General features: G+C 39.9%; 1 protein-coding gene and 1 long non-coding RNA gene across 4 annotated transcripts; one reads left to right on the top strand and one right to left on the bottom strand.

Annotated features, from left to right (window-relative positions):
• Window positions 1–1782: 1782 nt before the first annotated feature.
• NRBF2 (nuclear receptor binding factor 2) lies at window positions 1783–19347 on the bottom strand. Of its 2 annotated transcripts, none has more exons than XM_067552585.1 (4): window positions 19166–19347; window positions 7851–7935; window positions 6196–6236; window positions 1783–4736 (listed from the first exon to the last, which is right to left on the bottom strand). In XM_067552585.1, exons 1-4 carry the CDS (start codon window positions 19217–19219, stop codon window positions 4017–4019), a joined length of 900 nt encoding a protein of 299 aa, XP_067408686.1. In that variant the 5' UTR covers window positions 19220–19347; the 3' UTR covers window positions 1783–4016. The 2 variants fall into 2 exon arrangements, with proteins under 2 accessions (XP_067408686.1, XP_067408687.1); XM_067552586.1 differs by lacking the exon at window positions 19166–19347 and adding an exon at window positions 17342–17359.
• Window positions 19348–19668: 321 nt separating this feature from the next.
• Window positions 19669–106318, top strand: LOC137156036 (uncharacterized). 2 transcript variants are annotated; one of them, XR_010920647.1, is made up of 5 exons: window positions 19669–19782; window positions 22647–22763; window positions 28355–28423; window positions 35410–35583; window positions 106194–106318. It is a non-coding gene; the product is annotated as an uncharacterized lncRNA (long non-coding RNA). The 2 variants fall into 2 exon arrangements; XR_010920648.1 differs by having other exon boundaries at window positions 19766–19971.
• The last annotated feature ends 3435 nt before the right edge of the window (window positions 106319–109753 follow it).

The following is a 109753-nucleotide window of genomic DNA, read 5'->3' as shown; positions in this document are numbered from 1 at the left end:
GTTTTTTTTTTTAAATGCTATCTTGCCTATGAGAGAGGCTGTAGCTGAGAGTCTCAGGTTTATAATTTTCTATTAGTGTATTGCTGCCACTAATAATTTCTGATCACTTTCAAAAGTACATTCAAGAGATGCTCACCAGACAGCTCACAGTCTATCTCTAGAGCCAAATTTTCACTGATTTCCTTGTAGGAAAGAGCTACTTCTGAGCTGAAAAGAGGTCAGAAGCCCATGAAACCAACTATAAAGAAATTACAGTAATATTGACCAAGTTCAGAAAAGGGCTCCAAATTGAGGGAGATTCTATAGCACAGACTTTGCCTCTACCCTATTTTGAGTTCCATTCAGTAAGAGATTTTAAGTGCTGCTATAAATTAACAGCATTTTCTTGTCAATTTGGCTGGGCTGTTTCCACGTAACCATCCTTACATTTTTTTAGAAGTGGTTATCTGGCTCTTCTGTTTCAGCACCACTTTTAGAATGGGAGGGTAGGCATAACCATCATTTCTGAAGGTAGATGGGAATTATGATGAATGTGCAGTTGACTGCAAATAGAGGTGGCACTCCTGTACTGCTCAAACAACTTTCAACATGGCAGTGAACCATCTTGAAAGCAACTTAAGGTGCATTGTAGATGGTACTAGGAGCTATTGTTAATATGAAAGCCATAAAATCTTGCCAAGATAACTTTCCAAAAACTACAATTTCTTAGAAGAGAGGGATATACGAGCCCGACTCACTGAACAGAAAACCAACATTAAAAACTAAATGTTTTTTGTATTCTGTTTTCTAACTGTGACAGTAAGTAGCCATTGATGTTCTGCAGATTTTACTCCCAAAAGATTCTATGTAGCTTTCTATAGGTTTTCCCTCTACTGGGATATGCTCACTGATTCCATAGTTCACATTCTTTTTGCAAAGCATATGCTGGCGATATTCAACGGGGATTATATTTCTAGGTTCCAAGACAACAGTGGTTTCTGTGGTAAAGCAAGTTGTCTGAACTGAAGAAAATGCAGGGCATATGTTTAAATTTAGTTTTTGGTGACACACTTTCAAATTATGGACCATAGAATTTTACAGATGTCAAGTAGAATGCATCATGGACCTGATCCAAAGCCCAGGGGCATCTTTTCATTGACTTTAATATGCTCTGAATTAGGCCCTATGACAAAACATCTTTGATAATTTCAAAACTACGGTATCAAGAGCCATACAGAGGGACTCTAATGACCCAAATTGCTTATACTTTGTGTAGTGTTTATTCCCCTCTGCACCTTTTATTTTATGCTGAAGGAGAACTTTAAGGGATGCCTATATTGACAATCGTGAGAGTGGGGCACCTCAATAAGACCTGAAGTGATTTTAAGGAAGAGCTGTTTGTTTTAATGTAACACTTTTTTTGGCCACCAGATGGCAGTCTTTGCCAAAGAAAATACTTTTAAGATGGTAAAGTAGTAAACATGACCTAGCTATTGCAATGGAAATTGTCACTCAATGCAAAGAAGCAGTCAAAAAGCAAATAAATGTAAAAAAGAAAACAATGATTATGCCATTTTATAAATGAACGGAATGCCTTCCTACGGACTACTGGGTTTGTTCTGATAACCCCATCTCAAAAAGGGGAAGTAGAACCAGAATGGAGTCCAAAGGCAGCATGGAACGACCCACCATAGAAAGAGTGGACTGTTTAGAGAAATGTCAGAAATAACATGAGGTAAGTCAGGTGCTCCTACTTACCGTCTCTCATAAGAGCAGGGAAACAATGGAAACCAAAAGGCAAAACATTTAAAACTGATAAATGTATTTAACACAACTAACCTGTAGAACTCATTGCTGTATAAGAAGCAGAGTTTAACAGGATTCACATAAGAATTAGGTGTTTGTGGAGAATATTACATCCCCAATATGGATACATTTTTAAAAATCACCACCTTACCTATTTTAGCCATCTTCTGACAGGCATTAGGAAAAGATCCTCATGGGCAGTATATTCCACTAATGTCTATTTGTAATTGTGGCACTTTCCTTTGAAACATCTGCTATGACACTTATTGTGGTGTGTTTTTTGATTGACTGCTTATTTCAGTGAAATTAAGAGCAACAGATTAGATTACTTTGGGGAGGATGGGAAGGAAGCATGGTATAGCTTGTAACTAAGCAGAAATTGAAGAGATTAGTCTTCATACTACAATTGTAGCAGCCCTTGTTTAATGTGTGGGAGAAGCTGTCCTGGAACTTGCCCTAGGCTGGAGGACAATGTGAGAGGTTTCCTTTCAGAGTCACTGTTTTGCCTGCTTCAGTACTCATCCTCAAAGGGTATGTGGCTTGGAATGAAACAGAATGAATAAGGCCTAAGACTTGAATCATATTGGTGGCCAGTTCAAAAGTGGTTTCCCGTAAAGTGGCAGGCAAATGCCAGACAGCAGCTATGGTAGCTACACAGAAATGGTTGAAATGATCCCACAGCATCTACTAGCATTTCTGCCAGGGCTCACTGGCAGTGCAATTAGTTAGGACCTTCAATAACTATGTTTAGTTTGCTTTCCCTAGCTTTTCAGTTTACTTGTAGGCAATTGCTATTGTTGGATTTTAACTAGCGTTATCTGATTTGGAAGTCCAATATCCCCCATCTAGGTGTACAGAAGTTAGTAAAGTAGAGAATCTGATTGTCAGTTCAGAATACAGCAAAACTTCTAAGTTGTGAGCAAATTCCAACCCTTTCCTTGAGCAAGTCCAGTGTTTTTGCTTGCATTTCTTTCCTCCTTCCCTTGCCCCTTACCAGGGAGAGAACAGACCAGAGGCAATGGCGAAAAGAGAATTTGCACAGAAGTTGAGAATAAGACTGGTGTTCTCTACGTAATTCAGCAGAAAGCTGGCACTAACGCTGTGGGAGTAAGCTCATTCTGTAGAGGTGGTACAGAAAACCCTGGCACTTGTCTTGTACTGAATGAGCCATTTTGGAATCTGTGTCCTATAGTTGCTGCTCATTTGGTGCTTCATCTCTTAAAATTGTACCAACTAGCCTGTCATTTCACAGGCCACCAAAACCCATTGCTTCTCCCCAAGTTCTCTGCATGCACCTGAAGGTGAAAGGCTGGAAGTTGAAGTCCATTTTCCCTTGCCACCAACTATTTTAGTGTAAAAAATTTTATAGTTCAGTTGGGTGGCACTTAACATTTGTGAAGACTGTTTTCACCCTCTGTTATGGTGTTGAATAAGATTTACTTAGTTTATTTTTATAGCCTTGGTGACTGATTTACAGATGTAAATATTTTTTTTTTTTTTGCAATTAAATACTGCCCACAAGCATTACTTCCATTCATGCACCTCTGAAGAACAAGATACTTTTTCCTCAGTTTTTTAAAGCAATGTAATTTTTTTTATATAGCAACCAAACTTAAATTTGATGCACCCTGATTAAGTTATGTAAACAAATTCTAAAAAGATTCCCCACCGAACAAATAACTTGGTTCCTTCATAGAAAGTTTAAATATTTCTCCTTATTAATTTGAGGTTAATATTGTCAGGAGAGAAGAGTGTGGCACATAGATCCATCTAGATATGGGCGTAACTTGTACCCCTCTCCATTAACAAAATTGTGCATAATTAAATGCTTACACTCTGAATACATGATAGAAAGCATCTTTCAATATGAAGTGGCAGCCATCTAGCAACCATAAGTTAAGTTCTGCTTCGTTTATGGCATTATAGATACCTATTACACATAGCATTACTTCAAAACCCTGAAGGATTGTGTCTGAAATGTTCTCCAAGCAGTCATTTGGTTTGAAATGTCAGGAGAAAGACACGAGCTTGCATTTACCAATTTATGGTACACTTGAGCTCTCGGCAATAGATCAGATTACATGTATTTCACAGTGACAGTTGCTGTAATGCCTTTTCTCACACAGTAGGATTGTGTTAGATGTTGGCTGCCCTTGGATCATCACTGTCCTGGTGGTTTTCCCTTTTCTCATTTTGCTCAACTACATTTGAACACTTTTCAAGGTCTTCATTTAGCTGTTCATAAGTCCTTTCAGTATATCTTCAGAGAGCTCCAGTAGAGGGAGTTCTGGTGATGGAATGTCCAAGGGAGGAAGATTGGGTATTGGAATATCCTTAGCCTTCCCTGCATTTGCTGCAAACTTCTGCCACGTTGAGGCTGAAGTAGTAGCAGTTTCTGAATGCTGCTGTAAACCCCATAACTCTGACTTCTCCACAAAATCAGCATCTACATCCAATTCCTTCTCTACTGGAGCTTTTTGGAGTCTCATCCTTTCTGCTTTTAGCTGCTTATTTTCTCTCCTTAATCTCTCATTTTCAGCTACAAGAAATTCCACATGCAATTTCAAATCTGCAATTTTGGTTGCCTGCTCCTCTATTATTGTTTTGTCATCTTTCGGGGCTTTGTTCCCAATACACACTTCCAATCGCTCCTCTCTTTTCTGAAGCAAAAATAGTAGTGTATCTGGCTCCCTGTCAAAGACCCCCTGAGTTTCCTGTAGATGCTTATCTGCAGAAGGACTGTATTTCTGAGTAACAGGAACCAATATGTTTTGGTCTTCAGATTCTTCAGCTGATGGTTTATAAGACGTCTGAAGATGTGCAGCTAGATCCTTGTCTACATTCTGCTGGGTTTTTAGCCTTTCCTCTCTCTTTGCCCTTTTCCACCTCTCCTGGATGAGCAGTAACTGTTTCATGTGACTATCCCTTTGTAATTCCAGTGACAATTGAGCCTGTCCAAGAAAAAGAAGATTGACTGAATTAACACGTCAGCCCTGATCCTGCCAGAATATTTGTGAGTAAAGTTACAGACATGCTTAAGTGTTTGCGAATCAGCACCTTAGCATGCCCTACAGGGAAAACCTCTTTTGTTAGAAAGGTAAGAAATCCAACAAGAAATGCTAACTGCTCCAAGCTCTAGCTCCTACAATGCAGATTCAGGCATTATACCATCCAATTCAACATAACTGTAGTTCATTTGTTAAGTGGAAGTGTTATGGGTGACTACTTAATTTTTGGACATCTAATTTGTGTCAATCCATATAGAAACTTTTGAAAGAAAGGAGTAAAAGTTTGATTGGCCTATGACCATCTACAAATGTACCTGGCATGAGCTGTCATACCTTACATGGCCAGTAATTCAATACATGTGTTTTTAAAACACGAAGCAACTCCTTTTGTTATAGCATGTGGTTAGAGCACTGGGTTTGGATGTGTTACCACCACCCTCATTAAGCAGCAGAGACTGCTACAATGAGATTACATCAGCATTTTCAAACTGACCCTCTATTCTCAATCAAATTTCTGGACCATTGGGGTGGATGTTCCAGGCTTGGCTAAAAATTGTTCTTTTGAGAAAATTTCATCCAAAAATGATTTAGCCATGTTTAAACAACAAGAATGATGGGGGCAGCGGATGTACTTTTCTCCCTTCATAATGGGGATTTATAGTCACTGAATCAGAGAGTGCATGACTCTACAGCCTGGTGACTCAGGCACTCACTAGTATGCTGAAAACCCAAATTCAAGTCCCTGCTCCAATGACTAATTGTAAGTGGAACAGCTTTAACCAGAGAGACTGAGATAAACCTGCCACAGAGTCGCTCAGTGTCAGGGCCCTTCCCTGGAATGGAGGTAAGAAATCCAACAGCAACTGCTTTGAGCAGTGGATTGGACTATGACCTCCTGAGATCCCTTCCAACCCTGATCTTCTATGAGGTAACCCAAGTTCAAATTCCTGCTCCACATCAGGCAGAGGGAACTGAACCCAGGTTTCCCACACTCCAGGTAAGTACTTTAACCACTGAGATGAAGGGAGGCTACCTCCCTCCACTCACCCTTTACAAATGCCCCCAAAAACTGTTTCAGGTCCAACAAAATATTTTGTCCAACCCAAAATGGATATTCTTTAGTTTGCCCACATAATTTTCTTTTCTGGAACTGCCAGTGAAGCACAGTAAGCGATTATTCACACAGCTCTACTCTGCACTCCTGCTATCCCCAGCTACTAGAACAGCTCTTTGGGCCTTTGACAGCCAAGCATCAATTAGAGCAGTGCAGCTCATTCAGACTAGGTAACAGTGTAAGAGGTATGATCACACAGTTGGAACATAGTATAATGCACATGCACAAGGGACAGAGTTAAGTGTGTTTATATGATAATACCTTCAATATTGCTAAATGCAATCTCACCTGCTCGGATTGTGTCAGCTTCATGGCTTCAGCAAGGTATGCTGCATAAAAAACAAATTGGTAAATGCTTACGGTATTGCTGTGAAAATTAGAACATTCTTTTCTTTAAAGCTAAAGACTAACACGTTTGAGAGTATTTTTTAAAAAGTTTTCAGATCTGATAATTTTGTTCACTGAATCCACACAGAGGGGATTACACAGGCAAACTGTTGCTGGGAATGTGCATGCTGCTTTTCAAATCTACATAGTATTAAAAGCTAAATAGCTTCCACATCACCATCTGTGAAGCCAAGTCCTGTTTGCTCATCCTGGTGTAATATGTCTTGCACATTCCATTCCAGTGTATGGTTCTAACTGCTTCACCTCTGAGGAGAGCACTACCAATGCAATTTCATTACAGCCTTTTCCAGATCAAAACTAAGGTTTACAGGAAGTCCCGGAGGAGGAGGAGCTGCATTTCTCCCTCCCCCCCCAGGCGTACACAGTACATGAGGACGTGACAAATCTGGGGCCAGTGTCTTACTTAAATCCACTTTAAGAATATATAAATACAAGAGGAACCCTCTACAGTATTATCACTGAACTGGTACCACACTTTGACTGCATTGCTGATGGGTTGGGCAAGCAGACGCCATGGCTACCTGCCTGGATAAAAGTCAATTTAAATTGGATTTTTTATTTAAATGTATTTCTTTAAAAGTAATCCTATTTAATTTTGAATTTGACAACCTCTGTTAAGGCTTAAACTTACTAAAAAAATCTATTAAAAGTACTTAAATATTCCAGTAGTACATATTTGCTGCAGCTGAAATTTTACAGAAAGCCAATCCACTGAACTGCTGAAAGTCACTTGATAAGGACCTGGAACCAGAGGTTGTTGAAGTGCTAAACCAGCTTTTGACAGCAGTAGCCTCTTCTGCAGATGCAGAGAGAATATGGTGTTCTTTTCAGTTTATTCTACTAGTTCAATACAGTGACTAGTTCACGGTTAAACTGACTGGAGCAGGAATACCAACTTCTCTGCTGCCCCCCCAGTATATTAAAAACTAGCTGACAGCATTTGGAGTAGCCACCTACTCAGTGGTTCTCCATACAAAACCCCGTGACTGCACCTGTCCAGCCGGGTGTGTCTACTAATGCCACCATCTCCCATCTCTGCAGAGCAGATATCACCCATTAATAGGCAGCAGCTGCTCATTCACAAATAAACAGATGTGAACCTGAAGACAGTCATTTTGTGAACAAGGATGGGAGACTGTCAGTCACAGGTGGGGCCTGCAGAGCTCACTATCCCTGAAGGTTCAGCTTTCATGGTAGAAAATGCTTTATCAGCAATAGATCCATTAAAAAACACCATCACTAATTACTAATTGAACCTTTTCTCAGAAATCAAAGTTTGTGGCTAAATATTTTCCACATCATGCTGACAGCTGGCTACTCCAAGTAAGAAAGGTATGAAGACTCAAAATTAAGCGTAGACATTTAAAGGCCACTTTTCCAAAAGAGATTGCCACCTGGCCTCTAAACCTGTGTCCACATTTTTTTGCAAGAATAAAAACAGTATTTGTATGCATGTGTGTATCTGGTTACTTGGCTTGAGCAAGCTTCAAGGCTTTGAAAACAGGTCATAAATAGCTTATGAAAAAGTAACTCACCAGCTGCCTTTTTGTGACAAGAAATTGCTTCTTCGTATTTTCCCGCTGCCAACAACCGGTCTGCTTTTCTACTCTGCTGATGAGCCTTACAAGAAACAACAACAACAACGTGTTATTTTAATCAAAGCTGAAGCTAGGAATGGCTGGAACTGGTTTTTATAGCAACTAGCACCAAACGGCTAACACATCATACATCTTCAGATTCTTCACCCAAGATCTCCCATTCCAGCCTTTGAGAAGCAGAGAAATGATGCCCTAAATACTAACCCACTGTAGGACTTCTGTGCACAATGTATTGTGCAGGTTTGGCAAAAGTTTTAAGGCATAGCAGACCCCACAATGAGCAGCCCTGAAGAAGCTGTTTCACAGTAAGAGTATATTACCTATTTTATAAACTGGCAGTTACTGTAAGTCTTTACATAGCGCAGCTAATGTTTACATACTGGTAGCAGGCCAGGACCAATGCCAAAACAGCACTGCTGGTGTAAGGAACTAGCCACCACTGCCTATATTGCAAAGCATTACTCCTGGAAAGAATGTCATGAGCTACTGGAAACAATCCTTCACAACTGCCCTTATTGATTCCTACTCTGTGGAGATGTGTGCCCTAATATGTCAGCTTGGAATCTCTTAATAACCAGTGTGTGAGATCAACTACCCATGCACTTCTCTTGTGGGACCTGATGGTATAAAAGGAATTATAGCCCTCAACAGCTTTTCATTTCCTTCCCCCATCTGAAGAGCACATGCCCAGGGAAGAGCTGCATGCACTCAGTGCGTCTCTTATAATTGTCAGCTTTATCATTTGATGCTCAACATAAACATTCAAATTGGTTAAAACTTCACAACATTCAGCATAAGCAGCCATACTTTAATAGCACTAAGTTGCTCCATGGTACAAGCTTTGAACAAACACCAGGGTGTGCCTCAGAAGAGAACGGACTCACTTCTCAGATTTGACCCCTCACCTGGCCAGCAAGAATAGCTTGCTACTACACAAGGTGGGGCTAGGATACAACTTAGACAAAACAGTTACAAGAGTAACTTGTGTAATTGGATGCCATTCACTGGTGACGGTTTCAAAATTCGGAAAAGGGCATTTGTAAATTTGGAACTTGCACCATTTGTAGTCTACTCTTCTCTATAAGTTTTGTCTTCCAGCAGGTGAACTACTTGTACTACTCTTACTATGGGTTTCCTTCTTATAGAAACTTCTTCCCTCACCACCTTCCTGGGGACCGGCCCTTTGGTAGGGAGGCATGTCTCTAAACTGTTACATCTCCCCCTCGTCCATCTTTCATCCTTGTCTTCACAAGGAAAAAATGGTATTAGCTAATTCAAGATACTGTCTACACTACAGCTGGAAGCATGTTTCCCATCTTGACTAGACAGAAGTAGCTCTCCTCTAGCTAGCATGCTAAAAATAGCTAATGGGCTGCACAGGTGGCAGGTTGGGCTAGCCACTTGCATACAAACCTGCCCAGCCCCTCTGGCTATGTATTGTGATGGCTAGCCTGAGGTCACCTCTCTGCTTCTCCTGGTTATGCTATTTTTAGCAAGTTGAGGGGAGACAGGATGTGTGTGTCTACCCAAGCTGGAAAGCACACTCCTAGCTGCAGTGTAGACAGTACCCTTAATGAAGACAAGCCAGTCTGTAGTTTTCACAGGAGTTAGGCTTTAATTAGACCTGCTAACTCCTATGAAAGCTACAGACTGGTTTGTCTTCACTTGGATTTTACCTCCAATTAACACACCTTTTCTTCCAAGAGAAGACACAAACTCTGTTTTCCCTTTTTCAAGTGTTAGTATAGTGTCCCACAAAACCTGAACCACTTGTGAGTAGTTAGTAATCCCAACTTTTGCAACACACAATGGGTAGAAAGGGCATGTGGCTTCATGAGGCAGGGAAGAGAAGATAGTTTAAAACTAGTCCCCATCATTGTTCTCACTCTGCTGCGTGTCGTCGTCGTCGTCCCCCCCCACAGGCCCTGCATAAAATTTGCCTCTAAGGTCAAGAAACTGAACTAAAGCGTTGGCTATGCTGAGGTTTTTAGTAACTGTAAACAACATCTACACTAGGCCTTTACACTAGCTGGCTTAACAGCAGCGTAGACTAAGCGCAGGAGTTGATTCAGGATTTTAAATTCACCTTCCTGTAGTCATTTGCCACTCTGTGCTTTAAAGCACTCTGTCCAGTCATGCTCGGCTTAAGCAGAAGTAGTCCCAGTTACAGGAAGCTGAACTGGCAATTGCAATATGGCTCCTAGGTGGGCCTGGTGGAGAACTAAAAGGGATGTTTATAGCCTTGGGCTGGAATTGCAAAGGTAACCAGTTAGTTGAAGAAGTCCATTAACTCACCACTGAAATTTAAAAAAAATACCCCACAAATTCCACACTCTTCCCCCCACCCTCCCAACACACACACACTTCCTGTTTTGTTAAATATACATTGAACATAATGGGCATAAGGGCACACACATACATACTTGCATGCACTTCAGAATTGATGGATTGCTGTGTTATCACCAAAAAAAAAGTCAACCAGCCAAGAGCCATACTAATATTAAAACACTTTAGGTACTTTTTTGGACTCCCTTGTTTGTCGCAATATTTCAAACCCTCCGATAAATGGCTTTGTTCTAAAATGGATATGAGACTCTCTTTTCCATAACAATAAGAATTAGTGTTTACATATGTTCAGCTTGCTGCATGATCAACGTGGCAACTTTGGTCCTATAGTGAATAGAATTTTTCCCAGCATGTACAACAGGCTGGGCTTTCTTCCAAAGCAAGCTGTATTACGAAGTGGTACAGCTCTACACAGGAAACTCAGTTCCCAATACTCTTCAATATTATGGCAGTATTTTTAGCTATAGAAATATGGTTGGTAGAATTATATATAAAGCAACTGCAAGTTGAGCATTAAGCAGATGTTGAATTAAGTAAAAAGACTCTGGTCAGTTTCTCTGCTGTGCACAGGGTTCTGAATAGCAGCAGTGAAACTGAAGATTTTTTCTCCATGTTATTGCTATCTGGCAAAGCTACCACCCGCATCAGAGACAGGCACTAATTTTAGTTGTGTGAAAGGACCACAGGAGACAGGGGAAGAGGAGAGCAGTGATGCCACCCCATTCTGCGCATACTCCTTTCTGCAGCCAGGAAGCTCTGGAAATGAGAAAGGGGTCTTTCTCATTTCCACCAGCTGGAGACATGGAGCTAAGTTTGAGACACTCAGTAGTTAGCACCTTTGAATCACCTGTGCAGAACTGCAGTATAGACAACACTAAGGGTTTATCAATATTCCCACATATTTGCTCAGCACCAAGTTTGTCTGAACACAGCAGAAGAAGGAGATTCCTTTTTTCTGCCAATATTCCAGTGGAAAGATATTTGATTTCCTTTTCCCATGGACTCTTACAAATGAGGCTATGCCGAGGAAAGAAACTTACTCTCCTAACAAACAAACCAAAGAGTAAATTCACAAGTATGTTTCACATGCAGCCACCTTCTATGATTTACCCATGTCAAGACAGGTGGTTGGTTTGGGCATACAGTAACTCCATTTACATACAAGAAGAACACTAATCCAGGAACCTATCCCTGCAACAAACCCTGTTACCAACTCTGCCCGCACATCGATTCTAGTGACACCATCACAGGTCCTAACCACATCAGCCAGACCATCAGGATCTCATTCACCTGCACATCTACTAATGTAATATATGCCATCATGTGCCAGCAATGCCCCTCTGCCAAGTACATTGGCCAAACCAGACTGTCACTACGCAAGAGAATAAATGGACACAAATCAGACATAAAAAATGGTAACATCCATAAGCCACTTCAATCTTCCAGGATACACTGTAGCTGACTCGAAAGTTGCCATACTTCTACAAAAAAAAGCTTCAAAAACAGACTTCAGCGAGAAACTGCAGAGCTGGAACTCATATGCAAACTTGATACAATCAGACTGGGTCTGAACAGAGCCTTGGAATAGTTCTCTCATTACAAGAAGTAATTGTCACTGTTCACACATTCTCACCTTCTAATCAACGGTTGTGAATAGGCCTCATCTACTCTAACTGAATTGACTTTGTTAGCCCTTGCCCTCCCCATTGTTATGTTTCTTACCCTTAGATGTATATACATACACCTCCTATCTGTGATTCCATTTCATGCATCTGAAGAAGTGGGTTTCAGCCCAGGAAAGCTTATGCCCGCAGAAATGTGTAAGTCTTTAAGGTGCTACAGGACTCTGTTTTTGCTGTATACAGACTAACAGCTACCTCTCTGAAACTTTTCATTTACTAAAATGCTCTAGATAATGATTAATTGAGAATTAATACCATCATGATAAAGTACTTCAGAAAAATAGGAGCCCAGCTCACCAAGTATCTGAAATAAGTCATGTAATAGGAAATAAACTCTGTGTCTTGCATTAGTAATGCCTGTAGGACCCTCAACACACTCAACTTTACAACTAGTTCTGTAGTTTCCCACAGCAACATTTTCAGTATCAGAATGGGTAGTCTTCACCTATCCAATAGATAGGTCCAAAGAAGCCAGGTCAACTGGAAGAGGAGATATTTTAAAGTCCTGAGAAGAAAGTAGTAATTTCACTGACCAGAATTAAAATTCAGCAGAACCCAGTTCCATTTATGAATTAGCCTAGCATAATTTCTCCATAAGAATTTTCTACAGAAAAAGTTAATTTGTGTCATTTAAATTATGGTCAAATAACTAATCACAATACATAAGCATGTGAAAAGCCTTTAAAAAGGTGTAGCCTGTCAGATATTGATTAAGCGAGTGAGTAATTAGAGAATTCCAGGCCTAGAATCCAACTCCACATTGAGTCAAAGGGACATTAACAAGAGCGGAACTGAGTCCTAGTTGAACAACTAAGAAAGTCAAAGCTCTTAAGCATATTAACAAAACGTTGGGTTTTTTTTTAAATTGAGGGACAAAGATAGCTGCAAGGACAAAACCTTTACCCAATAGATGGTTAAATATATACTATTATTCTAGAATAGCACAGATTAACAGCACTTGCACTAATTTCTCCTACAGAAGCTACTGCAGCAGTAGTAAGAGGAGGAGAAAAATAAAGCAGTCATCTTGTCTAGACTTATTTGTGAAAAACAAGTGTTTTTGCAGTCAGTCATAAGGAAAATTCTTATTTGTGCCTCCTCCTGCCAGTCTCAAGGGAAATACTTACTCATTTATTTCCAACCCTCCAGGTGTTTTATCCAATTAGCTGATTCTTTGAAGACCATGGAATGTTTTCATTCTCATACTAGAATATTCATTGTAAGTGGTTTGTAAGTCTGAAGTTAAAGAAAATTGTGTGGTGCTTCATTATCGTAGCCGTCAGTGATACACAGCAGTATATGGATGACTAATATACCACATATCACTTGACAGGCTTTCAAATTTTGTCAAGACTATCTTGTGCATTCTTAGGCCTTGTCTACACAAGCACTTATGTCAGCAAAACTTTTGTTGTTCAGGGGTTTGAAAAAAATACCACCACCCCTAAGTGACATAAGTTTTGTTGGCATAAGAACTTGTGTAGCCACATTATGTCAATGGGAAAGAGCTCTCCAGCCGACATAATAAAACCACCTAAATGAGCCAAGGAAACTATGTCAGCAGGAGATCGTCCCCCGCCGACAGGGCTGTCCACACAAGCACTTACTCCAGCAAAACTTATGTCAGTGTGTTTCTTTCACACCCCTAAGCGACAAGTTTTGCCAGAATAAGTGCTAGTGTAGACAAGGCCTTAGCATTAAATCACATTTTTGTACCCAACTACTAGATAGTAGCAGGCATCTGAAAGATTGTGAAATCAGAAAGGCCTATATCCCATTATATAAATCAAAGAATACTTGGTACAATACAGTACAGTGTGTAAAACACCACCAGATTCAGCTTAGGCTGCAGCTCAGGGACAAAAGGAAGCAGCCTGCACCACTGATTTTTGAACACCATTCAACTCTGGTACAGGTTAGAACAGCTCTAGGGGCTGCACAAAGTTGTGCCCCTGCTGCAGTGGAGATTGCAGGAGCACAACGTCACCCAGGCAGAACAATGTATTGACCACATCACTTCTCACCCCACCTTGCTTGGTGCAAGTCAATCATGGGACACTATGCTCTCGTGCCTCTGTGGAGGTGGGATGTGCCAGAGGCAGCTCCCACAGAGGGACCCATTGCCCACTGATACTTCCTGGGAAACTTATACCTGCTCTATACCCCCTATGTGCTAGTACAAAGAGCCTGGCAAGGATGAAGTTCTCCTATGATCCTTGCCTCATGCAGCTAACAGCTTGAAAATTTCTCACTTTCAAAAAGGCCATTAAGTTATTGAAGAATGAAAATGGTAAGAAACTCAGCCTGTCCAGAAAGTGCACACTTGGGCAAATACTAATGACTGGGTCTAGTTTGAAGATCTCAAAGCATGTTCTTCAGTAGGTCTATATAACTGTTTCCTCCTCCCCCTATCACTTGTAGGGCTGGGAAGAGCCATGGCAAAGTCAGCAGGACTTGGAAGGTGTATGGGTGAGTAAGCGGTTAGCAAGCTGCAGCAAGAAGTCTTAAGCTCCATTACCTCTTTCTGCCTTCCACTGTGGGCAGAAATTTCTAATAGGCAACATGACAGCCCTAATAGTTCACAAATCTGTTCATAAGCCCTGTAACAATAGCAGAAGCTTGTCTTCCTTAACAGAGGAAATTAATGTGACTGAAAAATTAAGAAGGATGTTTTCCTTTAGTTTTCTGTCAATAACTGCACTTTAAAAACCAAAGCGTGGGCTGGTGACTACATGAAGTGTTCCGGCATGTCAGACTGCACCACCAAGGCCAGTCTTGCTGGAGAACAGAGGAGCAGACAAGTTCCTAACATGGTTACAATGAAACTGTGTAACAGGGCATCCTCTGGCTGCAGCTGAATCCTTTTTAAGGGTAATGTCCCAAACTACAAGGGAACATGGAGAATTTAGGGAAGCACTGAACGTCCCTCTACTTGCTCATTAATTTTGAAGAGCCGCATAGGAAGTCAATGTTTCCTTTGAGTGGGATGATAAAGAAAGCACTAATGCTGGCAAAACTTTTGTCACTCAGGGGTCTGAAAAAAAATCCCCAAGCGACAAAAGTTTTGCCAGCATAAGTGCTTGTGCAGCTGCATTATGTCAATGGGAGAGAGCTCTCCTGCTGACATAATTAAACCACCTAAACGAGCAGTGGTAGCTATGTTTACTAGAAAGCATCTACTACCAATATAGTGCTGTCCACATAAGCGCTTATGCCAGCAAAACTTATGTCTCTCAGGGGGTAGTTTTTTCCACACCCCCAAGTGACAAAAGTGCTAGTGTAGAAAAGGCCTAATTTTGCCCCCTTCGTGGTAAGGAAAGATAAAAACATGCTTTCTTTCTAAGCAAACTGAACTACAGCTTTAAGGGGTAAATAATCACATGACTCTAGCCTGGGTGAATAAAAAGCAGCCTCTCCCAGTGATCACACTTGACTGCTAGCTGTTGATGGAAGACTTCTGGGACAAAATAAGTAGGACCCTACATGATTTTTAAAAGGTAGATTTGTGAACTATTAGTTTTCCAACAGGGGAAATATAGTGTCTCCCCAGAGCAGCAAGTTGACTAAAAGTCCTCTTCCCTTGTGCATGCTTTGTTTACTTGAAACATGGTGAAAAGTCTTTCCCTGGAAGGAAACTTTAAGCAAAATGGTTCTATATAGTTCATAGAAGATATGCAGTCTTTAGAATTGATTGTAGAACATCCTTCAAAAGCCAACACACCCTTTAAGGAGACAAGGCACAGATTGCAGTAGGCTACACTGGCTAAGAGTTACAGGTGAACTCAAAAACAAAACTAAAAATGAAGCAAGGAGGGCTGAGGAAAGTTGACATCAGGGAGCGTTTGTTTTGTCAAGCTAATAAATGACAGTATTTAGAAGTATTAAGAGCAGCCTATGTTCTGTTGCTAACACCAGCTTCTCTGGTGTGGGGGAGGAAGAAAAAATGTTAGGCAATATTGTGACACTGTTTGGAGCTATTACTCCTGAGGATATCAGGTGTTTTATAAGATATTTTGGGTAGAGGAAAACCAAGAAATAAAGGAGGTCCTACAGTTGTAGACATGACAACTGTACAGTAAGTGCCTCCATAAGGATTTTTACAGCAGACTGATTAGAAGAGAAAACCACCATTATGTTGTATAGGTAGTAATTAGGCGTGAGGTGCTCTTCAAATCCTCTTACCAAGGATTAGGGACTTTTAAGGTAGAGGTGGAGGGGAGAGATGATGTGGGTAAGCTGCATAACTATTTCTAGTGAATTACATTCAGGAGGCCCCCCTATCTCACAATACCTAAAACTGCCTCCAAAGAGTAATAAACTTTTTAAAGAGGCAACAGTGAGTGAAATCTGAAGTGATTTTAATATGTAGCCTCATTAAGATGGTTCATTCTTGTTCAAGACAGTCCCCATAGTCAGGTTAGAACGGTGTGACCACATTAATTTGACCAGAAGATGGCAAATATAAATAAATAATTAGGGAGTGGAAGTTCTCAAATGGCTGAACCATTATAGTTGCTCAGCCAATACTAGCTGAAAGATTATGGTGTACATCCTGTCTGTTAAAAGCCCACACTTAGCAGGGCTGATAGTACAATGAATGAGTTGTAATTCATAGGTTAGTATGTCATTTTCAAGTGAGAATGTGAATGTGTATTATCAGTGTTAGTCATTTTGAATTCTTCTTTTAAAATTAACTTTTTATAAGTAATAGTATTGGATTCTAAGTAATGTGCTGTAATATCTGGGCCTGTATGAGTCTTAAAACAATTATCTACACTTATAGGATGGTAGACATATACATAGGAAAAAATTAGTATGGTATTTTTGACAGTATCTTCAATTCAGTAAAAAGTTATGTCAATTACGACAGTCTGATGACAAATTACAAAACAACAGCTTGAGTGATTTGTCATGCACCAAGCAGCTAGGAAAGAACTAGCAACATAACCTCTCCACAGGCAAACCATTTATGCCAGGGGGTGATATGTAAGAACTGACCCAGGGATTCCCTAATTGGGGAGATTTGCCAGCTTTCTCATTCACTGAATCCAGTCTCAGAATAAGTGGGCTCCAGTTTAGAGAGATTAATCTGAGATATGACAAAGGTATACAAAATGATGATAAGAAGGTAAGTCAGACACTCAATTACCCTCTGATAATACAAGGGCAAAGGCAAAAATGTAAAAGATGGGGGAGGAGAGGAGTAAACAAGGCATAAAACCTATGGAAGTCATTGCCACAAGAGAGGCCAAGAGCTCAGTAGGATTCAAAAGGGCATTGGTTGTTTCCATGGATTATTAGATTCATAGCTCCATCAGATAAGATGTAAATTAAGGGTAAAAACCTTCATGCTTTAAGTTATAGTCATTCATTAATGAGGGGCATTAGGAAAATACTCACCTATAAGCAGGTTATTTTTTTTTTCTTTGTAAGATTTCTTGCACCTTCCTCTGAATTGACATTGGCCACTGTCAGATAGGATTATATAGGTCACTTATTCTTTTTACACAAACTCCTATAACACATACAAAAGTCTAGAGATTATTTTTTGTCTGGCACAACAAACGAGTGAGCACACTGCTGTTGTGGTCAGACAGTAACCTCCTAGGCCTTATTTATGCTTTTGTTAGCGCAGAAAACCTTACTTAATGATCTGCTTTCAAATGTCAGGAAGGGACACCACTAAATGGTGACTCCTGCCCACCCACACACAGTTATCACCGATTTAGCAGTCATTTACCACTCAGCACTCAAAATTGCCATGGTTGTCTTCTAAACCCACACTAGACTTTTCCTCAATTGCCAACTACAGTCCTCTCCCTACTAAACTGCTTAACAAGGTTCTGCAGTTGCTTCTCAGCCTCTATGGCTCCTTCCTCTAGCACAATCTTCTTAACTTCCAACCTGATTTGACACCCATCCCATCACTAAATTGCTCCTTATGCATGATGATTCATATGTTTCTTGCCAATGATCACAGATCAATTTATTACTTGGCTTTTAGACCTTCTCTACTTAACTATAAATCTGTTTAAACCTCAGATTAGCCTTGGTGCCAACCTATTTCACAGTCATTATTTCAGTTTGAGTTCCTTATATCAATTAGTTTAAGTCAGTGCAGAATCTATTGTAACTCAATACAGCATTCAAATTAAGAGAGTCTCTAGATAGCAGGGTTCTGCCAACTTAATCAGTATTTTTCTCATGCAACCAAGGCCACAGTGTGAGTCTTATACTGTCTGTGTAATCCCAAAGTGTTTTTTTCCCACATCTCATGTCACTCATATAAGCATTCCACAAACAGGGCACACCCAGAATTACTCTTTTTCCAGGTCTTGATCTGATCAAATAGTTATTCATGCTTTGTTTCCTCTAATATACTTCCTAAACAGCTACAGCCAGTTTTAACAGTCCAAAAATCTCATTGTCATAGGATTAGAATATGACACTCCCACAGTACTGAAATACTATACACCAGGGAAGGAAAGAAACTTAAAAAATACTGTACAACAGTAGCTTCAAGTGTCATTGTGTTACCTGCCCACCACCTTTTGTCAAAGTTCCCAGGGCCTAGAAAGATGGGCGTTTTCTCTAGGGAGTCTCTTCCATGCACCATATTTGAGTCACTAGCAGCTGCTATCTTATTATGCGGAGCTGATCTGACTAAAGATGTTTTCTGATCAGCGCTATGATCCTCTTTTTGAAGAACGTGCACCGACAGGAAAGACCGGACAGTGACACCAGCTGTACTGCATTTCCCCAGCCCGGGCAATGCCCTGAACGCTTGTTTACAGCGGCGTCTGCTGCTGTCCCGCGGGTGGACACCAGAGGCTGGAGTTCAAGGCCCTTGCAGCAGGACGGGGGCGGGGGGAAGGTCGGTCTAACCCCGCTAGGAGCAGCCTCCTCTACAACAGCCAGCAGGGCCTTGTCCTCGCCAGCGACACTCAGCCCCTGCGCTGCCACGGGGGCAGCTCCACCCCTCAGCGGCCCGGCGGCGGGGGAAGCCGCAGCGCAGCCAGGGCAGGGCAGGGCTATCGTCTACGCCTGCCCCCAGCCTCGCTGCGCCGCGCCGCGCCGCGCACGCCGTCCGCACCTGCACCGCCGGGAGCCCGCCCTGCCAGCGGAGCAGCCACCGCCGCTCGCCCCGCCCGCCCCCGCGTCGCGGGCACCCGCTGCCCAGCGCCTCCTCCCCGCCGGGGCGCGGCCCGGCGCGGTGCGGCTCACCAGGTTGAGCGGCCCCTCCATCACCTCCATCGGGGGTGGGGGCTGCGGGCACATGGGCTCTGCGGCGGCCGCCTCTGCCCGGCCCGGCCCGGCCCGGCCCGCCGCTGTATCACTGCTCTGTAAACAGCGAGACACACTTCCGCCTCAGTCACGCACACGCAGTGACGTCATCGCCGCCGCGCCGGCCGGAAATCTAATCTCGCGAGGGCCACGTCCCAATGGGCAAATCCCGCGAGAAGAGTTGCAGGTCTCCATGGTAACGGGCCCTGGGCGGTGCCGTGGGCAGCCGGCCGCGAATTCTCATTGGCTCGGGAGGCGGGATTGCAACGGGAGACAGACAGGGCGGGGATGCCGGGCAACTCACGCCGCCTGGCCCGGCTTCCCCCTGCCCCTCCCCCCCGGGCGGCTCCAGCTTTGCCTGAGGCGGATGTCCGGGGTATCCGCCGCACGGGTGCAAGGCGCGCGCCGCCCGCTGGGGCCGGGGGGAGGGGATACCTGTAAAGGTGCTGGCGGTGGGCAGGGCGCACGCTGTCTGTCCGTCCGTCTGTCCGGCTTTAAACTTTATGCGCTCAGGATCAACCCCGAGTTTTGTACCTCCGAGGTGGCAGCCGCAGCCTGTGAGTGGCGCCTTTCTCCCACTCAGAGAAGGTTAAAAACTGGATCCTCCCCTTGGCGCCAAACCCGCAAATCGTCCCAAATCCCATCCGAACAGCGGCCACATCGCCGGCAAGGACATGAGCCTTGGTGCAGCCGGTAGCGTGAGTGCTGCAAACATCCCGGTCCAGAACTGGATGCGCTGCCTGGAGGTGACCAGACTTTGGCCGCGAGCCCCCCCCCCGCGGTCCTCCCAATATTTTGGCTCACTAGGAGAGGCTACGCTTGCACTGTCTTTTGACGGTATAATTTTGCAGCGGGCGGGTTGCGACCAAAAATCGAAATCCGGGTTTTTCCCTTCGTCCTGTTCACTGCAAATAATCCTTGCCCACCTACCGACCGCACAGGAATGTTGTGCTGGTTCATTGATGTCTACAAGAGTATTTCAATTCTCAGGATTATTATTACCACTAGGAGAACAAAATGTGAAATTGTAGATAGAAGCTTCAAGAGTCCCCATAATTCAACTAGCTTACCGTGGGGTGATTATAAAAGTGCCATTGGGGCTGACAATGTACATATAAAATTTAAGTCTCAACGTCACTTTTAAGTGCTTATTATTAAATATAAACGGCTTGGGAAGAGGTTTTACGTAGAACTAAGGATCCTAGAAAATTCTTTGTAGGGGCTTTTCTGTTAAATGTCTATTTAGCGACAAAATAATTGTTATTGGTACTGCAAAAAAAAAAAAAAGAAAAGAGAAAACAGACTCTAAACACCCTTGACTTGTGTAAAAATTGTACATGATTGTGAATCTTGAAAAATGGGAAAGATGTACTGAAATGTAATGCTCAGTGTTAGAAATGTGTGCCTAGTAAAGCTCCTATTGCTGTAACTACCACCATAATGTATTTATAGACATTTTTATCTTGTTATGCTATTCTGGCTCATAACGTTCAAAACTCTTAAATGTGAGAGTTCTCTAATGGAATTTGTGAAATCCCTTAATCATAGTGCTCACCTAACACTATAATGCTCTGCTATAAGAGGATGTACTATATTTAATTGGAGTGTAAGCCTTTCAGTCTTTTTGTTATGTGTTCCTACAGTGCCTATCACAATGAGGCAATAGCTGCTGAACGTTACCACAATAATAGAATATTTGTACACTTAGTGATATGCAGTTTTAGTACATTAATGCAGCTTTAATGCATTAGTGATATGCATTTTAGCTGATCAGCTGTAGTTTCTAAAAATCTCCTCTAGATGTCTTCAAGGACCATCATTCTTTAAGTGGATAATGAGTTCTAAGTGAAGGAATGTCTGCAGTAGTGGGTGACATCTGATTGGGTGGAATAAGCTTCTACTCTTGAAGTACCCAGTGGAAGTTATTGATTATCAGTCAGAACAGTTCTTAATTATGTACTCTTATAGAGTGCAAGGAACACCATCAATTAAAAAAATCATCTTGGGAATCAATTCATTTCCTTCTGTTACTAATATTGTCAAATTGTCCATTGTTACTAATAATATTAAAAGTTAAAGAATTTTAAAAATCCAGTTTACTTGTCATCATTTCTTTCTTTTATAGCTTGCATTATTCTCTTTCAACAAAGAAGTATCAGTGAAATAAGTTTCACTTTCAAGGTTTTACTGCGGCAATCTTTGAGTTTCAGATATTACAGTGGAAAGTTTTGGTTTAAAAAAGGTTTTCCAATGTTTTTATTTTTAATTACAAAACATTTCTAGTGGTCTTAATTTTCATAAAAGGTAGATTTCTGTGTATAACCAAAGTTAAAAAGAGGTTCAGGTATAATTCTTCTGGCGAGAAAATAACTAAAAATATTGATCTCATCTAACAATAAGGGCCAAAATCTTTTGTAGTGTGAATAAACAAATAACACCAACTTCTTTTTTGTAGTTGTCTTTACACTCTTTTTCTGCAATACAGAAAGAATTTGGTGTAGTACCTTTATTCATAAATATCCATGCAGAACAAAGCTGTTCTTCAAGAAGATAACATGCCTCTGACACTGGAATCAAGCTGTCTATGAAAGTGCTACAAATAAATGAGAAATAACATCATTTGCAACAGTAATATAACGATGGAAGGAAGGGAGATTCATTCTGGTACTTCAGTGAGTTTGTTTGCTGTACTGCAAATACTGCTATTTATATTGTGGTAGTGCCAAAGTGGGGCCTTCCAGGCAGGACTATGGGTCCTGTTGTGCTAAGGGCTCTATAAACTGGAAGACACAGTCCCTTCCCTGAAAAGTTTACAATTTAAGACAAGATGATGCAGGTGAGCACTAGTAACAACAGGAACAAAAGGATGATGGTGTTTCTTTACATTTAGTGCAGTTAGCCAATGAACCAGAGAGAGAAGAGAAAGAGAGATAAAGTAGCATCAGCGATAAAATTGTTCAAATAAAGCAGCTCCTTCTGTGATTCATTAACAATGTCATATATGAAGGATAACAGTTACCTGTCATGGGGTTACCTATGTTAGTTATGTGCTAACAAGTCAATGACTGAATAATTTTAAAAAGTTTTGTTTTGTTTTTAGAGTGGCAGCATTGTTACCAAAAGGGGGATTAGGATTGAACAAATGCCTCACACTTCCACCCAGGGTCAATGGACTTTAATGCCTTCCAAAACCAATCTGATAACTGAGTCCAAATAACTATCAAAGGACCTTTTCAGAGTCACCCTCTCTGGCTTCTATCATCCAGGACTCACCAAGGAACACCAGTAAACAAACAAAATAATTTATTAATACAGTAACACAAGTCCAGAGCTCAAAGGGCCTACAGCCTGGGAACCCAAGGGAACAAAATGTGGTAATAGTGATAAATGAACTAAAGTCTTTTTCACTTACATGTTCTAGGTACACAGAGATAGGACTGGACACATGAATCGAGCAGATGAACATGGGACCAGGACTCGAGACTGGAATGGATGAAGCAGGAACACGATCGGGAAAACGAACAGGAACAGTAGACAGGTAAGCTCTAACACAGTGTCTTCTTTCTTGATCCAATTACTGGAGATGTGTAGTTGCCTCCTGGGCAGACAGCACCTCTCTGAGTGGTGCTGAGAGCCTTATAAACAAAAGGTCCAGCTAATCCAGTGTTCTCATTTTCCCACCTTTACACTCCTTCCTCTATCTGTGAACATGGCACTCTAGCTATGCACCCATCCCTTCATGTTATGCACAGGGCTCATTAATAGTTCAGGTACCCCATGCCCTAGCTCATCTCTTTGAACATGAGAGAAAACAATAGAGAATACCAAATAGAATTTAAGGTCAAGCAAAGTTTTAACGTGGAGGGTCCCAAAAACATTTGAAACTGGATAACAGACTCCCCTCTTTGATGGTCAAGTATATAAGGGAATATATACAACTTATCTTTAACATTACGTATATATTTACAATATCAGTATTCATTTCTGAGATGCAAAAAGAAAAGAAGACAGATTAATACTTCATGTTACTGTACCCTTTCAGGTTTTCATTTGTGATGCATGAAACCATTTATAGATTTTTCTTATTCTTACTCTGTACCTCTAACTGGTAAACAAAGGGAGTGACTTTGTCGACCGCAGGTCCTACCCACTCAATGTGTGTCTTGTTTTAGAGTCGTTTCTGTATAATACTCTCCCCAACATTCCCTATTTTTGGGTGCAGCATGTTTCCTAATCTTTGATCTATTTTCTTTGCATTCATCTTTAGATTTGTCATTACTTCCCGTTGAGTAGTGCTGAGGATCTCCAATAATTTAGTTATATACTTGTCAATCAGTGCTCCGCCTACCCACCATTCCTCAGGTGTACGCTTAGCTCTTCCCTTCAAGGCCTGAAGTGGGATATGCCCATGAGATGCTATTGAAGACCCAATTCCCATTAACATGAAAGGTAATTTAGTGTCCCAGTCTGTTCCTGAATTGCTGACTGTTTTCCAAAGTTTTTAAAGTTCAATTTGTACGCTCCACAAGGCCAAAACTTTGTGGGTGTCCCGCTATATGGATTCTTTGCTTTATTCCGAATGTATTACAGATGTTTGTCACTCTTTCATCCACAAAATGGGGACTTTGATCAGAATCGATGCATTCTGGAAACCCAAATCTGGAGAAGGTTTGCTCCATAAGGATTTTAGCTGTTGTCAATGCAGTATTATTCTTAGTGGGATATGCTTCGATCCACGTGGACAATACATTCACAAAGACCAGATAGTACCTATTTCCTTTTCCTGTCTGAGGGAGAGGATCAATATAATGGATCTGAAGGTGCATCCAGGGTCCTCAGATGGGTTGATGTCTAACTGGTTCCTTTACAACTTTTGAGTCAGCATTATTTGCAGCACATGTGAAGTACTTATTTTGTAGGACTCTACCTGCTTCACGCAGCCAAGCCACCAGGCTACCTTTAAGATTCTACCGATTGTTTTATCCAACCCATAATGACCTTAGCTATGTGCTAGTCCTATCATTTCTCTCCTTAAACAGGTAGATAGTACTAAGACTGGAAGCATTTCCTTATCATGTCCTTTGCATTTTGCCATGACTATGTTTTCTTTAGTTCTAAGTATTGAGAACTTTCCATATTCCTCCTTTTTTAGCAACTCACTTATTTCTGCATCCTGCTCTTGTAGCATCACAAGATCTTGTGGAGATGCTGTGTCACTATTGTTATTAATCTTTTGGATCAGTTCTGCAAATTTGGTCCATAGTTTCTCTGGACCCAAAAGAGCTGTTTGCTTTGCCATTAGACCAGCCTGATTGTTTAGACAGCTCACTCCTTCAGTGCTTCTGTGGTGGCTTGCAACGTTAATAAGTAAGTTTAGAATCTCCAAATTTTCATCTCTTGTTGCTGTTGCTATCAAGTTGTTATCAACATAACAGATGAATGACCCTTTCCTGGCAAGTTGTTCCACATCTTAGATACAAAATAGTGGCATCTCAATAGTGAATTGTGGTAGCCCCGAGGAGTTCTGGTGAATGTGAACTGTGTGTTTCCAAAGGTGAAGGGGAACTTGTGCCAGGCACTGGTATTGCAAAGAATGCATTACTCAAGTCTAGCACTGTGACCCACTTCACCTCAGCAGACACTGCCGCCTCATCTCCTGAAACTTGGCTACCACAGGAGCTATGCAGGGGGTCACACAATTCAGATCCCTGTAATCCACAGTTAGCCTCCACGTCATTTTATCGGCCTTAAGAACTGGCCATATAGGAGCATTATAGGGGCTCGTGGTCTCAATGAGCACACCTTGTTTCACCAAAGTTTCTATGGTGGTTTTTATCCCAGCCTCTGCTTCCTTTGGGCATCTGTGTTGTTTTAATAGTCAGACGTGTGGACCACCATGACCACTTCTGCATTGATTCTCCTACATTGGAGCTTATCCTTTGCCAAACACCTGTATATTTGTTGGTAATGTCTTTGATGTCTTAATCCCCTTCTGGCATAACTAGGCTTTCAGGTGCTTTTACAGCTGCTACACGATGTGCTGTCAGAATGATGACACAACCTTCTGATTCTTCGTTGTCCTGTCTTAGAACTCGATTCAGCAAGTCTATAATTAACCACAGATCTGTGATGATGTTTATCTCTAGAATGCCATGGCCATCCAGGATTTGAATTCTAAACATACTCTTGAATCTGGTATTTCCGATGGCAAATAGAAGAGGATCAATGAATGGCATGGCACTCTCGTGGCCATTATATCATTCTAGGATTTTAACTGTCTTCATCAGTTAGTCCTTTAACTCAGGAGTTTTGTTAGTGCACAGCAAAGATAACATAGCATTAGTGTCCGCAAGTCAATGTTTGTTCAAAGTTTCTGAATCTTCCCTTAAAAGTGATCTCCCATAGTTGTCATTTTCTATTATTGAGGAGACTGAAGAGAGGTGAAGTCTGCTTTAGTCATAAGAGACTCTGGTGAGACTTTAGCTGAATCTGCAGCTCCCCTTGATTTCCAACCGAACATTTAGCATCATGCCTTATTAATCTTTTCAACAATTCTTCAGTGGGAAGACCGTTTGTCCTTTTTCTCTTCATATTTTAAGGAACTTTCCATAGGATGTTTCTATACTGCCTGTCCTCTTCCGTGATGGCATTTGATCTTTGGTTTACACCGCCTTTCCTCATTTCATAATCCCTTGAAGTTCCTTTATAATTACTATTGTTGTTTTTAGTTTCTTTGTCAATGTTTCCTTTCACTGAAGTGGTGATGACAGATATTTTCTTTTTATGTACTGACTGTGGAAACGCTTCTTGCTGTAACTCATATGCCTCCCGTAGCTTTTCTTCTATGTCTCTGAGTCATCATTTTTGGATTAATGGCCTCCAGTGATATTTTCAAGGTAGGTGTCAGACCTTGCATGAATATTTCCTTAAAATCCGGCATGTCATAGGGCAATCCTGTTAACCAGTACAACAGTGTTTTCCTTCTAAGAAACTTTTCTGGCCTCTCGCTCGGTCTTTGTCATTCTGAATAGTATTTCCCCATTGTACTATCATAGGGAAAGTACAATTTGAAAACGGCATCATAAATGTCGGAAAGATGCAGTGTGGTTGCTGTCTGCACCTCTGTGGGTAACGCATTATAATCATCCTGACTCATGCACTCCCTAAGGAATGTCACAGTATCTTCTTTGCTCAAATTAGGTGTACAGCTGAGCTGGACCATCCAGTCTATGGCTGTGTCTCTATTGAGCAAGCCCCATTGCCTTTGCTTGCTCGGGTCCATAAGCTTGGGTCTCATACTGCGTTTCAGCCATGTGGTTAGGTCTGTAATCAATTACAGTAGGTGTTGTTGGTGCCATCGAGTGCTTGCTGTTCCTCTCCTCCACTGCAGGAGACACTTTGGGGACTTGAGGTGTGGGTCAATAACTCTTTGATTTTTGTGCCCACAGATCCTCTTGGTAATCAAACTCTTCTTCTGACTCTGTCTGAGTCAGACAATAACCCTTTTAGAGGATCAGTGTTCCTAGAGAACACTAAATCTTTTGTTCTTTCTACCTTTCATTTAAGTCTGCTTATCTCTAGATGACACTTAGAGTGGTCGGCTTTTTTCATATTATTGCGCCAAACCTCCTATACCATCTCCCTTGTTGTGGCTTTCGCCTCCACTACCTTTTTTGTCAAGAAAAAGTTCTCCCTGTCTTTACCAGCTAGTTCCTCCAACACTTCTTGAAGTCTTTGCTCCAGCTTGCTAGCCTGGTTTCACTGGTCTAGCAACTGAGCTGAAACCGTATCATTTTGATCAGTTAGCTTTTCCCGGAATGCCTTCTGTTTATTTAGTTGACAGTCTAATTAGGAGATGGCATCATTCTTATCCTGACACATCTCTCAAGTTCCTTAGCTACCATGTATAGCCCAGAAATCAATGCTCTCTTTTTAAATTTCTTACTGGGGATAAGCTTATTGGTAACCAGACTTTCCTACCTTTCACTTAAAATCTGTAATTCATCTTCCCCTTTCAGCATGCCTACTGCCCAAGGATTCTTAAACTAAGAAAAATAATATACACACAAAAAAAAGTCTGTTTTTATTAACCCATTTGCTCCGTCCCTTTGTTCTGAAAGTTTTAGTGTTTATATCGACAGCTGTGCCTTCCATTGCTGCTTTACTAAAACCTATAGCCTGCTTGGCTACTCTGGAAGATGGCTATCACTTCTAGCACTTCCAAATCAGAGATTTGCTAGTGTCCACTCAGCCCCTTTGCTCCAGCACTTCCAGACACTATTCTTGCAAACTCTGTTGCAGAAACCAGCATGCTCACAGCCCTCTGCTGTAGCACCTCTGCCCACTGTCCTCTCCCATGGAGTTCTGCTGCTCCCCAGCTCCTTGCCACCAGCTTTTGCTGATGATGCAACTGGTTTCTTGGAGCCTCCATGCAGCGTCCACACTGTTTCTCCTTGACAGTGCCTCTGCACATCGGGACACTCATACAGTTGGCATTTACTGCCAGTGCTCTCTGCTGCCAGAGAACCCAGACAGTCCCTGATCTGCTCAGTGTGACTGCCTCTTAAGGTCCCCTTCTTGTGTCTATGCACCACTACTATGGAGATAACGGACCCTTCACTCAGTCCCAGTAGACAGATTCACTGGCCCTCCGGCATTGCCGCTTAACCTCTGAGTTCCGGTGGTAATTACCACTCAGTGCAACCCCACTCACGAGGTAACTGTACCTTACTGGATCTTGTGCAAATAATAAAATAATGGTTTTCTACAGCAACCAGAAGAGGTCCTGCCATGGTCACCAGAAATGTTACCAAAGGAGGGTTAGGACTGAACAAAGGCCCCACACTCCCACCCAGGGTCAATGGACCTTAATACCCTCCAAAACCAATCTGACAACTGAGTCCAAATAACTATCAAATGATTTCTTCAGAGTCACCCTCTCCGACTTCTGTCATCCGGGACTCACCAAGGTGCACCAGTAAACAAATCAGAGAAACAAATAAAATAATTTATTAATACAATAACACAAGTCCAGAGCCCAAAGGGCCTAAAGCCAGGAACCCCAGGTAGCAAAATGTGGTAATAGGGGTAAACGAATTAAATAAAGTCTTTTTTACTTATGCCCTCTAGACATACAGACATAGGAATGACACAGCAGACGAGCATGGAACCAGGACTCAAGACTGGAACAGTAGACAAGTAAGCTCTAACACGGTATCCTCTTTCTTGATTCGATGGAACTGGAGATGGGTGGCTGCCTCCTGGGTGGACAGCACCTCTAAGTGGTGCTGAGAGCCTTATAAACAAAAGTTCCAGCCAATCCAGAGTTCTTATTTTCCCGCCTTTGCACTCCTTCCTCTGTCTGTGCACATGGCACTATAGCTATGCACACATCCCTTCAGAACTGTGCACACGGCCCATGAATAGTTCAAGTACCCCATGCCCTAGCTCACCTCTTTGAACATGAGAGAAAACAATAGAGAATACCAAATAGAATTTAAGGTCAAGCAAAGTTTTAATGTGGAGGGTCCCCAAACATTTGAAACTGGGTAACACCCTGGTCCACTAAACAGCACTGGGTAGGAATCAGCAGACCTGCTGATTGGTTTGGAGAAAATCAGCTATATTTGCCTCAGCTTTACCATTTGTAAAATGGCTTTCTTTGTAAAGAACTTTGAAATCTAATGGGTGAAAAGTGAGCTGAGCATTACTATTCATTATGGGGATAAAGGGTAAATGGAAGAATGGGATGCGTTACTAGGAGCACAAGAAAAAATGGATGGAAAGGGAAGAGAGAAGACTGACAGAATTGTGGAATGGAGGTGCAGGGAAGGAGGAGAGAATGGAGAGGAATATAGAGAGTAAGGAGAGTGAGAATACCAACAGACAGACACAGAAAGTAATGAGGAGCAAATAGCCAGTCAGCAGACAGTGTTCCAGTTGTAGAATGTAGTCTGCTGACCTAACTGGGTTCTGAAGGTGCCTCACATACCATCACCTCACTGTACTATGGCTCTCAGCTGTTCATGTGTCCCTGGGGCTGGTTCTCTGGTTAGACAGGATGGTCTGCTAGGGCCTGCTGCTCTGGAAGACATTGTGTTAGTTTAGGAGAAGCTATTTCAGCCGCAGAACTTTTCAAGGCCTGTTTCAGCTACAGAACTTTATTAAGCATATATCTCAATGTAAACATCAAAACCCCATGCTGTGCAGTCTGGAGTGCTTCAGCATTTGATATGTGACAGATTCCGGCTTTCATTAGAGCATCCACATATTCAGTGATGAGGCACTGCAGTGGCAGCTGGCTACTAAGTGCTTGTGAACTGGAGCCCACAGATCGGGAAGTTGGAAGTCGATTGATGTAGTTGGCTAGCAGTTGATCAATGGAGTGACAGGTCACATCAGCCAAGATAGAGAAGGTCATCAAGTAGGGAACCCCTTTTCACTTTCAAGCACTCATAACTCAACCCAGTAAGAAGTTAAAACCCACGTGCATCTCCTGTGCCAAACCTCTCGATCTCCCTCCCCACCAGCACACACACACACAGCTGACAACTCTCCCTTGCCCTAGTAGTACAACAAATATCTTCTTGAACACCTTGTTTGGTCAGAACTCCTTCCCCCTAATAACGAGCACCATTCCTGAGCCTCACTCGCAAGCTGCCCAATCTTTTCTCCCCTCACTGTAGATATGCAACAGAAAGAAGTCTGTCAAGGCTTTGCACATTTTCTTTTTTACACAGGACTATGCAGAACCTAGAGTTGACCCTGGTCAATTATTGAATTGTTGATTAAGATGTACTGACTGAATGTGGCATGTTTTACTAATCAAGTATTTTTTTACTGATTCTCCTGAATATTTTAGTACTTGAGATCTTACACACTACTAATTAAGCTGCATACTTTGATGATCCATTTCCATGATACACTAATCCAGCTGCAGACTTTGATGGTCTAGTTAGATATTATGTAGGATGAGATTTTAGATACTCTGGCAGTCAAATTGCATACTATTAAGCTGCTTACATTTCTATCCACTTTATTAACTCTGTTCTGTTCATTGGTGACTGAGCTGCAGATTTTTGTTAGGTTATATTTAAACTGTTAATCTGGCATATATTTTCCCCATATATTATCCAGAATATGTATTGATTCATGACCAGAGATAACATGGCTATTGCTTTCTTTTTGCTTACCAAAACTAAATACATGCTAGTGTATGCTAAAAACTGACTGTTAGGCTAAACAGTTTTCTAGAAATAAAACAATTTGTCCTGAGGAATTTTTTTCCTTAGCTCATGCAAGTGTCAAGAGTAACAAATTAATTTAATTTTGTAAAACATGCAAGAAAAGTGAAAATAAACTTATTCACGAGAGAGTGTCCTCAGTAAAAACTAGACTAAAACACTGTCTTAACTCAGTGCTTGTGAGAGGAGGTGTGTTGTGGGTAAGGAAAATTGTAGCAGCCAAGTAAAGCTTTTGGAGTCATGCTGCTGCTGCAAGGCAAGATAATTCAGGGATTCTGAGGTCCATGTATCCTGCACAGTACATATTAACTTGGCAGCTACATATGTAAAATAATCCTAGGGAATTCTTTCCCTTCCGCTTTGCAAGTTGGCTTTGCTTTTTAGACTTCTTTTTGAGAGATTTGACTGAAAAGCATTATAGTTGTGCAGCAGTGTTGTTATGTTTATTTGTTTCATGTTATGTTTTTCCTAAAGAACAGATGGATTCTTTGTCAGAATTATCTTTAAGACAAAAACAAAACAACAAAAAACCTAAATTTTCCCTGGGAGAGCGTCCTGTGACAGAGGGCACTCAGATTAAAGGGAAAGAAGTAGGCTTGAGAAACAGTGGGGGGCTCAGACAGAATCCAGGCTTGCTGTCCCCCATTTTAGGGTTGAAGGCTGGAGATCCTCCCTTCCATCACTGAAGAGTTAAAGTTCTGGCCCACGGAGGCTGATTTTTTAGGCCTCCATATATATAGCAAGACATTATGGGGAAACAGTCTACCACGTTAGCTATTTTTGTAGGTAAAGAATAGTAGGAAGATAGGGTTGGAGACTTTAGCATACAACCAGCTTTTTCTCCACAATGAGAGTGTCTCATTGATGCTGGAAGTAGAGAGGTTGCAAGGAGTTAAGGACAGAGAGAAACTGAAGAGTCTCACCAACTCCATGATGCAGCTTTCTCTTTCAGTGTTAGTAACTGCCCCAGTTTTATCATGATTCTCACAATAGTTAGTATTTTTCCTGTCATTTAATGGTGTGAGAATGTCGGCTTTCATTTAAAAAAATAAGTATGATTTTATCCCTCGTGGTTTCAGAGAAAAGCTTGAGACCATGGCCCCTAATGGCCCCAAAACACGAAGGCGAATAAAAAGAACCCCAGCACTATTATTTTTAAAAACCTCAAAAATTTTAAGCCATTTGCATGATGAAGTGTGGGGTGTGGGTCTGCCTCATGATATTTGAGTGTTCAGGGTTGGCAAGTTCAGTTCCCATTTGGTAAATGCTTCCTTTATGCTAATGCTGTTCTTTTTAATAAAATACTGCAGTCTTTTGGCTGCTAAATCATAGGTTTTGGCTCTGGGTGAAATAAAACTTCATTTGGGCCCAGATCTTGCAAGAAACTCCATGTGGGTAAATCCCTGCATTTGTGTGGAAACCCTGTGAAGTCAAGGAGGCTCTGCCTGGACACCAGGGACCCATGGCATAGAGTCAGTGATAGGATTAAAGCCTAAGTTTGCCAATTCTTCATGGCTCTACTCCCTTTTGGGGGGCATCCTGGGACACACGATGGCTGGCTCTCACAAAGCCTGAGATACCAGACAGCGAGGTATCTCACACACTCCCTGGATCTCCCCTGCCAATCTGCATTGAACTGAACAGAAAGTGACTGCCTGTCAAGAGAGCGGAGTCTTAAGCAATTTAAAGGTGCAGTACAGAGAAAACTAAAGCATAATAAACACCGCTACATACACTGCATTTCTCATTAATAACTTTATAGAAAGGAAGACATAGTAAAAATAACCTTTTGAAATTGTGTACGTCATTGTGTGGCAAATATTTTCCCAATTTAGATTTCTTGCTCCTCCTAGAAACTGTATGAGGATTATGTTGGTTATATAATATATAAGTTAAACATATTTCTAAACCAGGAAATATTAAAGTGTAATTCTAGTCAGGATGTGCCTGTCAGCAGGAAGCTTCCTGCAATACCCAATGTTTTCAGAGTGGAATTTTAGAGTGGGAGGGAAGTATTTAATTGCTATTTACCTGTCTAATGCTGCCTTTGACACACTTGATGAGCCAGCTTCATTTGACTGTCACCTCCTTAGGAGGCAGAATTCTTCAGCCCACACTTTGCTTAGCATTGACTATTTCTTTATCTGTTCTTTGTGCCTTTGCATTTTGCCTGGACTGTGCATTTTCAGTTAAGCGCTACTTAAAGACAGGCTTCTCAGATGAGGCATTGTAGGAAAGCCTACATACCCTCCCACACAGCGCCTTCCTCAAAGAGAGATGGGGATGCCTATGTCTTTGAAGAAGCACTTTTTAAACAAAAGGGATTCCCCTATGTGCTGATGTGCCTGACAATTTATTTCTCAGCACACATGTAGAGCTCTCATAGTGATGTGTCTAGCTACAGTTGTCAGATCTTCAGAGTGACCACATTTCAGGACCATCCCCCAGCTCTGCTATATATCTTCAAGTTGATTTAGGTAGGACTGAAGAGGGGCTGGGAGGTGAGACTGCGCATATAGCAAGGTTTTGACAATTTGGCCTGAAGAAACTTGTTTTAAATGGTGGGGAGAATTGTGAGTGTTTTGGGGGTGAGAGGATGGTAGTTTGGGGAACATGTAAGATAGATGAAGACATGTTGCTATCACCTCTTCCTTTGTTTGAGTCTCTATTTGGATCTTGGTTCCCCTAAGCCCTTCTCCCATCTTCTACTTCATTATTAAATGGAGCCAGCAGCTAGAACCAAAACTCAAAAGGGAGACAGAAGTTAAAATAGATAGGAGAGTTGCAAATGGAATGTCCTGTAATTACAATTCTAGGTGTAAGTTTATTTTTCCTCAGGAGATTCGGAGCTTCAGCACGGCCTTCAAATCTTCATCCACAATTTTCCACTTGCACTTGGTTGCAGGGACAAACGATAGGTTAGATGTCTAAATTCTATCTGATTTGCAGGGCCAAATCAGTAACTTTTTAAAAATGGGGCACTCCCTGTATAACTTTTCAACAATCTGTGCACAGACATTTAATTGCAAAAAATAATTTCCCTTCTGTATATTTTCATAATCCGTCTACTTCCATGTAGAGGATTGACCCAGATACATGATCTGTTATGTGTATGTCATCACAACATGTGGTCACTAAACAGAGGAACCACAATCACTTCTGATATTTTAATTAGTTAAATAATTTGAAAAGTGTAAAACCTTATTATTTAAAAGAGAAACCATAGATACCTGTATAATAAGAAAAAAGGAATGTATGCTAGTGTGGTGGCCTTGGGTTAGTCACGCCTCTTATTTTGGTTTTAGATGCAAGAAGATTTTTCTTCCTGCTTACAGAATATCAGTCTAGATCCACTGAAGATTTCTGAGAGCAGAATTTTGCCATAGTAAATAAAATAATATTTTTATTACAGCTAGTTCAGACTGAGAGTCTTTTGATTGACTTTATTGGACTTTGGATCAGACTGTAAATGAATAATTATATCTATAGCATTATACTTCTGTTGCATACAATTAATTTAGCTAACAGAGTTGGTGGGGAATGGAGGAAAGAAAGGGTTCTGAGGATGGGCCATAAGCCTAGCAGTATCCTTAACCTTGCCTGGGCCGTGTGAGACTTTGTCAGCTGAATTTCTGTAGTTTAGTGGTTATCATATTCACCCTACTTGGAAGCTGAGAAGAAACATTGCTGCTTTCCTTCCTGCTTCTGGGTGTGGTGGTAAATTAATGTTTAGTCAGCTGATTTGTTGAATTTTCCCCTTACCTTCACCACGGAAATGTGTAAGATCCATTCCTGTTGTTTCACCAGCACTGGCTTTTGTATGTCATTTTTCCCTTATTACCCCATTCAGCAAAGGATCTATGGACCTCCTCACCCAGCTCAGCAGTCTGGTTTCTGTAGTCCAGCATTCCCTTTCCTCACTGCTCCGTGGGGGTTGGTTCCCCCACCACACACACACTCTAAATAAACAAACACAAATTAGACCAATTTCAGTTTGGTAAGGCAGTCCACTGGCAGAGGCCCATGCCCTGGCATCAGTCCATAAAACAACAGGCAGCAAGACAGTGAATTCATAAAGGCCAGGGTCTTGACATCAGAAACTTAGAGGAGGAGAGCCACTAACCTCAGTGAAGCCTGGGCCTTAACAGTATGCGCTGTAGTCTAGAAACTTACTTAGGACCTTTACTTAGCTCTTTCTCTCGGCCTCCTTTCTATTTCTGATAAAAGCAAGAGCTGCAAGAATGACATGTAATAGAATCACCCAACTAACAAAGAAAGAGACAGTCTTCCCATTGTGTTCTGTATGGTATCTTTACTTTCCTCTCTGTGTTGCTCGAGCTTTGCCTGAGGTCAGAACTGCCAGTTTGGATGGGTAAACTCATTTTTGTTACATCTTACATAAAATACAATGGATTTTAAGCTTTTTATCTCTTTTAATTCCACAAAATGTTTCTAGGTGTGGAAGGGGTCAAGTTAGACAGTGACTTGCTTTAATTATTCCAGTGGTTGTTCACATTATGGCTTTCAGCAGGAAAGAGAATCTAAGTTTGATTTTCCTCTTGAAGCTCATCCTGTGGAGTGTGAAAAATTGAAGCTGTTTAAAGTAAGAGACAGTCTCCAAGAAGTTCAATTGTACTACATTCATTTTTTCGTCAAAACTTTTGACTGCACAAGATATTTCCACTATGGATAGTTCCAACATGAGGAGGGAGTTCCTTCTCTGCTACTCCATTTGTATGAGAAACCTCCTTAATCTTAATAAAATGGTTGTGGTTATGCTGTGTGTAGTTTACATGTATTAGCTAAAATTAAACTATCCTTCACCACTCCTCCCAGCCTAGATAAATACAAAGACTACCTCCTTTAACTTGGTTGAGTACAGCTTGCTGAACTGTTAACTGCAAATGATTTATTCATTGGCTTTGACTCTTTTTCTATGAGGAAATGGAATGCTTGACTACAGAAACCAGACTGCTGAGCTGGGTGAGGAGGTCCATATATCCTTTGCTGAATGGGGAAAATGCTGAATCCTTTGCTGAATAAGGGAAAAATGACATACAAAAGCCAGTGCTGGTGAAACAACAGGAATGGATCTTACACATTTCTGTGGTGAAGGTAAGGGAAAAATTCATCATATGAATTGTTTGGAAATCAATCATAATTTTGATAAATATATTTATTTGTATTTGTTCGACAAATAGTTTTACAAATATATTTGGATCCCTGAAGTCACAGTACAATTGTAGTATTGGAAATGTATGTGATAGATTCATGGAAACAGACAGGGAGGAAAGCTGGAAAAAAGTCAGGAGTCCATGATAAATATCAAGAATAAGGACTTTAAGATTCCATAAAAGGACATTGATTAGATTAATAAAATTCACATAACAGCAGGCATATGAAATGCTCACCCTTTCAACAAAATCTACCACCCAAAAACAAATAAATCAGAATTAGAACAAACCAGCTAATATTTAGCAGTTTGCCACTTTTCAGTGGGAAACTACAGTGCTGCCAATGTCATAGTTTATTTGTATTACAATATTGCAGATTGATAAATTGATAAATGAAACAGTAATAAGTCACCAGGACCAAATGGTATTCTCCCAAGAGTTGTGAAGGAACACAAATAAGAAATTGCAAAACTACTAACTGTAATATGTAACCTATCATTTAAATCGGCTTCTGTGCCAAATGACTGGGGGATAGCTAATGTGACACCCATTTTTAAAAAAGGCTCCAGAGGTGATCCTGACAATTACAGGCTAGTATGCCTAACTTCAGTACCAGGCATATTGGTTGGAACTATAGTAAGGAACAGAATTATCAGACACATAGATGAACACGATTTGTTGGGGAAGAGTCAACACAGCTTTTGTAAAGGGAAATCATGCCTCACCAATCTACTAAAATTCTTTTAGGGGGTCAACAAGAGTGATCCAGTGGATGAAATGTACTTGGACTTTCAGAAAGCTTTTGACAAGGTCCCTCACTAAAGGTTCTTAAGCAAAGAAAGCAGTCATGGGATAAGAGGGAAGGTCCTCTCCTGGATCAGTAATTGTTTAAAAGACAGGAAACAAAGGGTAGGAATAAATGGCCAGTTTTCAGAATGGAGAGAGATAAATAGTGGTGTCCCCTAGGGATCTGTATTAGGACCAGTGCTGTTCAACATGTTACCAATGGTCTGAAAAAAGGGGTAAACAGTGAGATGGCAAAATTTGCAGACGATACAAAATTACTCAAGATAGTGAAGTCCAAAACAAACTGCAGCGTTACAAAGGGATTTCACTAAACTGGGTGATTGGGCGACAAAATGGCAGATGAAATTCAGTGTTGATAAATGCAAAGTAAAACACATTGGAAAACATCATTCCAATTATATATATAAAATGATGGGATTTAAATTAGCTGTTACCACTCAAGAAAGAGATCTTGGAGTCATTGTGGATAGTTCTCTGAAAACATCCACTCAATGTACAGTGACAGTAAAAGAAAACTAACAATGGTAGGAACTGTGAGGCAAGAAATAGATAATAAAACAAACAATATCATAATGCCACTATATAAATCTATAGGATGCCCACACCTTGAATTCTGTGTGCAGTTCTGGTCACCCCATCTCAAAAAAGATATATTAGAATTGGAAAAGGTACCGAGAAGGGCAACAAAAACTATTAAGGGTATGGAAAAGCTTCCTTATGAGGAGAGACTAAAAAGATTGGGGTTTTCATCTTGGAAGAGATGACTAAGAGGGGATATTATAGAAGTCTATAAAATCATGAATGGTGTTGAGAAAGTAAATAAGGAAGTGTTATTTATTCCTTCAAATAACATAAAAACCTGGGGTAACTCAATGGAATTAATAGGCAGCAGGTTTTAAAAAAACAAAAGGAAGTACTTCATACAATGCACAGTCAAGCTGTGGAACTCATTGCTAAGGGATGCTCTGAAGGCCAAAACTTAAAGGGGTTCAAAAAAGAATTAGATATATAAATGGAAAATAGGTCCATAAATGGCTATTAGCCTCAATGGTCGGAGATACAACCTCAGTGTCGCTAGCCTCTGAATGCCAGAAGTTGGGAGTGGACAACAGGGGATGGATCACTCGATGATTGACAGTTCTGTTCATTCCCTCTGAAGCACCTGGTATTGACCACTGTCAGAAGACAGGATACTAGGCTAAATGGACCATTGATTTGACCCAGTATGGCCATTCTTATGTTAGTAGTGTCTGGAGACAGCAAATGATATCAGGGCTTCACTGTTCTAGGTGTTGTACATACACATAGTAGTAGATAGTGCCTGCTTCACAAATCTTACAGTGTAAATAGACAAAGCAGAGAAAAAGTGGGAGGTGAAACAGAGGCAAAGTAACTTGCCCAAGGTCACACAGCAGTCAGCAGCAGAATTGGGAATAGAACTCATTCTCTGGAGCCCTTGGCCAGTGGCCTATCAATTAGATCATGTTGCCTTCCTTGCAGCATTGCATTCCTTTCCCCAGATGGTGCATTATAAAGGTAGAAATGGCAGCCCTGGCATACTCCTTCACATGACCTAAACTGGAGCCCAACAAGTTGTGACCTCTTGGCTTCAGAGAAAACTCTGCAGAACAATACTGCTCTACAGTAAGAATGCCAAAGTTTCTATGTTTTAAGATAAAATCAACTGGAAGAAGCAGGGAAGAAGCCACTCTGCAGTCTGCACTGTGTGTTTGGGTTCTCCTTCTCTATTTGCCCCTTGAGACTTTATATATACTTCAATAAGGGGTTTTAATACAACTAACAAACAACTTTGAATGTGCACTTTGACAGAGCTGTCCCTTGGGTTTCCACAGTGTCTGAGGTAACTGGCTTTGTCACATGTTCTTATTTAAGGTGTTTGCAATCTCTTTGTAGGTAGTGCTCTTTCAAATTTTGGTATTTGGCAGTCAGTATTTGGTTTGCAATAGGTCACCTAACTCACATGATGTGGAGTTTGTTCCCTGACTGGATGACACAGTCGTTATATAAAGGAAGAGTGATTGAAAAAAAACATTAGTGTATTGACTCAGGGAGAGTGGGTAGAGGATAATTTTGGAGGAGAAATGTAGGAGCTAGGCAGGCCTAGGATATTTTAAATTATTTCCCATCAGTTATCTTACAAGATGGATAAATGCATATAGCCAAATATAATTTTGTTTGTGTTTAAAAACAAAACCGCAAAAAAAGCTCATCTGGAGCTCTGGGCACCTTGCCGACAACTAAAAACATAATATAAGAAATATTACCAAATGTACATGGACCCCTGATTTTAAAATAGGTGGGTTCCTCCCTGACTAGCAAAAGAGAAACATAAAAGCTCAATTGCTCTCTACATAATAGAGTCAGATTCTCTGGTCTCCCTCTGCAAAGTCCTCCCAAGTTTGTGGATCTGGCTGGTAGAGGATTTTCTCTACATAATGTAATTTTCTAGTTGTAGAATCACCATAGTATCTCCTACATCTTTCTCCCACCCAGCATAGGGGGCAGATTTGAGGATAAGTGGTTGTGGCAAAGGCATGTCTATGCCCCAGATACCCCCTTCGTAGCTCAGCAGTGTTGCATATGCTCCTTGACAGGTTTCCCCATGGCCTCTCCAGCTGCACAGGGGAATCACATCAGTTCCACAGCACATGGAGTCTTTTGCAGGAACAGGATTCGCTGCATAATCAAACTATTCCATTATTTGAAAGGGGAAAGAGAAGAAAACGCACCCACCAGTTGCTGACACTGAAATACTTTTGATGGATCTAGCATCCAGCCTTTGGCTGTAAGGCAATTTAAAAAAGCACCACTAGTTGAAGTTGAGATACTTCTATTTCCTCATAAGATTCACTTGCTTAATCTGTAACTCTCACTTGTGAGTTTTTCTAACCATCAATATGACAGTACAGCAATATTGCCTCATCAGTCATGATTTACTTAATGTTTTCTGAATTTAGTAATATTTGATTAAAATTTAATGTGAACACATCATATCATGCCACATATATTATTGCATCCATTAATCAGGTAACCATAATAATGAAATGTCAGAAGATTGGATGAAAAAGGAGGTGAAGTCTTGATATATGTTTGGCATGGTTCTGAGTGATTAACGAAAAAAATCAAGTCAGTTGTGCAAAGATCCATTAATATACATTTACAATCTTCTCTGTACTGTATCATCAGATATTTTTAACTTTACTTAAGCTTGATTTTTTAATTTACTGAAAGACACTAAATATTAATAATCCTGAAAAATATATAGTATTATATTAACTCATATAATACCAGAATGATTCATAACTTGTCTTAATGCTTTTGTAACAAAATATGTACTAAAAATATTGTCAGAGTTAATGGATCATTTTGTTATAGGTGGAATAACAAATGCTTTATGCTTTGTGGCTCTATAAACCTCAAATTAAACAATTGTATTAAAATAAATGTAAGGCAATATTTCTAGCCACTTTTTAAATGTGTAAAGGTACATAAAACCTAATCTAGCAAAGCACTTAAATCCATCCTTAGTCACTAAAATATTTAAATACATGCTTAGATCTGACTGAAGTCAATGGGACTTAAGCACATGCTTATTAAGTATCTGTTTATTTGCTGAATGTGTATGAACTGATGAACCCAGGTCTTAGGCCCTAATTCAGGAAAGCATTTAAGCACATGCTTAGTTAATCCTTATTCAGGAAAACATTTAAGTGCATTTCTAAGAGTTTACTTGAATTGCAACCTTAGTGACTAAGGCCCTGATCCTACAATTGGATCCACTCAGGTAATTCCCTTTTTTGAGACTGTGAAGTCAGTGGGCTTTGTGCCTGGGCAGGAGTCCATCTGCACAGAACAAGTTTCAGGACCTGGTCCTAACTGTGTTCTGGGGCCCTGCTCCTGCATAGACTAAGGGTATGTCTATACATACAGTGCTACAGCTGCGCCACTGCAGCGCCTCTGGTGAAGATGCTCTATGCTAGAGGTGGCTCGCGAGCTGCATGCAGCTCTTTGCTCATACAGATGCGGCTCTCGCGAGCCGCATGTGGCTTTTTGTTCTATCAAATGTGGCTCCGCGCATTGTATGGGGCGCCAAAAATTTTTTTCTTTCAAATGTGAAATTGACAAGCTGCTGCAGAAATTGAGGGTTCAGTGCAAATTTTCGTCAGAGGGTAAGGTAAATGTGGCTGTTTGCGGTATCTATACCTATTTTTGGGCTCTTAGTTTCTGACTGGTTGGCCACCCCTGCTCTATGCCAATGTGAGATTGCACTCTCAGCATAAGCAGGTAACTAGAGCACCCTTGGTCTTATAATTTTTCACAGATTTATGTGTATGCTTAACTTTACACATTCTGAGTGCTCCCATAACTTCAGTGGGATTACTCCCACTGTGTAAAGTGAAACTCGTGTCTAAGGCTATGTCTACACTACTGCCTATGTTGGCAAAATTTATGTCGCTCGGGGGTGTGAATAGTCCACTCCCTTGAGCAACATAAATTACACCGATGTGAGTGTTTGTGTGCACAGTGCTATGTCATGAAGAAAGCTTCTCCTGCTAACATAGTTTATGTCGCTTGTGGAGGTGGGGATTTTTATGCCGCTGAGAGTGCAATTTCCTGTCGGCATAGAGCATCTTCACCAGAGGTGCTGCAGTGGCACAGCTGTAGCACTGTCTGTATAGACATACCCTTAGTCTGTGCAGGAGCAGGGCCCCAGTGAAGTTTGCAACTATTAAAAGCCTTCCTTTTGCCTCTCACCTTTTTTAAATTTTTCACAGAAATTAGGATTTTTGGGGTTAGTTTCTGTGCATGCAGTGGAGGACTAGAACTTCTTGCTGTAATTACAGCTATATATTAAAATAACTTTAACTTTTAAATGACCCCTTTTAAACTTTTTATAACACAAATTGCATAAAGTTAGTTTTTGAATTTACTACTTTCAAAGAGTTTATGGTTTTAAAATGTATTTAATTGGAAGTTGTAAACTGAAACCATGACTGCTTTGGAAGGCTCTTTAAAGGTCTTCCTTAAACTGTGATGTTGATATTCTGAGCAGTGCTGTGCATCAGCATCTGGCCAGGGATTGATTTCTACTTGATTCACAGGAGGTCTGCTGTTAGGTGATTTCATGAGGTTATTCCTTCATCATTCTTCAGTGGGCTAAAGCTGGCAGTGTATCATAGTCTGTCCTCAGCAAGATGGTCTATATATCTAGGCCAGACATTTACCAGTTGATGAAGAACTTTGAGAACAACATGATCAGGATCTGTGGACACTATAGACCAAATTCAGCTGGAATAAGATGGTACAATTCACTGATGTCAGCTGAGGCCTCTTCTGTGAGAGAAAGTGAAGCTATTCATTGGGGTAAAAGTATGAGATGAGACCAGCTAACACCCACATGACTTGAATTTATTTAGAAACAACTCCATCATGTAGTCTATTATCTTTATTCCTTTTCAGCCTGCCTTTATTACAGATGTTATTGGCATAATCACAGGATCTTTGTAGAAGAGTTTACCTGTCTCTGCTGCTTATTTCCCACATGCTACCCTGTGCAGTCCAGAAGGCTGCAAAATGTGCTTGAGTCTCCAACCTATAGTGGAGGAGAGCAGTAGTGCCACCCACTGCGTTCTCTCTCTCAAATTCGGCTGTGAATGAGAGGCTGGGGTCCAGGCATTCTCCACTTGGATCCAAGTGGATTTTTAAAGAGAAATTTCCCTATGAGTTACTATGGGTTGAACCTCATTGTCCATGGCTGCAATTCCTTCTGGTGGAAGGAAGGAGAGTAGGAATTCCTCTGCAGTTACAGGCAGGAAGAGCATCATGTAAATCATCACAACTTTAGGTTTGAACTGCAATTGCCCTTCCCAATTAAGAACTAGGAGGGAAAGATCCAGAAAATGTGATCTAAAATAATATTGTAGTGATCTCCGTCCCAGAACCTCAAAAAGCTTTGCAAACGTCAATGAATCACATCTGGGAACAGTTCTATGATGTCTGTTTTTCACAGGAGAGAACTGAAGCACAGCGTCAACTGCGTTTACAAAGATCACACAGCACATCTGTAGCAGCTAGGACCAGAACCATAATTTCTTGATTTGGAGTCCTGGGCTTGAACCACTAGCCCATGTTTTTCCCATTCAAAACATGAATTGTAACTAACTAAAATCTGATTCAGGGTTTTCTGGGAAGCATCATCTTGTCGGTATGCAAACAATGTGGATATGAGAAAACATTCTGAGATTTTGCAGCTCTAAACAGTAATGCATTGCCCTTGGTTATAGCTGGTTAAATGCTTATATCTGGACAAAGTGTGTCAAAAAGAGTATGGAAAGTCACACAAGATGAAGTCCATAAAAATCAACAGGGAGGTCACACTTGGGTTGTTTTTGGCTTGAAGAATGGAGAAGAGCTTACTGTTGGATAATTGTAGCAGAGTGCTCAGGGTTTATTTTGCTCAAATTGTGTCCATTTTTCAGAAGTGAGAAATTCTAACTTTACCTTGGAGCCGCAGAATGTTTAAACAATACATAAATAAACTAGTAAAGGACTTATTGATAATGCATCTAGTGACTGGGTGTGACAGAGGGGAGTAGCCTAAAGCTGACTCACCACTCTGTGCACTTTATAAGCATCCCCACATGGGCCAAATTGATGATAACTGATTAAGCACCAGATGATTAACTGATTAACAAGGTATTCAGCTCAGCAGCTGAGGATAGTTAAGAGAGACAGGAGGATGGGGGAAGGAAAGGTCAGAGAAGCCCAGGATCCTGGGAGAGAGATACTTTCTCCTTCTTGTCCTGTGTTAGTAGAGAAGGCAAAGACCTTATGTTGTGGGGAATAAGCACTGATTGAGCATGTTGTAAATGAAGCATAATATGGTGTCGAATGCCTCGTGGGAGTGTGTGAGGACTGATTGCAGTAAGGATTTGCAGGATGAGGGAGACCTGTCCTGTGACACTGGGATTTTGGAGGCAGGGGAGAAATGTACAACTTGGTTTGAGAAATCACAGAAAAATTAACCTTGGACTTTGGAGATCTGTTTAGATGGCTGTCCAGGACAGATGTGATAGGGTGTTAGCAGGTCTGTCATGTATTGGTAGAGGCATTTGGGTCCTTCCTTTTAGCTGAAAAGGGATATGATTTCCTGAAAGTTCAAGCTTGTCTGTCACACATCAGAAATATTTGCCCTTCTCATTTGTGATTTGAGATGATTTCTTCCTCCAGCCCCAATCTTGGAGGAGATGCTGTTCTTTGCTAGAGACGTCTGTTCTTTGGCTGTGTCAAATGGTGTTACTTTGACTTGCTCTGATGTTCAAGGTTAATGTTGCTTTATTTTTTCATAGCAATACTATGTAACTATAGCTGGGCCTGATACTGGCTTAATGAGGTTTGGGGAAAGTGGCTAACTCACATCTTCTGATGTTACTATTGTTGGCCTGTCTCTCTCTAGCAGTCTCTGATAAAATGGATGAAGTGTTATGACTAATCACAGTAATCTATTAAAGTGAAACCCTGTAGAAAAAAAGGTGGATTATGGTAGGAAGAGAGAAATCTATAACTAAGAAAGACTTGCTTGTGTTCGTATTTTACATTTGATATTGGGACCTGAAATGTTTTTACATGTCAGAAAGTAAACTTCTGTTGCATGTTTGTCACATCATATAGTATGCTGAGAGTTACAAGGTGAAAAGAATGCACATTGAGTTTCAGCTCCTATTCCTTATATGTTCTTATATTACCCTTGTCCCTGTAGTATCTGAGCATCTCCTGGTAGCACATTTAGTGGTGTGATTAACCTCTCTCATAATCTCTCCCCCGGGAGAGAAGTGTGTGTGTAGTGTAGGATTTTGTTTTTGTTTTGTCTTTTAAATACATGTATATGGTAAAGAAGGCAGGCTGAAGAAGTGTGCCTTGCAAGCGGAGGGGAAGGCAATGAGGCTTATGATAGCCCTTAGTGCCTGTGGGAGTTCATGCCGCAGTCTCAGGCCAGGTCTCCAATACAAAATTATGTCGACCGAACTTATGCTGAACATCGCTTGTGTGCACACACTTGGCTCCTTGTGTCTGCAGTGCAGGTCCTCACCAGCAGCACTTGTATCAATTGTATTGTAAGTAAGGGGCGTTGTGGGACAGCTCCTGAAAGCTATTAAAGGTCAATTTAAGTAACACAGTGTCTACACTGATGCTGCATCAACCTGATTATATTGACTGTGACTCTACACTGCTTGGGGAGATAGTGTTACTAAATCAGTGTAGAGAAGCATTTGCATCAGTGGGAGTCGAATTTAAGTGAAGACTTCCATGGCTAGGTTGACACAAGGCAGTTTATGTCGACCTAAATATGTCATGTACACCAAGTCTTAAACTACCCACCAAGAAAGCTCTGACTCCTGTGCAGCTGTGACTCTACCCTGGTGGTAGAAAGTTCCGTGATGCTTAAGCAGTGCAGTTACCGTATCTGAAATATCAAAAATGATACAGGAATCTTACTGTCAGACTCTTTCTGCCAAACTGCTGATACAAAGGGCTGTGGGAGGCAAGTAGGAACACTAAAGCCTCTTCAATTGTTATCAGATAGCTGTTCACAGAAAGGTCTTCCCAGAGTTTGTGGTATAGAAAGCACAACCCACACATTATCATTATTCATGCTTTCAGCTTAAGAGGCTTGTTTTCCACAGATGTGCTCTTCCTGTTTGGCATTTGTAACTGTGGATTGTTGTTTAGTTGAAGAAAATGCGTCATCTAACTATGTGCTGAGACTTTTAGCTGATTCATGAACACCTTTTGTGAACTAAATCATAAAAAGAAATACCATAGTCCAGAGTGATGTATAGGTTCAGCTGTATTCTTGCTCAAATACAGTATGCTTGTAAATGAAGGGTAGAAAAGAAATATTAATTAGCAGCTATGCAACATGTTTTCTTGTAGCGTTTCCTAGATATCCTTAGCTTACACAAAAGGAATAAAACAATGAAAAAGCAGAGGTAATTGCTACACACAAAGCTCAAACCTACCTATATAGACTCTACATTTATCTTGGGTTTTTACATGATTAGCAAAAATGGCTGTATATGGCATATAAAGTAGGCAATCTCTATTGTTCAGTAAGATTTTCAGCTCAGGAAATTTGACAGATTTATTTAAAGAGTGATAGAGAGAAAGAAGGAAATTGCTCAGCTATAGTAATGTGAGCAAGTCAGTAAATTTGTATACAGGACCCTACATGTGAAACTTACATTAATGCTAAAATCTGGCAAATCTTGGTATATGAAGTGAGGCTGCCCTGGGTTGGCATGATTGGGAGTAAACATTAATCAGAGCTCACTATCATTCCAGTGTCTATTCCATAGTTTTACATGGTTGAACTCTTCTTAAATATGTCTCCTGTGTATAGTAGGCAGAAATTACCTTATTAATTATCAGATGTATTCCTTCCTGATAATTTTCAACATACAGTAAAATGACCCTTTCCTCCCTAACTTTAATAAAGGCATCCTCAAGGGTAAGGATTTTTATAAACAAGAGTTCTTCATATCTAATTAGTTAATATTTGAACAGTGTTTTGAAGATGGCCCGTCTGACTTTGAAAAGCAGCCTCCATTTTTGCCAATGGGATTCAGTGCACTAATGAACCAATGCTCCCATTGATGTGTGTGTACCTGAATGCACCTGCCTTTTGGAATTCACACCCTGCAGAAATAAGACTAAGTATGAATCTGCCACTCTCAGAAAAAATTACAAAGCATCTTTCCACCCAGACCTCTTTATCTAAGTAAATTGTAATTTTTGGATAACTACTCACACGGAGGGGAGCCTGATCTTTGGTTTTTGCTAGTGAGATCTTGATTATGTCCATGTAATCCCTGCAAGATGTCCAAATACCATGATGATCGACACGAAATAAATGTTTAGCCTTTGCAACCAATTTGAAATGCGAACTGTGCCAGCAAAAATGAAGGCCAAGATGAGGCTGTTAAAAATCAGGCTAATAATTAATAAGGAATAAATTACTTCACTTTAACTCTTTATTCTCTGAAGGGTTTATTTTGTTTTTGTGTCTCTTTAAACTGAACTTAACTAAGTATTAACCCTCACCCAAGCGCTCTTAAAACACTAAAGAAAAACCACCTGAGTAGGAATCACATTGTGTGTGTGTGTGTGTGTGTGTGTGTGTGTGTCTCTCTCTCTCTCTCTCTCTCTCTCTCTGTATAAATCAGTGCTGCATTAATTGTTGGTGTCCTGGTATGCTTAGAAATCCTGTCCCTTTAGTAGAGCTGAGGTAGAGAGGCAGGAAAATCAGTGACACCAGCACTGATACAGTGACAACATATGTACCTCTATTGGAGTGGGGCTGGAGAGTGAACTCTGAAGAAACTTCAGATGATATAACCTACATGAGCACCAAGCATCTAGAAGGCTCCTATCTGGTGCCCCACCCAGTGCACTGGTTCCCAGTTCATATCACAATAGCTGACTCCTGAGAGGCACTGCAAATAACTGTGTCTAGGGTGAACCTTGTAGGTGCAGGGAATGGAGTCTTCTCAGTGGCTGGCCCTCAGTTATGTAACTCTCTCCCACAAGCTATTTGAATGATCGTGCCCGTGGCCACCTTCAGAACAGAATGCAAGATTCATCTGTTTGCATTAGCTTCCCCCCAGTAACTTCCCCGACAGAGAATAAAAGAGAACAAAAACAAACTGTTCCCCTCGCATCTTTGCCGTGCATGTTTTCTTCAGCTATCACTAGGTAATAGGGGGTGATTGCCCTCAGGTTCTATGGTCATGGGCACATTAAAAATGCCTACATAGAGACAGCTGAGTCCCAAGGTACCAGCACTTGACACTAACACCACAGTAAGTGTGTCAATGCATCTGTGGTTGTCATGATTTCTAGCTCTTATCAACCACTCTTCAGCCTTGGATCTCGAAGCACTTTACAAGGGAGGTCAGTGTCATTAGCCCCAGTAGATAGACAGACTGAGGCACAGAACGGGGAAGTAACTTGCCCAGTGTAAGCCGATGGTATAGCTGGGAGTGAACCCAGGGCTTCTGAGTCCCAGCTTAGTACCTCATACAGCAAGGCATGCTATTTCCCTTTGTTGTGTTTGCTAGTGCTGCCCGTGGTCTAAAGTTAAGGTTAAGGTTAAAATTTTTGTCCTGAATATTTGTAGTAAAAGTAATGGACAGGTCATGGAAGCCCGTAACCTGTCCCTGACTGACTAAAAATACCCGGGTGGGACTAACAATTTGAGCCCTGCCACTGAGGGCTGACTGTCAGCCTCGGCTCCGGCTGCCAGGGACTGACTTAGCTCTAACTGCTGGTGGCTGACCTGGCCCCAGCCACTGCTCACATGGCGAGGACCGCTCCTGCAGCAAGGGTTGGGCAACTGTAAAAGTCACAGGGGTCCGTTAAAGTCACGAAATCCGTGATCTCCGTGACAAAATCGTATCCTTATCTATAGTTGATGTTCACCCTTGAAAACTGTGAACTTAGTTACTGTGGCTGTAACTAAGAGTGAGTAGCCTAGGAACAAAAATGTTGGCTTCACACGTGAAAGGAAGAGAGTTTTAAGGATGCCATTTGTTAAAATTTCCATCATGGGAGCAATACCTTCCTCTTTTCTGAAACAAAAGAAGAAAAAAATCCAAAACTTCATATTGGGGGAGGTGGAAGGAGTGTGTGTGAGAGAGAAGTGCCAGGCTAGAAAAAGAACTGGCTAGTCATGTATAAGAGTGTGATCTGTCCCCTCCCTCTCCCCACCCCCCCAAAAAAAAGTTTTTTAAAAAACAGCCTTTTTTTTAAGGGGGTGTGATTTAGACAAGTTAGCTTCTATTTTTTCTCATCTAACTTGGTGTTCCTTCTGCTAAGGGTCATGAACTCACACATGAGAACTCTACATAAGGGAAGGGGATAAAGTGTAGTATAATTCTGTGTTATTTTACTGGATTATTTTGAATAACCCTTTTTTAACATGACTATTTATACAGATTTTGTTTTCCCCAGTAGAGTGTACTTGCTCTAATTTTTACATGTGTGAAATGTGTTGATCAAACCTGTCCAGGTATCTGTAGATATTTAGGCCCAAATGCAGCAAAGCACTTTTGAGCCTATTGGTAGACTCTCTGGCTTCAAAAGTACTATTGACTTCAATAGTCAATATTGACTTATTGACGTCACATAGTTAAAGTTAAGCCTGAGGTGAAGTACTTTGCAGATCAAATCCCTATAATATATCCACATAGAGAAATATTTCACTTCTGCTGTGTATCTAGAAATATCTGTCATATCCTGTATGTATTGAGGACATCTGATTATTTTCAATATATGTGCAAGGTTTTTATGGCTGGTTTCACTTAACAATCCATTCAACTTCCAAGATGTGGAAGCCAATGAAAAGTCCTCAACATGCTTTCGTTTATATAATTCAACCCTAAATGACACTGGATTGTTTCAATTATTGACTGATTTGTATTTTCAATCTTTCTCCTTTTACTGCCTTTTTGTTCTGTCACGTGTTTTCTTCTAATCTGCTCCCTTTTCTGTTTATGTTCTCTAAAATTATCTATCGAAGTTCAGTCTACTGTCCATTGACGCGTCTGTGCTCTCTAATTTCTGCCATGCAGAAAAGCAGTAGGTTGTCCAAAGACTGCTTTATCAAAGGGGAAGATGGGAGAAAGAAGAGAGAGGAGAATATGTAGTGAACAACTGGAAGTCAAAAGCACAGATGTAATATCTGATACTGTCAGATAAGTAATTATATGAATCAACTCTGCAGTAAATATACTAAGAATTGTGAACGAGTTTCTGTGGTAGAATTGTCTTCCTTATAGAATCATAGAAGTATTGGACTGGAAGGGACTTTGAGAGATCATCTAATCCAGTCCCCTGCACTCAAGGCAGGACTATGTAATAACTAGACCATTCCTGACAGGTGTTTGTCTTAAAACCTGTTCTTAAAAACCTCCAATGACAGAGATTCCACAACCTCCCTAATCAATTTGTTCTAGTGTTTAACTATCCTGACAGTTAGGAAGTTTTCTCCTAACGTCCAACCTAAACTTCCCTTGCTGCAATTTAATCCCATTGCTTCTTGTCCTATCTTCAGAGGTTAACGAGAATAATTTTTCACCCTCCTGCTTGTTAACAACATTTTAGGGAACATGATACAGTCTTCAGTTACATTTGCTTAGTCTGGAGAAGAGAAAACAAATCCTTTTTTTTTTTTCCCCCCATTTTTCCTCATAGGTCATGTTTTCTAGACCTTTAATCATTTTTGTTGCTCTCCTCTGGACTTTTTCCAGTTTGTTCACATCTTTCCTGAAATGTGCCACCCAGAACTGGACACAATTCCTTAGCTTGTTTATGAGAAGATCATGTGAGACGGTATCAAAAGCCTTACTACAGTCAAGATATACCACATCTACCGCTTCTTCCCATTCACAAAGCTTGTTACCCTGTCAAAGAAAGCTATTAGGTTGCTTTGACATGATTTGTTCTTGACAAATCCATGTTGACTTTTACTTATCACCATATTATCTTCTAGGTGTTTGCAAATTGATGGCATGATTATTTGCTCCATTATCTTTCCGGGTATTGAATTTCCTTATCTGCTGATGCTTAAGCTACTCAGACAAGAAAGTCACTCTGTTCAGGAAGAGATTCCATTGTAATTATGTGTTTGCTTGCTACACAATATGGCTTTCTCATATTCTTAATACAGACACAGATGGGTTTCAAACAACTGTGTTTACTACATACATAAAATCATACAAGGTCAGCTTGCATATGTACACTGCTGTTCTGTTAAGATCTAGTGACTTCTGCAATGGAAGACAGGGAGGCCCACTAGAGGGCTTCCAAATTATTTAAAGGGATAATACCCAATTCCTGTAGATTACATTAGTGTTTAGCAATTATAATATAACCCCTATGTATGTCCTGTTTACATAGGGCTTTGTCATGTGAAGTGCTGAGCATTCTGACACTCCAGCAAAGCACTTCTGCTTGTGCTTTACTTTAACTGCCAGTAAGTACAGTAAAGTCTATGGTAGATTATGTTGCAATACAGTGTCTTCAGAAACAGAGCGGAGCATGATCACTGAACCATCTTTCAGGTGGGTGCCAACTAGCTTGGTGGCTGTGTGAGGGTCCAAGAGACCCTCCACAATGTCTCCAGTGATTAACACCAGCTGCAACTCTAGCCTCAACCAGCTCTTGGTATTAGATTGTCATTGTAACCAGCTGCTGTTTGAGGACACAGTAAGAAAACTCATTTTGCATTCTCCCTTGCTTACCTACTCAGGGGCCAATCACAATCTTGCTCTAACAAAGTGCAAAAAGAGCATGAATGGTGAAAAATAAATAAGACTTAAAAATTCTTTTCATTTTAAAAATTAAAGGTGCTGGGAGGAAGGGAAGGAATTTTTATTTCATTTGCCTCTTCAAGGGGGAATGAGGTAATAATACACCGAGACAAATCCTCTTCAAAATGAATAGGACTCTTGTATGAATACGGGACATGTTCAGGATTTGGCCCCATATAAGGTCCAACGTGCATCAGTATTGCAAAACATGGAGCAAGTTCTTAGATTAGCTGGAATCAGTTGGGCACCAATTCCACTGTAGGACAAGAGTCAGCTTTAAAAGGTAGATGATATGACAGAGAACCATATAGCACTTTAAAATGTTTGCACTTTAAAACAGTGCATTAAGCTGTATTACAAAACTGTTACTGAGTAAAATGAACTTCATTATTAGAATATATGCTTATGGTCTATCCCTATAATGACACAAGTGTATCATGTAAATTCCAGATAAAAACTTTTAAATCAAGTGCAGAAGAAACAATTTAATAAAAATGTTTCACATAATAAAAGACCCCTGCCCCTGAACAGATCGTGAACAAATGGAAACTTTGCAAATTCTTGTTTAATATATTACTTTTTAATATCCCTGCATTAAAAATGAATGATTACTTTTTAATATTACTGGTAACCACCTATCCCCTACTGTATAGATACATTTCTTGTATGATTTTATTATATGCTTAATAATAGTACCTATAAGCTCAGATTTCTTTTGAATAAAAATGATTGGAAACAATATCTACCCCAAAGCATCTTTAATGTCATTATAGATGGGTAGGAGTAAATTAAGCGGTATTTAGCCACCAAAGTCTTTAATTTCATTGCATTTGAGTAGGAGTTAGACATTATGAGGTCCAATTAAAAAAGTTGCTAATGTTTTTACATCTGAGTAGGAGTAAATTAAACAAAATCACTCCTGAGCTGCTAATATCATTTTAATTGAATGTCATTCGGTTTCTAACTGCTGTTACAACACAGTAGATAATGAGTCAATTTCAACAAATCATCTGAGCTCCAAGTACCAGGGCTACTAGAAATTAAGCTACAGTTCAGGGATAGACAGGGCAAGTATTTGAAGTTAGGCAGATAATGGGAATGATGGCAAAGCTGACATCCTGTTGGTTGATGAGACCCGTGTTCCTCTAAACAATCACCCAAACAAGATCTCATCTAGCAAGACTGCAAGCCAGGTCATTATTTCTAGTGTTCAGACATTTAAAAAAAACAAAACAAACAAAAAAACCCTCACAACCACATTTATCCAAGAAGATGCGATTTACAGAGTGAGTGCTAGAAAGGCTAATTCCATTTATTCAGAACCCATGAATAATTCATGATTAGATTAAATGTTAATCTTGATGATGAGAAAATAGTGAAAAGATATTAGACAACATACAGACTGGAATGTTTTTTAAAAAAAAAATCATATTGTGGATTTAGTTTTGATCTATAACACATAATATTGCAAGTTCTTCTTCCTCTTCTTTTAAAAAAAATATATTAGCTGTGTTTCCATACCTGGAAATATTCTCACTCCTGTAAATAGTAGGCTTAGGACATGCTATGCCTCCACACATAGAGTTCTAAATAGGCTAAAGCAAAAATACCCTTCACTGATGTTTGAGCTACTTTAAAACAGATGTGTTCCTGTAACAGCAGTTCTGCTCATTAGAATATCAGGCTTCTATTTGGAAAAGCTGCAGAGTTTTCAAGTAAACTTGCTATTAATTTGTGAAGTGAGGCTATGTTTTGATCTTACTGTATGTATATGTGGATGGGTGTTAATACAAAATACTACTTTTAAAATAGTAACTCATGTCTGATTTAAACAAGGGAATTCTGAGTTAAACATAACACTGTTCCAGACTCAGGCTTAGTGAAAATGGGGCAACTCCATTGGCTTGCACAAGGTTGGCCCATCTGCATTTAAAAATTACTTACTGATATATTTCAGTATGTAAAAAGGAAGTTGACCCAAGGTGCCCCCACCTTCCAGGAAACCATGGCAACAAAAATGTCACTTATTATACAACACTGTGCATGTATGTGACTGGATCTGCACCTCATTTAAACCTGAGTATTATAATCTTAAAACAAAATCCAAACACTTTACCATACACACACAACTCTGAATGAGAACTGAATTAACACACAATTAACTCTGCCCTGTAACCAAGGGTAGATATGTGTGAGCTCCATGGCCTTGTCATCCATGGCCACCATCAGAGCATGTTAAAATAAAAGAACCACTGTGTAGGATGTTGTTGCTATAGTAAAAATAGGTCAATAAAGGCAGGAAGGGAATCTGACTCCCCTATTCCCTAGGGCTGTTAAAATAACTGAAAAGGAAAAAAAAAAAGGGGGGGGGAATAATAAAATGTCAATTAAAGCAATATAAGGTTACATTTCCACTAAGGGATTTCCATTTTATTCCTTCTCTGATGGTGCAAAGGGGTCCCCCGACTTCAGTGGCACGTGGATTTGGAATAACCATGCAGGGGTGAACACTGTCTGCCTGGAGCTCAACACTGTGGGGGCACCCAGCCCACCAATGCAAGCAGACACATCCTTCAACTCCCCTGCAATGGACAGGGCAAGCTGGGGACTGCAGAGTGACTAGAGTAGCCTCAATGGAGCTTATTCTGCACTCTTTCAGGGAGAATTCCTCTCCATACCCCATCTTTACACACCATTCCAGCTACTTGGGCTGGGCCCTGGTGAGTAGACCTGGCTCTAAATATAGAGATTTAAGGGAAAATTCTGGTACTGTGTTTGGATGTAAAACATGCCCATGTTCTGGCCAGAAACCATGCACAATGCCCCTGTCATAAGAATTATCCCTGTTCTGATGTAGCTGGATTCAGATATATTGGAGGTTTTGTGGATTATGACCAAGGCCTCAAATTAGCACTGATAATTAGTGGAGCACTGGAACGATATATACTCATTGTCTCATCTGGACTCAGTTTGGTAAGAGATCAGATCAAGTTATTTGGAAATAAGGCAATCTTATTCTGAAACAATAGTATCCACACATAGATTTGAACTGAAACAAATTATGACTGCTTTAATGATTTTTAGTTCCATTTACCACGTAGGAAATACCAGTGTTTTTTTTCTTTGAGCTAGCATAAATACTGTGGAAGACAATTTGGGTGAAAGTGATCATGAAATGATAGATTTCTTGTCCTAAGGAAAGGAAGGGGAAACAGCAACAGAATAAGTATAATGGACTTCAAAAAAAGCAGACCTTAACAAACTCAGAGAACTGATAGAAAAATCTAAGGAGAAAAATGAGTTCAGGAGAACTGGCAGGTTTTCAGTGAGAAAGTATTAAAGGCAGAACTGCAAATTATTCCAATGTGAAGGAAAGACTGGAAGAATAGTAAGGGACCAATATGGTTCCATCAGGAGCTCATTAATTACCTGACAATCAAAAAGGAAACCTACAAAAAGTGGAAACATGAACAAATTACTAAGGAGGAGTGTAAAAGAATAGTAGCACAAGCATGTAGGAAAAAAATCAGAAAACCAAAGGCACAAAATGAATTATGCCTAGTGATGGACATAAAAGATAATAATAAGAGGTTCTTTAAATTCATTAGGAGCAAGAGAAAGACAAAGGAAAGTGTAGGTCCTCTACTTAGTAGGGTAGGACAACCAATAACAGATGATTTCAAGAAGGCTGTTGTATACCTATTTTTGCTTTAGTCTTCACTAAAAAGGTTTAATGGTGACCAGATACTCACTACAATTATTAACAACAAAGGGAGAAATGCAAGCCAAAATTAGGAAAGAACAGGTTAAAGAATATTTAGACAAGTTGGCAATGCCTGATGAAATTTACCATAGGATGCTTAAGGAGATTGCTAACAATTCTGAGATTGCTTCAGCTATTATCTTTGAGAGCTCATGGTTTGAAAACCTGGTCTATGAGGAAAGGTTTAAAAAAAAAACTGGCCATGTTTAGTCCGAGAAAAGAAGACTGAGAGGGGACCTTGTTACAGTCTTCAAATATGTTTATAGCTTGAGAGTTCAAGGTCCTAGAAGACTGGAGAAGGGAAAACATAATACCTATCTTTAAAAAGGGGAACAAAGAGGATCTGGAGAATTATAGATTAGTCAGCCTAACTTGGATATCTGGAAAGATACTGGAGCAAATTATTAAACAATCAATTTGTAAGCACCTGGAGGATAATAAGGTTATAAGGAATAGCCAGCACTGATTTATCAGGAACAAATCATGCCAAACCAACCTAATTTCCTTCGTTGACAGGATTATTGGTTTATTGGATAGTGGGGAAGCAGTAGATGTGATAAATCTTGATTTTTAGGAAGGCTTTTGACATCGTCCCAAATAATATTGTCATAAGCAAATGGGAAATGTGGTCTAGATGAAATTTTATATATGGTGTGTGCAAAACTGGTTGAAAGACCACACTCAAAGAGTAGTTATCAACAATTCACTATCAAACTGGAAAGGCATATCTAGAGGGATCCTGTAGAAGGTTAGTCCTGGGCTCAGTTCCAGTCAATATTTTTATTAATGACTTAAATAATGGAGTGGAAAGTATGCTTATAAAATGTGAAGATGACACCAAACTGGGAGAGATTCTAAGCACTTTTGGAGGACAGGATTAGAATTCAAAATAACCTTGACAAATTGGAGAAATGGTGTGTGAACAAGAAGATGAATTTCATCAAGACAAGTGCAAAGTACTTGACTTAGGAAGGAAAAATCAAATGCACAACTACCAAATATGGAATAACTGGTTAGGTAGCTGTACTGCTGAAAAGGATTTGGGGGTTATAATGGATCACAGATTGAAAGAGAGCCATCAATGTTATGCAGCTGTGAAGAAGGCTAATATAATTCTGGGATGTATTAACAGGAGCATCATGTACAACACAGGAGGCAATTGTCACACTCTATTTGTCACTGGTGAGGCCTCAGCTGAAGTACCATGTCCAGTTCTGGGTATCTCACTTTAGAAAAGATATGGACAAATTGAAGAGATGAGAGCAAAAAAATGATAAAAGTTTAGAAAACCTGACCTATGAGGAAAGGTTAAAAAAACTGGCCATGTTTTGTTTTGAGAAAAGAAGACAGAGAGAACCTCATAAGTCTTCAAATATGTTAAGGGCTGTTTATAAAGAGGACAGTGATCAATTGTTCCCATGTCCACTGAAGGCAGGACAAGAAGTAATGGGCTTAATCTGCAGCAAGGGAGATTTAGTTTAGACATTAGGAAAAGCTTTCTAGCTATAAATTAAGCCCTGGAATAGGCTTCCAAGGGAGGTTGTGGAACCCCCATCATTGATCATTATTTAAAAACAGGTTACACAGACCTCTGTCAGAGATGATGTAGGTTTACTTGGTCATGCCCACCTTGGGGGGGAGGGGCGGAGAGATGAGGGAGGGGCTGGACTTCCTGACTTCTCAAGGTCCTTTCTAGCCCTACAGTTCTATTATTAGGGTATGTATTAGGTTTATGTTTATTTTAGGTCAGTGGTGTGTGAGATATGGTCTGAAAGTGAAGGACTGTATAAGAACCGTAGAATGTTGGTTTGAAAGTCAGCCATGGGAGGACAGAGTGTGGAGACTTGTCAATCTGAGCTAGTTTGGTCTGGGCTTGCTGAAGTGCCAAAAAAGGTCTCTCCAGACTCCAGGGACTGATCCATCAAGGATGGTAGAGGTCAAGGCTGTTGGGGTGGCAGTGAGACCAAACTGGGGGAACATTGGACTCCATAGCTCATGAAAAGCCAGTTTCAATTGAGTTGTAAAGTAAAACTTTCTGGAGCTTGAAAACGACACTGGGCACTGCTTCGCAATCGGTACTGGAGCTCATTCATAGATTTTAATTGTAAATAATAATTACAAGTTTGCTAATTCAGTCTGGAGTAAGAGCTATGGTGACTGGAGATTTCTGCAGTGGCCTTCACGGGTCTTCTACCATAGTTATTGCAGACCCCTATTCCTGGGGACCCTAGGGGTCTGCAATAACTCCGGACCCTTTTTGAGATCAATAAATAAAACTATTGTAATGCTGCATTCTAAGCAGGTCAGTAGTACCTTGTGATCGACTATGTCGAAAGCTGAGAAGAACATGAGCTGAGTAATATGAACACTGAGGTTTGGTCTAACCTTGTCAAAGCTCTATTATCTAATCCTGCATTTGCTTTAAGTGTAAAACAGCCATCACTTCTCCAATTTTGGCCATTTTCCTGCTTCTCTGCTGACCAGTAGTAGTGGCAGAATGCTGATCGATATGCATTTCAAGGTATGGGACTGGACTGGAGACATACCACTGAATGTTTACATAATTTCTGGATTTTAGTTTTATCTGAATTGAAATTTTGTGGTTGGGGCAGAGGGACCTGCTTAAAGACAGGGACTGGAAGAGTGATTAAAATAAGTATAATTGTGCAAAACCCCAAAGCCCTTTCATAAGCTTCAGATCTAGTAAGCCCTGTGTTAAAGTTCCAGTTCAGCTAAGCAACCTGTGGAGGATAGAGCTTATTTTAGGTCTGTTGCTAAGGTAATACAGACAATAGACATTTTTGTTTTAGGGAGAATTGTAACTGTTAGTCTGGGGGTTGGAGTTTGGAAAGAAGGTAGGACTTTTCCTGTGTGGATCTACCAAGTTTCTGCCTCTTTGTCATACCAGATACTCTACCCCTGTGTAATTAGGAAAGGTGGGCAGTGAAGAAATTTCACTGAGGGTGAATTTCAAAGAACTTATGTGCTTCAGATAAGCACCCCACATTATAGACTCTTACGCAAACCTTAATCTGATCATCTTGTGTCTGCAAAACTGGAGAGGGACTGGCTTTCTAGTAATATTTCTAATACTTCTAGTTTCTAGTTGGACTGGCAAATACCTGGAAAGCAGCATACCAGGGATGTGGTATTTTGTCCTGACTAGAACTGCATGAATATGAAAAATAAGCATAGGGGGGTTTGGTTGGAGTTTTTGTTAAAAATTTGAGTCGGTTTAGGCAATTACTCAGTCTTGGCTTACTGCAGTCAGAATGTACTATCCTGACTACTACTGTATTCAAAGGCAGAATCTGGCCCCGAGTTATTTTTTTTAACCTTTCCCGCTCCCCCCCCCCCCCCCAAAAAAAACAAAAACAAAAACTACAGAAAGTATTTGGAGAGGTAGCACTGTCTAGTGGATGGAGCACTGCTCTGGAACTCAAAACAGTGACTTCTATTGCCTTACTTGTGTGAATTTGGACGAGTCATTTCACCTCTCTGTGCCTCTGTTTCTCCCTTAGTTCTTGTCTGCCTATCGATTTTAGATTGTAAACTCTTCGGGTGGGAATTGTCTCGAACTGTGTTTGTGTGTACTACAAAGGGGCTTCGATATCAGCTGGAACATCTCTGTGCTACTGTAATGCAAATAATACATTTTAGAAAAGGGATACTTTATCAACATTTGAGTGAGGGTTTTATTTCATTCTGTCTCTCATGCTTTATTACTGTGGGTTTTTTCCTTATCAAAATCATTTTGCTTTTACACCTACAGTAAAGAGCCTTAGATCTAGATTCTGGACACCGATAAATGCTTTGATAGATACACAGACAGTAACTTAGTTTGACTTTTATTTAATAATCCTCCCCATTCATCTAGCATCATAAGATTCTATTTCCTAATGATCTTTTGTTATAAATGTATTTATTTAACTTTTTTTCCCTAGTATAGCTGTCAGATATATTACCTCTCTTTTTTTCCATCTGCTTTTCTTTAAAAATATGTATAATTCTGCCTGGAGTTACAGAGTCTTGGATCAGAGATGACAGCGCTGATAAACACTGAATATCTTCACCCTTTAAAAGACTTACTCAGTTTGTTAGCAATGGCCTTGAATGGAGTTGAATTAAACAATGATGGGTGAACATTATTTTCCTAAGGAGTTCCAAAGCCCTCTGAATTGTGACACTATTGTTGGATCCCAACTTGCTTTGAAAATCCCTGAAATGCTGTCTTTTAATATAGTGAGGTGTTGTAGTGGTAGCTCTGTCTTCAATCTTGAAGAGCTGTTGTACCTTTCTCATTCAAACTAGTTCCATCCTTTGAGCCCGGTCCTCTGGTTCTGAGTGCTCTGTGTGTGATGCTGAGCACGCTCACCTCCCCCAGAGTTCAATAGGCATTGGAAGCACCTCACAGCATTGGACTCTTTATTACCAACCTAAGTTTGTTCCTGGCTAAAAGATGAGTGGACGATCATTTCATCTGATTTTCAAATACCCCAATAAAAATGGAACTAAGTGCAAAAAGGTATTTTCTTCCTTCTTCGTCTGTTTGTATACATGGCGGCTTGAGTTCTTTCCATGTTTGCATAATTCATATATTGCAACAATTTTTCCACTTATTGAGGAGATGGGGTGGAGGGAAAAGTAGCCAGTTGCTTTGCAGCTAATACTGGCATTGGTGTAAGGATCTACTGTAGTCTGAAAAGGTTTAGTTGTTACGTGGAATAGTCTAAAAGTTTGTGTCCACAAACTTGCCCATAGAAGCTGGTTATATTACTTTGTTCTGTCTAGGTACTCAAACTTAAAAGGAAGTGTAATTAGAATTCAAGCAGGGGATACTGGAATAGGGCACAAGAAAGCTGCATGGAATTTCCCCTGTAACTCTGCCTGAGTCTACTCTGTGAGATCCCTAGGATCATGGCATCTCGGTAAAAGCCATTTTCAGTTGGTTTCTGTGTGTGTGTGTGTGTGTGTGTGTGTGTGAGAGAGAGAGAGAGAGAGAGAGAGATTGGGGGGCTGTGTACTAGATGAGACCTCTGATCTTGCTGGGAAAAGAGACTTTGTTTCCTAATCCCTGTACCTATGTAACTCTTGCATGCAGTTGCCTAGTACATTATTCCCCCATTTAAGTGGAAACTCCCTGGCTATTACTTATTTTGATTATTGTGCCAGGTAATTCCAGTTTTACATAATTTTATTTAATTTTTGTTCTATTGGCTCATCAGAGTTGAGGCCTGGTCTTTGCGTATACGTGGTAGAGCTGTGTATTTCTAGTACCTTTTTTGGAGGTTATCCTCTAAGTTCTGAGATGCTTTGGTGTTCGGGCACATGTGGTTTGAATTCCCTAAGTTAGTGGAAAATGTTGTTATATATAGCTTCACATTATTTGGCTTCCAAGATTCCCTTCTTAATTGGTCTTTTCAAACTACACTTATGAACATGGCCTCTGGAATTAAAGGTGGTGATATAAATGGGGCAGGAGGCAGTCCCTGCATCCACATCTCTGGCTTCCCAAAAGGTGCTGCAGTCATGTGGCAAGAGGAACTCCAATTTGCCTTCCTCAGGGCCCCTAGATTTTCTTCTAGATTTGCGGTGAGATTTGAGCATTGGAAACCTGTAGCTAGCTATTATGAGGAAAAAATGTGTGAGGCTGTCACAGAGTTCTTAGAAAGGTTCATGTAGTTCTAGTCCTACGGTGGTTATTACAGAACATAATTTGAAGCATTGGTGCTGAAACTCGGAGTGCAAGGGGTGCTGCTGAGGTGGATTCCATTATATACAGAGTTTACAGTTTGGGTCAATGGCTCTCGGCACCCCCACTATAAAAAGCATTCCAGCCCCCCTTGTTTGGAGGGGAATGGAATGGAATGGTAAGTAACAACTCTAACAATGGTGTAACCAGAATTTCCCAAAGTTATTAGCTTTACATTTATGTCAACATACTATAACTGATGTAGTGAAAAAGTGTAATACTTTACTGTGCCCATTCTGCTACCTCAGCTTTTATCTTTGTTTGTGAATTTCTTTACTTTTTCATTACAAGCCCACTAGATGTCAGTTTGCATCTCTAGTATCTTCCTTTACCTGACTTTCTTAGCTATTACCTTTTTAAAAACATGCATCGGACACACCAAATAGTATTTGTCTTGGGGAACAGTGTCATTGTATGATGAATGTGTTATAACATGGTTTGATCACATCTGTGTAACCCTTGAACATGTTAATGATATTTGTTACAACCTGATACTTACAAGGCAGTAACATGGTTTGATAAGATCGTTGCTATGCCACAGTTGGGTCACATCTGCACAGGGGAGACCAGACTTGTCTACAAAGTCCCATTTACATCACTAGGACTGTAAAAATAAATACAAACGACACTTTATAACATAGTTGGGGAACATTTATGGGATAATTCAGTCCCCTGGCAAGATAAAACTTGTGTGGTTCAGACTTTAGATCGTGAAGTTCAGGGATATGATAGTGCTAAGGAGATAGTTAAAAGTGGTGCACTTGTAAAACGTTTCGTATGCACATGCAAAATTGTCCCAACTGGTTTCTGTGTTTTTAAGAATTGTTTGGAGAAGATGGTGTTCTCAGCAAATCTAAGAATCAGTTCAGTCTAAACCATTTGAATGCCAGTGTGGAGTTGGGGCTTGTCTTTATGAATGTTTAATTCTTGGCAAGTTGAGGTGTGAATCTGTCCTACACTCGCCTGCTGCTCCCTGCCTGTCTGTGTGCACCCTGCTGATGAACATTAGCAGTTGGTGAATGTGCATTGATCCAATCGCATTTCAAAGAGGAAAAGATCCCAACGGTCATTTGTGACACCACTAACTTTTTTTAAACTCTCAGAATCCCCTGCTTTTGTGAACTGTGCCAGGAACTGTAAGATAAATAGCCAAATGGCAGTGCAATTGAAACACTGTAGAACAGTGCTAGGGGTATATGCAGGGCCAAAAAGCACAGGTTCTTAAACCAAAGCAGCATGGATAATATGGACATGCTGAACTGTTGCTCTTTCTGATTATGAAGAGGACAGGTCTCAGATGTGAACACAGCCTGAGAATTTAAATGATTTATGTGACCTCTGTCCAAAAACTTTTTCTGTCACTTTCAGTGCTGATTGTTGACTTTTTTGTCTCTTGGTTGATGGGAGGTGGAGGAATTTCCTTGCTTCTATTTGAGTTCAATCCCCTTCTCTAGATACAGCTAATTCAATCCTGTCAGGGACAACTGCTCTCCCTAGCTCAGCCATACTTCTGAAGAACAAACATTTTGCATTTGGAATGTGCTCTGTTGTGTCATGTGGTATGTATACACTCAACACTTTCCAGAGGTGGATACTCCTAGATGCTTCTTCAAGAGATTGAGGTTGTCCTTTACTAATTACTCAGTTCTCTGCCTCCCGTTGCTTTCTCAGTCAGGTTATTGGTTTTATTCTCAGAAATATTTATACCCTTTATGTTTGAAAAGTCAAGTTTTGCTTTGTGTGCATTAAGTTAGAGCTAAGGAATTATTTCCCTTATGACTGGAACAGCCATTCTCAGCAGTTATCACTTAAGTACCTATGGACTGTGTAGGCAGAAAGTAAGGTGGAAAGAGCTCTTGAATACACTTTTCATCTGGTTTTAAACAAGGAACTTAGAGAAAAATCAAATTTTAAGTTATGGAATCAGCTTGATGGTCAGAGTTTACAGAGTTTACTGTTTACAGTACACACTTAACTATTGGTCTGAATCATTGCATTAAATGCAGCAATCAAACTATCTATGGAATCAATCACAAGTGAATCCAGCTGGGCCGTTCACAAATTCCATTGCATCCAGTGCTATTGGAAGGCAGGAATGATGAACTCAGATGGGATGGATTGGTTACCAGAGCAATTAACATGTAGTTAAATGGAAACTCTCAGAACTCATCCTGTACAGTACCCCCACACTATTCAGCAAAAGGTGGGGTAAAGTGCAGTACTGTGAACTCTGGGCATGATGAGTCTCTGCTGTCCTCCACTGGAGTCACGGAATTACATTGGTGTAAATAAAGGAATCAGACAGCCTGTTTGTTTGATTTTTTTAAGACTGTATGTTTCCATCATAAAACTATAGGGCAAAACTGTGCTCAGTTTTGTGCCATCATGCTAGGGAGGAAGTGGGCACAGAAAGCCTTCCCCTACAACTCCAGCCTATAGACCAACTCAGAAACCAGGCAGAATATGGGCCTACAACTTGCTGAGCCTTAGGGTAAGACTCAGCTAACATTCTCAGAGTTGGCAGGCTCCTGACCATACACCATCAACCCCCACCCCTCTGTATTTTGCCATCTGTCAGCAGGCACTGAGAGGAACTGGGGGTGGAGCACTAGAAAATCACAGAGGATGCTACTGAACATGCAGTTCCTAGTACACTGAGCCATCCTACCTTGGACAGGCAGAATGTCTCGGGAACCCCTGCTCAGCTGATACCACTCTGCTCACCTACCTTTCAGTGCTCAGAGAAGCAAAGAGAATTTTGCCTGTAGTTTGCCATTTTAGGCTTTACTCAGCAATTGAATATCAAAATTGAGACTTTAGATCTGGCTAGTTGGTTGGTTTTTAGAGCTATCAGCATAAAACAAAAATGGAAGCTGCTTTTGTCCTGGGATTGTGTGTGTTTGTGGGGGAGAAGTTGTCTGGATTTATTTTTGCACTCCTGTGACCCACGTTGCAAAATTTACATTTAAAACTGAACAAAGCAGAACATACAGTGGACTAGTTCCTTTGTATACCATGGGAAAAACAAAATTGAACTGGTTAATGACCAAGGTCTATAGCTTATAACTTTATTTTTAAATAAAACTTCTGCAGTGGGAAGTTGTGCTTAAAAGTTGATCACATGGAATGATCTAAGTTTAGTTTAGAAACACGTTTTTCTGAACATGTGCACGTTATCTTGTAATTTTTCCCCACAGGCTTTTCATAGACTCTTAGGCCAGAAGGGACCATTCTAATAATCTAGTCTGACCTCCTGCTTAACACAGGCCCATAGAACTTCCCCAAATTAATTCACAGAGCAGATCTTTTAGAAAAACATCCATTCTTGATTTTAAAATTGTCAGTGATGGAGACTCCACCACGACCCTTGGTAAACTGTTCTAATGGTTAAAGACTTTCACTGTTAAAAATTTACACCTTATTTCCAGTCTGAATTTGTTTAGCTTCAACTTCCAGCCATTGGATCATGTTATATCTTTCTCTGCTAGATTGAAGAGCCCATTATTAAATATTTGTTCCCCATGTATGGTGATTTATGGTATAACCTGCAGACTTACTGTTGCACATAATTATATTATCCTGATATCATTTATGGGCTAATATTTCACAAGCCATGAATTCACATGACAAATGTGCTGTAATTGTTCCTTAGGAGCCAGTATGCTCTGTCAATAAAACACTTAAACATTTAGACTTCTTCAACTGTTATGTTTATAAGTAGAACTGCTTAAGAGGCTTTTTTTTTTTTGGACAACTTTTTTTTGTCAGAAAATACTGATTTGTTGAAACTGAAACTGTTTGTAGGAAAGGTCAGTTTTAACCAATTTCCAGTTTTGGGAAAATAATTTAGAAAAAAGTTTTTCAAACTTGTTGAAATGTCCAATTATGACATTTTCAAAATAAAAAGTACCATTTCTCGGTTTGAAATGACATTTTTTTCTAGAAATTTAAGTTAATTTATAATGAAATGTGATATTTAAAAAAATAGAATTGAAACATTTTTAAATTCTTGGGACAAAATGTTTCTGTTTGCCCAATATGAAATCTTTCAGGCTTTTGTCTCACAAGTTTTGAGATTTCTACTTTTTGTTCTAATTTGAGACAGAAAAAACTGTTGAAAGTTCAAATTTTCACAGGATGGAAAAACTGTTTCCTGCCTAGCTCTGTTTATAAGTGCAATGAGCACCAGTCCATGATCTATCATTTCCAGAAATACTGCTTTTGGTGAATGACTTTAAACTTCATGTAGGCAATGATAGCTGACTTGTTGACAGTTCAGACTGATAAAATACATTATTCACTCATGCACTGATGAATATCTCTGTGGCATGGAAACTCTTTGGTCCATTCCTGTGCAAGGCATAAAATTTACTTTGATGCCAGTAGTTTCTTGTAAATGACTTTCTTAATGTAACTGAAATATTGGAGAAACTCAGAACAATGTAATTTGAGCCTATGGGAGTAACATCTAAATTCTATTATATTCACTACCTTGGAATGGGAAATTATGAACATGTCTGATAACCTGAAGGAAAAATGACAGTAGCTGAGGAGAAATAGAATATGGCAGCACAGTATTTGAAGAAACTTCAGGACTAAGGCCCTATGGATTTAGTTTTTCTATATTTGCTTTTGCATATTGATAGTAATCGCAAATTCTTGTAGTTAAAAATGCCCTATTGCACTGTTGTAGAAATATTATTTGATTGTATAATTCAAGACTACTGTCATTCATATCCACAAGGGGGCTAGGGTGACTACCTTTTCAAAAGGCAAAAATGGAGCAGCCCCACCCCCTGGTCAGGCCTGAATCCAGAGCCAGGCAGTGATAATTGCTGCCCAGGGAGCTTGCTGTGGGGAGTCTCGGACCCTTCACCTGCCCTGGGCAGAGGGCTGAGGTACCTGAGAGCAGCCCTCACCCCATGTCCCCATCCCCTGTGGTGTGCCACCCAGGGCAGGTGGAGGGACTGGGGCTTCTCACAGCAATCCGGGCTCCCTGGACAGCTCTTACTACTGCTTGGCTCCAGCTTCTGGTGTGGCCTCGGGAGAGAGGAGGAGCAGGGGGTAGAGCCTCATGTCAAGGAGAGGCTAAGGCTCACCTCCAGGTCCTTCCCCCTCCCCCCCCACTAAGAAGAGGTTGGCGCCACCCGTGAGTCTTGGCAGGCATGGAAGAGCGCCACAGGGAATCCAGGACAAATGCTGTCCTGGAGTCCTTCAGCCCTGGACTGGGACTTGAACTCTGCAATTCAAGACTGTACCACCCAATCTGAGATGAGTGGTCATCCTAAATGGGGCACATGCAATCTTAATGTTGATATTTTCTGGCTTCTGACAGCTTCACTGTGCAAACTTAGTCTTGTATTTACAGGGTTTTTTAGAAAGGGATTGTCTAGTTTTTCTGTTATTCACACAACTAATCTTATTAATGTAAATGAGATGATTTGTGTGAGTAAGGGTGAGAAGGGTTTTGTCCTTGAGCTGCCTCTGTGGTTTTGGAGGGCCTCCTGGGAGAGGAACTGGTGTGGTTACACTGCATGTAGTAGGAAGGGATGTCAGGATTTGAAACAATGCAAAGGGTGCATTGCAGCTCAGCTTTGTAGTGTGCCCTTGTATACCAGCCTGCAGGGGACAGGATCAGGCTGGGGTAGAGCCAGAGGATCCACTGTTAGGCAGATGCAGCCATCCTTTTGGAGGAGATGCATTAGGGCTGCGTTAGCCTTGAGGTTGTAGTGGCTATGGAGCAGGTCCACAGCTCACTTATTAGCCCAGAGTTCTGATTAGAGGGCAAGTTTTGTGGGCAAGGCTGCTACAAAAGTGGAACTGTTAGAGTAAAAAGGATCTAGTGGGAAAAGTACAGAATTAATGATTTCAGTGCCCTAAGTGGCATGTGAAAAGTGGTTGCTCCTTGAGGGTTTAATCCTGCAATGTGCTGAGAGCCCTCAACTCCTACAGACTTCAATGGCAGTTGAGGGCACTTAGCGTCTTACAAAAATCTTGGCAGTTCAGATTGTTATTGAATATAATGGTGGTTAGCTGTACATGGAGATTATATGTACAGTAGATGAATGAATGATTGGCTTGTAATTTCTGGTTTAGAGCATGTTCGGTGCTTATACTATCTGACTAGTAATATGGTGAGCAATGCTAACTGGAAAAAGGTAATAATATATTTAAGCTAGTAAATAAGTGTGTCCGTAACTGCAGTTTCTTCTTTCTCAGTCTCATTTGCTACACAACCATCTCTCATTATGTTATCTTTTATGCCTTAAACTCAACCAAATTCAGGAACAATCAATACCAGGGAAATCCTTTTGTCTTCTTTTAAGGCATAACATGTAAAGAAGGTTAAGTCGATATGCCTTTTAATAACATCTCACAGAAATGCTAGATTTCCCTTCTTGCTATATAATTAATTGAGCTGCCTGCCACCCACAAGGTATATAGCCTTTCCCTTCTATAATTCTCCTTTGGCCTAATTGCCATTCAGTTTTCAGTTCTATTTGTCTTTAGATTTTTTTTTATGGGGTTAGGCATGCTTTGTACTTAGTTTTATCTTTCTGTGCTTTTGCGTCTAAATGTCAGCATAATTTTTCTGCCTTATAATATTGGAGATGTTATAATCATCAATCAGTCCAATAGAAGAGCAGAAAAGATTAGATACCATTTATCTGTATTGGTTGCTCATTGTAATGACCCAGTGGACAACATGAACAGATAATCTGTTGCTTTGATGGAAACTAATTATTCTTAAGAGTGACAGCATCGAAATAGCTTTTGCGACATTGTTTTTTAAAATGATGACTACCTAATCATTACTAGTGTAGGGCTGCAGTTCAGTCATGTTCCCTAGTGATTTCCCTATATAAACAACAGGAATGCTAGATCTATTTTTCTGCAGAAAAGGACCTTATCTGCACAGCCCAAAAATATCTGGCAGCCTTTCTAAAAACCCTATTAAATTTAATACAGAAATTAGTACAGAGTGCTAACCATTTAATTTAATACAGAAATTAGAATGAGAAAATTTAATAATACATTAATAATTAAATAATTACTAATTTAAAATTTAAATTTTAAAATTAAAATAATTGATTATTAAAATTTAATAATTAGAAATTTAATACAGAAATTAGTACAGAGTGCTAACCATTTTCTGTCATATACAAAAAAAAAAGAGACCATTCTACAACAGAGTTCCCAGAAAGCACTCACATCTTCTGAGAATTAAACTTTGACACCATTTCAAGGACTTCTTGAATATTCAGATTGCTTATAGTGAGGACAATACATTGAAAATATTTTTAGTAGATTGAGACCCACCAATTTAATGGATAGGAACTTGATTAGATCCACAAAAGGAGTGTACAGGAGTAGGCCCCTCTTCCCCCATGTGATTCACTGCCTGTTGGCCAACAGAAGAGATGTGAGCTACTTGGTTCTTGCTTCCCACAATCATTTAAATCCTAGTCTGGTGTTTAGGCCTTTGCCCCATTTTTAGCTGGACCTATAACCAAGCTAATTGCTGGAACCCCAGTGGTCTGTGTCCAGTGCAGATACAAAGCCACTGGACCAGCAACCAGAAAATAAGAGATGAATTTTGCTGGTGAACCCAAGGTCTTTGGAAAAAGAGAGACATGAAGACCTTGCAGACCAGAGTCCTTTTTGGTATCTTCTTCCCTTTCATGGGAGGAAGGTGAGAGGAATCAGCAGAGCAAACTGAATTCTTGGGATAGGCAGTGGAGAGTCAACCCTGAGTTATGGGCTAGATGATACCCCGTAAACTGTGTAATGGAGCCAACTGATATGGGGAGATGGGCAAATAGTGCTCCTCATCAATGTTAAATCTTAATTGTCAGATCACAAGTTTTAAGTCCATTCCTGGGTCTGTCCTTGTTACCTTGTGTGTCCTGATGAGTTGCAATTTACTTCAGGCTTATTTTGCAATCTGCTATATTTTCTCTCCCCATCCCACCCAAACCGTTTTCCACTGAATGGTCCTCTGGTATATGAATCCAACTATAAATCTAAGCTGTGTATGGAAGGAGGGGTTTTGCTGGCTGCTATAAACTTAATTTGCAAAGGTGTATGATGTTTCCAAAAAAGTGTTCTGATCCTATATAAATTAAAAATCTCTTTTGATGTTAACACCCATCTTCACATGCTTTTCTCAGTCTTACAGTTACTCTGGTGGTGGTGCCTGCTGTAATCAGCCCTTTTTAAAACAAACAAAGCAATCCATTATCTTCTACATGGAGTTTCAGAGCTTTCCAAAGTCTCTGTCGTAACACCACTGAAAGATCAGAACTGATGTTAAGAGCTGCAAAGTTGATGATTAGTCAAAACTGTCTGGACTCCATCCACAGGACATCTTGTAGCACAATCAAGCATTGCTCTGTCATGGTCCATAGTAGCAATTTCTTCCACTTTCTGTCAGCAGTGAGGTCTCTAGGGATGAAGATGGAACACCTCAGCAGCTAATTAGACAAGGCAACTTACAAGGAAAGTACATGCATGGCTAAATAGGCTGGAGTGCTGGAACTGTCAAGCTGATCTATCGCTCAGTGCTTTGCACCTTTTACTGTACCTGGTTGAACATTAACACTCTAAGGTTGCTGATTTTCAGCAATATCCTGGCACATGCAGAGAAGTATCTGAAAAGGGGCTGGTATTTTTTGTAAATGTAGTTCCTTGAAGCATTATCCTAAAAGACATCAATCTTCAATTCATTGTTACAAAAGAACAGTTCAAGATGTTTTAAATGTTTATAGGGGAAAATGCCATGCCTGTGCTTTTCTATATATGTGCTACTATTTCCTCTCATTGGGAAGTTTGTTTTCATAAGAGTTCTGAAATGAGTTGCTTAAGAAAACAAAGGAAATGATAACACAGTAATATGTCCTCTGTGCTCCTATCACTCTCCTACATCTCTTCCTTCTCTATTTCTGATCATTTGAAAACTAGATACCTTATTTTGTATATTTCAAAGGCCACTAAAACTTCTTTACAAATATTTGTAACATTTAGTGTCTGACCCTGCCTAAAACTGAAATGTATACAAAGCCACAAAAATTAAAGTAAGCCAGTAAAATTGCTAATGTCTCCAACAATTTGGGAATTTGAGAAAAAGTTTGTGGTAACTTCTTATTTCATTTAAAGTAGTTCAGACATCTCTAGTTTCAGCAAGTGGTTGGATTGTTTCCTGGTGAATCTAATTAAATGAATCTAATGAACACGTTAAAAAAAAAGTGTGAAAAGTGTGAATTTAAAAGCTTGGAGACCTAGGAAAAATAGGAAGAAGCAACAAGAAAATAAAATGCTACTATACTGTCTAAGTAGAAAGTTTCTAGTAGAGGTTAAAAGACATGATTTATCAAATCTCAGTACAGAAGAGTATCAGAGGTTAAAAAGGTACATAAGTCTATGTTCTAAAGGAATGTCCTCAATGTGGAAACCAAATAGTTAGCAAATCTGTAGAGATTAGCAATGTCTGGACAGAGAGAACTGTTGGGTCCAGTGACAATCTGAAAATTAGACTTCTTTTTGGCAGGAAAGGCTGCTTCTATCACAGTAAAAGATGGTTTAATTGGAGTCCTTAAGCAAGCAGTAACTGAGGGTATCATGAGGAACTGTACCATATGAAGATATCAAAGTAGATCTAGAACACTGGGGCCCAAAGAAAATAAAGACATTGGAAGAGTTTCCTTCTTGTTGGAAGAGCAATGACTCTTCAAGAGAAGACCATTAGAGTGGTTAGAGAGGGTAAAGAGAGCAAAGGGGAAGACTATGATGATTTAGGATAGAACTTAATTAATTTAGAACTTAATTAATTTAGAATTTAATTAATTTAGGCTTCAGTAAGGCTGTATGGTGCATATGCCTGAGTGTGGTCCATAATCAATAGATTTAGACCAAAAGTTAGTGTCTACTGTTTCGAATGATCTGAACTATTAATTAGGGGACAACGTAAAAATTATGCAACATCAAATGATAGATGCATGGGTACATGAATTATAATGTAATGGATAACCATCTTGAGGAGCTGTTCAGCCTGGTACAAGCTATGGTAGGAGAAATGGGATGAAATTACCAAAAAATGACCATTTAGGTTTAAAATCACCAAACCTTTTTGATTACAAAACTGTGCAACTTTCTCCCAAGGGAAGCATTGCTTCACAAATAAGATAGTGTGACAGGGCTTTACTCACAGCAGGACGGTGCCTCCTCCTGGCTGTTCTGGGGATTGGCTCTATGTGGTCAACACCCTTTCCTGAGGTTGCATGCCACCTCTTTGTGTCTTTCTCTTGGTCTGCAGCCTCTCTCTTATGCCAGAAACTGCAGCGTCCCCTTTGTGACTTGGTCTTCCAGCCGGGTCACTGTGTGGTTTCCCCTTTCGGGAATGCGTACCAAAGTCCCTGTTCACCAGCAGTCTCAGGCAGTCCTCCCATTCACTGCCTCGTAGTGCCACTCACTCAGTGGCTGCTAGGGGAACCCAGGTCTGCCCTCTACTTTGGGTTCTGGTTCAGGGACTGTTTAAACAGCAGCAAGGTGTGATTCCCTTCTGTACCTTGCTGCCTTTCCCTGAGCTCTTCCTTATCTCTAGGTCCTCTCCACTCCTCTGGGTTTGTCAGCCTTTCAACTCCCTTCTCCCAGAGAGAAGCTGCAGGAAGGTAGTCTCTAGTCAAACTGGCTGATTGGGCCCACTTGGCCCAAATCAGCTCTTGCCGAGAATATGCCCCCTCACAGATGGGTAAAATGTTCAAAGTGGACTTAGGAGCCTACATTCCATTTTCAAGAGTGAGTTAGGTACTTATAGGCCGATAAACAAAAGCATTCAGGCACACAAAGATGCAGATAGGCACCTAGTGGGCTTTTCAAAAAATGCCTATGAAGCAACTCCTCTAGTGTGGAGTGGCCTTGAGGGAAAGATTCCTTTCCTCTAGTTCCAGAGGAACTCCCCAACTCAGCTATTCAGGCTGCATGTGGGGACATGATTTGTGTTTCTGTTGTTTCAGGCTTTCTGGCAGCATATTCAGAAAAACAACACTGCATCATGTTCCTCTATGGAAAAGTCTTTCATGATTTAAAACAAAAGCTTAAACTCTGCAGGCACTGCTGGGAAGCTCCCTATTCACCAGAAAAGATTTCCTACTTGCTACTGGCAAATGGATTTTCCAAGCTCTGCATCCATATGTACCACATATAATTTAATATGTTAAAAAATATTGTGCTTGTTTATAACTAAAGACATTTGGAGTTTGGGGGGGGGATGAAGCTAAGGTGATTGGAAGGAGGCAGGCAGGTATGTGAGTGGAAGGGAGGAATGGACAGTGAGATGGAGAAGAGGAATGCTGGAGTGGGAACCAATATGGAGGAGCCTGGAGAGGGTAGGCAAGTGTTGTAAATTCATGTGACATAGCAATATTCTGATAAGAAAATCCTAAATAGACACCAACCAAGCAGGAAGGCCAGAGGGAGAATGGGACAGCTCTGGAGAGTAGTAAGATGGCTAAGCCTTTCGTCTGTAAATAACTAGTTCAGAGATATCCTTAGACTCTGCTGATCTGAGCAATGTCTACACTGCAGTTAGACACGCGCCATTGTGAAGAGAGCTATTCTATTGGTGGCACTGCTAAACATAATTTCCACATCATTTGAAATTCTTTTTTTTTTTAAAATGAAATGATTCAAAGTGAAAAATGTTCCAGTTGAAAGGAATCAAAATGAAAATGTGTTGGGTTTTGGTTTTCTATTTTTTTTTCTTTTCCTTTATCTCTTTTTTTATTTTTTTTTTTAAGGGCACCAAAGGTGACAGTAGTGGGAAACCCACACTCAAGAAATCCAAACCTAAAAAGTGACATGTTTTATTTCAATTCCATTTGATTCAAATTGAAAGGAAAACAAAGCTGTCAAAGAACTGCAAAACTTGAGGGAAAACTTTAAGTAGAATGAAAATATTTAATTTTGGTTTGAAATTTTTTTTGGAAGACCATTCCCATTTTTTGGCTAGCCCTACTAAATTCCTAGAAAAAAAGCGAGAAAGAGCCTGTGCCCATTTAAATTAATAGGGATGACTTAGAATGAGTGCAAATCACTGCAAGAATGAAATCGCCAACCTTTTTATATTTGTTCACTAAAAAGTGACTGGCAGAAGCACTTAGGTTCACATCCCCTGTTTTCCTGCATCTTGCATACCTCCTTTATGGAGGTGGCTTTCAAAGGGACTGGATGTCTAATTCCCATGTGTACCTTTGAAAATCTCCCCCTATGCCAATGCAAGGTGGATGCAAAATGCTACAATATCAGAATGGTAGCATTATACATACTTTTTGCATTGGTGTAAATATCTACACAAGATGCAGAGGAATACTGAATTGGGCCCAAGGCCTAATCCTGCATTCCTTGCACACCCCCAACTACAATTGACTTCAGTGAGAGTTTTAAGTGTGTAAGGAACAGAGGATTGGTTCCTCAAGTACATGTTGGAGAGTGTTTCAGATTTGAGTACTGAAGACAATCAAGAGAATGTGTCCAGTTGCTGTCCAAGTTTCTTATTCCATCAGTATTAAACGTAAGCATCTAATGTAACCCTAAAATTAGAGAGAATATCATCAGAATGCTGCAAGATACTTTTTCATTTCCTACAAATGTTTTTCATGTTAATAAATGTCTGCTAAAAGGGATTCCATGGGGGCAAGAACATCCAAAAAATATTGAAAAATTAGGGAAACATTCTTCCATGTTGCTAATGACTTGGTCAATTGAGAATGTGTAATATAGCTCATTTCTGTTTGTTGTTGGGCATAACATGCTTGATTCCTTAGTGTAGAAAATATGAGCTTTTGATATCACTGCTTAGTATAATTAACTCATCTGAGCCCTGTTTGAGCCCTGTGATTCATCGTTTTTCAAATTAGTAGGGACATAGTTAGAATAATCTGTGGATATAATCAGTGAAACCTTCACAATGCCTTTCTCTGTAATGGATTATCCTGTCATTTACAGTATCTCTTATTTCTGTTATTATCTGGGCATAGCTTTCCAATTAAAAGCCTCATTAGTTTATTTTTTAGGAAGTCACCCTTCTACCTTGTTTTTGACCACTAAAGGAAATGTGTCAACTTGACGTGTACAGTATTATTTGCTTGAATTTGGCAGTAGCTTTACTATAGCAGTTCTCCTGTTACACACAAGATATTTAGGTGTCAAGCATTTACAGGGTCATCCATCTTCTTCGGCCCTTCCACCCACCCGTGCTTGGACCACATACATCCACTGATCGGTCCCCATCCCTGCTTTCTCTTTGTCATTATGTGGTTGTCAGTTCTTCAGCTTATTCAGTGATTAATCATCATTTGGAAGGTTCTGCTGGGAGTAAACAGAAAAGGGGCTATTCCTGCAGGTGGTTTCTCTCTGATTAGTCAAAGTAATAATGGCCTGCTGCTGAGGCTTTGTTTGCATTTTTCTGAAGATCAGTGGGTTTTTTTTTCCTTTCCAGAATTTAACTGGATTGCATATAAAAAATAAACCTCATTGCAGGCCTGATTCTAATTCCTCAGTGGGAGAAATCAGTGGTGTTACAGTGGTGTAATAGCAGAATCAGCTTTTTTATAAAGATCATTGGAGGGGAAAAATTCCCCACATTGCATTCATACGTTGACTTAGCTGGAAGTTTAGCAGCAGAATATTTAGCATTCATTCAGAAATGTTAACTGCATATCATTTTGTGCGTATGAAAAGAAATGCTGCAAAAATGACAGTTCACTCTGAAATCTGATTTGCGTGTTTGTACTCACTATTGACTGAAGCCAAACAATCAATATTTCTATTTCCAATAGTCCCCAAGATAAAGAGTGCTGATATTTAAATCTGTGTCTTGCAGCTCTGTTTCCTCTACCTTTTTCTTTTAAACTGGATAACTAGCATTGATTGTGGGTTTTGTTTTTGTCTTGCAAAGTGGCTTAAATGAGAATGTTATACTTCCCTAAAATGTCTGTTTTTGTTGAATATGAGTTAAAATGATCCCACAAGAGCAAGGAAATAACTTCAGACTTATCTAACAAAGTAGCATAAATTTACTCCTCTTTTGATCTCATGAAGAATCTTAGAAATATTGAACATATTACTCACATTTATATATTTCTCCACATACTAACAAAAACCAAAGGACCTATTCCTTTTCATCTCAGAAGTTGTTTGATAAAAGTATTATGCATGCCATGGTTCCAGGTTTTAATATTATTTTATGTTGCTTTAAGCAGTAAATAAATTTTTTTATTTGTTTTGTAGAGTAACATTTCTCTTTATGCTGCAGCAGCATTTAATGTCATCAAAAGAAGTGTAACTGAATAAGATACGTGTGGGAGGATGAAGCAGTGGTCACTTTAGATATCCTGCTGTTTACCATGGCTGCTGGCTGTCCTGGTTTGCGGCTCCTCCCAAAGGACAGCTGTCATTGTGCTATGACGTTAGGGCAGTACTTGAATTATTTGCAATTCACAGCCTCAGAAGTCATTAAATGACAAGCTCAGTACATTCAGGTAGACTTGTAGCAGCTGTGTCCTGACAAGCAGACTTGCAAATGTGACATCTAAGGTCCCTGAATGGGTAATAATGCTGAGTGACATGCTGAAAAGACACTGTTATTGCATGCTTATTTATTACACACTTCATAAAAAGTAAAGATGAGACAGGACAGAAATAGCCAACTGGATGGGTACTTGTGGGTCATGTGCCATCAAAGCAACTGGATGAGTAACAGGGAAAGTTTGCCTGAAACCCTAAAAATGCAGTGGGGTTATTCAGTACTCAGATACATATCTGATAATAATTATGTATAGTTGCACCAAGTAAATCTCATCACTGTTTTCACCCTCTCGCTCAAGGCCCTGCTGCACTTTTCCCTTAGCTCCCCCACACTAATGGAAACCTGGGAAGGAAAAGAGATCAAAGATGAGCATTCCAGGCTAAGGAAATACACGTAGCATGCTTTGTAGCTTTAGAGTTTTGCTGTGTGTACCTAGCACTCTGGTATTAGAGCCTGTGCTGGAATAGTAATAGCTAAGACCTAGATGTTTGGATGGAAGTGGGAAGGACTATCCATGTGTGTTTAAAGAGTAAAATAGTGGCCTTTCATGCTATCCGTTATCCTCACTGCCTGCCTAATCAGTGACAGCTTATGACAGGAGGTTGTCTAGGTAGTTCTGCACTATTATATAATGAAGAAATAATTTCCCAAGGTATCCATTAACTCCCCCCCCACCCAGTTTTCTTAACATTTTGAAGTTTCTGGTCCCTAATCTAGGCTAGAATATGATTGTAATTTAACGGTAGACACTTTTTGGGGGCAGGCCTGCGTTGTGCAGGAGGTCAGACTAGATGACCATATTGGTCCCTTCTCATAGACTCTAAGGTCAGGATGGGATAGAGCAGCAGCAGGCTATGGTCTTGCCCATGGCTGTACCAGTTGGAGAAGTAAGGCCAGGACAGGGCAAACTTTCAGCTGTAGCTTTTCAAACAGCATTGACAACTGACTCAGTATTGCCAACCCCAAGTGCTCAAAAATAAGAATGGCTATGCTGTCTCAGACCAATGGTCATCTAGCCCAGTATCCTATCTTCTGACAATGGCCTGTGCAAGGTGCTTCAGAGGGAATGAATAGAGCAGGCAATTGTCGAGTAATCCATCCCCTGTCATCCACTCCCAGCTTCTGGCAATCAGAGGGTAGGAGCACTCGGAGCATGAGGTTGTATCCTTGACCCTCTTGGCTAACAGCCATTGATGGACCTGTCCGCCATAAACTTACCTAATTCTTTTTTGAACCCTGTTTGAACCCTTCCCAATAACCCCTGGCAACGAGTTCCACTCGTTGACTGTGCATTGTGTGAAAAAGTACTTCCTTTTGATTGTTTTAAACCTGATGCTGATTAATGTCATTAGGTGACCTTTGGTTCTTATGTTATGTGAAGGAGTAAATAACACTTTCTTATTTACTTTTTCCACAACGTTCATGATTTTATAGACCTCTATCATATCCCTCCTTAGTCGTCTCTTTTCCAAGGTGAAAAATCCCAGTTTTTTTAATCTCTCTTTATACAGAAGCCACTCTATACCCTCAAGCATTTTTGTAGCCCTTCTCTATCCTAGTGTATCTTTTTTGAGATGGGATGACTAGAACTGCATGCAGTATTCAAGGTGTGGGTGTACCGTTGATTTATATAGTAGCATTATGATATTGTCTGCCTTATTATCTATCCCTTTCTTAGTGGTTCCTAACACTGTTAGCTTTTTTGACTGCCGCTGTACATAGAGCAGATGTTTTGGGAGAACTATCCACAGTGACTGCAAGATCTCTTTCTTGAGTGGTAACAGCTAATTTAGATCCCTTCATTTTGTATGTATAGTTGGGATTTTGTTTTCTAATGTGTTTTACTTTGCATTTATCAACATTGAATTTCATCTGCCATTTTGTTGCCCAGTCATCCAGTTTTGTGAGAAATCATGAGTCTGTCCTCAAAAATATCAGAAAATGGGCTTAAAATTAATAAGATGTTGAAAAAACAAATTTGGGGTTCTTTTTGTTTGCCTTCAATTTTTTCTTGTTCATTTTTGTTTTGAGCCTGCACAATTCTTTTTTCACACTTCACAATTGCTGGCTATAAAATTACTTATTTGGGAATCCCAGCTTTTTTTTAATTGCATGATTCCAGCAGCCAGGCCCTTAAGAAAAAGACCAAAATCTGTGAGAGTTTCAGTAAAATCACAGGAGTTGGTAACACTGCTAATTGCATCCACAATGTGTGCATGAACCCATTTTACATGTGCAAAACCCACCTATTGCCATGTGTAGAAGACAACTGGTTATCCACTTGCCCACTTTAAATGCACAAATGGTGGTTTGCATACACAGCCAGGAGGCTTGCCACTTTGGAGACTGGATCTGAAAATCTGTCTGCAAGAAGCCTTGATAATCTTATTTTGCCAGTGAATACATAACCTTTATTTGATTCATAGAGCTACCACAATCCTTTTCAACTACTTGTTTAGAGAAGTTTCCCTCTGAAAATCTAAAACCTAGAAATCTGTGGAAAGACCTACACAGTAACAGAGCTTCTGGAGATTTATTCTTATCAAGGTTTTGTTCTTTCAGGGCAATAAACTTCCACTAGAATATACTACTAAAGATAACTATCAGTACAACTAAAAAACACCAGGTGTTCCCAGAAATCATTTGTGTTTAAAATAATTCAGTTAAGTATTACGAAAGGAAGTGAATAACATTTGTTAGTGCCCATCCTGGTGTTTTATTTAACTTTCCTGATGTTGAACTGAAATACACAGGAGTGTTAACGGTGCAACCATGGTAAACAATTTCTTCTCGGGAAAAGGTAAGAAAACCAAACTCCCTATAAATAGGGCCAGATTAAGGCAACTCGTACCATAGGTGCAACGCAATAGGTACTCGCCACATGAAGTGGCATTAGTGAGGGAGGGGCATGGGGCTTCTTTCTCTCCCACAAAAGTGACAGCAGAGGCCCCTTGCCCTCATGAGTAGCAGAAGTCCCCTTTCTTGCTTCCACAGAGAGGCTGGGCTGGCAGTATTTTTGGCAGCAGTTGGAATGTATCTGCTTGAGTAGGTGGGATAGGTTGCATAGTCTCTTCCTGCCATATGTGAGGGTGATGGGTCTCGGAGTCTAAGCCCAAACATCTACACTATTTTTAGCCCCTCAGCCTTAACTCCATAAGCCTGAATCAGCTGACCTGGGCTCTGAGACTCTTTGCTGTGAGTTTTTTATTGCAGTGTAGACATACCCATAGAGTAGGGTGACCAGATGTCTCAATTTTATATGGATATTCCTGATATTTGGTGCTTTGTCTTATATAGGCGCACATTGCCCCCCCCCGTCTCCCCACCCTGTCCTGATTTTTCACACTTGCTATCTGACCACCCTACCATAAGAGTCTTCTGAGTGGTACTGGCAGGGCTCCTCAGAGGTCCTTGGAGTCAGAACCCTATTGAGATGCATGGGGCAGCTGACCCCTCTCGGAGCCATTGAGCATGCAGATTCAGGCAAAGATGGTTGCTTTGGTTACTCGTTTAACATTTTCAAGCTTTACTTTGTAACCATTAGTGCTAGAAACCTTTTCTTTTCTTTTCTTTTTAATGAAAGCTGAGATCCTCGTGTAATTACAACACACCAGGAGCTAGTGCCTTAGGCATAGGTTTATGGTGCCTATGCCTTAATCTGTAAAGGATGGAAAATCTGATTTATTAGTTTTGTTGATCTTCATAGACTTTTTTATTTTTTTAAAGAAGAAACATTTTAAGGTTGTTACCTGCTTGATTTTTTTTTAAATCTAAGGTCCATTTAACATATAATACTTTTATTTACAAAAAAAAACTAGGTTAATATTTGTTAAATGTTGCAGAAAATTATTATGACTTCTAATCAAGTCATAAAATGAGCTGGACTTTGGCAGGATTTACATGCAATATTTAGGCTTTGTGTTTTTAATGAAAGATATGTTTGTTTTTAAACTACTGGAAGTCAAGTTAATATATTATGCAAGCCTCTTGAAGTAGCCAGCATTTGCAAGGAATCCTTTTGAAAATTTACATTCTGTTCTTCTAAATTAGGACAATATAGAAAAGAACATTAAAAGGCTCACATTAAAAGAAAGACAGGTATAAAATCAAAACCACAAAGAAAAAGGGAGAGTAAGCGGAGTAGCATTTGGACAATAGGCACCAAATATTAATTTAGAAAAAAGCAAATTATGGGGCTGCCTGAATATCTGAGCACCTCCAGAGAAGTGTGGAGTAGGACGGTTATATTTTATTACTTAGTTAGTGCTGACAAAGTGCTTGGTGCTGTACAATGGGCCAGAATGTCAGCATAGCCCCAATAACTTCAATGCTGCTATGCTGATTGATGTGAGCCGATGGTGTCTCCTGGTATTTTTACAGGTATTAATATGCAGCCTAGTTCTGGCTCCCTCAAAACCAACAGAGACCTCTCTACAGACCCTATCTTACAGGAGCCACAGAGGGGCATTGTGAAGTTGGGGCTTGATATTAAATGAAAGGTTGCTGAAACCAGTTATTTTCAGGGTCAGCTTGTATCTTATAAAATGGAGCTATTTATTGCTTGCGGTTTTACTGAGGTACATAAAGCTTAACAATTTTGAAATCCTTTCTCTGATGACTGAAGTGTTTAAGAGTGTAACTTTAAAAATAGCTTAGAAGCTAATTTCTTCCATGCAAAAAGAAGATGAAACCAAATATTAAAATGGCAATGCACTTCTGAATTCTATTTTTTTAAAAATTCCAGGGTTGAAAAGATAGCACCCAGATGATTTAGTATGCTCCTTGTAGTGATCTGCTCTTCTGGAAATAATGATTGAAGTCAAACTGGAAGAAAGATCACAAATGGTTGAATAGTTTATAAGTGGCTGTGCTGAATCTGTGATTTCTGATGGATCAACAACATCTGGTAAATCATATGCAGCAATTAAGTAAGGACGTGTTTATCTAATAAAGAACTGAGGGCCGTGCCCCTTGTGGTTACTGATCACACCTCTGGCAGCTGCTGTTCTGGTACTTGTGTGAACATTTCTATTACATTTTGTTCTTTACAAACCACAGCATCTAAACCAATTATGCTTTATGGATTCTGTTAATCAATATTTTACTTACTTTTGTATATCTTTATTCTATAGAATTATGTGCATGGTTTCGAACAATGCCTTTTATGACTGCATAAAATAACTGTTCAAGTCCCCAAGTGAACTCATTGATTTATCCTGGGTTCTCCAATATATAAATAGCTCCCATCTGTGTGTCATAGACAAGAACGTGTTTGTGTGATAGCGCTGGCCAGGAGAGCTCTGTCAGCGGCCTGTTCATTCTGACAGTGCAACTTTTATTGGCTTTAAAAAGTTACTGTTCTACACATTCTCCACCAGTGGTGCCATTGCCTACTCTTGGGTGATGCATGAAAGGGCAATCTCTATATAAAATAACCTCATATAAAATAATTGAGAAAAATCAATTTGCTTACTAAACACTGGCAGTTTCTATATGACACACGAATTTTTAAGGAAAATATGGCTGTGGACTACAGTCCTAAACTCCTTAAGTCCTGGGGGGTAATTTATTAGGGTCAAAAGGAAAACCAAACCTAAATGGCTATAAAAAATGCCCAGCAACAACTGTGCATATATGTTTGATATCAGAAGGAAACATATTTACATCTAAAAGTTTGGAGAATTTGAACTGTTCAAAAGGCACCCAGAAAAGTATTCTCCTCCAAAAGTGAAATTGCTATAAAGCTGCCGCCTTCTTTACTGACTTTTTAGAGCTCTAGCATTTTGGTAGAGCACTTTGTTATGAAAGAATGGGTGGGAGATAGAAGAGAAACATATCAAAGAGAAATATATACTTTACTTTAAGATTTACACCTAATGTAGGATGGAATTTTAAAATGTTTTTAATTTTTATAAATAAAATATTTCATTAATGTACTGTAATTAAAATGCTGTTATAGTACTAATAAAATATAGACAAGTAATTTTACTGTATACTAACATTTATGTATTTGGATTTATACAAATGCAAAAAAGGGCACCTATTTGTATGCTCTATGGGCATGATCTAATGCCCATTTAAAATCAATGGAAAGATTCCCATTGACGCCAACAGACTTTGGATCAGGCACTGCGTGCCCTTCCCTTAAAAATGCAACCAAATTAATACCTAAACATAACTATAGTACTTCAGTATAACTCACTACCAGCAGACCAGGCAACTCCAAAGCTTAAATTCCCTATCCTTAATTTGTAAAACTGATAAGCATAAGCTCTTGTAGTCAAATGCTTTCCTCTAGTGAGCAGCGCAAAATGCTCTGTCCTTAGTAGTGGAAGAAGGGATGTAGATCCTACAAAGCACGTTCTTCATTCCCAGCAGAGTTGGCCAAAATTTCTCAAACAAAAACATTTCCTGCTGAAAAATGGGGTTTTCTCAAAAACTGTTTTTATGGGAAAATGTAGTTTTTCATGAAAATGTTCTATTTTTTTCAATGGAAAAAGTTTCATTTTGTTTTTCAAAAATTGAAATATTGTTTTTAAATTTCAAAAATGCGTATTTTTCCTTTCACTCTTTCATCTGTCCCCTCCCTTTTTTTTTTTTTCTTTCCCCCTCTAACTTTTCAAAACTTCTCCAACTCTGGAAAAGTGACAGGGGCAAAAGGAAAAAAGGAACTCTATCTTTGCCACTCTGCAACTTTTAGAACTTAAGGAAATATACTAATGTTCTCCCAGGCCTGGAGTTGTCCAGCTGCCAGTCCAGACTCCTGCATAAATTAGAAATACACCTGCATTGACTTTGTATAGAACAAAGACCAGATCCTGCAACCTAACAGGTGCAAAATCAAGGGAACTATGGGTGAATAAGGACTACTCACGTGTGTAAGTGTTGAAGTCTCTTGGATGCTATCCTTCGTGCTATAAAATATTTTACAGGCTATATAACCATAAAATATTTCCCTCTGATTACATCCTTTCTGTGCTTTGAGAATATATCTCATACTTCAAATGATGTCTTATAATGTGACTAAAACAACACAGCTGCAAAATGTGACCTTTGACATATGATGGGTATGAAATAAGTGCAAATCATATGGTTTTTGCTGGTGACTTCCTACATTTTGTATCCATAACCTTGTCTGAAAATGAGAACACCTGTGATGGAACTGTTGTAGTAGAACATTCCATCAGCAGAAAAACTAACCTCCCCACTGACAGCCAGGATTCCCCACACTTAGATAGCTGCTACACAGAGGAGGGAGAGAAGAGAAGAGAAGATACATTATTTTTAAGCTGTACAGCACAGGAAGACGTGTTCCTAATTGTAACTATAAAATAGCATATATTCCCATTTCCATGAGTGAGATTTAAACAGATTACTTGCTGCTCACAGAGATAAGAAAATAACTCAAATATTTCAATATGTTCTTTATTAATTTGCAAGTGTCCATAGTGCAGTCTGCTTTTCCATTATACCTTCCCAACCAAATGTTTATCCCTCTCTCTGTTCCCAATACTCTTTCTTGCTGAAACATTTTACTTTGGATATGTTAATGAATTGGGAACCTTTTGGGGTTTGGGGTATCTTTTGGTAATGAGAATATTACACACCATGATTGGGAATCACATGATGTGACTGATGTGATCATGTGACTGAAAGAAAAGCCTTTGTTGAAAGGAGAAAATGCAATAAACAGCCCTAAAGATCCTTTTGGTGCTCTGCTGGTGTGTTGGGGGAAGGCATATGTGGTGATGTGGCTGAGGGATGGTGGGGAAGGGAGAGAATGCAAGAACCAATTCCATGTCCCTGTGGAGTGCCAAGCACAACTGTGGACACTGCACTCCCTCGTACTGGAGGGGATAGTTATCAAGTAGGGTAGCCACCATCAGGTGCTGGGAAGGAGAAGTATGATTGGTCAGGAGGAATAGGAGAGTGGAAGGATTGGTTGATTCATTGGTGTGTTTGATTGGAGGTAAGTACTGATTTTTATTTTTTTTTAAATTGGTGGAGGAAGTCGGAATATTTCACCCAAGAAATGTTGCAAGCATTGCCCATTGAGATGAAAAACTTCAAGGATCGCCTCTGTTAAAATTGTGTGTGTACATCACTAGCCCCTGTGAACTTTGGCTCACCTGCTCAGAGCCTTACATTACCTCAGTGATCTAATGCAAAAGCGATTTCAGTGTGCCCACATAATTCTAAGCCAGGTTAGTTTTAGAGCATCTAAAAAAATGCTTTTATACACAAACTTGAATACTTTAAAACTTCATACTAACAAAGGCCGTTGATGCACTTAAACAAACATTACATAACCAAGTATTGAAACAACTTCTGTTCAAATTGGGATTTTCTGTCCGCCAGGAGAAATAGAAGTCAAGACAAGTTTGAAACTTCTAGGTCAGATATTGCTCTCAGTTACACTGTTGTAAGCCTGGAGTAGCAACTCTGACTTAAAGGTTTGGAAGGCTACATAACCAGTTAGGACAGGCTGACGAGAACATATGCAAGAAAGAACTTTACCTATGGCATATTATAGAGCTGTACTCTCTTCTGGCTCTATCTGCAGTGGTACAAATAGGGCCTTCGGGGAAGCAGCAGCAGAGGTAGGGGTCTGTAACAATACCCTGTTTTGGGGGGGGAGGGTGCACCACAATTGCAAAAACTACTGCGGGCCATAACCTGCACTGGTGACCTTGGAGTGACTTGGGAGCAAAGTGGGAATGCAAGAGTCCATCTTATCTATCCTTACAGAGAGGAGCCTTGGTGCAAAGCCTGTTTGCTTGGGCTTTCTGCAGGGAGAAACGATTTGACTCTTGATGATCTTGCAAACCCTTACTTGTTTGAGTAGTCCTATAGCTACACTATAGATGCTCACAGGCATGAAGGTTTGCAGGATCAGGCCCATAAACAGCTGGGTTTGGGGTTTTTTTTGTTTTTTTTTTAAAGTTCATCTCAGTTCAATGTGAGCGCAGGGAGTACAAGTTGTTTTTATTCTTTATAGAATTTCCCCATATCTGTTACAGATTTTATATCATTTTTAAGAAAACAAAATTGTATTGCATTTACCTCAGGAGAAAAATTTAAAATGCATGTGGAGCAGTTTTGTGCATTTTCATTAATACCCAATGGCTTAAAGATTGTGGAGCTCACATGCAGAACCTGAGGGTTACGTGTCCTAGTACATTACACAGTTACAAAAAGTCTTTGTGTAATTTCACTTTTTTATATGCAGAATTCACATTGGAAACCTCTTTTCAGCAGTGCTTTGAAGTAGAATCTAGCTCCCAGAGGTGGATAATCTTAATGCTAATTTACTGCACCACAGTGCGCATTATTACAGGACATGTGAGTGATTCATCCAGTGAATGAAGAAAAATTATTCCAAATGGTTATTGATGAGTTAATCAAGATAGCCACGTCAACTTTCTTTGTCCATTAGTGTGAACAGTATTTCACAATCATAATAATAAAAGCCAAATGTTAATGGCTGAGGTAATCATACCCTAATGAAGAACAGAGAAAAATACTCTCTTTAAATAGTTTACAATGTTCATAATCACTGAAGTGGTCAGTTGGTCCCACGATTCTTCATATTTCATAATGTGTGTTTAAAAATCAGCTTTTTGTTTTAATTTATTTTTTCTTTTCAACAGATGAGACCAGAGAAAGCAAGGAGCATAAAGATCATAAAGCTGGATAACAGCATCTTGAATAAAAATAATCTTGTAATGTTAGTTCATAAAAAAAAGAATTTTATAAAGGGGAGTAGATGAATAACAGGTCTTAGCTAGCTTTAATTTCTGTGGTTTCTGTGATTCTGCTATTATAAAAGTAAGCATTCTAGTTTTAAGACTTAATGTCCATGCTTAATCTTACCCAGATAAATAATACCACTGATTCTGTAAGACCTGTGTAAGTCTTTGCAGGATTCGGGTCTTAATTGACTATTTTCATCCATAATATAGCCATGATCCTGCAGACATATACTTGAGTAATTCTGTGCCTGTGACAAGTCCTGCTGAGTTCACTGAGACTGCTCAGATGAGTAAAATCACTCATATGTATGTGTTTGCAGGATCAGGGCCTATATTTTCACTTATGTGCTCTGTGGTTTTTTTCTACAGCATGTCCTGTTAGTTCTTACAAAGTAAATCCTCTCCTTCAATATTATGTTTGAAAACACAATAAAAATAATCCAATAAAATAAAAAAGAATATTTCTATTGCCATTTTCATCTTTATATGAGATCTAACTTATTAACAAGGTACATATCCTGATCAAAAATCTTTCCATATGCAGGTACTACAAGACTAAATTTCAGTTTGATGGCTTGGAAGACAGTAAAGTGATTGTTGGAACAGTTGAGTTACTGAAATTTTGGAGAACGTGGTGGGAAGGGAAGAACAAAACATATCTAGGGCATTCGTCACCCCAGCTATTTGCACTAACCCTGATATCTTCCTATACTTACAATCAATCAACCAGGGGTGCATCAGTCACTGCAGAATGGCCAAGTACTGTGTTTGTAATGGTACCCACTGTATTCGGCTTGAAGAACAATCTCCCAAGGGAAGTGATGGCGACTCTTTCACTTGGGATTTTTAATACTAGATAGGGTGTTACACAAGTAAATGTATACTAAGGAACAATTCTGTACTAGCACAGATATGAACTAGAGGCCTAGATCAATCTTTTGTTACCTCTAAATTCTATGATTTTATGAACTGCTCATTATGGAGAAAGAAGGGGACTCAAGACAGGCAAAACATTGTCCCTAAATGAAAGGTGGGTTCAAGGTCCAGCACAAACAATCCAAAATCTGTACAACGTATTGCACCGAGTACTGGTGTTGCCCAACTATCTGCCGAGTTGGTGTAAGGCAAGAAGAAGAGCCTGCTGCATGCCTAGCTAGGGCCTCTGCCAGAGAAATACAAGCTAAAGATAATTCTCTGCTGGTGTAAAGTGATAAAACTCTTGACTTCAATGATATTATGTCCATTTACATCAGCAGAGAATTTGTCTGAACATAAAATTAATGTTTGTGTGAAAGCAAACATTTAACTTGTTAGGAAATTAACACAGTTGTCTTAATTACAGCTTAAAGAGCAGAAAAATGTATTGGCCAGAGGGCTAAAGTTTGTCCAGGAAGAGCTGGTAGGGTGTCCTGGTGGCAGAAAATTGGCCAGGTGGGGGAATTTATGACTGCAGAAGTTGGCCTCAGCTTTCCCTCTGCTATTCATGCAGGGGAGCCAGTGTAGCCAACAGCATATAGTCCTGCCTGAGATGGGGGCATTGGGGGATAAGTAATTTCAGCACATCTGATATCCTCCACCAACTGTCTCCAAGAAAGCTCCAATGAGTTGCAGGATAACTTGGCCAATATCTACAAGCCCTGCTGCCAGATGAGAGGATGGCCCATGTAGTCGCAGGGATAGGCAGCCAGCACTGCAGGATGGTGAAAGCCTCTCCAGATTTAGATGGTCCCTTTTGAGATCTGTGGGGTTGGAAGGCCTGTCTCCCAAACTCATCCCCTTTGAGAGGAATGTTCTGCAGAAAACGCGGCATAGTCAAGCTTAGAGTTTTCCTGTCATCTGGTCCGAGTGCAGAATTTAGCACTAGGAATAGAAACAAAATGATATAAAATCTGCTTTTATTTAGAAACTGTGAGCTGCAAATAGGAAATATGGCCTTTTTCATTTACAGTATTTAGTTTATTTTTTTTTAAATAAACTGTCAGGGAATATTCTTGGAAATCTAGGGGATAACTGTATCTGCTGATGCATGAAGATGCTGATAATTATAGTAGCTATTTACTGTAACTCTTTCCTGCCCACTGCAATAAGTTCAGATAGTAGGGACACTTAAAATGTCATATGAGACGTGAGAAGGAAGTTCTGACAGCTTTATTATGGTTATTGCTGCTTGAGAAACCACTATCCCATTAATAAGCACACACTATTATTTAGCACATCTGGCTGTTTCTTTTAGAGAGGGAGAACATCTTGGATTGTTAGAAATTAACAACTCTGGAATGTAGATCAGAAACATGTTGAGAAATAAGGTAGATGCAAAATTCAACTTAAAAAAATAACAAAATCAGAAACAATCTCACATCTATCTGTCTACTCAAATGAGTGTAACTGGTGGCAGTTGGATGCTATTCTTATTCTTGTGGCTTTACCAATTAGTAGTTTTACTATCTGTATTCTTAGCACCTACTATGTGGTAGGCACTGCTCACTCACACACAAGGGCTACATTTTGTCCTTTATGTGTCCATATTCTATTCGCTACCAGTCCGTGAAGATAAAACTGTGTAAGTGTTTGTTGGCAAAATGTGACTGACTTAAAGCATCTGGATTTCAGAGCTGGTCCCTGTTTTATCTCTAACTGGTCTAACCAAAACCCAGGATGTGAACACTCCCAAACTTTGGGGTGTTTGAAATTCTGATCTGGATCCAAATCTTGTGGTTTGGACCCTTCTCTAATAAAATGTGAGTGTTATTGTTGCTGTATGCTGTATATAGACAGTAATGCAAGAAGTTTCATGACAAGATGTATTTTTGATGATGGGAGATTTTAATGCAAAAGTAGGATCTGACTGGAATTCCTGGGCTGGAGCAATAGGAAGATTTGCACTCAGTGAAGAAAGCTAAAGAGGACAGAGGCTACTAAATTTTTGCCTAAGTAACAACCTTGTGATAACAAACACACTCTTTCAACAAAAATGCTGCAGAAGTGAAACTGGATATCAGCTGGTGGGCAAACAAAGACCATGATAGGTGTGTACTTGTGAATTGCAGATGGAAATTAAGTGGGTTGTTGTGCAGATCATTTGTGGCCATATTGGATCGGATCACAAATTAGTGCTGGCATCAGTAAGATTGAGGTTGAGGCTGACAGCAACTGAAAAAATGCCAGGCATTAGGATCTATGATGTGGACAAATTGAAAGAGCCAGATATCAAGACAGAATACAAAGAAGCTGTGCAGAAAGAAGAAATGAATGTTGAAGAGACATGCAACAGTGTAAAAATGGAATTATGAGAACAATTGAGCAAGTGTTGGCCCAAAATGAAGAAACCAAGGTGGATAACAGATGAAATGCTGCAGTTCAGTGACCAGCTTTGGGAAGCCGAAGGAAAATAAAAAAGGAAGATGCATTTGTAAGAGCTGTATACAACAGATTGACCAGAGAGATAGAAACAACTGGATAAGTGACCAAGGTAAAGAAGCAGAAGAATACAAAAAAAGAAGTGCAATGCGGGGGCTGTATTGCAATAGAAGAGAACTGTGTGGGATATGTGAATTGAAGATGTCAGTGCTGAAAGACAAGTGTGGGCAAATAATTGAGGAGGAACAAGCAAAGAATAAGCAATGGAAAGAATATTTTTGAAGACCTATGCAACATGCAAAACAGTAGATGAAATGGCTCAGAAGAAGCTTCCCAGTACAAACAAGGGAGAACAGATGCCAGAATTCTTAGAAGTAGTAACGATCTCAAGAGAACATTTGGAAAAGAAAAGGTGCCAGGAAATGACAATGTAACTGCAAAGCTCCTGCACTGAGGTTAAACGCACAGGAAACGTGATGCACAAGCTATTTAACAAGATTTACAAACGAGCAAGTACTGAGTGAATGGAGGAAAGCAATAGCAGTACCGATCTATAAAAAAAAATTTGAGTGACTGCAAGAACTAGAGGAATCAGCTTATTGAGCATGCTGAGAAAAGCATTCATGAAGATGTTGTTGCAGAGATGTGGAAGCAGCACTTGCAGAGGAACAAACTTGATGGGATTTAGACCACGACAGAGTACCATAGATCAGTTATTTGTGGTAAAACAGCTATCTGAGAAGTATATAGAACACAACTGAACTGGTTTCAACTACTGTATAGACTTTGGGAAGGCTTTTGATAGCATTTAGCAGAAAGGGTTATGGCAAGTCTTGAATGTACGGCATCCCCGAGAAATTGATCAAACTGATTGATAGATAACATCTACAGCAAGTCGATGAGTGTGGTGAAAGTAGGCACGAAGCCAATGGAATGGTTCAAGAATGAACCTAAGAGCGAGACAAGAATGCACGTTACTGCCAGACTTGTTCAACTTTATATTGGAAGCAGTAATGGCTGAAGCACCGAGGGATGAAAAGAGAAGTCATATTATGTAGGAGGACAGTGAATATCCTTAAATCTGCAGATGATATTGACGGCATAGTATTGACCAGGTAGAATTTACAAAGAATAACTGACAAGATAAGCTGAGAAAGCAGAACATTTTGGATTGAAGAGAAAGCAAGGAAAAAGCAAAATTTATGGCAATTGGAAGACAAGAGGAAGATGTAAAGATCAAACTCAAGGACAAAAAACTAGAACAAGTGGAAAAATTTGTGTTCCTTGGAGGATTTGTATTGAAGAATGGAAATTGGTGAAGATGACATAAAAAGAAGAATCAGGCTAGCTACTACTGCATTCAGAAAACTCTAAGACTTGGAAGGCTAAAGACATTTAGATAAAAATGAAAATCAGCATATGAGAACTGTTATGCCAATATTGCTATACAGGTTGGAATGTTGGAATATGAGGAGAGCTGATGAACAAAAGATATTGACTGCAGAAATAACTGGCTGAAGGGAATTCTGGGAGTTTCAAGACTGGAAAAAATAAAAAATGAAGGGATAAGAAAATGGATAGGGCAAGAAATATTTCTGGTACAAAAGATCCAAGAAAGGTGACTGCAACGGTTTGGATATGTGTTGAGAATGGACCCCAAAAGAAGACCATATATGACAATATATACCAGAGTGTAAGGAACCAGAAATAGAGGAAGCTCAATGATGTGTTGGATAGACACAGTGAAGAATGGCATAGGACAAAAAGATTTAAAAACGAATAAAGCCATGAAGCTGGTACAAGACACAGTGGTGGAAAGACTTCATCACTGCTGCTGAGCTAATGGTGTAAATAGAAGTAGACACAGCTTATTAGGGCAAAAAGTGCTTTTGCCAGTAGAGCTTATGTTGGTTTTGCAGAGCTGCTCCAGCAAAATATCAGAATACCAGAATAACTGAGTTTACACCTTGGTGTTCTAGAAATGTTACCAAAAAATTACTCCCTTAACAGACATTACCTAAAGTCGCTAACAGTCCCTTATTAGAAGGGACATCCCTTATTTTTTCATCTCTGTACAAGATTGGGAGTTGCTGAGTGCTGCAAAAAGCAGCAAGAAATATTTCTGGCAAATGTAGGTGAGTACTGCTTATTAATTGTTGATGATGATGATATTGGGAGGAGGGGTGGACCAGGAGAATAAGAAAACAGTCCCTTATTTTTTTTAAATACAATGTTGGCAACCCTAACTATACCACCAAAGTTTCTAGTGTAGACCTGGCCTTTGTTGTTAGTTCATGACCTAAGTGAAAAAGGAATGATGTAGAGATCTGCATGAGCATTTTATCACTAGTATTGCATCTATGGTTCTGGCTGATGATTGAATGTCAAAAGTGGAGTTTCAGAGATTTCCCCTTATGTTGACCCCCAAACCACAGCCATGTGTGCATGCGCATACGTGCGTGCATTTCTTTTACTAGTGATACCTTGCTTTATTTCAATAGCAGTGCTCTTTGTACTCAAAGGGTTTTCATGATTAGCATTCTTCATACAGAAAGCTAAAATAGTTTCCTTCCTTACCACCAATGCATTATGTTCTATAAGATGCTTATAAGTAACTTGAATGCACTAATATCACCTAGATCAGCTATTGGTTTCTCTTTTACCTGTTTTCCTTTGCGTTATCTGACCTTTACAAAAATACCATTAAAATACATACTGTGCCATACATAATTTTAAATGATCTGTTTACTATAAATATACGACATTTACATGCAGTGTGGAGTTACTTATGCATGTGAAAAAAGAGATTAGGAGAGCTCTTTCACATCAGCTGAACAGTATCACATTTCTGTAAGGTTCCCAGCAGTTGATCGGTGACCTTGTAAGATATTAATATGTGACATTCCTTTTACAAGTTGCATTTACATTTTCTACACACAGGTCATACTGTTAATGATGCTACTTTCAATATTAAGAATGTCACCTTCCAGAACCATTTATTTATGAAAACACACAAAGGTGCAAGGTGATGCTAAATTCTATCATATGGGTTCGCTAGCAGCAACCCATCTTCTTTCCCCACCTGATCTCAGTCTGGTTTCTCTTTAATACTGGTGCTTGTAATTAAGCCAAAGCTTTGTATTAGGCTTCAGACAATGCATCATTTGTGTAACTATGTATAATTGAGGATATGATTCTGTCACGGAAGTCACAGATAACATGACTTTCCAGGACCTCCATGACTTTTTCTGGGGCAGGGGTGGAACAGTAATCAGCCCCAGGAGCTGTTAGAGCAGGGGCTGCCCCAGGTCACCAAACAGCTGTTTGGGGGCCATCCCACCTCCACCCACCACCACTGCCAAACAGAGATGGTTGGCTAGGCCTCTCTCTGAGAACTCCCCATGGGGCTCCAGCTGTCATTTCTCCCTCTCCACTCTACCCTCCCCGGTTATTTTTAGTAAACTCACAGACAGGTCACGGGCACTATGAATTTTTGTTTATTGCCCGTGACCTGTTCATGACTTTTACTAAAAATAACCGTGACAAAATCTTAATCTTATGTATAATGTTTGGCTCTTGCACTCTTCAGAATCAGTCTGTCCATGATGAAGATGTCTCTTAACCCACAAAAGAAGGCGGAAGAGTAATAATGTTATACATTCTTTCAAAAGCAGTCTGGAGTTGCTAGTGGCATACAGTAGCATAATAAATCAGATCACACCTCTGGCTGGTTGAAAGTCACCATCATGAGCTGAATTGATAGACATTAGAGCACACCATGCCATGTTTAAATAATTCAAAGACTATGACTGTAGTGGGTTGGTGATCGTCCCTCCTCCTCTAGCTCCACGGGAGGCCCCTCCACCTTGCTACGTCACAGCGACTACAGATAGACATCAAGGGAATTAGTCAATCAGAGGGCTAGGCCGTCTGACGGCTCTGGCCTTCTGAGCAGGGCCAAGCAGTAAGCAGTTTATGGGGCCCTTGCCCTTAGGCGAGCAGGGCAGGGCAGGATAGAGCAGTAAATAATCTAGGGAGTTCTATGGACCCATGGGCAAGGCCAAGCAGTCTAGGGCTCAGGCCTGCAGGCAGGGCCAAGCACCAAGCAGGCTAACATAGGCCGTTTAGCCTCAGGTGGTGAGGTTACCACCCCAGGGGTGGGGTTAGCAACTGAGGGTAGAGGGATCTGGGCTCATCCTACTCCACCAGGTCTCAGCCCAGGGCCCAAAGAGTGGTGGATAGTTCCACCCCTGGGTCAGCAGGGATCCACCTGAAACACGCTGACTTAGCCACTGATGGCAAAACCAGACTAAAGTCTGGTTTCCCTTGGCTATTTCCTACTACAGTCTGGGTGTGGGGGGGTGTCCATCATCTAAGGACCTCCTCCTGATTAGGGTATTTGGCCACCAGCAGTCTCAGTAACTCCCCTCCAGACTCACTCTCCTCCCTCTAGTGTCAGGGTAGCACCCAGTTCAATAGCAGAATTGGAGACCTGCAGCAAGCAAGAGATGTCGGTCTGTTTGTCGTCTTCACTGGCTCTCTCTCAACTGAGCTGGAGGACCCACCTTTTATACTTTCTGACCTGCCTCTCAACTTCCAGTGTGAGGGGTGGGCCCAGCCTGGCTCCACCCACCAGGGCACAGAAAGTGATCCCTCCCCCTCTGGCTCAGAGAGAGGCCACTCTGCCTCAGTACAATGACGCAAACTAGTGTGGGAGTTCAAAAGTTGACACTGTGTCCATAACTTATTGTTATATTTTTTTTCACTTAGATCTTCCTGTAATATGTTTTCTAAGCAGGTGAGATTATGCTATGTGAGAAAGATGGGAACCATGTAAGGGGGGAGCTATAGCTGCAAATTAAGAGGTAAATGAAAGTCCTGTGACCACTACTTGGCTCAGGCCTCTATTTCCAAATACTGTGCTGGGCAAGTGAAAATTCCTGTTGTGCTGGTGAGAAAGAGTCCAGCTTCAAGGCTCCATACCTTCCCACCACAGACAAAAAACAAACAAGGTATCTTAAATTGGCAATACACCTTATTCTGTGTAGGGGGCAGGCCAGTTTTCTCGCTATCTTCACCTACTATAAATACACAGCAATTTATCAATCAAGGAATTCATATCCATGCAGAGAGGTCTTTGAGAATCAATAATGCTATTCTGAGCGCATACATCTTTAAAGGGACACTGTCACTGTGGGGCTTTCCTCGCAATAATTACCTAGGCTGTCCCACTGGGGGCATGGAAAAAACCCACCAGCCATCGACTATTATGGCTGGAACTGTTCTTGATGATGACTTGGGAGCAAAGCAACAAATCAAGCCAGGATACTGTGTGCTGGGGTCATGGACTCAAGTATGAATATAGTATGAGAGTGTGTATGCACACTGCATCACCACTGGAATTCACTGCCTTGTTGTCTCTAGTCCTGGGACTGGGCAGGGATTTATATTAATAAGCATCTTATGAATAAGTACCTGACATATGACATTGTCTCTTTAGAGGCAATAAAATTCTTCCTGAATTTGTCACTGATTTAGCAGACACTTCTTTGCATGAAGGTAGACTCTGAGTTGGTGAAGCATCTCTATGTAAGTAAGAACTGTGTAGCATCAGATGCACCTGCACAGTCTGGCTTCTGTATAAAGGCTATATTTAAAAAAACCCAAAATAACCATAATGCTCCTTTCAAGTGCTTCTGGCCCCCGGTCCAGTGAAGCACCTAAGCCCATGTGTAACTTTAAGCACGTGAAGAGTCCTAGACTTCAGTGAAACTATTCATGTGCTTAAAGTTAAGCATCATCTTAAGCACTTTGCTAGATTGGGACTGTAGTGGGCAGCACATGCAGTTCTCTGTGTTATGTGGGCTGCATCCACACAATATATATGCTACTTGTATGGCCTGAGGATGTCACATGGGCCGCAGCTATGCGGCGATTGGGCTGCAAGCGGGCCGTGGGTTGAGAACCACTTGATTTGGACCACGCAGGGTATACCAGTAAACTTACAAACTAAAGCTTGCAAATTTTTGTTATCATTGAGAAAACTGCCAGTTTACTGCAGCTGTAACAAAAGTATAACTTCATTCTGCTTTCTTTACAGCTTTGAGGGGCTTGATCTTTCAAATTATACTGTGATTTTGAAATTCTGTTTTGTAAGCTTTTTTCTGAACAAAAAGTGGACTGTCATTATTCGGTCTATTTTGGAGGGGGAACAGATACAATTATTAGTTTTGCTGAAGGGAAAAAATAGCACGTTTTAGGAGAACACTTTAAGTCAGATCAGTTTTGATTGCAGTACATAAATTCTTAGGGTCCTGATACCCTGACTGCTTTTAGAGTAGCTTTTTTGCCTTTAGTAGAGTTAGCTGGTGGTTAACGTTAACACCTCTGACAACACCAGCTCAGACTAATGCTGGGGTTGAATTCGGCAAATTAACATGACAATGTCAATGTCAAGACCCATTGTAACAAAGGGGGAGAGTTCTTATTTGCGAGGTAGTTTCTTAACATCATGGATGCAAAGAAATGTCTCTTCTGGAACTGTGTGGATCGTACAGTCTTGAAGAAAATGTTTCTCTGTGCTGACTGACATAGGATGTTTTTAATGGAAAAAAGTTTCTAAAACTGCAACAACAACTTTACCTATCCAGCTAACATCAAAATCTTTTGCCTTAATTTTTCAACGGTGTCTTGGTAAGCTTTTTCTTGCTTCCGTACTACTCGCTAACTTTAAAGGACATGCAACTGAAATTTAATAGGATCTCTTTTATTGGCAGGAAGGTTTTGACTATGCTGAATGGAGGATTTTTTTTACCTAGCTTACTGAGTGCCAAATCCTGCCTTTACTTAAATCTATGTAGGATTTGTCTTTATAGACTTCATTGTGCTCACATGGATGTAACAGAGTTGGTCTTTAATGATTTAATTTAATTATAAAATAGTTCAAGTGACTTCTATTCATTTGTAGCTTGGAATTGACACGCTGGGCCAAATCCTACAGTCAGGCAAAAATCACTTTTGAAGTCAGAGGGCCAGTGCCCTTACTCCAAAAGCCATCCCAGCATAAGTATGGGTGGCAGAATTTGGCCCAGAGTAAGGACTGTGGGATTGGGCTTGAGTCAGCTTTCTCTAGATTGTAGGTGAAAACTATCAAATGTTTGTTATTCTAAGAATGATTGCTTAAGGGAATTGTGTTAACTTACATCAAGTAAAAACAAAAAATAATCAATCAGGAAATTCTTACTCAGACAAAACTCCCAAAAACTTCAGGATTGGGCCCTTTGCTTTTGTATTCTAAGGCTGTTCCTACGAGGTGCTGAGTGCTTCCTGTGAGGTGCTGAGGACTTACAACTGCCATTCACTTAACTGGGAGGTGAAGTAACTCAGCGAGTCACAAGATCAGACTCTTCAATCTTAAGTTGCTCTTTGTACATGATTTTGTGGTAAAACAATTTACCCATCCTTACTCTGCAGGAGGAGAAGTGTCCATATTACAGAGATGGTAAAAACTAATATAAATTTTTGTGGATTTATAATTATAAGAAACTGTAGGTACAGAGTTATTTGTGTAATAGTTTGCCTATGAATTCTCAAAGGTAAGAAGGTGAGGAGGTTTGAGGAAACTCAGCTGTTAGCTACATTGTTTTCCTTTAAGAAAACTGTTCCCAATTTGTCATTTTTGCCACTGTGAAGTGAGTTTAATTATTAAAATTTAGTGCTTAAAATAGCTATTTAGGGGTTGTAGAATGTGTATCAGACCAAATAGGAAGCATTCAATTATTTATGCTATGGGACTTGTTTCAGGAACATTTCTTGCTCAAGCCACCCTCCTCTATTTGCCACTGTAATTTCTACTTACTCACTTTGGGAGGGAGTAAAGGGAAATCCAACCTCTTAAAATAGTAATTTTTAAGGCTTATTATTTCTGCTTTGGGCACCACTCCAGCCTTGGGGTCATCTCACACGCCCCAGTAGCAATATAATGACAACTTCTTCCAAAAAGACTATGTTGAAGAGATCTTGTTCTGAAAATTACCTTTCATTTTAGTTGTTCCTTTAGCCTCCGGCTATTGAAGCTTCAAGTATATGAATGTCCTACCAACTTGTGGCAAGATGAGGGAGGCGCGTGGGTGTGTTTTCCAGTTCACCACACATTGCCAATGTAGTGAATGTTTTCATGTTTGAGGAGAGATAAGATGACAGACGAGATGGTATTAAACTTTCAAACTAAGGTTTCATAAACTTTGAGGGACTTATTACCAAATAGCAAACAGTTTGTTAAAGTGCTGAAAAAGTTAGTTTCCTAGTGGTTGGGTTTTACACTTGCTTTAGTATTCTGAGGAGTCAGGTCTCTCATTTAATCTGTGCTGGTTAGATCTTTTATACAAATAACTTATCTTTGCTCATGAAAGGTGACTGCTCTGTTTTACAGTTTAGTATCACCCTATATTTTAAACCAAATTGAACACACATTTTTTACTACACTAACTTCTAAGAAGAAAGAAAAATCTAGATATTGTGCAGTAGTTAAATTTTTTAACAGTAACTTTTGTTAGTCCAACTCTTTTTTTTTTTTTTTTTTGATCCAACAACCTCTAAAATATTTAAGTTGCTTTCATGTGAACTAGCTTAGAAGCAGGAAGACACAGAAGTCAAATGCCTATGTCTATAGTATGAAGTGAAGGTTGTGGGTGGACCTTTGACAGGACTACATTATGTTTTGTTACCATGTGTGACGTGCTGGTTAAATGGACAGGCCAAGTCTTTGTAGTTTTCCAGTGTTCCATTGTTATTTAGCACATAAGATCAGTGTGGAATTGGTGCAGCTGTTCATAAACTGATGATCTGATAGCCTAATATAGGACAACAAACAAATTACTAAATCATAACATTGGAGCATGGATTTTGAGTGTGCTTGTTATCTGTATAAAACACTCCCATTTCTTAAAAATACAGTCACCTCTAATCCTCATTCTGTGACTCTGCAAATAGAGACTGCACTGAACATCTATTAGCAATTCAAATATACAGGGTTAGGACTAAAATTTTGCTTTTTAGATACACTCTACGGATCTCTGAAGAGTAGTTTTGTGTAAGACTTTTATATAGTATCAGAGCTATTTTGCCATCAAATAAATGCTGGGCCCCAGACTGTCCATTTCTTTTTCTGACTTTCTAAGGCTGGGGTTCTAAAAGGCATGTCTGGAAAACTACTACTACTATTATCTTTCTGTTGAAATAGTCTTGCCTTTAAGATCATTTCATGAGCATAAGTTATTCTTGCTTTAGCTGGAATAACATACAGCTTCCTCAGATGTTAGCTTACAAGGGGCTAGATGACAACATGTTTCACACAAACTTTCAAGCTGATTTAACATTTAAAGCAGTATCTAGCATTCAAGGACAATGGGTCCAATCTTGCAGTGCTTTCCTAGGCAAATCTAACATTAACTTTATTAAGGAATGGAGGATTGGGCCCAATATGTGGTTCTGGGACAATTGCACACAAGACTTGAGGTTCATAAATCAGGGAATGGATTTAGTCATTTGTGACCAGTAAAATCGTGTTTCTAGGAACTCCATATTCCTGGGAATCTATGGAATTTTGAAATGTTAAAGGAAGGTATTTCTCAGCATCAGCTGCCCATAGGACATCGAATTTTATCTCCAGGCATTTCATGCTTCCTGGACAAACAAAACAGCGAATACATTTAAAAATACCATAATTGACAACACAGTGTGTCAGACCATGTTTCTTAGCCAAAATGTGAAATGGGTTTCCAGCATTGTGTGGTGGTTAGGTGCTGATCCTCTTAAGGCAAGAGTCTGCCACACAGATTTGTGTGCAGGATCGGCTCCTCAGTTTGTCAGTAAACTACCTTTACCTTTGTTTACAAAGAACAAGTACCTTTGTTCTTTGACTTATTTTGTGAAAGTTGTGTTTTAGTCTAAAGCACCATTCTTCCCTGCTTGGCAGTTTCTCCAGGAGTTTGCTTAAGATTTGGCTAATTGTGAGTATTGATTGGAACATAAAGTGTAAATATTCCAAAGCATATTTGGATATTTCTCCCACTGAACACTACAAACGGAATAAACAAGTAGTGTGTCAGTGTGCTTTCTGTTTATCCTGTCCACTGTGCTGCAGTTCAAAGCTAAAAGCAGGTTGCTTGATTAATTGCAATGTAGTAGAATTCTTTGCTAATATGTGATCAGAGTCAAAAGATAAAAGAATGCTCTTCCGTCTGTTAGTTGTATGGGTATAGAACACAGCATTCATAAAGCTGGGGGGAACCGTCCTTCCAGACAGGGTACTACAGAAGAGAAAAGATACTACTTCTGTGCACTGTAGGAACTTATTTGTTTATGAGGAGATAGTACAAAAGATGGGTATCAAAGTGTGGTAAACATAGCTGCACTTTATTTGTAAGCCCTTATAGTTCTGGGAGCTTTGATCCACTGTGCTTTGCAGCAACTATGGGCACTGTCCTGAGAAGCTGCATAACATAGACTTCCCTATGCACTTCCTAGTCCTTCTGCCTCTCCTTCAGCACGCGCTCTTTCCGCTCCCTTGTTTCATGGACCCCAGATTCTGAGCTCTGAATTGATTTACTTGAGAAATTAAAAATATTTCACTGGACCATTAATATCTTATAGGAACCTTTCATGCTCAAGGTATGAAAGACCTGTTTAAGTAAATAAATATAGTTCTCTATTTCAAGAGTACCCCAAATGTATGTGGTGCTTTACAGGCAAATTAAGACAATATAATTCTCTGGAAAAGCTGATGGTCACAGCTACAGAATGAAGAATATATTCAGACCTGCCCATTGTCCATCCCTCTCTCCCCTCCAACCTTCATGGTCAGACGTTTTGAAAAGTGCCCCCAATATACTTACCACGCTGGGAGCTGCTGAACCAACCTAAAGCAAGTGGTCACGAAGGAAGTCCTGACCCATTTCATACTTTTATTAATATGGGAACTTTGTAGGGAGTTTTCTGGCACCTTTTCCTGTCCACTAAGCTTTTAAATCTAAAAAAATCAGTGGCATTGGCTGGGGTATCCTTTGACAGCTGCCCAGCTCCAGCCCTGCTGAAAAAACTGACCTTACTCAGAAGGAAGAAGAAATGCTCAAGGGAGGCTATGTCCTCAGGAACTCAGAATCTGAGGTCCACGAAACAAGGGAGCGGAAAGAGCACATGCTGAAGAAGAGGCAGAAGGATTAGGAAATGCATAAGGAAGTCTATATTGTGCAGCTTCTGAGACAGCGCCCGCAGCTGCTGCAAAGCATAATGGATCAAAGTTCCCAAACAGAGCTGGTCAGAAACTTTCTGATGAAAAATACCAGTTAATTGAACCCAAAATGTGAGTCAGCTCTGACAAACTTGAATCACAAATCAATTCAACAGAACCCTGCCTGACTCCCTGCCAGCTCACCTGTCAGACCCGGCTTTCAGGGTCTGTGGCTCTGGGGCAGACTTGCCTTGTGGACTGTGCCGGGGCCAGGAATCCCACAGCTTTCAGGGTTCACAGCTCCAAGGCAGCCCCACCATGCCAGGACTTCCAGGTTTTCCACTCTCCCTGCTGTGGAGCCAGGCATCTGAAAGTCCTGGGGGGCCCAGCTCTAACTAGGGCCCAACTCCTGGCTCATCAACAGGGAACTGGGAGCCTGGAAACTGTCAGGGGGCTCTCAGGGTTTTCAGACTCCCTTCTGCAGAGCTGGGCTCTGAGAAGGGCTTCCAAGATCCATGGCTCCAGCCCTGCCATGCCAGGGTTTCCAGGCTCTGTGCCATGGAGCCAGGAGCCTGGAAGCTCCAACTTTCACAGCTGGGTTCCCAGTTCCGCAGCCAGGTCTCTCAGGACTTCTAGGCTTACTGTTGAGGAGCTGAGATCCTGAAGGTCCTGGGATGAACTTCCATGGTCTGCAGCTGGAGACAGCCTCTCCATGTGCCCCAAGACTTCCAGACTCCTGGGCCAGGTGGATCCCTGAGCAGCCCGACTCCCAAGTCCAATCGAGCAAAACACTTACTTACAGTTAAGCTAGTTCTTATGCATGTGAACAGTCGGATTGAAGAAATACTGAAGTTGGACTATAAAGTTAAGCACAAGCATAAGTATTTGTAGGATCATTGCTATACTGGCTAGGAGAGCATGAAATAGTACGTTTTACAAAACTGTGTGTAGACGCACAAGAATGCTAACTACTTTTTCAGGCAGGTGCCCTTTTTTGCATTTTACAAAATAAAAATATATGCTAGGTAACGTAGGTGTCAACATGAAACGCAGAATTGCTTAGAGATGTAGCAAAAAATCCTTAAATTCTTCTAGTATTCAGCTAGTTACATAACACTGCATATTGTTCTTCAAAGCTAGTGTGTTACCCACCTAAGTAGTTAGATCTATAGTGGGCAGAGTCAAGATCCTGCAAGCAAATTTGTAATCAGAGAGGAAGGGGAAGGATGGGTAATAAGATGGAATGAAATCCAATTCCCCTACATTTTACCTATTTTTATCTTGAATTGTGCCTTATGTGACACGACTGCAATTAATACGGATTGTAAAACAGAAGGCACTTTACGTTGGTCGCATTATGGCTGTTCAGGTTGTGTGACACTGCTAAAAGGGATTCCCCCATTATCTCTGGCTGACATGTATTCCTAATCAACCAGCCAATTCCGCTTTGTCAAAGGACTGTCACACAAATGGAGATAAAATTTATTCAGACTTGTACTATTAGTGTAAAAAATGTAGCTTGTGCTGGCAGACACATCAGCTTCTGTCACAAATAGCCATGAGGAGTATTTATTGCGGTGTTCCTCCCCCCCCCCTTACAAAGGCAATACTAAATATAGGCTACATTTGCAATCAGTACTTGGGTTGTAGGCTATTTCATTGCTTTTAAAAATCTTACTTCCAGGAGATAGGCCCTTTCTAAAAGGTCCGAATATTTATTACAATATGACATCATGTATTGAAAGTATTCATAACAGTTGTGTTTGTTTGTTTGTTTGTTTGTTGTTTTTATAATTCATACGATGACTACATTTATCAGGGATACAAAATGCTTATTATTAAAATAGACTGAAAGTTAGTTAAAACATTGACCCTTCGCTACATTTATAAATTGGTTTCAGCATTTCCATTTCCTTAATGTAAGGCTCAGAAATATCTAATACTATAAAATATATGTATAGATGTTACAGTAGTTTTATTTTTGCAAGGGAATGTCATTAATTGTGTTACAGCATCATAGGCAGGCTAGTGTCTGCTCTTAACAGAAGCTACTCAGACCCTACAAGGCTAGGGTTCTCTGTTTTATAATACTGCTGGATATGGAAGTTAGATGGAATTTCAGATGGCCGGGTGCTAGCCAAGAGGATCTTCCTATAAACACATTTTCCAGGGGTGCTGTATCTTTGCAGTTATAAGTATTATGGCAGTCACAAAGAATGGGTAAAGTTGTGTCAGCACCTAGAACATTGAATGTGATTATATTATAAAGTCTGGGTGCTTTAAAAAGTGGAAGACCTAATGGAATACATAAACCTATGAAGAGTTTGGGGAGGCCAACCAAGATCTGGGGAGCAGCTGTTGCTTCTTGCCCCATAGCAAATGATGCCCCTGACTGCATCCACATTCACTTAAAGCATATTGAGTTTGTGAGCTATCATATGACATCAGAGGTTGAGACTGAATTCAATTAGTTGTCAGCCAAAGTACCGTACAGAGATTAAAACATACTGCAAAGTTTTAGCACTTTCTGGAACTGCAAGTATCATATGATTGATCAATCATATTCTATGAACTGATAATAAGAAAAATAAAAGCCCAAACAGAAAATAATATTAGTAACACAAAGTAAGGCGAGGTCTCTAATAATGCAGACGGTGTCCTTTTGCCTCTGCAAACTCATCTCTCAGTAGCTTAGTTTCAGTAGCTCTGACTGTTGCATGGACTTTTAACGTGCTGTAACTTAATACATAGTGAACAGCTTAGTTTAGCACTGTATTTGTTTATTCATAACTACTTCAGACTTATTAGGTGAAATGTGAAAGCCAACATTGTGAATGAGCAGATGGCAACACGGAGCTAGTCATCTGATTAATAATTTGCTGAGAAGCTGATGCTTTTGCACACATAAATTATCAGTTTAATAAACAGTATTTGAGATAATAGGGTGCTCCTGTGGTGGGAGTATTTTAAGCACACCGAACCCTAGGCTGAATTACAGAAGAACGAGAATACATCTGCTTTTTATATAAATGACTGAAGAAGGGGGCACATGGTTAAGCTGCAGGTCAGATGCTGTTTCCAGAGCTTAACTCATGTTTTTAAACTCATTTGTGCTTGGACCTTTTCTGTTATGCAATTTGTCTTAGAGACTCTTCCAGCCATTGGCAGTGAGAACACAGAAAAGCAAGGTTCCTTTTCCTGCACATGGCTTGTCTCTTCCCTCCTTCCCACCCCCCATAGTAGGGAGGCCTACGATGGAAAAGTCTATTGGTGCTAATAGTGGCACAGTAAGCACCTCATGTTGGCTCCTGGATCTGCAGCAGGCCATGTTCCAAAGTGTGAACTTGATCCACAAGACTTGATTCCCTACAGGAATCTCTGAGCAAACTATAACAACAAATTGGAAGCCTTGTCCTTAGGGATTCATAATCTGGAGAATTAATTTCTGCCTAGAAATCTTTCTTGTAGAGGGATTGCATGTGTGGATTACCTCATAATAGTGGACCTGGAAATATAATTTTGTGTAGTGATAAAAAGAATGTATTAAAGTTGAGCAACTGAAACCCTGTCATGCCTGTTCCCTGTGCTAACGCCACTCACACTCATGGTGTATACGTGGTGGATTATCTGTTGGGTCAGCCCTACTGAGAACAATTTTAATTGTTCTTGAGTCACTGAATAACAGAAAGCTGTAAGAGAAGTGGAAAACCTACAGTTTCAGCTGCTAAAACTGGAATTTAGACCAACTAATCAATACTCTAATGAGGAGGTTTTTGGGATTTTCAGATTAGACGGTAGCTGCATGAATGTAGATAGAAAACTGTGATCCCTTGATAAACGACAAGGGTACCATGGAGGACAGACATATTATCCATATTATATTGGGGACCAGAGGAAGAAGAAATGGAGACTTCTGGTAAAACATGCTATCTCATTTAATGATATTGAGTTCAGTTTTAACTGTTCGGTTATGGGGATTCTTTTATTTTAACAGTTGTACAACACTATTTCTGTATTTTTCAGGAAATTGTCCGTTAAACTTCCAGCTTTTGTTTTATCTTCAAGTACTATGGCAAAAATATGTTGTGCATGAGAGAACTTGCAGAGAACAAGACTGATGCATTTGGCATAAAAGGTGACTTGGGATGCATTCAGTGAAGTTTTCAGGAGATTAGATACCAATGGTAGACGCTAACCCCAAGTTTTTTATGTCCTGAAGTAGACTATTCAAATGTTTAAAGAAATACTTCAGATTTGTGCCTAATCATGCAAATACAACAGGTGGTAGAGTTAGTTTTCTACTCATCTTCTTGATAGGTGACACTTTAACCTCATTCTAAAGGAACTTGATAACCTTTTTTAAGTACTGGTGCTTATGAGAAGACATTTTATTTAACATGCCCAGCTCTAAAGACAGAAGTGCTCCTTCGTTATCTATTCTAAATGTAAGCCTGTTGTGAATTTTACAAATGAAAATCCTGAAAGGTTAGCAATAGAAGACTTAAGGTCAAGTTTTCAAAAATGACTCAACCTAGCCTTCATCAGTTCAAACATTGCCAACCTGTGTATATAGTTGATGGGTTTTACACATGTAAATTCTACCATCTGCACACACTTTTAAAAGTTAGTGCTTGAAAAACAAGGCCCTAATTCAGCAAAGTACTTACATACTACTCACATATTTACAGCTAGTTAGTGCCTTGCTGAAATCATGGCTGGTGTGTGCAAAATTGATGGCCTCTCTTTGAAAATGTCCTTTTAATTCTAATGTCACTAAAGTTATCACTGTGTGGTTTAAAGAGCAACTTCATGTCTGCCTTTAAAGTACCTCTTACTGTATAGTATGGGAAGTATTTAAGACAAAACAAAACATGCAACTTCACATCTGTGGTTCAAATAAAATAGCCCATTATATTTGAAAACACTGTTCCATGTCTATCAAAGCCTTTTTTCTATTTATTTTCAATACTTCTGAAGAAGTTGTGTCTCTGAAGTACATTTGTTTTTAGCAACGGGCCCTTAATTTTAAACACCAATGCAGATGTATAGTTCAGTTCGTATTTTCTGCTTCTTGGTTCATATGCTATGTTACAATAATGTCCTATTAGGAAAGTGATATTGGTAATGTATCATCATTAAAGTTATTTAAAAACAACTGTTACAATAAATTTTCTAGTTAAAGATGGTATTTGTCTAATAAATGGATTCATTATCTTTTCCAGCAGTCACTGGCCATGAAAAAGGAATTTTCGTGTATTTCTGTGAATGGGTGGCTCACTGCTTTCATACTGGCTCTAAGCCTAAGCACCAGCAAGTGTATGATCAAATATACCAGAAAACTCCTTTGTCCATTGCTAAACCTTACAAAATGGTAGATCAAAAGAAGTTTCGTATCTTACAAAGACTATGGTACTATTCATGGACTAAAAATGACTGTCAAAGTAATAAAACAACCACTTGTTGTCATTGAAAGATTAAAAGCAGCAGCTGTATTGTACACAGCCAATTTAAAAATCTTTATCTATGGAAGGTAGATGCTTTAGAAAACTATCAGGCTTTTCCATTTACGTGCCATTATTAGCAGCCCCATAAACTTTTATTGGTACAAGGAACTAGCAAACGAAAGAAGCGCCTCTTTTTTTTTTTTTTTTTTTTTTTTTTTTTCCTCCATGAAGAGAATATTCTGCTTCTTATCTTTTCCCAAATTGGATTCTGCATTTGGAATAGTGATTTTATACAGATACCAGTGACACTGATGGACCCTAACCTGTGCTGTCTTATCCACCTTACCCCTTCTTCCTTTCTGAAATCATTCTTTGTGTCACATCTGAGTAGTATACATCTGAGACCTAAATCTATAGCCTCTTCACCGTTTTGGCCTTTTCCTCACTTTCTGTCTTCCTCACCCTCATCACCTATTAACTCTGTTTATCAACTCGCTTTAACTCAGTGTATCTAAAAATGATTTCTCTGTAATTTTAACAACATCTTATTGGCTCTTGCTTCTTTTATATCTTTCAATTAGTTCTGTTCCCTATTCTCCTCAGATATTGCACTCTTCTCTACCTCCTTAATTTGATATTTCAGAAGATAGTTTATCCTTCATCCCTACTGACCTCACCATCTAGGGGAAAAATGTCTTTGTCTAAATGGCTTATTGACCCTTTTCATACCCTATATTAAGACCCAATTAACCCCCTCCCCCACCTATGACACACAATTGGCTCTTTGATGCCTCAAATCCTAATCCTGAGACCCCCAGTTTGCTCATGCATGATCATTGTATTTATTTTCACTCCTGCTTTGCTACATTAACAGATATTGGGTCAAATTCATCCATAGTGTAACTCCAATGTTCTTTAATGGAGTTACACAAGGGGTGAATTTGGTCCATATTGCCTTGAACATATATTGGTGCTTGTGTAGTTTACCTGTCTTTGGGTTTTGTAGGTATGAATAGGTATGTGTATTGCATAGTAATGTACTACTCAGGGTTCATGGGGTGGCCAAATGAGGCCCCATTCCAGTATCAGGTTTCCAAAACGGAACTCTTACTACTTGTTCACTTAATGATAGGAGTAGAACACACTGACCTGCTTATCGGGTAACATCAACATTCCACTAAGAGTTCTTTTCGGTTTTAGTTTTAAGATATAAAATTTCAGTCAGAAGTAGAATTATTTCTTACCTTCCTGACTGTGCTTCAACGTACATGCTGAAAAATGCAGAATTTTAAAAATGTGTGACAAACGAAATAATTCAAAGCAAATTAAGTATAGAGCGGAGAAGTGTTTGCCTGCATGAGTGGAGGGGAAGGAGGCACATTCATTCTGCAGTTATAATGAATGCAAACTTTTTTAACGTGAATATGTAATGATAGGTATCTAAAAGCCAACATTTTCCCTTTGTGTTACAGCATCCAACAGCAGTACAAGACCTCCCTCTTGTTCGTTAATGGTAGTGGATCCTCAAAAAAAGCATCAGAGTGAACTCCCATTTGTTTCAAATCTTTCTGAAAGAGAAATAAAGTTTAAAAACTAAGCTCTTTGTGACTGATTTATTCACTATCTACTTGAAAGGCAATGGGTAAGAATTAAGGCATTTTTTGCTGCAGAGGAAATGTGTGGGATACTGGCTGGGAGCCAATAGCTATTGACATCACTGCAGTGCTTGGAATGCTGTTGAATGGAGTGGGTGTGAACACTGGAGGTCATGTAGAGTTACTTTTATGAGAGGCAAAACTGATCAGGTCAGACAGAAGCAAGAAAATATCGAATAGAGATAAATTGGTCTAACTGATTTTTCCACTAGAGGCCAAGCTAAAGTGCAAGAACTAACTCCCAGTATACAAGAACATTTTAAAAGGCTTGCCAGCCACATCATTTTCATTCTTATGGGGAAAAGATGTGCATACTCCCAAATTGGTGTTAAATGTCTTTTTACATCTTCATCTTCTACTCTCTCCCCATTATACACAGTGCAGTTCACATGAAACAAACGTTAACATTTTGAAAATTTGAACTTAAAGTCTTCGTTGCAGCCACAGTCTTGTTTTACAAAATCCAACCAAAAAGCTGTACTGGTGCAGGTTTTCAAAAGTGTGTTGAATGTTGTTCAAGAATATAATTTATTCAAACATCAGTCTTGCTTGATGCCAGCTGATTATCCTCAGGGAAAAAAAATAGGCTTCCTGCAGAGACTCAGACACAACCTTTTCAATATTATCTATCTTGGTCACATAGTTTAGCCATGCCACAAATCTGATATTGTTGAATCAGTCTGTCAACACAGTTCTATCAATTGAAATCTAATTGGTTTTTGTAAATAAACTATCCCCAAAATATCATGCCTCCCTGAAGATGCTTCCAAAATAGTTGTTTTTTCTTCCACTTCCAAAACCTGATACCATAGATGGCAAACTTCTCAACCAAAAAGAAATTTCTTTCTTAAAAGGATTCCTGGTTATAGTAAATGTTTTCATTAGAACTGCCTGACTTCTCATTCTATAGAGTACAAACTAAAGGAAAGTTGAGGGCATGCTCCTAGATTCCTCATTGATCTTCTTGTAGCAGCATCTGCAAGTAACTATTTGTAATATCTCTAGTTGGCTAGGAGTCTCCATCCCATCCTAATGGACCGTGACCTGACCTCCAATTTTATATATTCGTTTGTCACCTTTCATCTGGGTTACATCAATGTGAAATACCCGGACATGAAGCCATCAGCCTTTCAATAATTCGAACTAGTAAAGAATGCTGCAGCATGTCTCCTTAGCAATACAGGCCTTAGCCATACAGTCCCTTCATCCCACCCATTCTTGGCTCTCTAATTATAGAATATCAGCTCAAATTCAAGGTCTTGGTTCTTATCTTGAAGGCCCTTAATGGCCTTGGCCCAATGTATAAAACTCCAGTATGAGAACTGTGGTTGGCACCTCTGTCCCTCAGGCACCAGGAAACTTTCTACCATAAGGGTACAGCTCATCTGTGCAGGAGACAGAGCTTTCTCTGACACCCAGTATAAAACACTTCCAGGAACTAGGGACCATCAGAAAACCTCACCACCTTCCTCTCCATGTGCAAAGTACACTTCTTTGACCTTGCTTTCTTTAACATAAGCAAAGAATAGCATGTACATTTAAAAAAACAAATACCAAAACCCTATAATGCTTCACTTCCCACGGTTATCTCCCTGGGGGAGGTTGAGAGAGTGCACAAAAACAACATTTGATAGTTGGAGCTGAGCACCTTCCAGTTATACAACAGTGATCAGGTCAGTATAACAACCTGGAGAGGAGAGGAGAGAAGAAAAGTCAGCATCAAAATTGGCTGCTTTACTACAATGAGGCTTCCCGTTGACATGGAGAATTTACTAAAAAATCCCATTCTTTCACTGAAGTCACACTGTCCCAAGCAAAAAGTTAAAAATGTCTCAAGTACGTTTTTAAAGAAAAACAAAATATGTTTCAGGGCTGAGAGTCCTTAAGGCCAAGTTATAAACCTCTGAAAATAGAATTTTATAATGGAAATGCAGAGATCATTAACTATTGTAAGTAGCTCTATGAATGACATCTTGATAGTAAATTAAATTCAAATTAATATAAAACTGTAAAGATTCTCTGACAGCTTTGATTATATAAGTTGATTTTAGTAGTTAAATGTTGACTTTCTATAATGCGTTCTCCAAATATTATACTGACTGATGCATCATATATAACAATTACCTTGTCACAATGCTATTTTGTGTACATTCAATCATTGACAGCAATATAATTTTGTATTCACTTTATTATTTTGATTTATTCTTCTGTCACAATACACAATGACTCCTTCCTAGATTTAGAAACTAGAAAAACTCTTTAGATGCTAAAGTATTATTCTCCATACATTATTTCCCACCACTCTGTAATAAGGCCAGAGGAGTGGGGAAGAAAGCAGCATTTTAATCCTTCTGCAACATTGTTTATTTTATAAGAAGTTGTCAACTTTAAATTGCATTATAAAGGGAGTGCTGATGAAAAACACATTATCTGCTGACACTTCTAAACACTGGTCAACTTCACTGGGCATTCTACAGCTCTGCTTCTATTACTGATTTTCCATAACAAACAGTTGCAAGAGTATAAGCTTTAGTATTTCGATTAACCTGAATCATCTGACAGATTTAGTGACACAAAGGTTACCTTCAAATAGCAAAAAATAAAAATATTCAATAATTATTCTTGTGATGTTTCTAATAGATTTGTATAAAAATCCTGGGTTTGCTGTTCCTCTGCCTTACTTGTGTTTCTGTCCTTCAATTGTGAAGTTTCAGTGCCAGGTTTAATCCCTTTTGGAATGACTGTAAAGTTCCTAGCACATTGTGGAATCTAGTCTAAACTAACACACAGAAAACATTAATTACTATTAATAGTAACAGAGCTGTTTGATGCAACCCTTTTTAAATGCATAGCCCACCTGCTGTTTGATCCTGCAGTTGCAGCTAAAATGCTGAATTTGTGACATCACAATAATTTCCATGACAGTATATTGATGCTGCAAATACAGAATTATGACTTCATCATTATATGGTTAAGCAGAGTTAGAAGATGGACAGTGAGTGAGAACAATCATTAATAGCAAGAAGGAGACATTTGAGAGCATATATGGAACAGAGACAGTAACAGTGATGTAAACGTTGTTGTATAAAATTGTTTTGTTTGTTTTTAATTTTGTTCTGGCATGCAAGAATCTTAGACACTCAGGCTCAAATTTTCACAAGTCTTCACACTCTGTTTACTTAATTACTGATATGCAATGGGTTCTGCAGATGCATGGGTACAGTAGGTATATGTGAAAATCCTTGATTTACATATATGTTTCAGGTGCTGCAAGCACTCTTCAAAATATGGACCCTTATCATAGCCGAGCAATAGCTGGTTTTGTGATGGTAATAAATAGCTGTATCTGAGTTTTTAATGATGAAATATGCTCATTC

This window comes from Emydura macquarii, unplaced genomic scaffold (genome assembly GCF_026122565.2).
Source record: "Emydura macquarii macquarii isolate MOO-44397 ecotype Brisbane River unplaced genomic scaffold, CSIRO-AGI_Emac_v2 contig_1390, whole genome shotgun sequence".
Classification (NCBI taxonomy): domain Eukaryota; kingdom Metazoa; phylum Chordata; order Testudines; family Chelidae; genus Emydura; species Emydura macquarii.
This window is presented reverse-complemented; position numbering and strand designations above follow the sequence as displayed.

Bases quoted from the DNA above. Each gene is read 5' to 3' on its own strand.
- NRBF2 (XM_067552585.1), bottom strand. From the start codon at position 19,219: ATGTGCCCGCAGCCCCCACCCCCGATGGAGGTGATGGAGGGGCCGCTC. The intron at 7,936-19,165 runs GTGAGCCGCACC...GTTTCTTGTAAG, and splicing joins TGGAGGGGCCGCTCAACCTG to GCTCATCAGCAGAGTAGAAA. The intron at 6,237-7,850 runs GTGAGTTACTTT...TTTTTTATGCAG, and splicing joins TTGTCACAAAAAGGCAGCTG to CATACCTTGCTGAAGCCATG.